This window comes from Somniosus microcephalus, chromosome 7 (assembly GCF_052327205.1).
Source record: "Somniosus microcephalus isolate GS21.2 chromosome 7, FLI_Smic_1.0, whole genome shotgun sequence".
Classification (NCBI taxonomy): domain Eukaryota; kingdom Metazoa; phylum Chordata; class Chondrichthyes; order Squaliformes; family Somniosidae; genus Somniosus; species Somniosus microcephalus.
Genome location: NC_140993.1, coordinates 77,876,425 through 77,998,320, shown reverse-complemented (window position 1 = coordinate 77,998,320; position 121,896 = coordinate 77,876,425). Strand labels below are relative to the sequence as shown.

General features: G+C 44.3%; 1 protein-coding gene and 1 long non-coding RNA gene across 6 annotated transcripts; one reads left to right on the top strand and one right to left on the bottom strand.

Moving 5' to 3' along the window:
* Positions 1-206: 206 nt before the first annotated feature.
* Positions 207-97,748, top strand: esrp1 (epithelial splicing regulatory protein 1). Of its 5 annotated transcripts, none has more exons than XM_085992642.1 (16): positions 211-598; positions 769-897; positions 2,449-2,562; positions 2,958-3,072; positions 7,406-7,504; positions 7,590-7,644; positions 26,863-26,973; positions 34,606-34,738; positions 38,123-38,165; positions 39,271-39,572; positions 43,694-43,912; positions 48,212-48,398; positions 60,513-60,687; positions 80,872-81,022; positions 93,595-93,721; positions 95,726-95,856. In XM_085992642.1, exons 1-15 carry the CDS (start codon positions 467-469, stop codon positions 93,682-93,684), a joined length of 2,055 nt encoding a protein of 684 aa, XP_085848768.1. In that variant the 5' UTR covers positions 211-466; the 3' UTR covers positions 93,685-93,721; positions 95,726-95,856. The 5 variants fall into 5 exon arrangements, with proteins under 5 accessions (XP_085848769.1, XP_085848770.1, XP_085848768.1 ...); XM_085992641.1 differs by having other exon boundaries at positions 213-598; positions 48,212-48,410; XM_085992643.1 differs by lacking the exon at positions 80,872-81,022 and having other exon boundaries at positions 207-598; positions 48,212-48,410.
* On the bottom strand, positions 37,901-48,783 carry LOC147114748 (uncharacterized). Its single transcript, XR_015078984.1, has 3 exons — positions 48,408-48,783; positions 48,203-48,332; positions 37,901-39,915 (listed from the first exon to the last, which is right to left on the bottom strand). It is a non-coding gene; the product is annotated as an uncharacterized LOC147114748 (long non-coding RNA).
* Positions 97,749-121,896: the final 24,148 nt, after the last annotated feature.

Below are 121,896 nucleotides of genomic sequence, written 5' to 3'. Positions count from 1 at the left end.
CTTAGTTTGTCCTCCCGTGTTAACTCGTGCAGCGGTGGGGTGAGTTTGCATCCTGATTTCCCCCTCCCTAACTGAGCAAATGGGCTTTCAAATGTCCAGTGCAGAATACTGCTGTTGTTGTGCTCGGTCACAGTGCCACGTACCTGCACGAAAGCAGCCAATAGCTCTGGCTCTGTGCGAGCCAGGTATCTGTTTCCCAACTCACGTGGTTGTGGGCAGGTAAATGCAAAAAAAAAAGAGCCCATTAAAGAAGGACCAGCTCATTTGCATGGGTTCTCACGCAAGCAAAAAAAAGCGATCTCCTCCCTTGGGCCGCCCTAGTTTAGACGGTTGTAGGGTGTTCTGGTGCAGGTGTGGGGTGGCTGTCTCCTCTCACTGCTTTACTTTTCACTGGGGGAGGTGAGCGATTAATTTGGGGGTCACTTTTCGGGGTTTAGTTTAGTTTTAGAGTCTTTTCCTTGTGAGCATGACGGCGTCTCTCGATTATTTGGTGGTTTTATTTGGGGCAACAGGCGGGACACATGGGAATAAGCTGGGATCTGATGAGAAGGAGCTGGTGCTTTTGTTGTGGCAAGTGGTGGATTTGGCAAACGAGAAGGTACGAAACGATTATATTGTTTACGCTCTTTGTGAAAAGCTGTTGTTGCGCGGGGCGGGATCGTTACTATTACACAGAGAATGTCTGTTCCCCCAGCACCGCGAAAGATAATACAATTTGGTCGGAGATTTAATTTCATTTTTTTTTGTCTTTACTTTGTTTTCTTTTAGGCGGGGAAAGTGCACAAAGTATTTGTAAAACCGAATAACTTGGAACTAACAGAGCAATGCACCGAGCACGCTGGCATTACAGTGGAAAACCTGACCACAGCAGAACCTCTGGATCAAGTCCTTCAACAGGTGAATGCACCGCCTTCGGTGTAAGACTAACTTTACCCAGCCTCTGCTCTGGGGAGGTGAAATCCGACCTGATCGGCCCTCGTTCTGCACCAGAGTGGTGGCGTTTTTTCCTCCCTCTTGCCACTTGGACTATTTCTAGTTATTCTTATGTCGAACGCCCGAGAAAGGTTTCGTTATACTTTGAGTTAGGAAACTTCAGCCATTGTGGGTGGGACGAAAGGGGGCAGGTAGTTGTCAGTGATTCGACCTACAAGTACAGTACCGCAAACGTAGCTTGTATAACGCTGTGAATACATTTAAGACAATCTTCGGTAAAATTATTTTCGACGCGATTGTTAATCAAACTGAATTTGTCTAGACAGGACACATTGGATCTAGTTATTAAGTTGCCATCAGGAAAAAACAAATGCAACATTTTTATTTTAATTAGGTCTACATTATTTAACCAGATTAGAGAATTGACGTCTGGATGACTCTTTTATATGAGACTTGTCCATTCCCAAAAAATCCTTCTACAATGAAAGAGTAAAACTAAAAAAATAAATACAATGATTAAAGTCTTTTGGTCAATGAGGTGCGGGATTATCATCTAAATACAAATATTTGCGTCTGAATGCTGTTCGGGGACTGAGGAGTTGATGTGTTTGGAGCGGATATATATAGACTTGGAATCTGTAGAATTGTGTGTTTTTGCACCGACCTGCCTACCCAAAACACAGCTGGATTGCACTGCTAGCCTGTATTACCAACACTACAACAAACGGCTGCAGAGGCCCCAAGCAAATCACCTATGCAAATTCCATCGAGCACACGGGAAGCTGTGCCGATCCTTTCTGCTGCCCCTGGTAACAAGAATAGTGTCAGTGTATTCTAATTTGACAGGGCAAAATAAATTGGCTCGGTATCACAAGATTAAAAACGTTGACTGAATGTATCTAATTTTGTTTTTGAACACAGTTTACTCACTGAATCATTTATGAGCAGAAGTGATTTAGCACAATAATGTCACTAATAAATCGCAATGTTTATTAGATTCACATTTTAAATAATAGATATAGGTATGCTGAAACCAGAAGCAATACTCCTTCAGTAAACACAATAAAACGTCACAGCTTTCCACTGTGGGGGAATCTAGAACTAGGGGGCATAATTTCAGAATAAGGGGAAACCCTTTTAAATCTAAGGGTCGTGAATCTTTGGAATTCTCTTCCCCAGAGAGCTGTGGAGGGTGGGTCATTGAATATATTTAAGGTGGCGATAGACAGATTTTTGAACGATAAGGGAGTCCAGGGTTATGGGGAGCGGGCAGGGAAGTGGAGTTGAGGCCAAGATCAGATCATCCATGATCTTATTGAATGGTGGAGCAGGCTCCAGGGGCCAAACGTCTACGTCTTATGTATAATGATGAAGGTACACACTTGGTGTTAGTTTGTCGCGGAGCAGGAGGAGGCTTATGCTTAGGGAGTGACTTTCATTATTTTATCTCGTTTATTATATATTACGGAATTCACAGGAAGGTGTTGACATTGATCACCTATTGTTCTCACACAGTTCAATCGATCTGTGAGCAATGAGTTGAATATTGGAGTGGGCACTTCATTCTGCCTTTGTACAGATGGTCAGCTGCCCATACGTCAAGTCTTCCACCCTGAGGCCTCTAACAAGGTATGCACTAAATTACTTTTGCAAAGATGCTTTTCCAAAATAAAGTAGATGGTTCTAATGTCTGTTGCAAATGCGTTATAATTTAAACAAGTATCATCTTCCAGTTATAAGTTAAACTCGTTTTGGAATATGTTAAACGACTTTACATGTTTAACAACTCTTTTCGTGTTTACATTTGTGTCTTTCGGACAGTTGTCCCAAATAATTTTAGATGCTGTTGTGTTAGACGTTTATAAAATAAAGTATCGAGTAAACAGCAGGGATTTGCTTCTCTTTTCTTTGCAACTTATTTTGCGCGAATGTAAAGGGAAAGCTGGGAGGTCATTGTTGTGAACGACTGTTTTCAGACAGACAAACGGCTATGGTTTACATTTCGTTCTTGCTTCCTCTGACAGAATGTCACATTACCAGAATGCTTCTATTCCTTTTTTGATCTACAAAAAGAATTTAAGAAATGCTGCCCAGATGCCCCTGATCTCCACGAACTCGACCTCAATGCTATGTCCAACCGTATCCTTTTTAAAAGTTTTTTTTCTTTCCTTCCCCTCCTCTCGTCATGGAAGGCTACGGTTAGTGTTTTGTTTCACCATGCGGAAGTGAATATCCTCGATGTCGCCCGAGAGCGTGTAGTTCACAACCCTACAGAATATGGAATAATTGCCGCCTAACAATGCCGTCAAAAGGACTGGTTCTAGCTGTGATTCTGGGCATGTCGGAATTTAATATTATTGGAAGCTAGATGCACTTAAAGGGACACGGTGTTTGTTTACAAACAAATAATGCAATCATGTCAATCGTGTAGTAACATATCACTGGTCACTTACTAAGGGCAGTATCACTGACAACGATTACCCGCAGATTTCCTGGGTCGTCTTCCCCAAATAAAAAAAACAAGAAACAAGATAGCCCCGCCCCTCTTCAATCCAATTGTCTACTGCTATTGAAATTTTGTGACCCTTTCCTCTCCAAGACAATATACTGTACCATGTTACTAAATAGAGGAGACTGTGATATTTAATAAAAATGAAGGTAATGATATAAAACCCACCTTGTAAAATTTTGAGGGGCAGCAAAAACTTAGGCGGCTGATATTGCAGCTCAGTAATAATCTTTGGATGAGACGGTTCAAGGAACTGAATCTGCCCAAAAACTCACTATTGAGGCAATAACTACTTTACAAGCATCAATCAAGAAAACAAATACGGTAACGAGCTCATTTAGATCTCTTTAACAGATCCTTGATGGCTGTATGTAAGTGTTGTATGTAAGTGAAGCAATGAGTCTTACAGACCAAAATGATTCTCTAGTCTGTGCTGATTTCAGCCAGTTCAATGCAGTGGGAGGGGTACTGCAATTCGCCCCAACACCCTTAGACTAGGAGGAGAAAAATCAGTGGAGGTGACCCAATTGCTATCAAGTGACTTCTGCTGGAAAATGTATGTGCATGAACATTGGCTGTAGATAGAATGAGGTTCAGCTATGTTGTCTCCTTGGCCAAAAGGCCTATCAACACTCATTGCCTAGTCTTACACATGAAGACTGGACACTTGAAGGCTCACTCAATGGTCCAGTGGGTAAAGGCACCACAGAGTGGACTGTTACAGGTTTGAATCCCAGTCTGGGTTGAATTTGCTGATGTGAACTAGAGTTGGTATAATTGTTCTGTGTTCCTTGGCTGGGGAGGTGGCAAATCAGCTAGGGTTCCCACTGCTGATTGCTATCCAGTGACCTTTGCTGGGTAGTTCATTTGTATGAACATTGTGTGAGAACAGGATTGGGCTCATTTGTGATATCTTCCGCAGTAAAATCACCTGTTTATACTCCCTGTCTCAGTTCACACATAAAGAATGTCCACTACAGTGAGGTACTGGAAGGAGATCAGCACCTGTGGGAACTGTAGTCGAGCTAGAGCCAACAGCACCCCTAGCCAAGCTGTTCCAGTATAGCTACAACACTGGCATCTACCCGACAAAGTGGAAAATTGCCCAGATATGTCCTGCCCACAAAAAGCAGGACAAAAATCCAATCTGGCCAATTACTGCCCCAACAACCTACTCTCAATCATCAGCAAAGTGATGGAAGGTGTCATCGACAGTGCTATTAAATGGCACATACTCATCGATAGCCTGCTCACCAATGCTCAGTTTGGATTCTGCCAGAACCACTCGGCTTCTGACCTCATTACTGCATTGGTCCAAACATGGACAGAAGAGCTGAATTCTAGAGGTGAGGTGAAAGTGACTGCCTTTAACATCAAGGCAGCATTTGACAGAGTGTGGCATCAACCCTAGTAAATTGAAGTCAATGGAAATCAAGGGGAAAGCTCTGCACTGACTGGAATCATACCTAGCACAAAGGAAGATGATTGTGGTTGTTGAAGGCCAATTATCTCAGCCCCAGGATATATCACTGCAGGAGTTCCTCAGGGCATTGTCCTAGGCCCAACCATCTTCAGTTGCTTCATCAATGACCTTCCCTCTATCATAAGGTCAGAAGTGGGGATGTTCGCTGATGATTGCACAGTGTTCAGTTTCCATTCGCAACTCCTCAGATAATAAAGTCTGTGCCTGCATGCAGCAAGACCTGGACAACATTCAAGCTTGGACTGATAAGTGACAAGTAACATTCGCGCCACACAAGTGCATGGCAATGAATATCTCCAACAGAGAGAGTCTAGCCACCTCCCCATGACATTCAACAGGATTATCATTGCCGAATTCCCCACCATCAACATCCTGGGAGGGGGTGGGGGGCGGGGGGGGTCACCATTGACCAGAAACTTAACTGGATCAACCACATAAATACTGTGGCTACAAGAGCAGGTCAGAGGCTGGGTATCCTGCGGTGAGTGACTCACTTCCTGACTCCCCAATGCCTTTCCACCACCTACAAGGCACAAGTCAGGAGTGTGATGGAATACTCTACACTTGCCTGGATGAGTGCAGCTCCAACAACACTCAAAGCTCGACACCATCTAGGACAAAGCAGCCTGCTTGATTGGCATCCCATTCACCACCTTAAACATTCACTCCCTCCATCACCGGTGCACCGTGGTTGCAGTGTGTACCATCTACAAGATGCAGTGCAGCAACTCGTCGAGGCTTATTCAACAGCACCTCCTAAACCCGCGACCTCTACCACCTAGAAGGACAAAGGCAGCAGGCGCATGGGAACGCCACCACCTCCAAGTTCCCCTCCAAGTCTCACGCCATCCTGACTTATATTGGAAATATATCGCTGTTCCTTCATTGTTGCTGGGTTAAATCCTGGAACTCCTTCCCTTTCAGCACTGTGGGAGTACCTTCACCATATGGACTGCAGTGGTTCAAGAAGGTGGCTCACCACCACCATCTCGAGGGCAATTAGGGTTGGGCAATAAATAGCCTTATTATAGGATCATAGAAATGTACGGCACAGAAGGAGGCCATTTGACCCATCGTGTCTGTGCTGGCCGAAAAGAGCTATCCAGCCTAATTCCACTTTCCAGCCTTGCCAGCGACGCTTATATAAAAAGCTTCAGGAGAGGAGTAGAGAAACATTTTGGTAATGTAGAAGCACCCAAGGGATAGGACAAAATGTGGTATGCAAGGTAACCAGCTGCCTAGATGTTTCCAAAAGCCAGAGGGTGGCTAGCCCTTGTGGAAGGAACCATACCCCACTGCGGTTCAGCAAAGACGGGGAAAAATAATTATTAAAAAATTATTCCTAATTTTCCTTTCGTCAGCGTACAAACATGCTTGACTTCTGCTTAGCACCTGCCCACATCAAGAAGATGGGTAAGATCATCACTGGTGCAAACCCTTATCCTTTCAGAGCACCACTAGCAAGATTCATTTTTACACTTTGTTTTCCTGAAGGCAATAACTTTTACTGGGATGCAGTTCCACAGATAACACCAACCCAGATTGCAGTTCTGTAGATGCATCGCAAGTTTACAGTTCTAGTTGTGTGAGCCCAGACAGTGAGTTTCAGCAGGCTATTTGATTGTGGTAGTATAATAACCAATTTAATCTTATCCTCACTTGATGTCGGCATGTCCACCTTCCAACAACTGGGATCAATGGCTCAAGAGCAGAAATATTGGCGGCTAACCTCCCCTTCCCTAGCCCAGAGATGTTGACATAAATATAGCGCACACCACAGCTGAGATCAATTAACTTGGCACAAATAATCGATCTGGCTTGCATAGCTCAGTACCACATCATGCAGTACATCTCTCCACTAAATCATTGGGTCAGCCATGAAAAGTCACATGAGAATCAACATTGGTTTTGAAAGTTCTTTAGTGATCCTCAAGTAGAATATGTTTCTCTTTGTGCCACATGTGGCTGCAGTGGGAGGGGGGCATTGACCTTCTTTGAGTGACACACAATTTTTCTAACATCTTCATGTAGGACTCAATCAGCTAGCCACTCCTATAATGGACTTAGCTAAGGTAGAGCATCCTAGGCTCCTGGTCTGAGTGGCTCAGCACCAGATCTGGCAGTAAATCAGCAACTTCGAGAGGAGGGAAAGACATTTATGGTGGGAGTAAGGAAAACAGATAGGACTGCATGCATAACACAGTTGACAGTTCAAATCTGTTTCTACTTTATGTCATCCATTTGGCAGTACATTTATGGTTCGCTGTAGAATAGATAGATCATATAGAAATTCACAATCCACTTTTCTCACTGGGCTATCACAACCCTAAAATTTGCTAATATTTTCAATTAAAACCCGATATTGAGAGAATTTTCAGATGTCTAGTAGTATGAAAGCAAATATTACTATTATTGCATTATTGGTATCACTATTACAATTATCATCTTTAAGCACTTCTTTCCTTGATGAGTTTCTGCAGATTTACATCTTGAAGACAATTCAGCCACCTACAAATTTGGTGTTTCAGATATTATGTCTGCAAGCGACATTATATTAACCATTAATTCCAAACCCCACAGTAAGCAGCATCTGTTCAGTGGGATTCTATTTGCTTTAATGTGAATTAGTTGAGTTTTCTGTTTGTAACATTTTAATCTGTTTAGATCACAGGTTTACAGATCCAGAAAGAGTGAATCACAAATTCGAAACGGGGACCTGGTAAGTCTTCATAATCTAAATATCATAAAGCTGAGATATTTAACAATGATGCTGGGAGTGATACACATTCAACATTTATTTGTTTACTCTTAATTGATAATTTTATCTGCTTTTTTTTGTCCCCCACCCACACAAGCGACTGTTAACAAAAATTAGAGCACTTGGAATTGGAGGCAACTTATTGACCTGGGTAGGGAATTAGTTAAGAGGTAGAAGACAGAGAGGACGGATAATGAGTATGTACTCCAATTGTCAGGATGCGACTAGTGGTGTCCTCCAGGGACCTGTACTGGGGCCTCAGCTTTTCATTATATTTATAAATGATTTCGATGAAGGAATAGAGTGCCGTATAACCAAGTTTGCTGACATCACCGAAGTTAGGTGGCACAGTAAATAGTGTAGATGGGAACAGAAAGTTGCCAAGGGACAGTGATAGATTAAGTGAGTGGGCAAAACGCTGGCAGATGGAGTTCAATGTGGGGAAGTATGAGATCATCCACTTTGGACCCAAGAAAGATAGATCAGATAATTTTCTAATTGGTGAGAAGCGAGGAACTGTGGAGAAGAGGAGAGATTTAGGGGTCCAAGTACAGAAATCACTAAAATCCAGAGGACAGGTACACAAAATAATTAAAAAAGGCTAATGAAATGTTGGCCTTTATTTCAAGGGGGCTGGAATACAAAGGGGTGGAACTTATGTTACAGATATCTAAAGTTCTGGCTAGACCCCATTTAGAGTATTGAGTTTATTTCTGGGCACTGCACCTCAGGAACGATACTGTCCTTGGAGCGGGTGCAGCGCAGATTCAGCAGAATGATACTGGGCTAAAAGGTTTAAATTGTGAAGACAGGTTGCATAGACTAGGCTTTTAGTCCCTTGAGTATAGAAGATTACTGAGTGATCTAATTGAGGTGTATAAGATGATTAAAGGAGTTGATAGGGTTGATAAAGAGAAACTATTTTCTCTGGTGGGGGAGTTCAGAACAAGGGGACATAACCTTAAAATTAGGGCTAGGCCATTCAGGGGTGATGTCAGGAAGCACTTCTTCACACAGAGTAGTGGAAATCTGGAACTCTCTTTCCCCAAAAAAGTTATTGCGGCTAGATTAGTTGAAAAATTTCAAAACTCAGATTGATAATACCCTTGCCTAACAAAAATGTAACAGTTATGGAGCCAAGGCAGGTAGATGGAGTTAAGATACAGATCAGCCTTGATCTAATTGAATGGTGGAACAGGCTCAAGGGGCTGAATGGCCCACTTCTGTTCCTTTGTTCTCTTCTGAAGCTGTTGACTCCTTACTATGGTACACTCCGCAGGTGGCAGTGTGCTCCAAGTGATTGTTATTATTAAATTCCAGTCAGTTAGTGTCCGCACACTGGTGAAGGAGGTGACTCACAATCTTTAAAAAAAAATCATTTATGGGATGTGAGTGTCGCTGGCAAGGCCAGTATTTATTGCCCATCCCTAATTGCCCTTGAGAAGATGGTGGTGAGCTGCCGCCTTGAACCGCTGCAGTTCGTGTGGTGAAGGTACTCCCACAGTGCTGTTAGGTAGGGAGTTCCAGGATTTTGACCCAGCGACGATGAAGGATCGGCGATATACTTCCAAGTCAGGATGGTGAGAGACTTGGAGGGTAACTTGGAGTTGGCGGTGTTCCCATGCGCCTGCTGCCCTTGTCCCTCTAGGTGGAAGAGGTTGCAGGTTTGGGAGGTGCTGCCGAAGAAGCCTTGGCGAGTTGCTGCAGTGCATTTTGTAGATGGTACACACTGCAGTCACAGTGCGCCGGTGGTGGAGGGAATGAATGTTTAAGGTGGTGGATGGGGTGCCAATCAAGCGGGTTGCTTTGTCCTGGATGGTGTCGAGCTTCTTGAGTGTTGGAGCTGCCCTCATCCAGGCAAGTGGAGAGTATTCTGACATGTGCCTTGTAGATGGTGGAAAGGCTTTGGGGAGTTGGGAGGTGAGTCAAATGCTGCAAAATACCCAGCCTCTGACCTGCTGTTGATATGTGACTGGTCCAGTTAAGTTTCTGGTTAATGGTGACCCCCCAGAATGTTGATGGTGGGAGATTCGGCAATGGTAATGCCGTTGAATGTCAAGGGGCGGTGGTTAGACTCTCGCTTGTTGGAATTGATTTCATTCCTGTGCTCACCAGTTGTCTACACATGCACTTACCAGCAGAGGTCAGGAGCTGGGTATGCTGCTGCTAGGACATGATTTAAGGTGACCTTTGTTGACGTGCCCTCTGATTTCCTTCCCTCCCCTTGGGGAAGCATTTCAAATGCACTCAACACTTCCCTCACTGCTAAGATTGGAAACTCGCATTGTGGGCAGTTGAGAGTCCAAAGTCACAACGCACTAATCCACATTGCAGTACAAGTGCAAAACAATGTCAATGTCAGGTTGCATCCATTTGCCTGTTAACCATTTGCCATTTCACATGGCTTAAACTCCAGGCTTCGATTCCTCCTACATTGAATTATCTTTACATATTGTCTTTAGCTCCACCACAAATTCCATATCCTTGCCGCTAAGTCCACCCCCCCTTCCTAGCCACTGTCTCTGGTTTAACCAGTCATTTCACAATCTCAATATTCTGTTTGGCTCCTAGCTGAATTTCTGATCTCACATCCTCTCCATCATAAAGACCACCCACTTCCACATTCATAACTTTGCCCACCTGCACTCCTAGCTCAGCCCATCTGGTGCTGAAACCGTTATTCATGCCTTTATTACTCCAGACTTGATTACCCCAATGTTCTTCTGGCTGACCTCCCATTTGCCACAGACTTCAGCTCATTCAAACCTCTGCTGCCTGTATCCTGTCCTGTCCCAACGCCTGCTTATCCATCATCTTTGTCCTCGCTGATTTACATTAGCCCCTGGTCTCTCAACGCCTCATTTTAAAATTCTCATCCTTGTGTTTAAATCTCACCATAACCCATCCCTATATCTGTAATCTCCGCCAGCCTACAACCCCATCTCCCCATAAAATTCTCCTTTCCTCTGACCCCGTCCTCTTGTGCATCCTCCCCTCCCTTCATCCCACTATTGGCAGCTATGTCTTCAGCAGGGCAGAGAGAGTGGTCTTGCATGGAGTGCACCTAAACAGAGTGTAAAAGTTGAGTACTTGGAGAAAGTAGGAATTCAGTGCAGAGGGGGAAGGAGGTGCTAATTTTGCCTCCAATACTTGTATTGGTTTATGTTGCAGGTAAATCATTTAATCTACCTATAACTTAAACTAGATCAAGTAATTAGTTAAAAACTAAACTATAAGCTAATTAAATACATAAAACAAGGCTTTATAGGCATGGCAGTGCAGGTGGTGTGCTACAACTGCAGCATGTGAGAGTTTGTGGAAAGCTTCGCGATCCTGGATGACCACGTCCGCATCGAGGAACTTCAGCTCCGAGTTGTTGAGCTGGAGTCGAGGTGCAGAAATTGCGGGGCATCGGGGAGGGGGAAGAGTTACCTGGACACTTTGGGTGCGATTTTGCCAGCCCTGGGGAGGCAGGTTTGGAGGTGGGACTGCTGGGAAAATGGCAGGATCTGGGGGCGGGTGCCCATCCCGCCCCCAACCTGCCTCCGTGCCATCTTCCCAGGAGGCGGGTAGCCAACCCGCGCCGGGTCCCATCTCCTGGAGTCGGGAAGAGGATCACAGCCACTTAACTGCCTGTTAACAGGTAGTTAACAGGCAGATAAGAGGATTATCCCCATTTTACCCAACAAGTGTGGGCTTCCTGAAGGCTGTGAACCCTGCCAGGGTCAGCGAGGCGAGCAGTAGGTCTGCGGGGGTCATAGGGGTGCAAAAGTGCACGGTGAAAGTAAGTGATGGGTGCAAGTGTGGAGAGGTAAGTATGTGAGGTGAGTGGAAAGTGATAGAAAATGTTTACTTACCTTTGTTTCTTCCTGCAGGCTTCAACAGTTGGGGATGCGGAGAGTCTCGCAACTCGCCGGCAGAGATGATAGATGGCTGCTGCATTCTCCAATGTAACAACCATCTAATTTCTGCTCACAAGTGGTTTGATGAGTCTTGAATACACGGACTCATCAAATAACATAGAATGTCAGTTTTTGACAGCATCACAGAGCTGTCAACAATGACGTTCTCTGTAACCGGCTTCCCCTTAATTGGCCTGCTGGGCGGGCTTAACGAGGTCAATCAAGGGAAAATAGCATGGGTTGGCCAGAAGTCGATGGAGGCAGGACTAAAACCTGACAAGCAGCAGTCCCGCCTCCAATGTGCCCCCATTGACAAAATCACCCCTTTGATCCAGGAGGCAGTCACACCTCTTAGGTTAGGTAGTGGTACAGGTCTGGTTAGTGGTCAGGGACAGGAGGGCGTGACAGCAACTCAGGCAGGTAAGGGGACCACAGTTGCAGCACTGGAGGAGCCTCTGCCTTTGACTTATCCAAAAGGTATGAGGTTCTTGATACTTGTGTGGATGAGGGTAAAGTCTGCAGGGTGGATGAGTAAAATGACCACAGCATTGTGCTACAGGAGGCCATTCAAGTGGGGGGAGTGAAAAGGAATGTTGTAGTGGTATACTGTTCTCTGCAGCCGCAACCAAGAGTTCCAAAGGCTGTGTTGGCTGGAGAAGAACTTGGAGTGGGAGGATCCCGTTATCCTGGTCCACGTGGGAACCAACGACATAGGTAGAACTAAGAATGAGTTTCTACTGCGAGAGTTTGAGGAGCTATGGTCAAAATTAAAACGCAGACCCTCACCGGTAATAATCTCTGGATTGTTACCTGAGCCATGTGCAAATTGGCATTGGGACAAGGAGATTACAAGGTTAAATGCATGGCTGAAAGAGTAGTGTGGGAGGCAGGGGTTTCAATTCATGGGGCACTGGCACCAGTACTGGGGAAAGAGGGAGCTGTTCTCTTGGGACAGGCTCCACTTAAACCAGGCTGGGACCAGTGTCCTGGTGAATCAAGTAACTAGGGCTATAGATAGGGCTTTAAACTAATGAGGTGGGGCGGTGGGAGGGAGGATTCAGGAAAGGGTAAATTCAAAATCAGTAAGAAATGTCAAGGTTGTAGAGCAGAGTAATGATTTGGGTAAAAATAAGCAGAGTGGGTCAGGAAGGGAAAGAAAGCTTAACAAAGGTAATAGGGCATCAGTGACTAAGGTGACATCAGGCAAAAATAGCAAAAAGTTAAAGCTAAAGGCACTATCTCTGAATGTGTGAAGCATTCACAACAAAATAGGTAAATTAATAGCACAGAAAGATCAAATCCATTTATTTCTAATAGCCATTACAGAAACGTGATTGCAGAGTGACCAAGGTTGGGAACTAAATATTCCAGGATACTTCACTTTTAGAAGAGATGGGCAAAATGAAAAAGGAAGATAAAGTATGGGATAAAGACAGTAGAGAGAAAGGATCTTAGCTTGGAAAAGCAAGATGTAGAATCACTTTGGGTGGAGCTAAGTAACAACAAAGGGTAGAAAGCATTAGTGGGAGTAGTTTATAGGCTCCCTAACAGTCGTCGTAATGTCAGGCACAGTATGAATCAGGAAATTAGTGATGCATGGAACAAGGGTAATACAGTAATCATGGAGGACTTTAATTTTCACATAGACTGGGCAAACCAAATTTGCAGTAATAGTGCAGAGGACGAGTTCATGGAATGCATTCAAGCTAGTATGTTGAGGAACCAACTAGGGAACAGGCTATTTTAGATCCAGTATTGTGCAATGAGACAAGGTTCATAGAAACATAGAAACATAGAAGATAGGAGCAGGAGTAGGCCATTCGGCCCCTCGAGCCAGCTCCGCCATTTAATGAGATCATGGCTGATCATCCAAATTCAGTACACTGTCTCTGCTTTCTCCCCATATCCCTTGATCCCTTTAGCCTCAAGAAATGTATCCAAATCCTTCATGAATATATTTAATGAATTGGCCTCAACTGCCCTGTGTGGCAGAGAATTCCACAGGTTCAATGCTCCCTGGGTGAAGAAATTCCTCCTCATCTCAGTCCTAAATGGCTTACTCCTTATCCTTAGTGTGGAGATGCCGGTGTTGGACTGGGGTGGACAAATGTAAGAAGTCACACTACACCAGGTTATAGTCCAACAGCTTTATTTGAAATCACAAGCTTTCGGAGCGCTGCTCCTTCGTCAGGTGAAGTGGAGAAATGCATAAAGACACAGCTTATATAGTCAGAGAATAATGTCAGATGTTTACAGGTAATCTTTCCAACTGCCATTTATCACACCTCGGCAGAGAGATAATCACAGCAATCAAAGGTGTGAATGGTGTCCAAACAGGTCAGTCAGGAAAACGTTACATTAAAGAACAATGAGGTGGGGTCACAAGGGGTCAAATGTTGCAGATGCTGGGGTCTGTATGAAAAACAAAAAAACAGACAAAAAACATTTTTTTTGCTGGAAATCACAGCAGGTCCGGCCGCATCTGTGTAGAGAGAACAAGCCAATGACGACTCGAGTCTGGATGACCCTACATCAGGTGGGGTTACATGTAGCGTGACATGAACCCAAGATCCCGGTTGAGGCCGTCCTCATGGGTGCGGAACTTGGCTATCAGTTTCTGCTCGACGATATTGCGTTGTGTGTCTCGAAGGCCGCCTTGGAGAATGCTTACCCGAAGATCAGAGGCTGAATGTTCTTGACTGCTGAAGTGTTCCCCGACTGGGAGGGAACACTCCTGCCTAACGATTGTTGCGCGGTGTCCGTTCATCCGTTGTCGTGGTGTCTGCATGGTCTCGCTGATGTACCATGCTCCGGGGCATCCTTTCCTGCAATGTATGAGGTAGACAACGTTGGCCGAGTCACATGAGTATTTACCATGTACCTGGTGGGTGGTGTCTTCATGTGTGATGATGGTATCTGTGTTGATGATCTGGCATGTCTTGCAGATACCATCATCACACGTGAGGACTCCACCCACCAGGTACATGGTACATACTCATGTGACTCGGCCAATGTTGTCTACCTCGTACATTGCAGGAAAGGATGCCCCGGGGCATGGTACATTGGCGAGACCATGCAGACACTGCGACAACGGATGAACGGACACCGCGCAACAATCACCAGGCAGGAGTGTTCCCTCCCAGTCGGGGAACACTTCAGCAGTCAAGAACATTCAGCCTCCGATCTTCGGGTAAGCATTCTCCGAGGCGGTCTTCGAGACACACAACGCAAAATCGTCGAGCAGAAACTGATAGCCAAGTTCTGCACCCATGAGGACGGCCTAACCGGGATCTTGGGTTCATGTCATGCTACATGTAACCCCACCTGATGTAGGGTCATCCAGACTCGAGTCGTCGTTGGCTTGTTCTCTACACAGATGCGGCCGGACCTGCTGTGATTTCCAGCAAAAAAAATGTTTTTTGTCTTTTTTTGTTTTTCATACAGACCCCAGCATCTGCAACATTTGACCCCTTGTGACCCCACCTCATTGTTCTTTGATGTAATATTTTCCTGACTGACCTGTTTGGACACCATTCACACCTTTGATTGCTGTGATTATCTCTCTGCCGAGGTGTGATAAATGGCAGTTGGAAAGATTACCTGTAAACATCTGACATTATTCTCTGACTATATAAGCTGTGACTTTATGCATTTCTCCACTTCACCTGATGAAGGAGCAGCGCTCCGAAAGCTTGTGATTTCAAATAAAGCTGTTGGACTATAACCTGGTGTTGTGTGACTTCTTACATATGTCCTTATCCTTAGACTATGACCCCTGGTTCTGGACTCCCCCGCCATCGGGAACATCCTTCCTGCATCTAGTCTGTCTAGTCCTGTTAGAATTTTATAAGTTTCAATGAGATCCCCTCTCATTCTTCTAAACTCCAGCGAATATAAGCCTAATCGTCCCAATCTCTCCTCATACGTCATTCCTGCCATCCCAGGTATCAGTCTGGTGAATCTTCGCTGCACTCTCTCCATGGCAAGAACATCCTTCCTCAGATAAGGCGACCAAAACTGCACACAATACTCAAGATGTGGTCTCACCAAGGCCCTGTACAACTGCAGCAAAACATCCTTGTTCCTGTACTCAAACCCTCTCGCTATGAAGGCCAACATACCATTTGCCTTCTTAACCGCCTACTGCACCTGCCTGCTTACCTTCAGCAACTGGTGCACAAGGACACCCAGGTCTCGTTGCACTTCCCCTTTTCCCAATCTATTGCCGTTCAGATGATCTGCCTTCCTGTTTTTGCCACCAAAGTGGATAACCTTGCATTTATCCACATTGGTCAGATGCATGGCAAATGCAGTATTATCACCCAACCTGTCCAAATCATACTGGAGTTTCTCTGCATCCTCCTCACAGCACACACGCCCACCCAGCTTTGTGTCGTCTGAAAACTTGGAGATATTACATCTAGTTCCCTCGTCTAGATCATTTATATATATATTGTGAATAGCTGGGGTCCTAGCACCGATCCCTGCGGTACCCCACTAGTCACTGCCTACCACTCGGAAAAAGGCCTGTTTATTCCAACTCTTTGCTTCCTGTCTGCCAACCAGTTCTCTATCCAAGACAGTACCTTACCCCCAATCCCATGTGCTTTAACTTTGCACGCTAATCTCTTATGCGGGACCTTATCGAAAGCCTTCTGAAAGTCCAAATACACCACATCCACTGGTTCTCCCTTATCTATTCTACCAGTTACATCCTCAAAAAATTCCAGTAGATTAGTCAAGCACGATTTACCTTTTGTAAATCCATGTTGACTTTGTCCGATCCTGTCACTGTTTTCCAAGTGCTCTGCTATTACATCTTTTATAATGGACTCTAGCATTTTCCCCACTACTGATGTCAGGCTTACCGGGCTATAGTTCCCTGTTTTCTCTCTACCACCCTTTTTAAATAGTGGGGTTACATTAACTATCCTCCAATCCGTGGGAACTGTTCCAGAGTCTATCGGTTCATTTCTAACCTTCTAGTAAAGGAGCCTCTGGGGAGCAGTGATAATTATATGATAGAATTTTATGTTGAGTTTGAGAGTGTTTTCGTCAAGTGCGAAACTAGGGTCTTAAATTTGAATGAAGCAAACTATGTAGGTATGTGGGGCGAGTTAGCTAAGGTAGGTTGGGAAACTGGATTAAAACATATGACTGTAGATAAGCAATGACAAACATTTAAAGAAATAATTCACAACAAATATACATTACCTTAAGGAATTAAAATCCCCAGGGGAAAAATGGTCCAACCATGGCTAACAAGAGAAGTCAAAGATAGTATTAAAATCAAGGAAGATGCTTATAATGTTGCCAAAAAGAGTAGTAAGCCTGAGGATTAGGAGGATTTTAGAATTCAGCAAAGGAGGACTAAGAAATTGAGGAAGAGAGAGAAAATAGAATGAGAGTAAACTAGCAAGAGTCATAAAAACAGATCATACAAGCTCCTACAGATATGTAAAAAGGAAGAGTTTAGCGAAAGTAAATATGGGTCCTTAGAGAAAGAGACAGGAGAAATTATAATGGAGAATAAGGAAATGGCAGAGACATTAAACACCGACTTTGTTTCTGTCTATACGGACGAAGACACAAAAAACATTCCCGAAATAGTGGGGAACCAAGGGTCTAATGAGAATGAGGAATTTAAAGAAATTGGTACTAGTTAAGAAATAGCACTGGAGAAATTAATGGGACTAAAAGCTGACATCCCCTGGACCTGATGGCCTACATCCTCGGTTTTAAAAATGGTGGCTACAGAGATCGTGGATGCATTGGTTTTGATCTTCCAGAATTTCCTAGATTCTAGAACGGTTTCTGCGGATTGGAAGGTAGGAAATGTAACCCCACTATTCAAGAAAGGAGGGAGAGAGAAAACAGGGAACTATGGACCAGTTAGCCTGACATCAGTAGTAGGGAAAATGCTAGAATATTATTAGGGACATGGTAACATGTTGTTTCGAAAATCATATGATTAGGCAGAGTCAACATTGATTTATGAAAGGGAAATTGTGTTTGACAAATCTGTTAGGATTTTGAGTTTGTAACTAGCTGGGTAGATTAGGGGGAACCAGTGGATATAGTGTATTTGGATTTTCAGAAAGCATTTGATAAGGTGCCACACAAGAGGTTATTGCACAAAATTAGGGCTCATGGTATTGGGGGTAATATATTAGCATGGACTGAGGATTGGTTAACCGACAGAAAATGGAGAGTAGGAATAAACGGGTCATTTTCGGGTTGGCAGACTGTAACTGGTGGGGTACCGCAAGAATCGGTGCTTGGGCCTCAGCTATTTACAATCTAACTCAATGGGCAGTGTAAAGTCTGTGGGTTGTTTAGTTAATTAATACACAGACTACCAGAGTAACTTAAAACAGGACTTTACTATTCGAAGGTCAGGGCGAATCTGCCCAATAAATCCTGACACAGCACTTATATACCGGTGTGGTCACCGTCAGTATTACAGTATACAGAAGCCAACAAAGTAGTGCAACACCTAAAGTAGTTCTCTTAAAGGTGGACGGTTACATACAATAGTTCTCTTAAAGGTAGACGGGTACATACACTACAATCCTCCCTTTTTAGCTTACAACATACTGATTCCCCATTAAACATACATTATAACATATATACAACTTTATGCAAGACAGTTCACAGATTCAGTCTCTCTGGAGGTTTCCGGACTCTGTCCGGATAACGCCTCGGTGGTGTCGTAACTCCCGGCGGGGTAGTAGGTGCTTCTGGCAAGGTCGATTCGGCTTGAAGGACAGTGTCAGGTTCATCTGATTCCAGTATTACCAGATCGGAGGTAGGTGTTTTGGGTATCTCTGTCTCAACATTAACCGTGTAAGGTGGTGGAGTAGGTTGGCCATTTGTGGCTGACCCTATGATCTGGTCAACATGGCGCCTTATTATACTGTCCCCAATGTCCACCGTATACATCAACGGCCCTAGCCTTTTTCCAATAGTTCCAGGCTGCCATTTCTCGGTACGGTAGTCCCGGGCCAAAACTTGTTGACCTATCTGAAAAGATCTAGTTGGCCTTCATTCATGCCCTGGAATTGCCGGTTCTCTACGTCCCTTCTGACGTTTGGCTTAAGCAAATCCAGCCGGCATCTTAGTCGTCTATTAAAAAACATCATGGCGGGAGTTTGATTTGTGACCGCATGTGTTGCATTCCTGTACGCCAACAAGAAGCTATCCACCTTATGTTGTAAGTTAATGGCTTCATTACCCATGGCCTTTATGGCCTTCTTGAAGGTCTGGACAAACCTTTCAGCCAATCCATTGGAGGCGGGATGGTATGGGGCTGACGTGTAGTGCTTAACCCCATTGCTCTTTAAGAATTTCTTGAATTCTTCGGACACAAATTGCGGTCCATTATCAGAACAGATCTATTCCGGCAGCCCATTCCTAGCAAACATGGTCCTTAACACTGTGATGGTTTTTTCCGTGGTGGTGGTGGACATCTTTATTACCTCCGGCCACTTGGAGTGTGCATCCACCGCTATTAGAAACATTGAGTCCATAAATGGACCAGCAAAGTCGATGTGTACCCTTTGCCAAGGAGATGAGGGCCACTCCCATGGATGCAGAGGAGCCTGTGGTGGCGCGTTTTGGACCTTCTGGCATCCTAGACAGCTCTTAGTGATTTCTTCGATGTCCCCATCAATGCCTGGCCACCACACAAACGCTCTTGCTAGGTTCTTCATTTTCATTCCACCCAGATGTCCCTCGTGCAGCTCCTTTAACACCTTCTGTTGAAGTTTGGGTGGAATCACCACTCTAGATCCACACCTCAGGGTTCCTCGACACACTGACAGCTGTTCTTTTCTCTGCGAAAATGCTGGCAGCGTTGGTTCGCCCTGTGCTGGCCATCCCTCCACCGTTAAATCATAGACTCGTGAGAGAGTCGGGTCATTTCTTGTTTCGTTTTCGATCATCGAATTTGTTACTGGTAGACATTCCACTATGGATGAGTGGAACATCTCTACCGGGTCCACTGCAGTCGCTTCTTCTACGATCGGCAATGGCAAGCGCGATAACCCATCAGCACTTCCATGCTGTTTGGACCTTTTGTATTCGATGTCATATTGGTGTGCCCCAAGTAACACGGACCACCTCTGTAACCTTTGCGCTGTCATGGTGGAAACGGCCTTGTTAGGGTTGAATATGGACACCAACGGCTGGTGGTCTGTCAGTAATGTGAACTTCTTGCCCTGCAGGTAATGATTGAATTTCTTTACGCCCCACACAAGGCTGAGGGCCTCCCTATCTATTTGAGCATAATTTCGCTCCGCGGAGGTCAATGATCGGGACGCGAATGCCACTGGCCTTTCCGAGCCATTTGGTAACTTGTGTGAAAGTACTGCTCCAATTCCATAGGGGGAAGCATCACAAGCTAGACGAAGAGGTAACGTTGGGTTGAAATGAGCCAACACTTCTTCAGAGGTAATCAACGCCTTGCTTCTGCGAAAGGCCTTTTTACATTCCTCACTCCACTTCCATGGTACTTCTTTCCGCAACAGAGCATTCAGCGGATGCAGCACCGTGGATAGATTCGGCAGAAACTTGTGATAATAATTAATCAACCCCAAGAATGATCTTAACTGTGATACGTTTTCCGGAGCGGGGGCCTTCACGACAGCTTCTATCTTGTCAGGTGACTTGTGCAGCCCCTCTCGGTCAATGACATGACCGCAGTACGAGATCCGTTTTTGGAAGAACTCACATTTCTTGCGATTAACTCGAAGGCCATATTCCTTCAACCTAGTGAGCACCAGTTTCAAATTTGTGAGGTGTTCTTCCTCGTCTTCTCCCGTAATCAGGATATCGTCTAAGTAACACTGCGTGCTTGGAATTCCTTGTAATACCTGCTCCATGGCCCTCTGCCAAATTGCTGGAGCCGAAGCTACCCCAAAAACCAGTCTATTATAACGATACAAGCCTCTGTGTGTGTTGATGGTGAGGTACTGACGCGACTCTTCCTCGACTTCCATTTGTAAGTATGCCTGTGCCAGGTCTATCTTGGTGAAGTGTTTCCCTCCAGCCAACGAAGCAAAGATATCTTCAATCCGCGGAAGCGGGTATTGTACCGTGTGAAGCACCGGATTCACTGTGATCTTGAAGTCTCCGCAGATGCGGACCTTCCCCGGTCCCCCTGGCGTGTTACTTGGTGAAGACTTCATGACGGGAACAATGGGCGTGGCCCACTCACTCCAGTCCACTTTTGACAGTACCCCTGATCGTTCAAGTTCTTCCAGTTCTGCCTCCACAGCAGGTCGTATCGCGTAAGGTACCGATCTGGCTTTGAAAAATTTTGGGCTTGCATGTTCTGCAATCTTAACCTTTGCTTTAATTCCTCGCAGTGTTCCCAGTCCTTGCTGGAATACCTCTTTAGCTTCGTCCAATATTCTGGACAACCGTTCAGGTTTGACATCTTCCTTTCCGGAATCTACCGTCATGGTGTTTAGTGAATGCCAGTCTATCTTTATTTTCCTGATCCACTCCCGTCCCAGAAGTGGTGGACCTCCCTCAGGCAACACATACAGGTCCATCCTTTGGTGATCTTTGTCCTTGTATCTCACCTTGACTTCTATCTTTCCGATGGGGTATACTTTGTGCCCCGTGTATGTCTGCAATACTAGTTCCGTATCCCGTAGGGGAATATGCTTGAATAACTTTTTATAATCATGCTTATTCATGACCGTCAACGCCGATCCGGTGTCCACTTCCATTTTCACTTGGACTTTTGCAATCTGTAGTGTGATCCAGATAGCTTGTCGGTCAGCTTCATTACTCACATTGTGAATTCTCAGACTATCCAGTTCCTTGCAGTTGGAGTGTGAGTCCGAATTCTGTTCTTCCGGACTCTTCCTAGTCACCTCATGTACCTTTCTGTACCTCTTTTGTGGTGACTCATTATTGTTGGTCTTCTTTCCTGACCGGCATACCTTAGCTATGTGACCGAGCTTGCCACATTTCCTACATTCCTGGTTTTTAAACCAGCATTGGTTCTGGTCGTGTGTTGTCTTCCCACAACGATAGCATTTCGTTGTACCCAAAGTAATTTGCTGCACAATGAGTGCCGCTGCCTTTAGCTGCATTTCCGCCGTTCCTTTTGCTGCGGCTTCGTTCGATGCAGCAATAAGGACAGCCTTATCAAGTGTAAGATCGTTCTCTTCGAGCAGTCGTTTTTGTGTTTCTTCCTTCGACATTCCACACACGAATTTGTCTCTGAGTGCCTCTGCCAGATTTTCCCTAAACTGACAGTGTTTCGCTAGCCTACGCAGTTCAATCAGGTACTCCGCGTTGCTTTCCTCTTTCCGTTGCGTTCTCGCGTAAAATTTGGATCGTTCCACTAACATCAGTGGTGCGGGGTTAAAATGATCCTTCAGGACAGCAACAATATCATCGAAAGTCTGATCCGCCGGTTTAGCTGGTGCTAGTAGATGCTTCAAGAGCCCGTATGTCTTCGCGCCCATCGAGTTTAGCAAGGTTATAGCTTTGTCATCTTCTTCTATTTTATTGGCCTCACCATAGACCTCAATGCGTTCCACATACGTGGCCCAGTCTTCTACCTCGGAATTAAAATCGTTGATGTTACCACGCTTAGGCATCTTCCTCTCTTCCTGATAACACCACGGATTATTTCTTTAAATTTTCTTTTTTTTTCTTCAAGATGGCGGTTCCCGCGAAAATGGCGGCTTCCCGCGCTTATCTTCTCTCCCCGCCCACTTCAATGGCGGTTCCCCGCTTCTGTCTTCTTCTCCGCCTAATGGCGGCTTCTCGCGTTTCTTCCCCTGGCGGGAGGGGTACACTTTCCCCACGGGCGACGGCCGCTGGCTTTCAGGTTCACAGCCTGCGCGTCGGCTTCAGTGCTTTCCCTTTTCTCGGCAGGGCAACCGGCGCTGGGTACACCCCGTTGACGGCGAACAGTTTCAGCCGCTGGGCTGGCTCTCGCTCAGTTCCCCTTGCTCGGGCTCTGTCTCTCTCCCGCTCGCTCGGCTCTACCGGCGCTGGGTACACCCCGTTGACGGCGAACAGTTTCAGCCGCTGGACTGGCTCTCGCTCAGTCTCCCTTGGTCGGCTCTGCCTCTCCCGCTCGCTCGGCTCCCAATCGCGCCTCCCAGCCCTCTCGCAGTCCGGTGCTTCCCTCCCCGGCTGCGGCTGAGTTTTTATATCTTCCCGTGCCTACGCTCCCGGTCGCAGCGCTTCGTGGCTTCGGTCGCTGCCCGACCTTTTTCACCGGTCGCGGTCTAGCTGTCTCACGACGCCGTTGCGTCCCCAGCCTGTCTGTACCGCGGCTTCCTTGCTCCACGCTGCCCCAGTCTCAGCGCCTCTGGGCCCGACTTCTGTCCGGCTCCTTTCCCCCTCGACCGTGGTCGAGTGCACCGCCCTTATCCTCCGGTTATTCTTTTTACTTTTCCCTTACTCACAGTCACCGTGGCCGGCTTGCTTCTCGTGCTGATCGGCTCACTCCTCACCGTGGCAGAAGGGACAGTCAGTGCCTGTTGCTGATGGAAGTCTTTGTCTCTGAATTCTTCCTCCTTTCCAGCTCTGCAGACTCGAGTTTTCTCCCAGCAGAATGACGAGGGCGGTTGCCTCTTCTCGACGCTCGTTAACTGCTTCGGAAGTATTGTTGCTGCAGGGTACGATCGGACTCGTCGCCACTGTAAAGTCTGTGGGTTGTTTAGTTAATTAATACACAGACTACCAGAGTAACTTAAAACAGGACTTTACTATTCGAAGGTCAGGGCGAATCTGCCCAATAAATCCTGACACAGCACTTATATACCGGTGTGGTCACCGTCGGTATTACAGTATACAGAAGCCAACAAAGTAGTGCAACACCTGAAGTCGTTCTCTTAAAGGTGGACAGTTACATACAATAGTTCTCTTAAAGGTAGACGGGTACATACACTACAGGCAGGATTTTTATTGAGCCGTGGAGGCGGGATTGGAGGCGTGTGGGGGGGTTAAAATCTTGAAATCGGGGGGCACAAACCCATCCCGTCCCCAACCCGCCTCCATGCCAGTTTCAAAGGAGGCGGGTACCTGACCTGCATTGGGACCCGCCTCCCTGAGGCGGGAAGGGGATTAGTGCCAATTAACTGCCTGTTAACAGGCAGTTTTTAGCCTAATCCCTATTTTTATTGGTGAAGTGTGGGATTCCCGATGACTCCAAACCACGCAAAGTTAGCAAGGCGGGCCGTCGGGATGAAGGGCTTGGCGGGGTCAAGATGTCCAGTGTTCAGGTGAGTGATGGGTGCATGAGTGAAGAGGTAAGTGTGTTTGGTGTGTGTAAAGTGTTTAAAGAAGTTTTACTTACATGTACTTACCTTTACAGCCTTCCTTCCTTCAGGCCTCTGGAGTCCCTCATCTCACCGGCACAGAAAGCAGAATGGCCACGATCTGTCAAAATCTGCAGCATTCAGCTTTCTGTTCCAGAGAGATCTCTAAATCATCCTGAGAGGAAGGAATTAACTTAGTGTACAGATTGTCAGTGTTTGACGGCTTCAAACAGCTGTGAAACGCTGATATTTCATCTGTCAATAGCTCTCGACAGATGAAATGTCAATCTGTGACGTCACCTGTTGCAGGGTGGCCCTTAATTGGCCTGCTGAGCCCGCTGGGCGGGCTCAACAAGGTCAATCAAGGGAAAATCGCATGGGTTGGCCACAACTTGATGGAGGCGGGACTACAACCCCAAAAGTTGTAGTCCCGCCTCCTACATGCCTCCTCAATGAAAATCCAGCCCAATGACTTAGATGAGAGGACCGAGTGTAATGCATCCAAGTTTGCTGATGATACAAAGCTAGATGGGAAAGTAAGTTGTGAGGAGGATGCAAAGAGGCTGCAAAGGGGTATAGACAGGCTACGTGAGTGGGCAAGAACATGGCAAATTGAATATAATGTCGAGAAATGTGAAGATACCCACTTTGGTAGGACAAATAGAAAAGCGGAATATTTTTTAAATGGTGAGAGATTAGAAAATGTTGGTATTCAGAGGGACCTGGATGTCCTTGTACATGAATCGCTGAAAGTTAACGTGCAGTTATCACAAGCAATTAGGAAAGCAAATGGTATGTTAACCTTTATTACAAAAGGATTGGAGTATAAGTGTAAAGAAGTCTTACTGCAATTATATAGGGCCTTGGTGAGACTACACCTGGAGTACTGTGTACAGTTTTTGTCTCCTTACCTAAAGAAGGATATACTTGCCTTCGAGGGAGTGCAACAAAGGTTCACCAGACTGATTCCTGGGATGGGGAGGTTGTCCTATGAGGAGAGATTGAGGAGACTAGGCCTATAGTCTCTAGAATTTAGAATGAGAGGTGATCTCCTTGAAACATATACAATTCTTAGAGAGCTTGATAAGGTAGATGCTGGGAGGATGTTTCCCCTGGCTGGAGTGTCTAGAGCTAGGGGTCACAGTCTCAGAATAAGGGGTCAGCCATTTAGGATGAGCAGAAATTTCTTCACTCAAGGGTTGTGAATCTCGGAATTTTCTACCCCAGAGAGCTGTGGATGCTAGTCGTTGAATATATTCAAGACAGATCGATAGACTTTTGGATACTAAGGGACTCAGGATATGGAGATAGTGTAGGAAGGTGGAGATGAAGATCAGCCATAATCTTATTGAATGGCGGAGCAGGCTCAAAGGGCCGTATGGACTACTCCTGCTCTTATTTCTTATGTTCTCATGTTCTTGTGTTCTATGACTGGCTTTCCTCAAAGGAGCTGGATTCTTTGGGATTCCCCCCAAAAAAGGGGAACACCGATAATGCTGCGTCATAGAACCATTCATGGGGCACCTGGAAAATATCTCGATTTCCCTCTATGGCCAGTCCGCATCTGCACCTAGGCCCCATGCTCTGGAATTCCCTCGCAAAACTCGCTCCACCTCCCTCTCTTACTTTAAGACCGTTCTTACAACCCACTTCTGACCAAGCTTTTGGTCACCAATCCTAATTTTACCTTCTTTGGCGCAGTGTCTGTTTTTCCTTGCGCCTCTGTCAAAATGCCCTGGGATGATTTTCTACATGCACGTCATTGGTGTAGTTAACATATGGAATGTATAATGTGCACCCTTTGTTTTGTATTTATTTGAGTCAATTATAAGATGTATTGTATGTGCGACGGTCTACTGAGTCTACCGGCCTACTAAACTTCTACTGAGTAAATGCTGAGTGCCATGATCAGTGATGCATTAAAAAGTGGTGTAAAGGAAGAAAAAATGATTGACTGTCTGATAGTTGGACACCAATGCCTTGATTATATTTTGAATATTAGAGTACAGTAAATGTAGTAAAATGCACTGTCTGTTACTTTAATGCAGACCTAACCTGTTTATTTTAAAGATAAAACAAAAGATTTCCCTACAACGATGTAAAACCTTAATACACTAATAGTTGAAAGCTCAATTTCAAGATGAAAACATTTTTGCTATCAAAGTTTTCATCCTCTCAGCAACTTTACAATATAGTTGTATTTGACTATTGGAGTTGCTTCCTCAGCTTTTTGAAACCAAAAACAAAATAGCAGCTATTACCATCGCTAGCGTAAACTATCCTTTTAGGATTATTTTATGTTCATTTATGAAAAAAGGTGCTATTTACAGTTTCTGGTAGTGATTTATTTATTGTAGATTCTATTCCTAACCCAGACCAAGCATAGGAGATCATTGCTTGGTTAATTTTGAATACCTAATATTGACTGACTGCTGGATGATAGGCTATCATGGCTTTTTTTTTGTTCCTGGGATGTGGGCGTCTCTGGCAAAGCCAGCATTTATTGCCCATCCCTAATTGCCCTTGAGAAGGTGGTTGTGAGCCGCCGCCTTGAACCGCTGCAGTCCACGTGGTGAAGGTACTTTCGTGTGTAGCGGTTTGGTCCAACAGAGTGGTTTGCTAGGCCATTTCAGTTAAGAGTCAACACATTGCTGTGGGTCTGGAGTCGCATATTGGCCAGACCAGGTAAGGACGGCAGGTTTCCTTCCTTAAAGGACATTCGTGAACCAGAAGAGTTTTTACAACAATCCAGTAGTTTCATGGTCACCATTACTGAGACTAGCTTTTTATTCCAGATTTATTTAATTAACTGAATTTAAATTCCCATGGTGGGATTTGAACTCATATCTCTGGATTTTTAGTCCAGGCCTCTGGCTTACTAGTTCAGTAACATAACCATTATGCTACCATACCCCTATTTTCTTACAGGAGTATTTTTTAATTTATAAATATTTCATTAATTTCTTATTGTTTCTTACTAACAGCAGCAAGATGGAGATCGTTGATGATAATACAGTAATCCGAGCGAGGGGGTTACCCTGGCAGTCATCTGACCAAGATATTGCTAGATTCTTCAGGGGTCTCAACATAGCCAAGTTAGTATTTGACAACAAAAATAGTTATGATAGCATTATACTCATAATGCTTTGAGAAGAATTATCCTGTGATTATTGTTTAAAAATATATTACAATATATTTGTAATTTTTTTCCGGTTGTTCATTATTTTCTTCTTTTCCCTCTTTGGTCTCCACATGCCAAGTTTCACCCCCTGTTAGATGGGCAGGCACACGACCTGCATGTACACCGTCACCAATGCCAATTCTATAATTTTTTGTTAGGGCAGCATTAGATAGTTTTTAGGCAAAAAGAAGAAATTGAGGAGTATAAAAGGAAAAGTACAGTATGGTACAAGACCAAGCAGATAGATTGCAATGGTCTTTTCTGGTCCTGTGACCCTAAATGAACAGAGCACTTTGGAGTATAGATGCCTCCTTTGATTTTACGTTTCCCTATTATCAAGAAAACAACCCTGGCCTCTGCTCAGCACCTCACTATGATGGCAAGGTTGAGATCAGGAACTGATCATGTTAAAAATTGTGATTCAAATCTGTATAATTCCAGTTTTCTGCACTTCTTTCTCCCATCATGCATTTGTCATTTAATATTCCTATATACTACTTTATTTTCCAATTTTTCCCTTTCTTTACTAAAAACTCATGCTGGGTATGATTCCAAGGGTGCTGAGTACCCTCCAGCATCTTGCTGAAGTGGCCATTCTTCATGTGTGCGCTTCGACCGTGAGTAACGGCAGGCTTCACAACCATAAATCCAATCTCTTCCTCACCCAATTCCACTTAAGGGCACTTTCCAGGGGGAACAATTGGATAATGATCATAGAAACTTACAGCACAGAAGGAGGCCATTGGCCCATTGCGCCTGTGCTGGCTCTTTGAAAGAGCAGTTGTGTTTAGTCCCACATCCCTGCTTTTTGTCTGTAACCCTGTAAGTTCCTCATCCACAAGTACCTGTCCCACTCCCTTTTCAGGTAGAGTGTGCCAGCTCCCAACAACTCTCTGAAACAATTTCTCCTCATCTCCCCTCTCGATCTTTTGCCAATGATTTTGAATCTGTGACCTCTAGTTATTGACCCACTCGCCAGAGGGAATAATTTTTCTCTATCTACTCTATCTGAACCTCTCATCATCTTGTTAACTTCTATTGGGTCACACCTTAACTTCTTTTCCAAGGAAAACAGTCCTCACTTTTCCAACCTCTCCTCATAAGTGAAGTCGCTCATCCCTGGTAACATCTTGGTAAACCTCCTCTGTACTCTCTCTAAGGCCTTTCGAAAGAAAGTCTGGTTGATTTCCCCCAATACGCCCCCCCTGCAGCCCTCTTACTAGCTTAGTCATGCTGAATTGCTTCTACCACTGTCCTGGCTGAGCAGAGTAAGCCTCAGTGCAGACTTATTATCAAACCTGGGACCTCCTGGTCTCTGTGGCTCATTTACAGCAGAGCTATTGGCAAGCCCTGTATTCTATTTTGAATATTCTACATTTTATAGTATAATTTTTGTCTCGTAATTAGCTCAAAACAGAGTAATGTGAAAAGTTACATATTTGCAAAGAAGTAAGCCATTTTTTTGTACTTCCAATGTTAAGATTTAAGAACTGCTAATACCCACTTTAAAATGGACATGAAGTTTAACTTTCTGCAATTCACTATCAAAAATAAGCAAATACTACTACAGGGCTTCATTTACAAAACTAATATTGCCTGAATTTCTACATCACAAATGATGCTCCATGACAAATTATTTATTCCTTGAGGTATGATATTCTTGGAGATCCCACATAACGTGGTATCATGACCACCGAAAATACAACTAATTGACATTACACACATTGAGTAAAGGAAAAAACACAGAAAATAAAGCTAAAAAAGTGCTTCATGTTAATAAATGACTGTTATTTATAATTATTAAGAATAGGTATCTGCAATAAAACTATAATGTAATCTCAAGGTTCAGATGACAAAGATAAGCTACTTGAACTTCCCTCTTGCAATGTTTGATGCCTTCTGAAGTGCCTTGTTGGATAACTGCCTAGTAATTCACTGGAGATATCCAATAACCTTTATACAGAAAGATCTACGGCAGAAGTTAATATAGTTTATATTCAGTTTGAAAGCCATTAAGTCCACTGATAAAAATCCACTGATTTTTTTTTTATATGCCAGTGGTGTAATGTTTTGAACGGGGTTTAGCTTCCAAAAATTTGCATAATCCTCTTTTTAATGACTGAGTTATAGTTTAATAGTGTTCAATTTTGTAGTGTGATGTTCAAATAACTGAGTTTTAGGTTAATACAGTGCTAGTTTTGAGGGTTTTTATTTGAGGAAATGTATCGTACCATAAGGACATAGACTATTTTCATCTTGAATTTTTTTACGTAAGTTAAAACTAAAACTTAATCAATGAAAATTATTTTATGTCAAATCTGTAAACTTTGAGAATTGATTTTTGATTAGTAACTATTGGTAAAAATGAAAAGCATTAGAATTATTACAACTTTTTACACATAACTAAATGTAGGCTCTTCACATCCTTGTATTGGGCACTTTCTTTGAAACAAAACATAATGGGGGAAAAATTCAGTTGGTTGCGCCTCCTGTTAGCGCCTTAAGAGGGTGCCAAGTGGGGCACAAAGCAACTAGCGCCCGGGCGCGGCGATATCTGCGCCTCTCACGAAATTGACCGGACATTTTGAGGCGGCGCTAAACAATACCGTCCGATCTCCTGCACACACAGATCTTGACGTCATTCGAGAGTGCAGCGCTCTTGTGACGCCCCAAAATGGAAATTGAGTGGCGCCCTCCTCCTTTCCGCCTGGCTCACCCAAGAACAGGTTGACTGGAACACTTCCCAGTCGCTGTGGGGCTGGGGGGACGATATTTAAAGTGGGCCTCTTCCTGGCTTCTGTGTGGTAGTCATTTTTGCACCACTCGTTCTGAGAGAGAGAGAGAGAGTGATTTTGAGAGAGACAAAGAGAGAAAGAGAGACTTCTGCATTGAGTCAACGCTGTCTGAGGTAGTTTTGGCTTCTGACCATAACTTTGCAGGTACTTTGGTTTTTGACCTTCATAACTTTGATTGCCTAGATACTATAGGGGCTGCAATGGATGGGAACGTCGTCCTTCTCCATCTCATTCGGAGGGCACAGAGACGCAGAGAGAGAGTGGCAATCATGGCCAGATGGAGGAGGGCAAACAGGCCTCTACAGGAGACCTTACCCTCCCAGGGTTTTTCAGCAACAGTTCATCTACATTAATATGTCTGAGGAGCAGTGTTTGCGAAGGCTGCGCTTCAGCAAGGAGGTGGTCACTGAGCTCTGCCACCTGCTTCAGCCAGATCTGCAGCCTCAACTGAGGAGCAGGACGTCTCTGTCGGTGGCAGTGAAGATAACAGTGGCTCTCAACTTTTATGCCACCGGCTCATTTCAATCAGCTACTGGGGACATCGCCAATATCTCCCAGTTCCGGTGCATTTCTGCATCCGTCGGGTCACAAATGCCCTCTTTAAAAGGAGACGAGAGTACATCTCTTTCCCCATGACCCCGGACGAGCAGCAAGAACGCACAATGGGCTTTGTGATGATAGCGGGCTTCCCCATGGTGCAGGGCGCCATTGACTGCATGCATGTGGCTTTGCGTGCGCCGAAGAGAATGCCGAGGATTTCTGCAACCGAAAGGGCTTCCATTCCTTAAACGTTCAGTTGGTCTGTGACCACAGACAGCTGATACTTGCTGTCAATGCCCACTTTCCTGGCAGCAGCCACGATGCCTTCATCCTGCGCCAGACTTCTGTGGCAGACCTTTTCCAGGCACCACATCACCCAGGTGGTTGGTTTCTCTGGGACAAGGGATATCCTCTGAGCACCTGGCTGATGGCACCGCTCCGTACGCCCAACACCCCTGCTGAGCTGCGATACAACGAGAGCCATCAAGCTACCAGGAACATCGTTGAGCACACAATCGGCGTGCTCAAGCAATGGTTCCGCTGTCTGGACCATTCTGGAGAAGCCCTTCAGTACTTGCCTGAGCAAGTCTCCCACTTCGTTGTTGTGTGCTGCATGCTGCATAACCTGGCAATCCTCGGGACCCAGCAAATGCCACCAGGCATTGGAGCACCAGCAGAGGAGGAGGAGGAAGATGAGGAGGATGATCAGCAGAGGCACCAAGGCGGGAGGGAGGCACACAATGTACAAAGTGGAAGGGCCGTCCGTCAAAGGCTCATAGCAAGTCGCTTCTAGGCCCCTTCTGAGGAAATGGCTACTGCCATTCAAACAACCTGAATGAAACCATCCCGCAACCCCTAAGCCGGTCAAGGCAACAATGATTGCAAAGACCAAACATGTACATTTTGAATACAGAAACTTCTTTATTTGACAAACTCTGTGTGTCTCATTTCCGCATGACAAACTAATAGAAAGAAACACAAAAAAAAAAGTCATTAACATAACTGGCTCTCACAACCTGGAGACAATGTCCAAAACAGTTACAAAAATTTGACCACAAACCTCGGCCTTTAATAAAACAATGAAAAACATTTTGTCACACCTCCTACTTTTTGCCCTTCGAGGGTGATCTCCTTCCCTTGCGAAATTCCACCCTTCCCACCCTGCAGCTCTTCCATAATGGGACCCCAGTGGCTGGAGCAAGGCTGGTAGAAGGCTGCTGATTGTCACAACCTGAGACTGCAGATGCCCTTGAAGGACGGCCTCGACCAGCTCTGGGCCTGGAGGGCCCGGCTGCAGACTGCACCAACTCTGCATGGGCGGCAGCAGTCTGTCCTACAGGCAGTGGCAACTGCAGTGGAGAAGTGCCAGTGGTGGCAGCAGGAATGCTGTCATCTTGAGAGAGGACAGCAACTCCCTGCTCGACCGACGCACTGGCACTCCCACGATGCAGTACTTCAGCATCCGGAGCAATCTGATGGAGCGCAGATTGCTGGCCTGCTGCGGCGCAGTGAGAGCCCCAGGGAAATGTGCCTGATCAAGCGAGGGTGGCAGCAGTCGGTGCTCGCGTGGCCTCAATCTGCGTCTGCATGAGACCAGCCACTGACTGCATTGCGGCACTAAGCATTTGCGTGGCAGCCGCCTGTGCTACAGCGAAGTGCTCCACACTCCTTGCCAGTGATTCAATGGATTCGGGCCCCCTTGCCACTGCAGCCATGAGCTCAGTGTGCCTGCGCTCCGCCTGGGTGCTCATTTCAGCGTGGACCGGCTCCTCCTCTGCGTCCAGTGCAGCAGGACTCGATGGCATACTCTCCCTCCGGGGAGAAGGCCCCCAAGCTTCCCTATCCCCATTGCGTGCTGCAGCCCGCTGGGTCCTAGAGCTTCACCCTCATCAGGCCATTCCCCCCTACTCCCCTCCAGGGAAGGTGTGTTCCCAATGTGGGCATGGGCTTCCTCAGGAGAGGGTGGCGCTGATGCTCCAGCTTCCTCCTCCTCCTCGCCTTCAGCTTCACTCCCACTGGCAGCTTGAGGGCCCATCTCCTCACCTGGTGAATCAGCATCTGAAAGCAGGAAGGTACAAGAGTGGCTTTAGCATGAGGACAGGGTGGCAGCAAGGGAGGCATGAGTGCAGCGATTTAGTAATTTGGATTGAAAGTGTCAAAGGCTGGTGTTGTGAGGAACAAGGGAAGGAGAGAGGACAAAAAGGTGATGACTTTACCATTGCTGTCCAGAACGGGGTTGGCGTCTCCAGTGGCAACGGGACCAATCACCCAGCTTGCCACAATCCTCTGGACGCGCACCTCAAGATCGCTGAGGGGTTGCAGCTGAGGCCGCCCTCCACCAGTCCATTGCTGCTGTCTCCTATTATGAGATAGCTTGGCCTGCAAGAAAAAGGACAGCGTCTGAGTAAATATACAGCCATGGTCTTGCCTGAAATGCCTGCCATAGTTGAATAGCCCTTACTGTATGCAGCCATGGTCTTGCCTGAAATGCCTGCCATAGTTGAATAGCCCTTACTGTATGCAAAGTGTGGAATGTGCGTGTGTGTTTGATGAAAGGGCCATAGATGTTGGATGAGTGTTGGGCATTGGGGCTTTGAAGACCCTCTGGCCATAAAGTGAGGTTGAGATGGAGGGATGGAAAGGTTTTGGAAAAAAAGGCACTCACCCTGACGACCCGAGTGAGGTCGTTGAACTTTTTCCTACATTGTGCACGAAACTCAAAAGTTTAGTATGCAGGTGCAGCAAGTGATTAAGAAGGCCAATGGAATGTTGGCTTTCATTGCTAGGGGGATAGAATATAAAAATAGGGAGGTATTGCTTCAGTTGTACAAGGTATTGGTGAGACCGCACCTGGAATACTGCGTACAGTTTTTGGTGTCCATACTTAAGAAAGGACATACTTGCTCTCGAGTCAGTACAAAGAAGGTTCACTCGGTTAATCCCGGGGATGAGGGGATGGACATATGAGGAGAGGTTGAGTAGATTGGGACTCTACTCATTGGAGTTCAGAAGAATGAGAGGCGATCTTATTGAAACATATAAGATTGTGGAGGGGTTGGATCGGGTGGATGCGGGGAGGATGTTCCCGATGATGGGTGAAACTAGAACTAGGGGGCATAGTCTTAGAATAAGGGGCTGCTCTTTCAAAACTGAGATGAGGAGGAACTACTTCACTCAGAGGGTGGTAGGTCCATGGAATATGCTGCCCCAAAAAGCTGTAGAAGCTACATCATTACATAAATTTAAAACAGAAATAGACAGTTTCCTAGAAGTAAAGGGAATTAAGGGTTACGGGGAGTGGGCAGGAATTTGGACAGGAGTCTAGGTTCGGATCGGTCATGGCCCTGTGGGTAGCGGAGCGGGCCCAGGGGCCGTGTAGCCTGATACTGCTCCTATTTCGTGTGTCTAATTCTGTTAGATTCAGGAGATGGTTCTGTGATAGTGGATTGGCGGTTAGGATCAGATCAGCCATGATCTTATTGAATGGCGGAGCAGGCTCGAGGGGCCGATTGGCCTACTCCTGCTCCTATTTCTTATGTTCTTATTGGAGATGGGTCCTAGGCACCATGCTGCTTGAGGTGACTCTCTGAGCCACCTCCCTCCACACTCTTCTGTACTCGCGTGGCAAAGGCCTCCTGCCACTCTCTGGGTACAGAATAGATCTTCTGTGCTCCACCGCGTCAACCAGAGCCTCCAAGGCCCGCTCGCTGAAGCGCTGTGCTCGCTCCCTGGCCCCCTCCATAGTCCTTGGCTGCAAGATTTAGCCACAGGTCTGCCCAGGCCGAGATTCAAGGCTCCAATGAGCAGGGTGTGGCTGCAGAGCAAGATCGACCCTCCCCTTTAAGAACTGACCGGCGCCAGTGTGTCTGTGTTCCATCGCTAACTGACAGCACCTGGGCTGCGCCCGCCCTCCTGAGGTAGCGCCTCGCTCCTCGGCCTTAGCGCCTTAAGAGAGGTGTGTAGCGCCTGATTTAGTGCTCCAATCACCTCCAGGGGTGATAAAAGCCAAGTTTGCTGTCAGAGGCGATAATTAGCGCCAGGCGCTAAACTTTGCGCACCGCCAGTAATGGCGCCCAAATGGGGCGATACTGAATTTTTCCCCCAATCATTTTAAATTATGAAGTTTCTGAAATTTGTAGAGGCATTAATGTAAATGTTTGATATTTTACTGCCCTTAAAGATATGAATGATGTTTTTCTTCTCATTTAAAGAGGCGGTGCTGCATTATGCCTAAATTCACAGGGAAGACGGAATGGAGAAGCTCTTGTGAGATTCATTAATGATGAACACCGAGACCTGGCACTACAAAGACACAAACATCACATGGGGAGCCGATATATTGAGGTACACGATAGTACACTCGTTGAATCTAGGATTGCTGGAGCATGCACTGGGCTATGGGAAAACTGTGATTTGTACATTGGTATCCCAGTAAAATCTCCAAGTTCCTAAAGTTTTCCTGCACTCCCGCATTCATGAGACTTGCATTTTCAAGATATCTGTCTGTTACAATTGCTTCTAGTTCTTAATTTATATATTTTGAAATATATATAACATAATTTTCCATTTATTGATGCCCTTAGACAATGTATACAGTTATGGAGTATTTATTTTAGCACAAAAACTGATTTCGTCCAAAAAATGCTGAATGTGTTTAGATTTGCAATAAGAGGACAATGTTAGACAGCTCAAACAATTGAGATATGAAACTTTTACACTGAGTGTATTAAAGTATTGAAATGAACTGCTTGTGGCATAATTAAATAGATTAGCATTTGTGTATGTGATAAATAGGAGCATAGTCTGTAGAACTGTAGGTTTAAGTGAAGGTTAATGGTTTTTATAACAGGACAACAATCAAGAGGGAAAAATTATGCTTATCATGGAATCATAGAAAGTACAGCACAGAACAACACTTCGTAACGTCCTTTGTGCCTCTGCCAGTGTTAGCTCTTCAACTGAAACTATCTACTCTAATCCCATTTCCTGACTCTCTTCCCAATTCAACCATTTTGAAAAGGGACATACATAATAATTGAACTGTTGAAGTTCATTTTTTTTTTCTTTTTATTAATTTGAACTACATGGACAGCAATACATTGAGGCAATTTCAGATTTTGCTCAATTGGACCATAAGGATAAACTTTACAAGATCACAAATAATGGCCCGGGAATTTCACTGGGGCCAGTGGCATACCTGGGATAGATGTCTGGTGGTTAAAGCATGGCAGGTCTCTGTCCCAAAGATAAGGCTGCACGCACGTTTGTTGTGGTTGCAGGTGCTCCTGGAACTTTTGTCCACTCCAAGGAAGCCTGGCATGACGGTATCATCCTTTGGATGTCCCACTGCTGATGCATCCTCTGCCTCTGGCAAGATACCAGCATCCAGTACAATGGAGTGGCATAAATGGGACCCACAGGGGTATTCCAGGCAGGATCATGGCCTGGAACATGTCACAAGATTATAGCCTACACATTTTAAATCAGTCCTATAATAAATGGAGCCAATTTCACAGCAATTTTTAGCTGGTCCTGCTGGCTTTGCCTCCATGGGATGTATTTTTCTCACCTCTGATGTAAGGGAAGGAACTGAGTGGAGGGATGAAGGGAGTTTTGGAAGCACATTATCCTAAGCTATTCTCTCATGCAGCATCTGTTTGCAGAGCAGTATTGGCAGAGGTTCACCTATATCTCCTCATAGTCAGAAATTTGGGCATGGTAAGGGAGCTAAAGAACTTGAAAATGAGATTTCAAATAATTACAAAAAATGAAATCGAATAGGGAATTCAGAAGAAACTTCTTTATCCAGAGAGTGGTGAGAATGTGGAACTTGCTAACACAAGAAGTAGTTGAGGCCAATAGTATAGATGCATTTAAGGGGAAGCTAGATATGCATATGAGGGAGAAGGGAATAGAGGGTTATGCTGACAGAGTTAGATGAGGAAGGATGGGAGGAGGCTCGAGTGGAGCATAAACGTCGGCATGGACTGGTTCGGCTGAATGACCTGTTTCTGTGCTTTTATTCATTCATGGGATGTGGGCATCGCTATCAAGGCCAGTATTTATTGCCCATCCCTAATTGCCCTTGAGAAGGTGGTGGGAGCCCCCTTCTTGAACTGCAGTCCGTGAAGTGAAGGATCTCCCACAGTGCTGTTAGGTAAGGAGTTCCAGGATTTTGACCCAGCAATGATGACGGAACAGCGATATATTTCCAAGTCAGGATGGTGTGCGACTTGGAGGGGAATGTGCAGGTGATGGTGTTCCCATGCACCTGCTGCCCTTGTCCTTCTAGGTGGTAGAGGTTGTGGGTTTGGGAGGTGCTGTCAAAGAAGCCTTGGTGAGTTGCTGTAGTGCATCTTGTAGATGGAACACAGTGCAGCCACATTGCGCCGGTGGTGGAGGGTGTGATGTTTAAGGTGGTGGATGGGGTGCCAATCAAGCGGGCTGCTTTGTCCTGGATGGTGTTGAGCTTCTTGAGTGTTGTTGGAGCTGTACTCATCCAGGCAAGTGGAGAGTATCCCTTCACACTCCTGACTTGTGCCTTGTGGATGGTGGAAAGGCTTTGGTGGGTCAGGAGGTGAGTCACTCACCACAGAATATTCAGCTTCTGACCTGCTCTTGTAGCCACAGTATTTATGTTGTTGGTCCAATTAAGTTTCTGGTCAATGGTAACCTCCAGGATGTTGATGGTGAGGGATTCGATGATGGAAATGCCATTGGATGTCAAAAGGCGGCGTGTAGACTTTCTCTTGTTGGAGATGGTCACTGCCCGGCATTTGTGTGACTCGAATGTTTCTTGCTACTTATCAGCCCAAGCCTGAATGTTGTCCAGGTCTTGCTGCATGTGGGTACAGACTGCTTCATTATCTGAGAAGTTGCAAATGGAACTGAATACTGTATGTTAGCTTTATATTCTATGTAATTCTATATAAAAATATGACCAATTTAACAAGCTACAGCAGCTAAACAGAATTGTAGAAATATCAACAACTTGCATTTATATAGCATCTTTAATGTAGTCAAATGGCCCAAGGCGCTTGACACCGAGCCACATGAGATATTAGGGCAGGTGACCAAAAGCATGGTCAGGGAGCGTCTTAAGGAGGATAGAGAGGCGGAGAGGTTTAGGGAGGGAATTCTAGAGCTTAGGGGCTCGACAGCTGAAGGCACAGCCACCAATGGTGGATCGATTAAAATCAGGGATGCGCAAGAGGCCAAAAGGAGGAGCGCAGATATCTTGAAGGGTTGTAGGGCTGGAGGCAATTACAGAGATAGGAAGGGATGAAGCCATAGAGGGATTTGAAAACAAGGAGGATGAGAATTTTAAAATCGAGGCATTGCTTAACTGGGAGACAATGTAGGTCAGCGAGCACAGGGACGATGGGTGAACAGGACTAGGTGCGAGATATCTTTACACAGTGATCAACACATAAAATGGACTTATACGTTCTGCTATTTTGCATTTAATACATTTTGAATGCAGCGAAGTAGAGTGCACTGCATATGATAAGTTAATTTTCACTTTAATATTGAACATTGATAAAAATCTTTATGGACCAATAAAAGAAAAAACAGAAAGACTTGCATTTATATAGCACCTTTTACAACCTCAATGACCCAAAGCGCTTTAAAGCCTATGAAGTACTTTTGAAATATAGTCACCGTTGTAATGTAGGAAATGCAGCAGCCAATTTGCACAAAATTCTCATTGTTAACTTTTTTTTACAGGTATACAAGGCAACAGGGGAAGATTTTCTAAAAATTGCAGGAGGTAAAGGAACTATATTGAAGCATACATTTCAGCTATTTTGACACTACTTTGCAATCCAATAAAATAGAAATGCACATTTTATTACCCAAACTGAACAAGCTAAGATATAGCATGGAGGGAAAAGTTGACATCTTGCATAAATAAAGATGAGCCAATGCATAGGTACAATATCTGATTGCAGAAATTTAAGTGGGTGGAGAGAGGAGTCAAATGAAGTCTGAAACAATAATAAGTACTGTAATGGAATCTGAATGGGCAGTTCTGGTTTGAATTTCAGTTGGGTTCTTTGGATTCAATGAGCCACAAAATAAAAACAAACACATTTTAGGATTTAACTGGCAGCCAGCCAATCAGTGGTTTGGTTTTGATAAACTGCCCAGTGATATTTTTTCTTTTTTCCTTCTCCATGTTTCCCTCCTCTCCCGAAGAGGCTGACTGGGGTACACACAAGCTTGATCATTTGTGTGTATTAGTGTGTGTGAGTGGTCACAGGATAACGACCAGGAACAAGAACCCTGGCTAATTATTCTGCTCCCTAACTAGGGGAAGCCGAGGCCAGTTGTAATCCAGATAATATAAAATTAAAAAGCAAAATTTTAGTAGCTAAAAATAAACCTTTAGTATCTTTTTATTGTACCAAAAGAAAATTCTCAGAGAGAAAGTAGTTTTGGAGAACGTAACAAAGCTTAGTGGTAACTTCCAAGTAATTAGACATACTGACATGGACGAAATAAAGTGGCCTGCAGGCCACGTGATTCAAAATGAAGTGATGTAAAGTTTTATTTGACTGCTTGATAACCAAAAGCACCCATCTTTGTACCTGTATGATATGCTATCAAATGGGTTGTCATGCACAGTATGAATTTCCTGTACATGATGCCTCATTTGGCATGTCTAAAATTCATCCCACACTAACTGCAGGCACCCACCAAAGTATCACTATCCAGTTCAGATTCTGTGGCTCAAGTAATTCATTCAACTAATTTTTGACCCTGCAGCCACTTATAATTAGACCTTCATATGTTGTGTTTTATTTGGATGCTAGTTTATTATTGCTTTTCTCCATTATTATGCCTTAAACTCACATAATATTTTACCTTTCTAGGTACCTCCAATGAAGTAGCTCAGTTCTTATCGAAGGAGAATCAGGTTATTATTCGAATGCGTGGCCTTCCATTCATAGCCACAGCAGAGGAAGTCTTGACATTTTTTGGATCAAACTGCCCAGTAACAGGTGGAAAAGAGGGAATCCTTTTTGTCAAGTATCCTGATGGGAGGCCGACGGGTGATGCTTTTGTATTGTTTGCCTGTGAGGAGTATGCCCAAAATGCACTCAAGAAACACAAGGATATGTTGGGGAAGCGGTACATTGAACTGTTCAGAAGCACAGCAGCTGAAGTACAACAGGTTAGTACTGTAATGCTTTTGAGGTTCTTGTTGATAATTCAAGTCCTGAAGTGGAGGAAATGAAAATGCCGTAACAGCATCTCTTTTTTAATCTTTACCTTTTCATAACCAATACTCTTCATATTTAAATGTGGGCCACATCTCAGGTAGTTGATTCCCATCAAGAAAGGTTGTAAGTTCGATCCTCAGGCCTGCTTCACACGGGCACTCACTTTTTTCAGTTGTTCATTGGACCACCACAGGGTAGTGAAGTGGAGGGGGATACCTGGGAGAAGACGCATGCTCTACTTTGATATTTCTTTGAAATCACTTGCCTTTGAATGTTTGTTCTTTTACTGCATTCCTGGTTTCATAAGGATATATAAATGGAGAAAAAGTCATTTCCATTGTTTTCATATATTTTTGTAAATGTGTTGGCCATACCTAGACACAAAAGCGTACATGTGGTTTAACTAATGGTGTATAGGGTCAGGAATATAGGACTATACAGGATTGGGAAAGTTGTTGTGGTTCATCTGGCCAGTTCCAAAGTTAACAAATACCATACTACACTGGCTTAGTTTGTCTGTTTATAACACTGATGGTAACCCACTTAAAATGAACTGGTTACTGTCAGCAGTGCAATTGGGAAAATCTAAGGCTGCTTCTGGCTCCACATTCAGGTAAGTTTTTTACTTATCTTTTTGGTGGCAGACACCAGCGGCTTCTTTAAAGACCGCTGGTTTGGCTGCTCTGCCTGAGAAAACTGACCGCAGTATGGTCAGACGCCAAGCAATTTGGAGAATGGACCTGAAATAGGCGTTCGGCTCCCCGATCTGCATAGGCAATGGGCCTGTTTCAAGCGAATACCTGGCGCGGAATGAGCGCAAACATGCCACTCGTCATGTTGGATCCTTCAGCGGGTTCTGCGTGATCCAATTTCTTGGTCTTGCTGTCCAAATTTATACATGAAGAATGGCCATTTAGTTAAAGTACCAGAGAGCTGACATTGCCCATGGAATCTTACAAAAGTATGAAGAGAAGAAGGGAGAAATGGGTAGGTAGTTGGGCACCAAAAATGTAAGCTTTGGCTGGTTTCAATACAGTTTCAGTTCAAATTAATATTGGGTTCTCTTTCCATACAAAAGAAAGAAAACTGAGAACTTCTTTTGCAGAACATATTATGGTTGTTACTCAGTTTTCAGTAAAGGATGATGATGGGCAGAGCCATCAATTGTCTCAGTTTGTCCAGGACTCACTGGTTTTACTGCTGGGCACTGTTGCAAAAAACAACGTTGAATTATCATGATCAGACTATACTGTCACTGGTAGTGATGAGAGCAATTTGAGGTGATGAATTACAAGAATCATATTAACTTAAGTATGATACTTCCTATAGTGTATTAGTAACAGAAGACTAAATAAGCCTAGTGACAATATTACCTACTTTGTCTTCTTACATAGGAACATAAGTTGATATAGGGGAAAATGTAGCTACAAGGGAACTCGGGCATATTACAATTCCATAATATACAGGGGATATTACAGTGCAGTACTGCATCCTGCTGTAATAAAATTAGAATATAATATATAACTAACATAAATCAGTTGCATTTCATTCTGTGACCAAGGATTTATAGGAGTTGAGACAACATTTCTATCAGTTAAGTATTATTTGTTGAGCTTTTTACAGTGCTAATTCAAATGACACTTATTTGATAACACTCTTATCTGAGCTATAACTTTATAACCCCATGCTGTGTTGATTACAATACTCTTCAAAGATCTTGCCAGTGGATTCAGTAATAATATAACCTTGTTTCTTACTATAAATTAACAGTAATGGATAAAAACCAGTGTGGTGACTTCATGCAGGGAGCTTAGATACTTTGGGGGTAATTTTAACCCTCCAGGGCAGGTAGGGTGTTAAAAATAGAGAGAGAGAAATCCGGCCCCAACCCAATCCAACAAGTAAGTGTCTTTACAGCACTGCTTGTGAGCCAGGAGGTGCAGGAGTGCTTCCCCCATCCCCTACCCACCCAGGTTACCTCCTTCGCGATCGGACCCCTGCAATGTCAGACAACAGCCAGCCGCGCCCCCACCCACCATGATGTCCAACTCTCTTTTTCCCCCCCCCCCCCCCCCCGCAACGATGCCCGGCTCTAGTATATGGACGTGGAAATTTCCACTATCAATTATATCTGGTTAAGCTGTTTCACATTATACACGAAATGTACAAAAATCTCCCCTCCTCTACGTATACCTCTGATATAATCTACTGCTTCTCGTCATTACAGTCTAGAGAGCCATGGCGGAGGCCACATGTTATAAATCTTATGATCCATGAAGAAAGACTCATGAAATAACACTGGACGGCCAGCTGGTGGCGCCGTCCAAGGAGTATAATTACTTGGGTGTGGGCCCAGCTTGCCCAGGACATTTTTAAACAGGAACTAGTGAAAGATAACTAGACCTCCATGTTTTAAAACAAGTTGATTAAAGCCTTGCTTTATACTTGAACCAAATGCGTAGTGAGTTTTATTACGTCAATACTGATATAATGTTTGTATTTAGAAAGGCTTGTATCCAGAAAGGCTTTCAGAGTAAGCAAATTATCAAAACTCCCTGGATTAAATCACCATGCTGGTGTTTATCTCTTTCTGTTTATTTGTTTGTATTGAATGATCACATTGCTTCAACAGTATCTATTGATAGGACCACAGTCGTAGAAACCTGCTGGGATCAAACTCATTATCGGACAACCTAGGGGTGAGTCCATAATCTGGGACACCCAGTGGATAGTGGTTCTTGCAGGGAGCACATCTCATTGTGAGTGCCAAGTCCATGATTTCTGCCTATAATAGAATCATACAGCACAGAAAGAGGTCATTCGTCCCAGCATGCCTGTACCGACTCTTTAAGAGCTATCAAATTATTCTCACTCCCCTGCTCTTTCCCCATAGCCCTGCAAATTTTTCCTTTTCAAATATATATTCAATTCTCTTTGAAAAGTTATTATTGAATCTGCTTCCACCACCCTTTCAGGCAGTGAATACCAGATCATAATAACTTGCTGTGTTTTAAAAAAAATCTCCTTATCACCCCTCTGGTTCTTTTGCCAGTTATCTTCAATCTGTCCTCTGGTTACTGACCCTCCTGAGATATGTTGTATCCTTGCAAAACATTTTATGAGACTAGTGGTGGGACTACTTTCATGGTGTAAAGCCTTTGAACAAACTCCCATGTTTGTATTTTTAGATTATTATATGTAATATTTCCTATTTATATACAAAATTGCAGCTGGTCTGCTTGTTTCTTGTCCTGTCAGTTTAATTCTCCATGGTGGTGCAGTGTAGTCCATTGTAACACAGGAAGTAGCATGTTTACTTGACCAAATAAAATGAGAAGTTACAGAGTCATATGATGAAAGAGTCTGTTACAGGAATTTCGTGTATTAACCAGAATCATGTATAATATTTGATTAAAAATTGTTAATGATTTGGAACTGAATTATAAAAGTCTTCATAGTACAACCAAATAGCAGCCATAGACAATGTATGTACTGAAAATGAAAAATATTGGTGAACATAACCAAAACTAGAGGCCATAAATAAATATAAGATAAATCCAATAGGTAATTCAGAAAAAACTTCTTTACCCAAAGAGTGATAAGAATGTGGAACTCGCTACCACAGGGAGCAGTTGAGGTGTATTTAAGGGGAAGCTAGATAAGCACATGAAAGGTATAGAAGGATATGCTGATAGATGAAGAGGGTTGGGAGGAGGCTCCGAAAGAGCTTAAACACCGGCATAGACCAGTTAGGCTGGATGGCCTGTTTCTGTGCTGTAAATTCTATGTACTTATTTGTAATTCAATCACATAGCAGTGACAATACAGTGCAAACATGCATTTATTATTACTTAACACATTTGTTTAATAGGAGACATAATAAAAATGGTGCATTTATTTGTGCAGGTTAGTAAAACTTAATTTAAAGAGAAAGGCCTAACTCAGGATATTAAGTTGCTGGCACTAATTTCAGAAATTTGAAATCGAAGGCAATTTTCTTAGGTTAAGGAATTTTTTTTTCCATGGAGAAACTTAAAATGTCCTTCCTTTTTGACGTTTGAATTCTGTACAGGTTCTTAACAGGTATACATCCACTCCCCTCATTCCTATAGCCCCCGCTCCCATCATTCCTTTACTACCTCAGCCATTTGTGCCTTCTACTAATATGCGAGACTGCATCCGTTTGCGAGGCCTACCCTATGCTGCCACCATTGAGGACATTCTAGAGTTCCTGGGAGAATTTACTTGTGACATCCGACCTCATGGAGTGCACATGGTGTTAAATCAGCAGGTGAGAAAGTAAATCATATTTTCTCAAAAATCTCAAATCAGGTTTAGAATGTCAGTAGCATCAAGCATTAAATGTGATACATAAAGTTAACTCATTTATTTAAAACTGCTTAATGTCTACATTAAGATAGTGGACAGAGAATCATCATACAACATTTCAACATTCTTATTATGCTAATATCTCGAATGATAACTTCCCGGCTTGAAAAGTAAATAGACTTAAGACGCCATTTAAATTCTAAAGAGGTATCTAATATTATATGCATGTTTAACACATTTATAATATCGACAACAGTAATTTATTGCCTATATTTCTGTTGGTGGTAACATTACTGGATAATTTGAAGGAGTATTCCATCAATTTCTCAGTGGGAGCCTTTGTAGTAGAAGTATGTGTCAGCAGGCTACTTGATCACAAGTGGTGTTTCAGCCCAAGCTGCACCCAGACACACAAGGTCCAATTTTAACCCTGCTTGCCTGGCAGGAATAAGGCAGGTAGGTGGTTAAAATGGCATCCAGGTATTTCACACAGCGTTCCAACATGTTTGAGCATACCGCCATTTTAAACCTGCCGATTCCAGTCATGGGGAAGGTGTCTGCTGCAGGCAGGTGGGAGCCTCATCAATATTTAAATATTGTGGTCTGATATTCCCTGAAAGTGCTGACTCATGCTGCTTTACACTTGCACAGGCCATGCCAGCTCTCTGTTATCTTGCCCCAAGTGGCTACTCTTCCTCCACATATTCCACCAGGAGTCACTTGATATCAGTCAAGAGTAGGAATTCTTGTATTACGTCTTTAATTACACCTGAACCAGAGGGGAACCAATATCCTTGCGGGGAGGTTTGCTAGCACTGCTGGGGGGGGTTTAAACTAACTTGGCAGGGGGATGGGGTACAGAGTGGAGCTATAGTAGGGGGTGATTTACAGCCAAATACAGAGGGAAAAACAAGTCAGCTGGGAAGGCAGAGCAAATATGTGAAGGCAAAAGAGAATATGGCAGGGCTGGAAGGCATTTATTTTAATGCAAGGAGTCTTGCAAATAAGGTGGATGAACTGAAGTTGTTGTTGAACACATGGGAGTACGATATTGTTGCTATCACGGAGACATGGTTGAGGGAGGGTCAGGACTGGCAGCTCAATATTCCGGGGTATAGAATCTTCAGGCGAGACAGAGGGGGGTGTAAAAAGGGAGGGGGTGTTGCAATATTAATTAAGGAGTCAATTACTGCTGTAAGGAGGGATGATATATTAGCGGGTTCCTCTAATGAGGCCATATGGGTAGAACTTAAAAACAAAAAGGGGGCAAGCACTTTGCTGGGAGTGTACTATAGGCCCCCAAACAGTAAGGGGGAGATAGAGGAACAGATATGTAGGCAAATCTCAGAAAAGTGCAAAAATAATAGGGTAATAATAGTGGGGGATTTCAACTTCCCCAATATAAATTGGGATAGTCAGAGTGTGAAAGGCTTAGAGGGTGCAGAATTCTTAAAGTGCATCCAGGAGAGCTTTTTGAGCCAACATGTAGAAAGTCCTACAAGAGAGGGGGCGGTACTGGACCTAATTCTGGGGAATGTAGCCGGGCAAGTGGTGGAAGTGTCAGTAGGAGAGCATTTTGGCGACAGTGACCATAATTCGGTGAGATTTAAGGTGGTCATGGAAAAAGACAAAGACGGCCTGGAAATAAGGGTTCTAAATTGGGGGAGGGCCGATTTTAATATGATAAGGCAGGATCTGGCCAAAGTGGACTGGGAGCAGCTACTTATAGGAAAATCCACATCAAAACAGTGGGAGACTTTCAGAAGGGAAATAGAGAGAGTACAATGCCAACATGTTCCTGTAAAGGTCAAGGGTGGGACCAACAAGCAAAGGGAACCTTGGATGACAAGGGATATACAAAAATGCATTAGAAATAAAAGGGGGGCTTTTGGCAGTTACAAAAGACTAAAGACGGAAGAAGCCCTAGAGGAGTATAAAAAGTGCAGGGGCATACTTAAAAAAGAAATTAGGAGGGCGAGGAGGGGCCATGAAATAACACTGGCGAGCAAAATAATGGAAAATCCTAAGATGTTTTATAAGTATATTAAGGGCAAGAGGATAACCAGGGAAAGGGTAGGGCCCATTAGGGACCAAAGTGGCAATCTGTGTGTAGAGCCAGATGAGGTAGGCGGGGTTTTAAATGAATTTTTTGCATCTGTGTTCACTATGGAGAAAGACGATGCAGACATAGAAATCGGGCAAGGGGACTGTGACATACTTGAACATATTAGCATCGAGAGGGAGGAGGTGCTAGCGGTTTTAGCAGGCCAAAAAGTGGATAAATCCCCAGGCCCGGACGAGATGTATCCCAGGCTGCTGTGGGAGGCAAAGGAGGAGATTGCAGGGGCTCTGACACAAATTTTCAGAACCTCTCTGGCCACAGGGGATGTACCAGAGGACTGGAGAACAGCTAACGTAGTACCATTATTCAAGAAAGGTAGCAGGGATAAACCAGGGAATTACAGGCCAGTGAGCCTAACATCTGTGGTAGGGAAATTATTGGAAAAAATTCTGAGGGACAAAATTAGTCTCCACTTGGAGAGGCAAGGATTAATCGGGGATAGTCAGCATGGCTTTGTCAAGGGTAAATCATGTCTGACAAATCTGATTGAATTTTTCGAGGGGGTGACTAGTGGGGTGGATGAGGGAAATGCTGTGGATGTGGTTTACATGGACTTCAGTAAAGCTTTTGACAAAGTCCCACATGGGAGACTGGTCAGGAAGGTAAGAGCCCATGGGATCCAGGGTGCCTTGGCGCGTTGGATCCTAAACTGGCTGAGTGGCAGGAGGCAGAGGGTGATGGTCGAAGGTTGCTTTTGTGACTGGAAGCCTGTGTCCAGTGGGGTACCTCAGGGATCGGTGCTGGGTCCCTTGTTGTTTGTGATCTACATAAATGACTTGGATGAGAATGTAAAAGGTATGATCAGTAAGTTCGCAGATGACACGAAAATTGGTGGGGTGGTAAATTGCGAGGAAGAAAGCCTCAGGCTACAGGACGATATAAACGGGTTGGTCAGATGGGCGGAAAAGTGGCAAATGGAATTTAACCCTGAAAAGTGCGAGGTGATGCATTTTGGACGGACAAATAAGGTAAGGGAATACACAATGAGTGGTAGGACCCTAGGAAGTACAGAGGGTCAGAGGGACCTTGGTGTACATGTACATAGATCCCTGAAGGCAGCGGAACAGGTAGATAAGGTGGTTAAAAAGGCATATGGGATACTTGCCTTCATTAGCCGAGGCATGGAATGTAAGAGCAGGGAGGTTATGATGGAGCTGTACAAAACACTGGTGAGGCCACAGCTGGAGTACTGTGTGCAGTTCTGGTCGCCTCACTATAGGAAGGATGTGATTGCTTTGGAGAGGGTGCAGAGAAGATTCACCAGGATGTTACCTGGGATGGAGCGCCTCAGCTATGAAGAGAGGCTGGACAGGCTGGGGTTGTTTTCCTTGGAGCAAAGAAGGCTGAGGGGGGACCTGATTGAGGTGTACAAAATGATGGGCATAGATAGGGTAGATAAAGAGGAACTTTTCCCCTTAGTAGGGGGGGTCAATAACAAGGGGGCATAGATTCAGGGTAAGGGGCAGGAGATTTAGAGGGGATTTGAGGAGGAACTTTTTCACCCAGAGGGTGGTTGGAATGTGGAACTCAATGCCTGAAAGGGTGGTAGAGGCAGGAACCCTCACAACATTCAAGAAGCATTTGGATGAGCACTTGAAATGCCATTGCATACAAGGCTATGGACCAAATGCTGGAAAATGGGATTAGACTGGACAGGGATGGATGGGTGGCGCGGACACGATGGGCCGAAGGGCCTCTTTTTGTGCTGTAAAACTCTATGACTCTATGACCTAGTGGAAACCTGAAGATATGTTGGAAAATTGTATTTTGCCTGCCTTTAATTGCATACATAACCTTAAAATGGCTTAATTGGTGGGTTTCAGGCACTATGGAAAATATTTCCCACCCAAATAAATCTTGGGTAGAAAGTGCAGGCTGACAATAAATTGGCCAAAAGAACAATTTCCACAAAAACTCTAATTTTCTGCCTAGCAGAAATTGAGCAAAGAATATATTGAAAAATAGCTCTCCATGTGTGTTTATCAAATTTCTTTAGGTTTTCTGGTACGTGTTAACAAAACACACCAGAGAGGGGATGACTTTCTGTGAAATGCTAAATAAATCAAATGTATTTGTACAGTAACAGAAACCTTGCTATATCTGCTTACTTATTAACATATGCACAATTACCTCTTTTAGGGCCGTCCTTCAGGTGATGCCTTTATCCAGATGAAATCATCAGAACGAGCATTCCTGACTTCTCAGAAGTGTCATAAAAGAACAATGAAGGACAGATATGTTGAAGTATTCCAGTGTTCAGCTGAGGAAATGAACTTTGTATTAATGGGTGGCATTTTAAATCGAAATGGCTTGTCCCCACCGCCATGTAAGTTACCATGTAAGTTTGCTTGGCTCTTGATGGTGCTCTACGCTGCACGCTGGTAGGTGCTGGAGCTTTATGACTCTTTATATTCCTGGTTCTCTGATTCAGAAGGTTTGGTACCATGTTCTGTCGTCTGAGGTTGTTAGTGGTCTAGCTTGTACTGGTTTTATTGTCTTTGGTTGCGGTTGGCTGTATTTCAGAAAACAATATTGATATTTATAGGCTATCCATGGAATTAGACATAACATTTTTAATTGATGAAAACAGTGTTAAAAATAGAATAAATGCCCTTACTGTTAAGTTCAAATACAATCTTTAAGGTTATGATGATTTATTGAATAATCTTATTTAGATTAATAACTACATCCATGAAAAAATAAATGTGTGATTTGAGAAAACTGGCAACAGTGCAGAGTGCTGAATAAAAACAGGTGCTTTCAGACAAAGAAAAGCCAATGTGCAAGCGTCGCATTACCAGAAGGTCCCTGATATGATCACTGATCAGTGCTGATGTAGCTTGTCTCAGCCAAGGTGGTAGTCGGTTGCTACAATTGGGCTCAGTGCGCTAACCTGCTAGACTCGTACATGAAGAATGGCCACTTGGGGAAGTACCGGATGGTAGCTGGCGAGGGGAAGGGGGGAAAGGTATAGTTTACATTGAAAATGTACTCAGAATTCAAGGAGACACCTCCCTCTATCTATTTTTAACTTGGTCATTTTACTTTTTCTTCCCCTACCTCTTTGTTCTCCATAAAGCCCCCTCTAGTAGTTTTAGATTAAGAAGGCAATGAATGAAGAAGCTGCACATGTTTCTGTGTCTTTCCATTCATATGAGACAATACTTTGATCCAACAGGAGCTACCTACTTTTTGGATGGTAAATTGGACTAAGTGTGAGTTGTTTTTTGAGGTGGGCTCCTTAAAAGCTCTTTATCTGAATGCACGCAGCATTTGTAACAAGAGAGATGAGTTGACGACATAAATGGGTATGATCTGATAGCCATTAGAGTCATGGTTGCAAGGTGACCAAGGCTGGGAACTGAATATTCAGATGTATTTGACATTTCGGAAAAATAGACAGAAAGGAAAAGGAGGTGGGGTAGTTCTGTTAATAAAGGATGATATCAGTGCAGTAGTGAGAAATGCTATTGGCTCAGAAGAGCAAGATGTAGAATCAGTTTGGGTGGAGATAAGAAATAATAAGGGAAAGAAGTCACTGGTGGGCGTAATCTATAGGCCCCCTAACAGTAGCTACACTGTTGGACAAAGTATGAATCAAGAAATAATGGAGGCTTGTAGGAAAGGTACAGCAATAATCATGGGCAATTTTAATCTTCATATTGATTGGACAAATCAAATTGGCCAAGGTAGCCTCGAGGAAGAGTTCATAGAATGTATCCAGGATGGTTTCCTAGAACAATACGTTGTGGAACCAACCAAAGAGCAGGCTATCTTAGATCTGGTACTGTGTAATGAGACAGGATTAATAAATGATCTCATAGTAAAGGAACCTCTAGGAAAGAGTAATCATAGCATGGTTGAATTTCAAATTCAATTGGAGGGTGAGAAAGTTGGGTCTCAAACCAGTGTCCTGATCTTGAATAAAGGCAATTACAAAGGTATGAAGGCAGAGTTGGCTAAAGTGGACTGGGAAAATAGATTAAAGGGTAAAACGGTTGATAAGCAATGGCAGACATTTAAGGAGATATTTCATAACTCTCAACAAAAATATATTCCAGAGAGAAGGAAAGACTTTAAGTGAAGGGAGAACCATCTGTGGCTAACTAAGGAAGTAAATGATGGTATCAAATTGAAAACAAAGGCATACAATGTTGCCAAGATTAGTGGGAGGCCAGAGGATTGGGAAATTTTTAAAAACCAGCAAAGGACGACTAAAAAAAAATAGAGAGAGAAGATGGATTATGAGAGTAAACTGGCAAGAAATATAAAAATAGATAGTAAGAGCTTCTACAGGTATATAAAAAGGAAGAGAGTAGCTAAAGTAAATGTTGGTCCCCTAGAGGATGAGACTGGGGAATTAATAATGGGGAACAGGGAAATGGCAGAGACTTTGAACAAATATTTTGTATCAGTCTTCGCGGTAGACACTAAAACCATCCCAATAATACATAGTCAAGGGGCTATAGGGAGGGGGGGAACTTAAAACAATCACTATCACGAAAGAAAAAGTACTTGGTGAAATACTGGGACTATAAAGGTGGACAAGTCCCCTGGACCTGATGGCCTGCATCCTAGGGTCTTAAAAGAAGTGGCTGCAGAGATAGTAGATGCATTGATTGTAATATACCAAAATTCCCTGGATTCTGGAGAGGTCCCAGTGGATTGTAAAACCGCAAATGTAATCCCCCTATTTAAGAAGGGAGGGGGACAAAAAGCAGGAAACTATAGACTAGTTAGCCTAACGCCTGTCATTGGGAAAATGCTGGAGTCCATTATCAAGGAAGCAGTAGCAGGACATATAGAAAATCATAATACAGTCAAGCAGAGTCAACATGGTTTTATGAAAAGGAAATCATGTTTGACTAATTTGCTGGAGTTCTTTGAGGATGTAACGAGCAGGGTGGATAAAGGGGAACCAGTGGATGTGTATTTGGATTTCCAGAAGGCATTCGATAAGGTGCCACATAAAAGGTTACTGCACAAGATAAGAGCTCACGGGGTTGGGGTAATATATTAGCATGGATAGAGGATTGGCTAACTAACAGAAAAAAGAGAGTCGGGATAAATGGGTCATTTTCCGGTTGGCAAATGGTAACTAGTGGGGTGCCACAGGGATCAGTGCTGGGGCCTCAACTGTTTACAATCTATATTAATGACTTGGATGAAGGGACCGAGTGTAATGTAGCCAAATTTGCTAATGATACAAAGATAGGTGGGAAAGCAAGTTGTGAAGAGGACACAGAATCTGCAAAGGGATATAGACAGGCTAAGTGAGTGGGCAAACATTTGGCAGATGGAGTATAATATGGGAAAGTGTGAGGTAAGAAAAATAAAAAAGCAAATTATTATTTAAATGAAAATTACAGAGGGACCTGGGGTTCCTTGTGCATGAAACACAAAAAGTTAGCATGCAGGTACAGCAAGTAATCAGGAAGGCAAATGGAATGTTGGCCTTTATTGCAAGGGGGTTGGAGTATAAAAGCAGGGAAGTCCTGCTGCAACTGTACAGGGTATTGGTGAGACCACACCTGGAGTACTGGGTACAGTTTTGGTCTCCTTATTTAAGGAGGGATATACTTGCATTGGAGGCAGTTCAGAGAAGGTTCACGAGGTTGATTCCTGAGATGAAGGGATTGACTTATGAAGAAAGGTTGAGCAGGTTGGGCCTATACTCATTGGAGTTTAGAAGAATGAGAGGTGATCTTATTGAAGCATATAAGATACTGAGGGGGCTTGACAGGGTAGATGCAGAGAAGATGTTTCCCCTCATGGGGGAAACTAGAACTAGGGGGCATAGTTTCAGAATAAGGGGTTGCCCATTTAAAACTGAAATGAGGAGGAATTTCTTCTCTCGGAGGGTCGTAAATCTGTGGAATTCTCTGCCCCAGAGAGCTGTGGAGGCTGGGTCATCTATATATATAAAAGAGCTCTTCTGTCTGTCTGTCCTGATGTCTGTCCCGATGTCTGTCTGTCCGTCCGTTCTCTATACGTTTGAAAGTTACAGAGCGTACCGACGCGCGCGCCGCCTCAAAAGAAAGCTTGCGATTCCGGACCGGTCATAGGCATATTTACGTTTCGGCTGGGCAAAAATCCCGCCCGCGGTATCCCAAAAACGTTCAGCGTTCCGCTCATTAGCATCTCATTAGCGACCGTATGACGTCGAGGTCCACCAATCGGACGGCGGGTTCCTTCCTACAGTTGAGTGTCGAATGACTCGACGATTGACCAATCCTACGCTTCGGTGACCTGACCGGTCGACCAATCGGTGCGTGTGTGGGCGGGCCTTATCCTTCTGAACCGAGGTGAGTGGACGCCATCTTGATTTTTCACAATTTTTTTCCCCCACACTTTGTGTGTTAGGGAACTAAGGTAAATATTTTAATGATGTGTTAGGGAATTAAATAACAATTTAATGGGGGGGGGGGGGAGAGCCTCGGGAAATCGCGGGGGGGGGGGGGAGAGCCTCGGGAAATCGCGGGGGGGGGGAGAGCCTCGGGAAATTGCGGGGGGGGGGGGGGAGAGCCTCGGGAAATCGCGGAGGGGAGAGCCTCGGGAAATCGCGGGGGGGGGGGAGAGCCTCGTGAAATCGCGGGGGGGGGGCGAGCCTCGGGAAATCGCGGGGGGCTCGCGCCGCCCGCACTGACCGCGCATGCGCCGCCCACAGCGGCCGTCCATCAGCCGCGCGATACGCGGGGGACCTCGGCTCCGGACCTCAGGCGCTAGGCAGGGAGAGGGGAGGGAGGGAGAGGAGGAGAGGAGGAGAGGAGGGGAGGGAGAGGAGGGGAGGGAGGGATAGGACAGGGAGAGGACATGACAGGGAGAGGGGGACACACGGGCAGGGAGACCAAACGCCCCAAAATTGCCCTCGCAACGCGGGGCTCCCCAGCTAGTTGAATATATTTAAGGTGGAGATAGACAGATTTTTGAACAATAAGGGAGTGATGGGTTATGGGGAGCGGGCGGGGAATTGGAGCTGAGCCCAAGATCAGATCAGCCATGATCTCATTAAATGGCGGAGCAGGCTCGAGGGGCCAAATAGCCGCCTACTGCTCCTATTTCTTATGGTTTTTATATCCAGCCTATCTCAGCACTAATTGCACCATTGTGCTCTCCTTCACATAGTATACTAACGACCTTGCAACATTCTTTCATTAGAGGATAGTACACCTTTAAGAACAAGTTTTGTTGGAAAATCCTGCTTGCCCTGAAGAGGAGTTAATTATATTTAAACGTAGTATAATTAAACTGACAAGGTAATGCACACACCCATCTATTATCGCAATAATGCATAATTGCTCCTTAATCATTGGGCCTAGAACCTATAAATTACCATCGTAAAAGGGCAGAGCCCACTTTTTTGTTTGGTGGCAAACACCTAGATCATTTTTTTCTGCATTCTGAGGGGCAGGAGTAGTAATATTTTGCAGCTGTTGTAAGGGTTCCAGGCTGCTGCTAATTTTTATTTAACATTTTTTAGTACTCATCAATATGACAGAGATGGAGAATGTAGCATTTTCTCTTCACTTTTGACATACAGTTTAGCATAAGTACAGTATAATCCGCATACAGGTTGTTTTGTGTTTCGGACCTACTAAGATTATGTTGAAACCACCCAAACTCATTTCACATGGGATATTTATCGCACTAGTTTGTGCTGGATTTGAATCCAGGTCCCAGAGGTGTAAGGACAGGGCTCTAACCAACTGAACCACACAATTTCTAGGTACTGCTTTTAAGACTAAAAGTCTTCATCATGGTATAAAAATGGTGTTACATCACCAAATTTAGCCAGACAGGGTAAAAAAGCAGGTTTAATACCTTTGTCCTTTTACTGGTACTAGTTCCTTACTTATTTTATTGTTTTTAGATGGTTAGATGGGAAATATAGGATAAAATGATGGTAGACTTGCCTCCGCTGCAACTGACTATAACTCTCCAGCACTGAGTACTGAAATGGGACCATTAGAGTAGCAACATGCCAGAAGTACAAATGAATGTTCTTAAAATATGCAAACTTAAAATACTAAAAAATTGCTATTCGCACCGTACTGCCAGAGCTCGATGGTGAATATAAAATCACACTGAGGATCTTATTGTAACAAACCACTCCTCGATCATTGTCTTGATTACTTTTATTCAGCAGTCTCATACAAAAATTGCTATTCTACTTAAATGGAATCTTTTATTTTCCTAAGCTTTAAGTTTTCTTTGAGATTTTTAACAACTATATTAAAGTATAACTTTCAAATTAACTAGACATAATTTAAGTTTACAGACACCAATGTCTTAATCCCATGGGAGGCCTATAACTTTTTACTTTTACATCTTCCTTTTATTTCTTATTGGGCTTTTGCAATTCCCCGTTTGAAACGAGGGTAATTTTCTGAGGCAATGACCAATGTGGTGAGGGTTAGGCTGTGTAGCTGTTCATGAAATAACGTGAATTCTCTCTGTGTTTTGTTGTGGAGGTTGGTGCAATTGGGAAGTGTGGGTAAGACAGTATCCCTCACTGTTCTCCGCATTGCAGGACGGTTCAGGAATCTCGCGTACGTGATTTCAGCAATTAAACTCAATCCATGAAATTACCACTGTTAAAGAAATCTCTTGCTCTGTTTACATGAGATTGATGGTTTCTAAACCAACTAGATTAAAACTAGTTGGTGATTAGGAAAGGATGTTATTCTAACAAATTTTTGTTAACTAGTTTGAACCCCTTCAATCAGGTTTCCGACCCTCCCACAGAAGAAACGACCCCAACCAAAGTCACAAACCACATTCTCTGTGACTATGACCATAGTGCATTGAGCCTTCATGTCATCCTTGACTTGTCTGCATCTTACGACACCGTTGATCACACCGTCCTCCTCCAATACCTCTACTCCATTTTCCAGCTCGGTGGATTGTCCTCGCTTCGTTCTGCTCTTGCTATCCAATCAAAATATTTCTAGCAATGACTTCCATTCCCAATCCTGTAGCATTGCCTTCGGAATTTCCAAGGAACCATCCTTGGCCCACTCCTCTCCCTCATCAACGTTCTTCCTCTTGGTGACATTATCTGCACCAACTGTCTAGACCCCTCCACCGCCTCTGCTTTTAGACTGTTTTTCTGACATCATCCAGATTTGGATGAGCCATAACTTTCACCAGCTAAGCATTGTGAAGACCATTGTCTTTGGTCGCCATCACAAACTCCATAACTTTACTACTGGCTTTGTGCCTGAGGTGGGATCTCTTGCTTGTAACTCCCCCTCACTGGCCATTGTCTCAAGCTGAACTAGACTGTTCGCAATGTTGGCGTTCTGATCAATCTCAAACTGAGCTTCTGCCCCACGCCCCCTCAATCAAAAAGATTGCCTACATCTACTTTCATAACGTTGCCCGCCTCCTACCCTACCTCAGCCAATCTGCTGCTGAAACTCTCTTACATGCCTTTGCCACCTCCAGACTCGATTCCTCCAATTACTCGCTGACCTCTCATCCTCCACCTTTTATAAACTTCAGTTCATTCAAAACTCTGCTGGCCATATCCTATTGTGCACCAAATCCTGCTTATTCATCACGTACATACATTGGCTCCCTGTTTTCCAGTGTCTCAAATTTAAAATTCTCATCCTTGTGTTTAAATCCCTCCATGGTCTCGCTGCTCTCTTACTCTGTAATCTCTTGCAGCCTCAAACTCTCCATTCCTCTGACTTCAGCATCTTTTACATTTCCCCACTCTTCGCCGTACAATTGGAGGCTGCATCTTCAGCTGCCTTGGCCCCACGTGCTACAATTTCCTCCGTATACCCCTCTGCTTCTCTACTTCTCTGTCCTCCTTAAGACCCTCCTTAAAACCCAGCCTTTGGTCACACCTCCTAATCTCTCCTTCTTTTGCATAGCACCCAATACTTCTCACTTCCCTGTGAAGTACTTTGGGATGTTTTCTGCATGTGCTATTTAAATGCAAATTGTCGTTGTTAACGTCAACAAGCATTTTAGAAATTCCACGTATCTGGTGTATTGGTGAAAAACAGAAAACGTAACAACTAATACCACCCAAAGCTGCCCTAATGGCTTAGTGGATCAATATGCCCATGAGCCACATAGACCAGGATGATCCCATGTTTGATCCCTGGTCTATGCTGAGTTAGTTGATCACAAATGGGGCAACAGTAAAGATGTACAGTTAGCCACTGCAGCCCTGTGGTGGTAGGGTGGAAATCAACTGGAAATGGGCATCGGGTGAGGTCAGGTTTGGGTTTGGTTGTGATGCCCATGAAGGGAAAGCCTGTTGACACTTACTGACTAGGCTCACAAATCAAGAACCTGTGGAACCATATCCCAGCTTCAGAGGTGGGGAGAACATTGGATTTACTATAGAATAAAAAATCTGCTGATTCATTGTGTGCTCAGTTTCCATGAATTTACTGATACCATCTTTTCCACAATATGTAAATAAATTCCACTAATCTTGAAAGATTGTAAATAAACCATCCTGTGCAATTGCATTGCATAATCCAGTCAAAATAAGTGATAGCAAAATTCTCTGCAAACCAACTTTTTATAATATGGATCTGAAAGTTTTAGAGAGGAGTAGTGTGCATACAATCACTTGTCACAATGATTAAAATAGATATTCTCTCTCACTGAAAAACAAAGGGAAAGAGCTTTTAAAATCTCAACAATCCATTTTTTAAAAACTTGTAGCCTATTCTGGTCATCAGCGGGGAACCTGTTTCTTTAAACAGTTTAAGATTTATAAAAAAAGGAGTTTGGTATGTTCTATCAAAATGTGCAGATGTCTTCAGAGCAACATCAAAATTCAAATAATACTAATGGATCACCCATACCATTGATCACAGTGAGTCAGATGAAGCATTGTTTCCTGCTCCCCCAAAGCTTCAAATTTAAAATTCTCATCTTGTGTTTAAATTCCTTCGTAGCCTCGCCCCTCACTTCTAGCATTCTAGAATGCCCAATGTTAACCCTCAAGCTACCCCAATAACATCTACCCTGAACTTCATTTTTCCTACCAATGAACATCCCAACTCCTCCAACATACTTGTCCCCCCATTGTTTATGGGAAGCAACAGTCTTATGCAACAAACAATTATGCCTTTTTGGAAAAGGCTTCCGTCTAGTTTTATAACGATATACCACCCAATATAATTCACTCTGTTAAGGTACATGCCTGACCTTTGACCTCCTCATTCACTACAAAACACTTGGGCCTAGAAATTCAGTTGTTTGCGCCAGCCGCTAGCGCCTTAGGAGGAGGAGAACTGGGGCGCTAAGCGGCTAGCGCCCTGGTGCGGCGCGATCTGCGCCTCTCGTGAAATTCAGTTAGGATTTAGCGGCAGCGCAAAACCTCTGCGCGCGCAGATCCTGACATCATTTCATGGTGCAACGCCCTTTGTGCGCCCCGAACCGGAAATTCAGTGGCGCTGGCCTATTGTGCGTCTGGCGCCCCCCGCGACTGATAGAGGGGAACGGTTCCCAGTCGCTGCGGGGCGTGGGGGACGCTAATTAAAGGGGACTCCTCCTGCAGTACAAATGGCAGCCATTTTGTTCCACTCCTCCTTTGTGAGAGAGAGATATTTGGAGAGAGACAAAGGCAGAGAGCTTTCTGCTTTGACTCAGCGCTCGCACAGGTACTTGTGGCTTCAGGCCAGAGCTTTGCATTTGGATTTAACTTTCAGTGCCATAGCCTTGAGTCGATACATATAATGGGGGCTGCAATGGGTGGAGACGTTGGCTTACTGCATTGCATTCAAGGGGCTCAGAGACGCCGTGAGAGAGTGCCAGTCATGGCCAGATGGAGAAGGGCCAACAGGTGTTGGCAAAGGAGCCCTTACCCACCCAGGGTATACCGCCAGCAGTTCTCATATCTGAACATGTCTGAGGAGCAGTGTGTTCGGAGGCTGCGATTCAGAAGGGAGGTGGTCACTGAGATCTGCCACCTGCTTCGCAGAGATCTGCAGCCACAGCTGAGGAGCAGGACGTCTGTCGGTGGCAGTGAAGGTGACGGTGGCTCTCAACTTCTATGCCACTGGCTCCTTCCAATCCGCTACTGGGGACATTGCCAACATCTCCCAGTTCGCGGTACATTGCTGCATCTGCCAGGTGACCAATGCCCTTTTCAGAAGGAGACGTCAGTACATCTCCTTCCCCATGACCCTGGACAAGCAGCAAGAGCGTGCAATGGGATTTGGAAGAATAGCAGCCTTCTCCATGGTCCTGGGCGTAGAACTGATGAATTAGCAATGGTCAGGCCTTGGTTCAGGGCTGCAGTGTGCAGGGCGTGCCAGCCAAACAATTTCACCCTCCCCCTTTAAGAGCTGACCGGTGCCTGACTGTCTGCCTTCAATGAGCAACTCGCTGCACCTGCGCTGCGCCCGCCTTCGGTGTTTGCGCCCTGGATCGCCAGCTTAGTGCCTAATGATAGTCGTGCATCGCCTGCTTTAGCGCAGCAGCAACCTCTTGGGGCAATGCAACTGAATATCGGCGAAGGTGGCGCTAAGTTGCGCTGGGCGCAAAAGTTAGCGAACGCCATGCTGTAGCGCCCCAAACATGGCTATACTGAATTTCTAGGCCTTGTTGTCTTCTGCCACTGCTTGTGATGTGGTAATGTTGATAACAAAATTCTGAAGAGATAGAACCTAAATTCTGTGACTTAATTCTCACAAAATTGTGAACTGTCTCAATATGATGTTTACTTTTGGATGTGATGCAGAACGACATGACCATCTCCAGAGGGTTTATCGGCTTTACATAATTTTGGCATATGGTGTATCTAGGAACTGTTAAACAAGTACTTAAATGTGTTGCCTTCATGAAGCAACAGAAAGCCTAGAACACCAAGTTTCACTGGATTGGGCACTGTATCCCTGAAAATGATTGATATAGAGCTTTGAGTTTAGCTGTTTGTATTTGCTCACTCACTCGTGACCACTAAAGTGTAACTCTGAGTGCTAAACATGTATTAAGGTTTTCAAAATATACAGAAAATTCTTCAAACCTGAAAGTTTGTAAGACAGAGTGGTAGAAAACAGAATTACAAAGATATGCAGAACCACAGAAATTAGCTTCACTTATTCTGCGATTATTGTAAGAATAAAATGGGCTCTTTAAAAGATAAAAATGTAAGCAATCTACAGGACAAAAGTTTTATTAACCATAGTGTATTCAAAGTAACTAAAACAGTTGAAAGCTTTTTTTTCTCGGGGTAACAGATCCGTCTATTGTTGCACTGAGTCACTTAAATCCGGACGATTTTAGATTCACTCCTCAGCCTTTGCTCAGTTACCAATTCACCACCAGAGCAGCCTCAGTGCCCCTTAGTTAGGGAAGAGAAATGCTTCCCAGATGTCCTTCTTCTGATTGCCTTCCAGTGATCTCCTTATGCGCAGGTGAGGGATGTCCTATGACAACAGGATTGGGCTCAGCTATGATATCTCCTTTGGCCAAATAGGCCATCTACATAGAATCATAGAATGGCTTCCTTCTGTGCTGTAACCATTCGGCCTGTCGAACCCATGCTGGCTCTCCAAGAGCACATCCACCATCTAAAACAACAACAACTATAAAGTATGTGTCTATACTTAATGCAATAATGACGAGACAGCTTGGAAGATTCAACGTAGGTCTTTACTTAATACCAACAGGCGGGAAACTGAGGGGAGATCAGTACCCACAGTACTATTTATACCCCTATGGCCAGGAGTGGTACTACGGTATCACTACGCCCTACAAAGTAGTGCTGCCCTGGCCATAGGTTTAAAGTAACATACCTATTACATACACAACAACAACAATTTTCATTTATATAGAACCTTTAATGTAGTAAAATGTCCCAAGGGGCTTCACAGGAACGTTACCAGACAAAATTTGACACCGAGCCACATGAGGATATTGGGACAGGTGACCAAAAGCTTGGTAGTGGTAGGTTTTAAGGAGCGTCTTAAAGGATGAGAGAGAGAAAGTTAGAAAAGGCAGAGGTTTAGAGAAGGATTTCCAGAGCTTAGGGCCTAGACAGCTGAAGGCATGGCCGCCAATGGTGGGGTGAAGGAAATCAAGGATGTACAAGGGGCCAGAATCGGAGGGACATAGAGATCTCGGAGGATTGTAGGGCTGGAGGTGGTTACAGAGATAGGGAGGGGTGAAACCATGGAGGGATTTGAACACGCGGATGAGAATTTTAAATCTGGGTTCGTGCATAAAGAATAGCCACTTAGGCAAAGTACCAGAGGTTGTTGCTGTTTATAGACCCTACCGGCATGAGTTACTGCCTCCAAGGGAGAAAATTGGAAAACACAAAAAAATTGCTCCTTCGATACTTAAAAAGGTTAGATAAATACATATTCCGGACAAGGAGATCTCCTAGAACTTGGATACTTTCACAGTACACCTCTCTATACATGAGCAGATATTATGATTTCTTTGTTTTCCTTTCTAGGCTTATCGCCTTCGACGTACAGTACGTTTCCAACACAGGCAACCGTTATTTCAGCCGAAACTGCAGCTCTCTATCAGCAACCTGTGTTCCTCAGTCCCCGGGCTCTCCAGCCTTCAACAGCGTACTACCCAGCTGGTGCCCAGTTCTACATGAACTATTCCGCATACTACCCAAGGTGAGAATTTGCATCGAGAAGTTTGTGGTACTAACAAAGGGTATGATGTCAAATTAATACTGGTCATTTAATTGTGTGCTGTTGGATGCCTATTGAGAGACTACAAAGAAGTAAAATATGCTTCTTCGATGTCACAATCTATTCATATTAGTTGTCGGTTTGGCTCAGTGGTAGCGCTCTCACCTCTGAGTCAGCAGTACATGGGTTCAAGCCACACTCAAGAGACTTGAGCGCGTAATCTAGGCTGGCACTTCAGTACAGTACTGAGGGAGTGCCGTCCTCTGAATGAGATGTTAAACCAAGGCCCCTTCTGCCCCCTCGGTGGATGTAAAAGATCCCACAGCACTACTCAGAAGAGCATGGGAGTTTTCCTGGTGACCTGGCCAGATGACCTGGACATTTATTTCATTGCTGTTTGTGGGAGCTCGCTGTGTGCGAATTGGCTGCCGTGTTTCATACATTACAACAGTGATGACACTTCAAAAGTACTTCATTTGTTGTAAAGCACTTTGGGACGTCCTGAGGTCATGAAAGGTGCTAGATAAATGCAAGTTTTTTTTTCCTTTTTAAATAGCCCACCTAGCACTTATCTAGCAACATTTACACAAGAACCTCTTTGAAGAGGAAATCATATCATGGCTACAGTCTCAAAAACAAGAAAAATGAATAGCTTTAATATGCTTTATTCTTTTCTTTCCCTCTTTGTTAACTTCTCTAAATAGCTTTTGTTTAGTTGGTAAGTGCTTGTGGAATTGGTGGGAAAATCTGACCGAGAGGAGCATGATACATTGGGCCATAATTTGCTGTCGGAATAATGGTGAGGCTAATGGTGCTCACCGTTATTTACGCGCAACTCCAAACGAAGGGCAGATACGTGGTTAAACTCTCAAATCTAAAAGTTTCTGTCCGAGTTGTGCCTGTCCACCATTAGCTTTGCGAAAAAAGCATCTCGCTGTCTGCCTCGCCATTGAAATGCATTGAGCGGTGTGAAGTTGCTGTATTTGTGCGGTAGATACAAACTAAACTCGCCACAGAAAGTTAAGTCTTGTCCATTTCAGTCTAAGTCCCCTTATAATGTGATAAGTATTAGTTACTGCCAGTCAACCTCTCTGGCACTGAAAATGAACTATTGCAAGTGTGGAGTCTCATTCCGTCTGGTTTTTCTTGTTGGACATTTAAAAAATGTAAAATTTAAAATGAAAACTTTTTTTTTTACTTTTTCTTTTTTGTCTCTTTCTCTTTTAATCCAATCTTTCTTTCCTTCTCTATTTCTCTTTCTGTAACTGATTTGGCATTGAATTCACCCACTCTAATTTATAATTCTCAGTCCTTGAGTTGTTAATTTCACAATCCTTCAATCTGATTGGTGAAGGAGATGCACAGTTACTTGCCCTATTCACTCAAGTCCCAGATGCCCGATTTCCTTTGCTGCGATGTTAGCAGCTAACCACGCAAAAAAATTCTAAAATCTAAACATGCAAGGGCAAGTCTAACTAATGGCAGACGCCATCAGATTTACTTCTACAGAAAATTATGGCCCAATATATTTAAAGTACTGCCTTATATAAGGAGTGATACCACATATGCTGCCTCTGTTATATTCTGTGTCGTTTTTTAAAGTCATTTTCAGTTATGTAAAATCGGGTTACTCACAGGTGGTGGACTACACACTCTGATTAAGAATGCGTATATTTTTGTGATAAACCCTCCTTCAGTTATATTAATAATAAAGCTGCACCAGGTTGCCACTCTTAAATATATCGAGGAATATTTTTTAATGCAATTTTTTTTAAATTATGTTCTAAAACACTGCCTGATTGCGCTGGTTCATGGAAGATTTTACGATATGCAAATGAGTTTGAGTGGAAACTTGAGCTAGCACAATTTTGAGTGCAATTTGTACTCGGATCACCGATTGCACCCAAAAGTGGAAACTCTTGGCCAGTATTTCTTTATCTTTCAGGAATATACTGTATGTTGCTTCTGCCTCTCATTTGCTTTTCTGAGATTTTCCAATCGCCAATTGACTTCTTTAAGAGAACCTAAGAGAAAGAATGTCTGACTAACTTGATTTAACTTTTTGAGGAGGTCACAAGGAAGGTCGATGAGGGTAGCATATTTGATGTAGTCTACATGGATTTTTAGCAAGGCTTTTGATAGGGTTCCACATGGCAGACTGGTCAGAAAAGTAAAAGTCCATGGGATCCAAGTGAAAGTGGCAACTTGGATCCTAAATTGGCTCAGTGGCAGGAAGCAAAGGGTAATGGTCGACAGGTGCCTTTGTGACTGGAAGGCAGTTTCCAGTGGGGATCCGCAGGGCTCAGTACTAGGTCCCTTGCTTTTTGTGGTGTATATATCAATGATTTAGACTTCAATGTAGGGGGCATGATTAAGAAGTTTGCAGATGACACAAAAATTGGTCATGTGGTTAATGGTGAGGAAGAAAACCGTAGACTGCAGGAAGCTATCGATGAACTGGTCAAGTGGGCAGAAAAGAGGCAAATGGAATTTAATCCAGAGAAGTGTGAGGTAATGCATTTGGGGAGGGCATACAAGGCAAGGGAATACACAATAAATGGTAGGATACTGAGAAGCGTAGAGGAACAGAGGGACTTTGGAGCACCTGTCCAAAGATCCCTGAAGGTAGCAGGACAGGTAGATAAGGTGGTTAAGAAAGCATTTGTTGGGCCACAGCTAGAGTACTTCATACAGGTCTGGTTACCACATTACAGGAAAGTTATGCACTTGAAGTGCCATAACCTACAGGGCTACGGACCAAGAGCTGGAAAGTGGGATTAGGCTGGATAGCTCTTTTTCGGCCGGCACAGAGACGATGGGCCAAATGGCCTCCTCCTGTACTGTACATTTCTATGATTCTATGAACCTTCTAATTCCAACTGCAACTTCAATTGTCCTTTATTCAAAAAAAAATTTCTGCTTTATATCTTGGAAAAAGGCTACCAGGACATCCTGGATTTTGAATAATGCACCACACACAATTTAAACAGGAGCTGTCTGCCAAATACAAGTTGGACCAAAGAATTATAGAGATTTTACAGCACAGTAAGAGGTTATTCAGGCCATCACACTTGTACTGCATATCTGAAAGAGCAATTCCTTAGTCCCACTCCCCTGCCATTACCTTGTCGGGGAACATAGGGTCTAATGAGAGAGAGGAATTGAATGAAATCAGTATTTGTAGGGAAATGGTGTTAGGGAAATTGACGGGATTGAAGGCCGATAAATCCCCAGGGCCTGATAATCTACATCCTAGCATACTTAAGGAAGTGGCCCTAGAAATAGTAAATGCATTGCTGGTCATCTTCCAAAATTCTATAGACTCTGGAATAGTTCCCATGGATTGGAGGGTAGCTAGTGTAACCCCACTATTTTAAAAAAGGTGGTAGAGAGAAAATGGGGAATTATAGACCGGTAAGCCTGACATCGGCAGTGGGGAAAATGCTAGAGTCCATTATAAAAGATGTAATAGCAGAGCACTTGGAAAACAGTGACAGAATCAGACAAAGTCAACATGGATTTACAAAAGGTAAATCATGCTTGACTAATCTACTGGAATTTTTTGAGGATGTAACTGGTAAAACAGATAAGGGAGAACCAGTGGATGTGGTGTATTTGGACTTTCAGAAGGCTTTTGATAAGATCCCGCATAAGAGATTAGCGTGCAAAGTTAAAGCACATGGGATTGGGGGTATGGTACTGACTTAGATAGAGAACTGGTTGGCAGACAGGAAGCAAAGAATTGGAATAAACGGGACTTTTTCCGAGTGGCAGGTACCGCAGGGATCGGTGTTAGGACCCCAGCTATTCACAATATATATTAATGATCTAGACGAGGGAACTAGATGTAATATCTCCAAGTTTGCAGACGACACAAAGCTGGGTGGCCGTGTGTGCTGTGAGGAGGATGCAGAGAAACTCCAGTACAATTTGGACAGGTTGAGCAGTTGGGCAGATGCAGTATAATGTGGATAAATGCGAGGTTATCCACTTTGGTGGCAAAAACAGGAAGGCAGATTATTATCTGAACGGCAATAGATTGGGAAAAGTGGAAGCGCAACGAGACCTGGGTGTCCTTGTGCACCAGTCGCTGAAGGTAAGCATGCAGGTGCAGCAGGCGGTTAAGAAGGCAAATGGTATGCTGGCCTTCATAGCGAGCGGATTCGAGTGCAGGAGCAAGGATGTCTTGCTGCAGTTGTACAGGGCCTTGGTGAGACCACACCTTGAGTATTGTGTGCAGTTTTGGTCGCCTTATCTGAGGAAGGATGTTCTTGCCATGGAGGGAGTGCAGCGAAGAGTCACCAGACTGATACCTGGGATGGCAGGAATGACGTATGAAGAGAGATTGGGTCGATTAGGCTTATATTCGCTAGAGTTTAGAAGAATGAGAGGGGATCTCATTGAAACTTATAAAATTCTAACAGGACTAGACAGACTAGATGCAGGAAGGCTGTTTCCGATGGCGGGGGAGTCCAGAACCAGGGGTCACGGTCTAAGGATAAGGGGTAAGCCATTTAGGACTGAGATGAGGAGGAATTTCTTCACCCAGAGAGTGGTGAACCTGTGGAATTCTCTACCACAGAAGACAGTTGAGGCCAATTCATTAAATATATTGGCCCAGAAATTAGGATCGGGGGCTTGCCGCGCGTGCAAGCCCCCGATGTGCACTTACCCGGCGCGCTGACAGCTGAAGCCTGGGACTGCTTGGAATTCCTGTCACTGGCCTGGTTCAGCTGTCGGCGCGCTGTGCTTGCCTGACCCAGCGGTGTAGTCAGTGCGATGTGCCAGCTGGGATCAGGTGAGCACTGGGCAGCCAATCAGGGGAGGGGAAACTTCATTCATGAGTTTGATAGTAAGAAGTGTCAAACTCATGAAAACTACGGGCGCCCAAAACAGTACTTAAACTTTAAATAAAATTTAAAAAAAGATCCCACTAATTAAATGAACTATAAATAACTTAAAAAAACTATTTTAAACAATTAATCAAATTTTTGAAAAAAATAATTTTTTAAGAAATCGGGTCTAAAAATAAACTTACCTTACTGTAAAGTCCTTAAAAACAATAAAGCTGTGGAAAAAATGTTATAATTTTAAATAATAGACCACTTACCTTAAAGAATCAAGTCCTTACGTCTCCTTTTTACATTTCTAAAAAGTTCAGGCCCTTACACACGGGCAAACCTGTCAAAAAGAAGGAAGTTCAACGCATGCGCGCAGAGTCCTGCGCGCACGCGTTGGACCTCTGAACCCCTTGGAGGAAATGCCGGTTTCCCGCGCATGCGCTGTGCATGCTGAAATCCGGCACTTCCAACGGGCCCACGCGTAAGTACCCCGTCCGTACTCTCGCATTGGGACCGGAATTACTGGCCCATTCAAGAAGGAGTTGGATATATTTCTTAAGGCTAAGGGGATCAAGGGATATGGGGAGAAAGCAGGGACAGGATACTGAATTTGGATGATCAGCCATGATCGCATTGAATGGCGGAGCAGGCTCGAGGGCTGGAATGGCCTACTCCTGCTCCTATCTTCTGTGTTTCTTCTATGTTTCTATGTTTATACTAGCTGATAAGGTGGTAAGTCCTATAAGGCAAGAGGGTTTTATGGGCTCCCAAAACCCATATAATGAGGGGAGGTATCCACACTCACTGGACTTGAGTATCCTGCTGCATGTCAACCCACAGTTAAGAGCGGGAGCCCCAGTCTCCACTCACTGGGACTTACTGAAGTAAGGTTCAAATCCTGCCTGCACCTTCCGATTCAGAGGTGGGAATGCTACTAAAGCCAAAGACTCACTATATTATAGAAGTAATTTACTGTGACACACCTATTAAATTAGCACACCATGCAGTGATACCAATGAAGAAAGCAACTGGTTAATTATTTCAGACTGATTAAATCAGCCTCTGGCCAAACCAATTAATGGCCACCGCTATCTTTAGTTGTGATCTTAAAATTCATGAGCATGGAAAAGCAATAAAAATTAAAATATTTATAAAAAAAGAGCAAGTTAATGACTAAACTGCAGCCAATAAACCAACCATGTTAACTTTATCGTAATGTCAAGAATTATTTGACCCGTCAAGCATTTGTGAACTACTGCTTGCTTTATGCCTACAAAGTCAGATCTTACTGAGCAGTGACCGATACTCCTTAACCCCTAAACTCTGGCAACAGACAAACAGCTTTCCTCAGAAAATTGTGTTTTTACAGGGGCCTATTGATTTAAATAAAGAGAGCTTGATAGTAGATGGTGTAGTGTGTGGAGCTTCTGTACAACTGACATGGATTGACATGATACAGATCTGTGCCTGTGTTTTCCCACAAAGTGACCTCAGTTGTGTTGGTGTTGGGAGGCATCCAATAGAAGCCAGATGCTTCCCTGTGGAGGCATTCCAGGACTGTACCTCCGAGAGGCCAGTAATTGAACTGGGCCAGCATGGGAACAGATCACCTGTTCAACCCCCTGGAATAATGTGTGGTGGAGGGCGATCAACACAGGGGAAGAAGAGAAAATAATGAATACCGTACAAAAATAAAAAGTTACAAGTATGGCAAAATGCCGAGTACGACAAGTCCAAATGATTTATTCTTTTTTTGACATCGAAAATCACTACAAAGGCCATGTGCAGACTGGTCTTGCAGTTAAATTTACTGTGGGATATCCAGCCCTGTAAACAGAGCAATGTGCTTCACCATTCTTTTAAAAAATGAGAGCTGTTAGTGTTGGGGAATTAAATTGAATTGAATTAAATTAAATCCTTACCATTCAGACACCCAGGTCTCAATTTTAACTCCCCTGCCTGACAGAAACCAGACGTGGGGGGGCGGGGGATTGCAGTTAAAGCAGAGCAGGGCACTTAGAATATCTTTTCCAGGCCCAATTTGACCAACTGCAATTTTAAATTGCAGTTGGCAAGGACACCCACCCCAAGCCAGCGGAGTCCTCTTTAAATATGCACATCGGGCTCCGATGACGACGTGGGAACAAATTAGGTACGTAGCGGCAAATGTATCCCTGTGGTTTTCAGGGCACTACTGCCCGGTTCCCACTGGGTAGAGGGAGTTAAAATTGACCACTGTGTGTTTTAGGAGAGTATTGAACAAATAGTCTTAGTGCTCCTGAGCCAGTGGACATAAATAGGAAAAGAAAAAAACATTGCAAATGCTAGAAAGCCATCCATACAATCAGATCTGTCTAAAATGTCAACTTATCTTTTCTCTTTACTGAGGCTGACTGACTTAGAATCATACAGCACAGAAGGAGGCCATTTTGCTTGTGCCGGCTCTTTGGTAGAGCTATCCAATTAGTCCCACTCCCATGCTCTTTCCCCATAGCTCTGTACATTTTTCCCTTCAAATTTTATTCCTCTGCTTACCGACCCACTGGAAATAGTTTCTCCTTATTTACGCTATCAAAAGCATTCATGATTTTGAACACCTCTGTCAAATCTCCTCTTCATGTTCTCTGCTCTAAGGAGAACAATTGAAGTTCCTCATCCTTGGTACCATTCTAGTAATTCTCTTCTGCACCCTCTGTTTTTAAAAAAAAAAAAAAAAAAAAAAAAAAAAAAAATTGTTCATGGGATGTGAACATGGCATCACTGGCAAGGCTGGCATTTATTGCCCATCCCTAATTGCTCTTGAGAAGGTGGTGGTGAACTGCAGAGGGCAGTTAAGAGTCAACCACATTGCTGTGGGTCTGGAGTCACATATAGGCCAGACCGGGTAAGGACAGCAGATTTCCTTTCCTGAAGGGCATTAGTGAACCAGATGGGTTTTTACGACAATCTGGTAGTTTCATGGTTACCATTACTGATAATTCCAGATATATTTTAATTCCAGATGTATTTTAATTAATTGAATTTAAATTCCCCAGCTGCTTGTGGTGGGATTGGAGCTCACATCTCCGGATCATTAATCCAGGCCTCTGGATTACTAGTCCAGTAACATAACCACTATGCTACCATACCTGCCTTGACATCCTTCCTAAAGTGTGGTTCCCAGAATTGAACACAGTACTCCAACTGAGACCGAACCAGTGTTTTATAAAGGTTTAGCATAATTTACTGTCTCTTTCCAGCATTTTCAGGTTCAGCCAATGGGTGTATTTTGAAACTAAAATATTACTCAAGAGAATGTATCATTCTTTTGAAAATTTAAACCAAAATAGGGAGGAGAAAATCAATAAGGTTTCGCTCATGATCACTTCCTGCTGGAAGTGTCTGTATGTGGATATCAGGTGAAGACTGGATTGAGCCATCACTCACTGTCAAAGTCTTCAACATGATAAAATTTGACCAAGGAATAAGTTGATTCCTCCCATTAATATTATGGTTAAACCTCCTTACTACTAGCTGCAAAGTATCAGGGCCTCCTTTTATTGAGACCCAAACTCCATTATTGGCTATAAGAGCATGGGAAATATTTTTTTAGAATGATAACTTTGTAATAACACAGACTTTTATAATTAGCTTTGCTGTATGCATTATCTTACATAGAAACATAGAAGATAGGAGCAGGAGTAGGCCATTCGGCCCCTTGAGCCTGCTCCACCATTCAATGAGATCATGGCTGATCATCCAAACTCAGTACCCTGTCCCTGCCTTCTCCCCATATCCCTTGATCCCTTTAGCCTTAAGAAATGTAATCAGTCTGAAATAATTAACTGGTTGCTTTCTTCATTGGTATCACTGTATGGTATGCTAATTTAATAGGTGTGTCACAGTAAATTACTCGTATAATATAGTGAGTCTTTGGCTTAATGGTAGCATTCCCACCTCTGAATCGGAAGGTGCAGGCAGGATTTGAACCTTACTTCAGTAAGTCCCAGTGAGTGGAGACTGGGGCTCCCGCTCTTAACTGTGGGTTGACATGCAGCGGGATACTCAAGTCCAGTGAGTGTGGATACCTCCCCTTATATGGGTTTTGGGAGCCCATAAAACCCTCCTGCCTTATAGGACTTACCACCTTATCAGCTAGTAGAAACATAGAAACATAGAAGATAGGAGCAGGAGAAGGCCATTCCACCCCTCAAGCCTGCTCCGCCATTCAATGCGATCATGGCTGATCATCCAAATTCAGTACCCTGTCCCTGCTTTCTCCCCATATCCCTTGATCCCCTTAGCCTTAAGAAATATATCCAACTCCTTCTTGAATATATTTAATGAATTGGCCTCAACTGTCTTCTGTGGTAGAGAATTCCACAGGTTCACCACTCTCTGGGTGAAGAAATTCCTCCTCATCTCAGTCCTAAATGGCTTACTCCTTATCCTTAGACCGTGACCCCTGGTTCTGGACTCCCCCGCCATCGGGAACAGCCTTCCTGCACCTAGTCTGTCTAGTCCTGTTAGAATTTTATAAGTTTCAATGAGATCCCCTCTCATTCTTCTAAACTCTAGCGAATATAAGCCTAATCGACCCAATCTCTCTTCATACGTCATTCCTGCCATCCCAGGTATCAGTCTGGTGACTCTTCGCTGCACTCCCTCCATAGCAAGAACATCCTCCCTCAGATAAGGCGACCAAAACTGCACACAATACTCAAGGTGTGGTCTCACCAAGACCCTGTACAACTGCAGCAAGACATCCTTGCTCCTGCACTCAAATCCGCTTGCTATGAAGGCCAGCATACCATTTGCCTTCTTAACCGCCTGTTGCACCTGCATGCTTACCTTCAACGATTGGTGCACAAGGACACCCAGGTCTCGTTGCGCTTCCCCTTTTCCCAATCTATTGCCGTTCAGATAATAATCTACCTTCCTGTTTTTGCCACCAAAGTGGATAACCTCGCATTTATCCACATTGGACAGGTGCATGGCAGATGCAGTATAATCACCCAACCTGTCCAAATCATACTGGAGTTTCTCGGCATCCTCCTCGCAGCACACACGGCCACCCAGCTTTGTGTCGTCTGCAAACTTGGAGATATTACATCTAGTTTCCTCGTCTAGATTATGAATATATATTGTGAATAGCTGGGGTCCTAGCACCGATCCCTGCGGTACCCCACTAGTCACTGCCTGCCATTCGGAAAAAGACCCGTTTATTCCAACTCTTTGCTTCCTGTCTGCCAACCAGTTCTCTATCCAAGTCAGTACCTTGCCCCCAATCCCATGTGCCTTAACTTTACACGCTAATCTCTTGTGCGGGACCTTATCGAAAGCCTTCTGAAAGTCCAAATACACCACATCCACTGGTTCTCCCTTATCTATTCTACCAGTTACATCCTCAAAAAATTCCAGTAGATTAGTCAAGCACAATTTACCTTTTGTAAATCCATGTTGACTTTGTCCAATCCTGTCACTGTTTTCCAAGTGCTCTACTATTACATCTTTTATAATGGACTCTAGCATTTTCCCCACTACCGATGTCAGGCTTACCAGTCTATAATTCCCTGTTTTCTGTCTACCATCTTTTTTGAACAGTGGGGCAACATGGAATATGCTGCCCCAAAAAGCTGTAGAAGCTACATCATTACATAAATTTAAAACAGAAATAGACAGTTTCCTAGAAGTAAAGGGAATTAAGGGTTACGGGGAGCGGGCAGGAATTTGGACATGAGTCTAGGTTCAGATCGGACATGGCCCTGTGGGTAGCGGAGCGGGCCCAGGGGCCGTGTAGCCTGATCCTGCTCCTATTTCGTGTGTCTAATTCTGTTAGATTCAGGAGCTGGTTCTGTGATAGTAGATTGGCGGTTAGGATCAGATCAGCCATGATCTTATTGAATGGCGGAGCAGGCTCGAGGGGCCGATTGGCCTATTCCTGCTCCTATTTCTTATGTTCTTATTAGCTACCCTCCAATCCATGGGAACTGTTCCAGAGTCTATAGAATTTTGGAAGATGACCAGCAATGCATCTACTATTTCTAGGGCCACTTCCTTAAGTACCCTAGGATGTAGATTATCAGGCCCTGGGGATTTATCGGCCTTCAATCCCGTCAATTTCCCTAACACCATTTCCCTACAAATACTGATTTCATTCAGTTCCTCCCTCTCATTAGACCCTATGTTCCCCGACATCTCTGGGAGGTTATTTGTGTCCTCCTTTGTGATGACAGAACCAAAGTATGTATTTAATTGGTCTTCCATTTCTTTGCTCCCCATTATAAATTCCCCTGATTCTGACTGCAAGGGACCTACGCTTGACTTCACCAATCTTTTTCTCTTCACATATGTATAAAAGCTTTTACAGTCAGTTTTTATGTTCCCTGCAAGCTTACTCTCATACTCTATATTCCCCCTCTTAATTAATCCCTTTGTCCTCCTTTGCTGAATCCTAAACTGCTCCCAATCCTCAGGTTTACTGCTTTTTCTGGCCAATTTATATGTCCTCTCCTTGGATCTTATGCTATCCCTAATTTTCCTTGTTAGCCACGGTTGAGTCACCTTTTTTGTTTTATTTTTATGCCAAACAGGGATGAACAAATTCTGTAGTTCATCCATGCGATCTTTGAATGTTTGCCATTGCCTATCCACTGTCAACCCTTTGAGTAACATTCCCCAATCAATCCTATCCAACTCACGCCTCATACCATCGTAGTTTCCTTTATTTAAATTCAGGACCCTAGTCTCTGAGTCAACTACTTCACTCTCCATCTTAATGAAGAATTCGATCATATTATGATCGCTCCACCCCAAGGGGCCTCGCACAACAAGATTGCTAATTAATCCTTTCTCATTACATAATACCCAGTCTAATATGGCCTGGTCTCTAGTTGGTTCCTCGACATATTGGTCCAGGAAACCATCCCGTATACACTCCAGAATTCCTCCTTCACCCATGATAACTGCTGTGCCCTTATTGCACGCGTCTCTAATTTCCCATTTAATGCCATTCCCAACCTCAGCATTACTGCTTGGGGGTCTCTATCCCACTCCCACTAACGTCTTCTGCCCCTTGATATTTCTCAGTTCTACCCATACAGATTCCACATCATCAGAGCTAATATCCTTCCTTACTATTGTGTTAATCTCCTCTTTAACCAGCAATGCTACCCCATCTCCTTTTCCTTTTTGTCTGTCTTTCCTGAATATTGAATGCCCCTGGATATTGAGTTCCCAGCCTTGGTCACCCTGGAGCCATGTTTCTGTAATCCCAATTATATCATCTCCGTTTACCTCTATTTGCGCAGCTAATTCATCCACCTTATTACGACTGCTCCTCGCATTAAGACACAAAGCCTTCAGGCTTGTTTTTTTAACACTTTTGGACCTTTTAGTATTATTATTTACTGTGGCCATGTTTGATTTAAACCATTGATTTCTCTGACTGCCACCTTTGCTTTTCTCCTTCCTCTCTTTTGCTTCTATCCTTGTTTCCCTTTCCTCTGTCTCCCTGCTCAGGTTCCCAACCCCCTGCCATTTTAGTTTAAACTTTCCCCCAGAGCACTAGCAAACACTCCCCCTAGGACATCGGTCCCGGTCCTGCCCATGTGCAAACCGTCCAGTTTGTATTGGTCCCACCTCCCCCAGAACCGGTTCCAATGTCCCAGGAATTTGAATCCCTCCCCCTTGCACCATTCCACTAGCCACGTATTCATCTGAAATATCCTTCTATTTCTACTATGACTAGCAAGCGGCACTGGTAGCAATCCTGAGATTACTACCTTTTGAGGTCCTATTTTTTAATTTACCTCCTAACTCCCTATATTCAGCTTTTAGGACCTCATCCCATTTTTTACCTATATCGTTGGTACCTATATGCACCACGACAACTGGCTGTTCACCCTCCCCTTCCAAAATGCTCTGCAGCCGCTCTGAGACATCCTTGACCCTTGCACCAGGGAGGCAACATACCATCCTGGAGTCTCGTTTGCGGTCACAGAAACACCTATCTATTCCCCTGACAATAGAATCCCCTATTACTATAGCCCTCCCACTCTTTTTCCTCCCGTCCTGTGCAGCAGAATCACCCATGGTGCCAGGAATTTGGCTGCTGCTGCCTTCCCCCGATAAGCCATCCTCCCCAACAATATCCAAAGCTGTATATCTGTTTGAGAGGGGGATGGTCACAGGGGACCCCTGCACTACCTGCCTGTGCCTACTACTCTGCCTGGCGGTCACCCATTCCCTTCCTGCCTGTGCAGCCTTGACCAACTCATTAAACGTGATTTCCACGATGTCCTCAGCATCGCGAATGCTCCAGTATGTATCCATTCGCAGCTCCAGCGCTGCAGTATGTTCTGCCAGTAGCTGCAGCTGGATACACTTCCCGCACACATGGTCGTCAGGGACACAGGAAGTGTCCCTGATTTCCCACATAGTGCAGGAGGAGCATACCATGGTGCCGAGCTGTACTGCCATGACATACCCTTTAATTAATTCAAATTAAATTGAATCAAATCAATCCCACCAATTACACTAGAATTAAATGATATACTCAAGGGCCCTTGTTTACCAGCAGTCCCCGGTACACAACAGAGACCTTAGAAACTATAAACCACAAAATTTAAGTTTGGAAAAAAAGCGAGAGAGAAATACTCACCAACCAATCACTTACCCGCTTTCTGGTGATGTCACACTTCGATTACTTTTTACTTCTCTCTCCCCTCTTGCAGGTCCGCCTCCCACTCTTGGAGCTCGGTTTAAATCAGCCTCTCCTTACTAGAGACCAATGAACAGTGTTCACCCATGAGAAAACCCTGTTCGTTACTTGTAATGAAACCCTGTAAACTGTTTCTTAAATTGTAGTTTTTTTGCATTGCCACGGTGATATCTTGCCTTGAATGAATTCTAATACATTATAGTTCAAACTCTGTTCACACTTAGTTGAGACAATCTATAGATTATTAACAGTAATCAGGGAAAAGAATAGCCTTGCATGTACTCGCTTACCAACTTGCATACCTAAATCTGGCACTGTACTGGTGAAACCACACCCAAGGTAGCTTGACTTTCTCTTGTTGCTTTACAACATCAATCGTAGATTGCTACCTCTATTTACATGCTGTATTCTTGAGAGCCCTCCCTTTCCCATTGTATCAGACCGTGGTCGGGCGGTTTTCTGGGGTATACAACAAACTACAGTGATGTAGAGATAAGTACATTCAACTAGTGTGTTTAGGGTTTCCACCTTTTTGCAAATTCAGCATTTGACAGGATCCATAAATGCAGCCTCTCTTTCGCTGGCACAAAAGGAGGCTGCCAAGGATGATGTAAAGTGCAATTATGCTCTCAGATTTCAAATCTGTGAAAGCCAATCACCGGCTGCAGCACCGTAGAATAGCAGAAGGAGCCTGTCTCCTAGATTCTAATATGGTGCGGTGAACCACAGACATCATGGTTAAAACAAGTTGGGTGTTTAAAAACTGAACTTTTGGTGCCTGTTATTTTTTTAAACTTTCCAAACTGTTCAGTTGAAAATCAGATGGGATGTAATCCTACTAATTTTAAGTTATTAAACATTAGAAACATACTTGAGGGAATTGTTAGATCCGTGGTTCAGTGGATAAAGAATTACACGGATGCTGTACATAAACAAACAACAGGTCTTTACTGGAGGAGGGTCATCTCTAGACTGTAGTACAGAGGCATGCGCACAGCTTATATACCGGTGTGGTTACTGCCGGTACTACAGTATACAGGAGCTGTAAAAAGTAGTTCTGACTTAAAGCACATACACTACAATTCCTCCCTTTTTAGATTAATAATACCCCCTTAATATTCAAATAACAATTACATTTTTACATGTACATTCAATAACAAAAAGTCCATTTATAGATTCAGTCTTTGGGGCGGCTTCCTGACCCTTTCGGGATAGCGCCTTTCCGGAGGTTCTTGTTCTTGGTGCAGAGGCGATTCTGACCCCTTTTCATCGGGTAGTTCATCGGGTTCCACTGCTACTGGGTCTGAAGTAGATGCTACCGGTATGTCGGGTTCATCCCCAGGTACTCGAGACATGGGGTTGACGCCTTCCTGTGACGCTAAGATCTGATCGACATGGCGTCTCACAATGTTCTCCCCGACATCCACTGTGTACATTAATGGCCCCTGCCTTGTACATATCGTTCCGGGTTGCCACTTCTCTGTTCGATAGTCACGGGCCAAGACTGGTTGCCCTACATTGAAGCTCCTTGTCGGCTTCTCATTGATGTGCTGGAATTGTTTGTCCTCAACATTTCTTCGCACATTTGGTCTGAGCAAATCCAGACGAGATCTCAACCTTCTGTTAAAGAACATCATGGCCGGGGTCTGGTTGGTAACTGCATGTGTCGCGTTTTTTGGTAGGCTAATAAGAAATTGTCCATCTTATGCTGTCGTGGAATTTCATCGTCGCACATGGCCTTTATCGCCTTCTTAAAGGCTTGTACGAACCTCTCGGCCAATCCATTCATGGCTGGATGATACGGGGCGGATGTGTAATGTCTTACCCCATTCCTTTTCATGAATTTTTGGAACTCGTCGGACACAAACTGTGGTCCATTATCAGAGCAGATCTGCTCTGGCAACCCGTTTCTGGCAAATATGGTCCGTAGGACTGCAATCGTTTTCTCTGTAGTGGTTGAAGACATCTTTATCACCTCAGGCCACTTTGAATGAGCATCCACTGCTATTAAGAACATTGAGTCCATGAATGGACCAGCGAAATCAATGTGCACCTGTTGCCATGGAGAGGAGGGGCATGTGGTGGTGCATTTTGGACCTTCTGGCATCCTAAGCAGCTCTTAGTTAGGTCTTCGATTTGTTGATCGATTCCCGGCCACCACACATAAGCCCTAGCAAAGCTTTTCATTTTCACTCCCCCCAGATGACCTTAATGTAGCTCCTTTAGCACTCTCTCCCTTAACTTGGGTGGAATCACCACTCTGGATCCACACATCACTGTCCCCTGGCATACTGACCGCTGTTCTCTTCTGGATGAGAATGCTGGCAACAGTGAGTCGCCGTGTGTTGGCCACCCCCTCACCGTCAATTCATATACCCGTGACAGCGTCGGATCATTGCGGGTCTCCTTCTCTATGTCCGCGTTTGTTACTGGCAATCGTTCAATTATCGACGAATAAAATATCTCGATAGGGTCCACTGCTGGTGCTTCCTCCACCGTAGGCAGTGGCAGGCGCGATAGCCCATCAGCGTTCCCATGCTGTTTCGTGCCTTTATATTCTATTTCATATTGATTCGCCCCCGAGAAACAGGGACCATCTTTGTAACTGCTGTGCAGTCATTACTGGCACGCCCTTCTTAGGATTAAAGATGGAGACAAGTGGTTGGTGGTCAGTCAGCAAGGTGAACTTCTGCCCATGCAGATAATGGTTGAATTTTTTACTCCCCATACTAGGCTGAGGGCCTCCCTGTCAATCTGGGCGTAATTGCGCTCGGCTGAGGTTAGTGACCGAGACGCAAAGGCCACTGGCCTCTCCAACCCGTCTGGGAATTTGTGCAACAGCACCGCTCCAATGCTGTAGGGTGATGCATCACATGCCAAACGAATTGGTAGTGCTGGGTTGAAATGGGCCAACGCCTCTTTTGATGTGATCAATTCTTTACACTTCTGGAAAGCTCGTCTACGTTCGTCATCCCACTTCCATGGTACCCCTTTTTGCAGTAGGGTGTTTAGCGGGTGTAGTACCGTAGACAAATTTGGTAAGAACTTGTGGTAATAGTTTACCAGCCCGAGGAACGACCTCAGTTGTGACACATTTTCCGGTGCTGGAGCCTTGACTACTGCCTCAATCTTGTCGGGGGACTTATGTAACCCCTCTTCATCGATGACGTGGCCGCAATACGAGATCTGTTTCTGGAAAAACTCGCACTTGTGGCGATTAGCTCGTAGCCCATATTCCTTTAATCTGGCGAGCACCTTCTCCAAGTTAGCGAGGTGATCACCGTCATTTTCGCCCGTGACCAAGATGTCGTCCAAATAACACTGGGTCCCTGGAATCCCTTGCAGGACCTGATCCATCACCCTTTGCCAGATAGCCGGAGCCGAGGCTACTCGAAACACCAGCCGGTTGTATTGATAGAGACCTTTATGGGTGTTGATCGTAAGGTAATGTTTCGAAGCTTCTTCTACCTCCATTTGCAAGTACGCCTGGGCTAGATCAATTTTGGTGAAGCGTTTACCACCAGATAGCGAGGCGAAAATATCCTCAATTCATGGAAGCGGATATTGCACCGTGTGAAGGACTGGGTTCACTGTCACCTTAAAATCCCCACAGATGCGGACCTTCTTTGGTTCCCCAGGCATATTACTCAACGACCTCTTCATTACAGGGATGATGGGTGTAGCCCACTCGCCCCAGCCCACTTTGGACAGTACTCCTGAACGTTCCAACCCTTCCAGCTCTGCTTCAACCGCTGGTCTGATCGCATAAGGCACTGGTCTGGCCTTCAGAAACTTTGGGCTTGCATTATCCTCTATTTTAATTGTTGCTGTTATTCCTTTTAGTGTTCCTAGTCCCTCCTGGAACACTTCTTTTGCGTCAGTTAGCATTTTTGACAGTCGTCCAGGTGTGACGTCGTCGTCCTTTTTGGCCTCCACCTTCAGTGCTTGTATGGAATGCCAATCTAAATGTATCTTCCGGATCCACTCACGTCCTAGCAGTGGTGGTCCTCCATTTGGCAATACATATATATCCATTTTAGGTATTTCCTGACCTTTATATGTCACTTTCACCCTTATTTTTCCTTTGGGGTAGACTTTTTGCCCCGTATACGTCTTCAAGACAATCTCTGTAGCTTTCAAGGGTATGTGTGAAAATAGCCGCTTGTAGTCTCTTTGATTTATGACTGTTAAAGCTGACCCTGTGTCCAATTCCATTTCCACTTGGACTCCGTCTATCTTGAGTGTAACCCAGATAGTCTGGTGATCCTCTATTTCGGTTACATTATGTAGTTTCAGACAACCCAGCTCCTTGCTTCCGGAGTCTGTGTCACTTTTTTCTGTTTGTCTGAACCACTGTCCATCACCTGGTGTACCTTTTTGTACTTCTCCTGTGGAGATTTCTTACTGTTGGTTTTCTTCCCAGACCTGCAGACTCTTGCTATGTGTCCTGCTTTCCCACACTGTCTGCACACTTGGTCCTTGAACCAACAATCTTTCTGGTCATGTGTTGTTCTGCTGCAGCAATAGCACTTCCCTGTTCCATAGGTCATTTCATTGGTGCCGTATTCTTGCGGTCTCCGTTGTATCTCTGCAGCGCCCCTTGCGGCTGCTTCGTGTGATACTGCCATACTGAAAGCTTTGTCCAGCGTAAGGTCCTTTTCTGATAGAAGCCGTTTCTGGGTTCCTTCACTTTGTAGCCCACACACAAACTTGTCCCTTAACGTGTCTGCTAGTCCCGCTCCAAACTGGCAGTATTTCGATAGCTTGCGCAGTTCCGTTAGGTACTCAGCATTGCTTTCGTCTTTGTGTTGGTTCCTTTTATGGAACTTAAATCGTTCTGCTATCAGCAGCGGTGTGGGGTTTAAGTGGTCCTGTAGGATTTCTACTATGCTTTCAATATTCTTGTTTACCGGCTTCTCTGGGGTTATTAGATTTCGCAGTAACCCATAAGTTTTTGCACCCATGGAATTTAACAGAACCAGTGCTTTATTAGCATCTGGCACTTCATTCGCCCTGCAGTACACCTCAATACGTTCCACATATGTCGCCCAATCTTCGACTTCATTGTCGAACGTAGAGATACTGCCACTCTTCGGCATCCTTGGTTGTGCGTTAACTATCACCAATGGCGCCTCCCGCGCTTCCCCTTCTTCTCTGCTGGCACAAAATGGCGTCTCCCGCGCTTTCCTTCCTTCCCGCGCTCGCCCGTCTTCTCCGCTGCGGCTTCGCAAAATGGCGTCTCCTGCGCTTTTCCTTCTCCGCGGCTCAATGGCGCCTCCCGCGCTCTCCCTGCTTCTCCACGGCTCAATGGCGTCTCCCGCGCTCTCCCTGCTTCTCCGCGGCTCAATGGCATCTCCCTTTGCTTCGCCCCGCGGACCCTGATCAGCCCGTGATCCCTGGCTGTGCTCTGCGCGTTCTTCTCTTGATATTTGTCGACGCCGCTCAGTCTAGAACCCAGCTGTTTCTTACCCTCTCTCTCTCCGGTTTTGCAGTATTTTTCCATGACTCCGCTCGGTGATCAATCCCCAGCTGCGCCCTGCTCTCGTCACCCTTTTTCTTACCCCGTCGATGCTGCCCGGCTCTCTCTCTCTGCCGTCGGTCGGCTGCAGCCGCCGCTGCTCGGGAAGGGTCTGCTCAGGACCTGTCGTCGGTCTCTTACTGCTCATTGTGGCTGGGGAACCAAGCCCGGCTCTCCACAGCCTCCCCAGCGAAGTTGGATCTCTGCCTGACTGCTGGGCGGTTGCTCGCGGTCGATGCCCGTGTTCCTGGACTCGACTATTTTTTGTTTTTTTTTGTTTAATGTTGCAGGTAGATTCGCATCAACACTCGTCGCCACTGTTAGATCCGTGGTTCAGTGGATAAAGAATTACACGGATGCTGTACATAAACAAACAACAGGTCTTTACTGGAGCAGGGTCACCTCTAGACTGGAGTACAGAGGCATGTGCACAGCTTATATACCGGTGTGGTTACTGCCGCTACTACAGTATACAGGAGCTGTAAAAAGTAGTTCTGACTTAAAGCACATACACTACAGGAATCAATATTGAACAGGTTAACTATTTATAAGTTTCAAAATGTTTAAACTATTAATTCTTCAAAAAGCTATGCCTCTCTAAATAGTTAGAGTTTATTGGCAGGATTGCTGGATGTGTGGGGTGAGTTCGCTGCACTTTTTACCTTTTTTATGTGGCTATCGTCACGCATATAGTTATCTTTCCCTGACTGAGCAGGAAGCACTCTGATTTATAAAATGGATCATCCACCAACATTGTGCAGTAAAAACAAAACCATGAATGCTGTGAACTTGAAATAAAAATAGAAAATGCTGGAAACGCACAACCGGTCAATCTGCATCTGAAAGGGAAAGAAAGCTTAGCATTTTAGATGTAATCATTCATTTGAACTGACATAAATAACAAAGAGGTAAACCTGGAAAAATAAACTTATTTCCTATCAGTTCTGATGCAGCATTACATCTGAAATGTTAACCCATCTTTGAGATGTTGATCTGCCTGATTTGCAATTCCAGTATTTTCTCTTATACCAAATGTGTGCTTCAGATACTCTTGAGGCTTTGGAGACATTGCCTAGTTTTATCTTTACTTGTCTCTTTATTTCTAGTCCCCCTGGGTCCCCGACCAGCATAGGCTATTTCCCAACACCTGCTGCCGCTGCCACTATCCCAACCCAGCCTGGCACCATCGTCAGGATGCAAGGACTAGCTTACAACACAGGAGTCAAGGAAATCCTTAATTTCTTCCAGGGCTATCAGGTTAGTAGCTTCCTGAAAAGCAATTTAAGTCAGACTGTGGAACTCTCAGCCAGTTATGCAAGGATAAATTTAATTGCTTCTGCGAAGAACCAATTTGCAGGAACACCCACAATCTCCATCATAATTAGATCCAAGCAAAGTAATTAAAATGTTGCTTAAGCAACACAATAAAGCTATTGATAAAAATTGTGCTGAAAAAATATTGTTGGTTTGTAGGAATGTCTCATGTTCAATCCTCGGTTTGGGTTGAGTTAGCTGATCTCAGCTGATAATGTGATATGGCATCACAGTTGGCCTCAGTGCCTGTGTGCAAGGATCACACTCTAGGGCCCCTGCTGGACAGGATTGGGCTTGGTTGTGATGTCTCCACAGTTGCATGGCCTGTTGACACTCACTATCTTGGCTTACTCATGATGAATGACCAATTGGGTGGGGTATTGGAGGGTTGCCAGCATATGTGGAACTATATTGCATTAAGAGTCAGCCTTAAGGAGAGGAGGAACAATGGAGAGAGAAAGAGAACTGTTGAATAGTGTTTATATTTTAATGACTAGTTCATTGGATTTTCACTGTGTTGACAAATCTTGGAAACTAGTTGATAAACTATTTGTCAGATTTTGTTTGAGGCAGGTGTTCGCTGTTAAGTTTTCTGTATTCCTGCATATGCCAGGTATTCCAGAAAATGCATTCTGAAACTTGCCAACATAAAACTGGTGACCAAAAATCAGCTATGCTGTTAGAGTTAAGAAATAATAGAGGTGCCACTACACTACTAGGTGTATTCTTTAGGCCGCCAACTAGTGGGAAGGATTTCCCACTAGTTTGGGGCCTGTTATAATTAAGAAACTTTCCAAACTTTGCAAATTTGCAGGGAAATTACAGAGAGGTGCAAGAACTATAGAGTAGTGATAATGGGGGACTTCAACTATTCCTAACATAGACTAGGAAAGTAATAGTGTAAAGGGCAGAGAGGGGAAATAATTTATGTAGTGTGTTCAGGAGAACTTTCTTGATCAATATTTTTCCGGCCCAACGAGGAAGGAGGCATTGCTGGGTCTGGTTCTGGGGAATGAGGTAGGTCAAGTGGAGCAAGTGTCAGTAGGGGAACATTTAGGGTATAGTATCATAAGGTTTAGATTAGCTGTGGAAAAGGACAGGGAGCAATCTACAGTAAAAATACTTAATTGGAAAAAGGTCAATTTCAGTGGGTTGAGAACGGATCTGGCCCAGGTAAATTGGAATCAAAGGCTGGCAGGCAAAACTGTAATTGAACAGTGGGCTGCCTTTAAAGAGGAAATGGTTCAGGTACAGTCGAGGCACATTCCCACAAGGGGTAAAGGTAGGGCAACCGAAGTCAGAGCTCCCTGGATGACGAAAGAGATATAGAGTAAGATGAAGCAGAAAAAGAGCGCGTATGACAGATGTCGGGTTGAAAATACAAGTGAGAATCAGGCTGAATATAGAAGGTTCAGAGGGGAAGTGAAAAAGCAAATAAGAGGGGCAAAGAGAGAGTATGAAAATAGATTGGCAGCTAACATAAAAGGGAATGCAAAAGTTTTCTATAGGCATATAAATAGCAAACGAGTAGTAAGAGAAGGGGTGGGGCCGATTAGGGACCAAAAAGGAGACCTACACATGGAGGCAGAGGGCTTAGCTGAGGTACTAAATGAGAACTTTGCATCTATCTTCACCAAGGAAGAAGATGCTGCCAAAGTCATAGTGAAAGTAGAGGTAGTGGAGATACTGGATGGGATAAAAATTGATAAAGAGGAGGTACTAGAAAGGCTGGCAGTACTTAAAGCAGATAAGTCACCAGGACTGGATGGGATGCATCCTAGGATGCTGAGGAAAGTTAAGGTGGAAATCGCAGATGTACTGGCCATAATATTCCAATCCACCTTAGATACAGGAGTGGTGCCAGACGATTGGAGAATTGCAAATGTTACATCCTTGTTCAAAAAACAGTGCAAGGATAAACCCAGCAACTACAGGCCCGTCAGTTTAACCTCGTAGTGGGGAAGCTTTTAGAAATCCGAGAGAAAATTAACTGTCACTTGGACAAGTGTGAATTAATTAAGGAAAGCCAGCACGGATTTGTTAAAGGCAAATGGTGTTCAACTAATTTGATTGAGTTTTTTGATGAGATAACAGAGGGTTGATGAGGGCAATGCGGTTGTCGTGGCGTACATGGACTTCCAGAAGGCGTTTGATAAAGTGCCACATAATAGGCTTGCCAGCAAAATTGAAGCCCATGGAATAAAAGGGACAGTGGCAGCATGGATACGACATTGGCTGTGACAGGAAACCGAGAGTAGTGGTGAAGGTGTTCCCCAGGGGTCAGTACTAGGACCACTGCTTTTCTTGACTTGGATATGGGTGTACAAGGCACAATTTCAAAATCTGCAGATGACACAAAACTTGGAAGTATAGTGAACAGTGAGGAGGATAATGATAGACTTCAAGAAGACATATATAGGCTGGTGGAATGGGTGGACGCGTGGCAGGTGCAATTTAATGCAGAAAAGTGCCAAGTGATACGTTTTAGTAGGAAGAACGAGGAGAGGCAATATAAACTAAAGGATACAATTCTAAAGGGGGTGCATGAACAGAGTGGCCTGAGGGTATATGTGCACAAATCATTAAAAGTGGCAAGGCAGGTAAAGAAAGCGGTTAAAAAAGCATACAGAATCCTGGGCTTCATAAATAGAGGCATCGAGTTATGATGAACCTTTATAAAATACTGGTTCAGCCTCAACTGGAGTATTGTGTCCAATTCTGGGCACCGCAGTTTAGAAGGATATGAAGACCTTGGAGAGGGTTCAGAAAAGGTTTACGAGAATGGTTCCAGGGATGAGGGACTTCAATTACGTGGATAAACTAGAGAAGCTGGGGTTGTTCTCCTTAGAGCAGAGAAGGTTGAGAGGAGATTTGATAGAGGTGTTCAAAATCATGAGGGGTCTAAACAGAGTAGATAGAGAAACTGCTCCCATTGGCGGAAGGGTCGAGAACCACAGGACACCGATTTAAGGTGATTGGCAAAAGAACCAAAGGCGACATGAGGAAAAACTTTTTTACGCAGCGACTGGTTAGGATCTGGAATGCACTGCCTGAAAGGGTAGTGGAGGCAGATTCAATCGTGGCTTTCAAAAGGGAATTGGATAAGTACCTGAAAATTTGCAGGGCTATGGGGAAAGGGCAGGTGAGTGGTACTAGCTGAAGTGCTCTTGCAGAGAGCTGGCATGGGCTCGATGGACTGAATGGCCTCCTTCTGTGCTGTAACCATTCTGCTGTGACAGGCTATAGTAAGAATGTGTTTCCTCCTTTGTGAACTGTTCAAATTAGTCAAAAAACTTATAGCCTGAATGTAGATCTGTGATTGAATGGAACCGATTTCCATACACTGATTTAGCCAATTTTGTGAATGCTATTCATTTTATTTTTAAAACATTTTTCATAATACAATATGCATTTGAAGTGGAACAGAACAAAAAACCATAAATATGGTATCGGGACATACAACCAGAGATTACCTGCCACAATGCTCATATATTCACACAAATCCTTAATGACCTGTGGTATATGTTACATTTGTAATTCACTCAACAATAGCTGATGTAATACCATCCCTTTTAGCCTGTTTACAGCAATATATGGTAGCAAAATTAATATTTGTCATCATAAGTGGTATCATTTCATATTTACAGAGAAACACTACTGGAGCACTGCCCAACTGAAGATTTATGGCAGGCATTACTTCAGTCAATGTTTTTTTTTAAGTTTAAATCTTCAGGCTCCATTGAATTTTCCCTAACACTGCTCCTAAACTAACAATGGGAAATTAGTGCAGGTTGTAATTACCTACACTCGCTCCTTGCTGTTCAATTTATGTGAAATGGCCACAAGACTATTGATTATTGTGGGTGCACAGTGGAAACTGGTGTATGGGGTGGTACGGGTTACTGCTTTGCTCTATGAAGATGGATCTTAAGTGTAACTAGAGCCAACTTCACTAAATTCTAACTGGTGAAGTATTTACAGGATGCCATCACCTCAACGGGGAGTTTTTAGGTTACTTTACTTTCAGGAGATGTTGACCCAAAGGTTGTGCTGCTAATATTTTCTATTGGCCCCTGTGATCTTCTCCACTGTTGAAGATACCAACTCATGTTTTGAATGGTTCCACAGAGGCGAGTCCTTCTGGTACTCATCAACATCCTGGGGGTAACCATTGACCAGAAATTTAACTGGACCAGCCACATAAATACTGTGGCTACAAGAGCAGGTCAGAGGCTAGGTATTCTGTGGTGAGTGTCTCACCTCCTGACTCCCCAAAGCTTTTCCACCATCTACAAGGCACAAGTCAGGAGTGTGATGGAATAATCTCCACTTTCCTGGCTCCAACAACACTCAAGAAGCTTGACAACATCCAGGACAAAGCAGTCCGCTTGATTGGCACCCCATCCACCACCTTAAATATTCACTCCTTCCACCACTGGCGCACCGTGGCTGCAGTGTGTACCATCTACAGGATGCACTGCAGCAACTCACCAAGTCTTCTTCGACAGCATCTCCCAAACCCGCAACCTCTACCACCTAGAAGGACAAGGGCAGCAGGTGCATGGGAACACCACCACCTCCAAGTCACCCACCATCCTGACTTGGAAATTTGGCCATTTCTTCACCGTTGCTGGATCAAGATCCTGGAACTCCCTCCCTAACAACATTATGGGAGTTCCTTCACCACAGGGACTGCAGTGGTTCAAGAAGGTGGCTCACCACTGCCTTAAGGGTAATTATGGATAGGCAATAAATGCTGGCCTTGCCAGTGATGTCCACATCCCAGGAACGAATTTAAAAAAAAAAAAAAAAAAAGTAGCCTTTCTTTTTTATGTGTGCATCGAATCAGTGAGTGTTGCCTGACTATTTGGCAGCTGGTGTTATCAGAGCCAAGTCTATCATTCAAACACACACACTTCCAGCTAGCGTCGCTGGAAAGTACTGGGAGCAGGAACACCTGCTGATTGTTCCCTGGTTTGGACACTTTTGAGACCAATTATCATACCCCTACTACACTATACAAATCAGCTAACCTAGTACAAACTAGTGATTGAACCTAGATCCTTCCTCGTATGTATTATGCAATGCCACCCCACTCAATGCATACACTCACTCTGTTTGTGTTGCTGATTGTGTCATCGCACCCACCTCCATTTTTAAACAGGATAAAGTATCTTGGAATACCTCAATGATACCACCCCATTACATACCTGGGGGGATAAAAGTATACCATGCTCCTTATAAGAGGAGAGAGCAGAGCAGTGTTCACCATATCGCTACTTCATTGGACAGGTTCAATTTTTGATGATTTCATTTTTGCCACTGCCTTAAGCTACAACATTGAAAGCCTGTTAACCAATATTGTTTTACAATGGTGTCGCAACAAACTTCTCAGTGAGTCTGCGTACTTCTGACTTTTTGTTTACTTCTCTCTGAAGTCTATTTAAGGGCCTTTGGAAAATGTATGCGTTGCAACACGTTTAGACCTGTGAGGCTGGTGATACCACTGCTCTGTGATTTTCAAAGCATTACACTGATCTGAGTGATGTTCTAGAGGGAGTTCTCTTTACAAAGCATTGCTTGTATGGATTGGGAGCAATGTCAGTGACATATAATGCGTTGCTATGCTGCTGTGTTAATCTTGTACAAAAGCGCTAGTGTGCAGATAAAACAAGTGGATGCATAAACTGCCAAACATGATTTATTTGGCAGCTGGAAAAAAAATAAGCTAAATTAATTTGTCATATTGTGTGTGTTTATTAAATTGTAATTTCTTTTGATTTATTTCCTTCTTGGTTGTACCATCTGGGATGGTCTGTCCTGCCTGTGCTTATCTGGTCAATGTTGCTCTGTGTTTGGTTACTAAATGATCTGATGGTCACCTGTGTTGCACTCAATGGCCTAGCCAAGATTGGTAACTTTCCGTCTGATGAGGAAAAAAAATGAAGATAGTGATTCCTATTGGGGCAAGGTGGGTGGGCCCTTCTTAGGCATGCTCTCATTGTGTTGATAGCCAGCTAGTAATAATTACAATGGAAACTAGTGGGTAAATTCACTGACCCCTTGCTCCCAGCATGGAGACTCATTCAAAGGAAGCAAGGGTTGGAGGTTCAGCGCTACACTGTTGTCGCCCTTACTCTGATCAGTGCTGCCTTCAAGCACTGCTTCCCACTGGGATCACAGAATAACTGAATTTATTCTATTCGGGCCGGAAACCCACTGCAGCAGAAATGATCCAAGAGGGTGATAGATTTTTGACTGTAGATGGCGTACTACCTCATATTTGGATAGCCACACTAGCCTCCTTCAAGTTAGCTATTTTATGATGTGCACCTGCTGGGGGCAGTTGAGGCAAATTAGGGACAGGGCAAAAGTAAGCATCATCCAGTTTCAGTTTTCCAGCACTCGTACCACAGGGCGTTAAGTTTAGCTCAAACCTATCTTTTTCACAGGCCCTGCCTGCTTGCCAGTATATTATATAAAGAATAAATCCACTTCCTCTAGAAAAAGTTTGAGTGTTATGCCTAGTGGTACAGAAGTGCAGTGGTGTCAATTCACTGCAAGCAGGAACAAGATTTAGGTCTTTAAAAAAAAAAAAAATACCACTGACGAGCATTCATAATTAGCTGCTGAGCCTGATGTCTGCACTGCCCCTGACTGCCAATACATTACATTATTATAGCAACATTCAGATATCATTGGGAGCAAACTTAAATATGCAAATCCAGGTCTGACTGCAGAGTCTAAAAAAATAGCTTGGGTGGAGCTCCTGACTTATTTTGACAGGCAGCAAGGTCTAATACCTAGTGTTTCCAAAATGGGCCAAGTAATCCATTAATCTAGTGTTTGAGTGATCATGTAGTTTCAACGGTATGTGTGTCAGTTCAGCTCCCTCACACTGACTGGCTCAGTAATTCTTCAAAGCTAGATCTCCTTGATATCATTAGCGCTCACTGTTTTCAGTGTATCTCAATATTAGTATTGCCCACAATATTATTTACACTCTGTAATGTTCATCCCTACAAAACAGTCATGTGCATGATCATACACACAATTATGGAGAAGTGAGAGCCTCGTAGCGTGAGTTCTCTGAACTTGAGTAGTCCAGTAGTAGAACAGTTCGAATGCTGGCTTCCTATAGCCATGATTGTTAGTCAATGGAATACTCGGAACTAAACCCTACAATTGCCATAAGTATTTATATGGAAAAATACAGCTGTACATTTAATTTTTGAAAAAGTTATTCATGACGAAATCTCTCTCATTTATTCATCCCTGGAATCCCAGTAAAAGAAGGGGGAGGATTTGATCAAACTACCTAGACCAAAGCTCCCACCGACCCCGTCTTTTCACGTGGTTTGTGAAGTCTTGGTCTCACCTAGGACCCAAAGCAGGATGCCTATTGCAAGAGGCACATTTCCTATCCAGGATAAGCATTAACTGTTCCACACTGCAGCAAACATACCTCTGACAGCTGATAGTACCAAAGCCAGTCTACAATCAGTTGCGAGGGAGTCTCTGACTTTTTCATCTCCCATACCAGCTAAAGAAGCCCATGGGAAGGAGAGAACCTGAATGCGGGGAGGGGATTAAGAAAAGTTGGATATTACAAATACAATTAAAAATAATACAAAACTAGAAATTAGCAGCTGACTCGAGTGAAATCAAACTGCACATCTGGCATATTCCATAGTATAAAGTGTGTATCGGCAAGCATGGCTTTAAAAATTATCATTAATGAAGGCTGAAAAACTAATGTGGCAGTGTTTTCAGTTTACGCCTAGTGACTAATTCTCCGTTGTCATCACTATAAACTGTAATCTTTCTCAACTGTGCATGTGCCAGATGGTGCCAAAGTGCTGGAAGATAATTGTAAACTTGCAATGAAGTGCACAGCCAGCTGATTACTGACCCCAGAAAACCCACCTTTACTTGTTAAGGGCACAGTTCAGGCAACATTTGTGGCATAGAGAAGATGGAATATTGGTTATCTTTCACTTTGTCACCTTGTGCAAATTTGTCATTCACACAGGTCAATCAGTTTGGTCTTAGGCAGCTTAGTGGTTGTTCTAGGTCATATGTCCATGTTCTAGCTAATTGATTCTATCAGGGCACAGCGCCCTGCCTTTACTTATTTTTGTTTCTTTTCCAGAGTGCCATTGTTTTTCAGAGCACTCTGCCATGTCATTGAACAAATAGCTGCCTTGTGATTAGCCATAAATGTGCCTTTTCCAAAATTTAACTGATGATTACTTTTGTGGTTGTTCGTCTGGAACACCAGAAATTGAATTGGTGGATGAAGGAATGCTTTACTTCCAGTGCTACAATCCTGCTAGTGCACCTTGTATGAGCTAAATAAAATTCCATCAAACTTTAGAAGACATTTTTTAAAGCTCACCTATCACCTTCTGTTAATCTGAATGTAAAGTAAAAGTCCGAAGTGTCCTTGGGCTAGAAGGGAAACCTTGTCAGGGTTTCAAGTTACTGCCTGCTATTCAGTGACTACTGTTGGAATTTAGCATGTGTGGCTGTCTGGCAAGGACAGGATCATATTCAGCTCTGATAGCCCCTACAGTCAAACAGACTTGCTGTCTATACTCATGTATGCATTCTGGCTAATTGGGCAAAGTTGGCCCAAAGGTGGCCAGCACCTGTTGAACTTTGCCTATGTAAACATCACCACCTTCAGAAGAGGAAGGGTAAGGGGAGTAAAAATCAAAAGGAGAACTGACCAGTCCTTTGTGTTTTTTAAATAAAAAGTTGATAACTTTTGGCTCTCCACATGCAGTATCCCTCCTTTAAGCTGGATGCAACCAACCTGAGCAATTCGGATGTTATTTTGATAGTGACAATTTCTCACACTCATACACTCTGGTGTCACCAATGGAAGGAGACTTATTCATTTTGGTTTGAAAAATGTGACCTATTTGATAATTTTAGAACATTTCCCCAATGTGGATAGCGCTATGTATGGTCGCTTGCTCTTTAAAAATGTGTACTGCCGTAGATGCATTGGGGCAGATTTTGCGGTCGGCAGCGTACCTATGGAGTACACCGCCAACATCCGAATAGAATACGAACTTACCTGATGGGGACCCTCCTTCGTGAACTTGCTGTCTGACGCTGTGTACTCGAGGGCAGCGTAACAGTCCATGGATCCCAGGGGCGCAGCGTGTGCGGAAGCGTACCTGGGATCACATGGGCCTGGTGCTCCAATCAGTACACCGAAGGGAAAGTATGTACCTCCAATACAGGTAGACTATCCTTTATCCGAAAACCTCGGGACCAGCCGTGTTTCGGTTTTCGGAAAATTTCGGATTTCAGAAGGTATTTTATAAGACTGGGAAATTTATCGGGGGTGGGGGTCGGCGGGGGGGTCGGCTCGGGGGGGGGGGTCGGCGTCGGCGGGGGGGTCGGCGGGGTGGGGGTCGGCGGGGGTTGGGGTCGTGCGCACGACTTAAGCTGAACGAAAAAAAATTCAGTTTTCAGAGGATTTCGGTTTTCGGAAGTGCGGATAAAGGATACACTATCCCTTATCCGAAAGGGTGGGGGTCAGGGGGGAGAAAAGAATATCGGACAGGCCGCTGCAGCTATCGGACGGGCCACTGTATTGTTGGGTTCACTCTCCCGGTATGCCTCCTTCACACTGCCCGGCTCGGCCTGCAATCTTCTACCCAGGAGGGAACTCAGTGACCCTCTGCCCTCCTCAGCGTAAGTCACGCGCCACTCTGGTCATGTCGTGCGCACGACTTACGCTGAACGAAAAAACTTTCGGTTTTTAGAGGGTTTCGGTTTTCGGAAGTTCGGATAAAGGATAGTCTACCTGTACTGGTAACATTCTTTATATTGCATTTCATCCAACGTTATATTTTTACAGAATTATCTCCAATTGGATGTATTTTCAGAATAATTATAAGGACCAGGAGAATAAATAGTTCCAAAATGACCCGCACGCTCTCTCTCACAGACCCACCTAAAAAAAAAATGATTTGGGAATATATTTTTTAATCTAATTTAGGAATTATAGTTCTGATAAATTGTCCAAGCTCTGTAAAATTTCATATAAAATACTCTATTAAGAAGCAGAAATATTTGGCAGTATATGCCTGTTTGCATCAGCTGTAAAAGTTTCGTAATTGCTGGGCAGTTAGCCCAACTTTGCACCAGCAATTGAGATTTCCAAGGCGGAGCAGATGATCTGTCAAGTCGGAACTTGACATCGCAAGTTCGGGATTTAACGCATACGCCAGCACGTGCGGAAATCCCAAACTTGCAGTCCATTTCAAAGGCGGTATGATGGCATACTCTGAGAATATGCCGTCATACCCACCTCAAATTCTGGCCCATTATTTTCCATTTTTTTTCCTCCATCCATTTTCAGAATCAATATAAGTTCAGTGCCAATCAATCAGATATGATATTTCCATTGAACTGCAGTTTCTCTTAGTGGCGACTGGTGACCTTTTTGACAGATGAGGCATAGCTAAGCCAGCTTGTTGCCATGGCAACAGGCCCTTCCTGTGGAATTCTACGACCAACCTTATAATCTGTGCTTCCTGATTTATCAGTGATTTACATGATTATCAATAACTGGAATATACTTATGGTAGAGAGTGCGCACTTTTCTAAAACAGTGACTTTTATTACAAATGCATTTGTTATTCACAGTTTATTCAAATATAGACACTCTGCTGCTCAGGTTTTTAAAAGTCAGATTTTCTCTATACACCCTCTCATTATTAAACCAAACTCAGAGCCTACAGCACACGCAAATTTCTATGTGGTGTCCAGGGTACATGCCTGAAACAGCCGTTAGAAATTTTGCATGTGCAAATAGGAGGCCTGAGGCCTGTTTTATGACTCCTTCCCAAAATTGGGCTGCCCTGAATGCTGCCAACACTGGGCTGGCTGCGTTCAAGTTAACCAGGTCTATGTATGGCCTAACCAGCGATCCTTAAAGGGACCGCTGGAAGCCTCTGCCAAAAAGCTAAGTTTTGTAGAAAATACTTGACTGTGGAGCCTGGAGGAGCAGGAGTACACCGCGTATAGCAAATTGTGGGGCTGTATCAGTAAAAGTGACCATAAAGCTACTGGATTGTCATAAAAGCTTAACTGGTTCACTAATATCCTTTAGGGAAGGAAACCTGCCTTTCTTGCGCAGTCTGCCCTATATGGGACTCCAATCCCACACCAACATGATTGATTCTTAACTGCCCTCTGAAGTGGCCTAGCAAACCACACAGTTGTATCAAACTGCTACCAGCAATTCAAGAGGAAGGCCACCACCACCTTCTCTTGGCGATTAGGGATAGGCAAGAAATGCTGGCCTTGCCACAGTGCCCACATCCCGAGAATTAATTTAAAAAAAAATCTAATTAAGAAACTTATACAGTTTTTTGGAGAGTGATTTTCATATCTTGAAATTGTGTGTGGGGGGGGGGGGATTTTAACATTTTAATGCGCTGGGAGCGTGGCTCGGGGCCCAGTAGCATGTGGGAAACCTGGAAATCTGGGTTTCTCTGTGTGCTGTGGAGATTTAACTCCACAGCGCGCGTCTTTCATCACTGACAGATTCCCTGCCTGGAAGTCAGCCTGATTGACGGGCTTGGCTTCCAGTTGGGCGGGGAACGCTGGGGAAGAGGCTGCAGGACCAGGTAGGTTCGATCCCCAGGGTGGGTGTCTGATTCCTGACCACTGGGGGTCTGATCCTTGATCCCAGGGTGGGCGTTTGATAGTGGGGGAGCTTGGGGGGCTGGAAGGAATCCCTCCTGGCCCACAAAGGAGTGCTCCCTGAGGCTGTCTTCACCTCGCTGCAGCTGACGAGTTGGGGAAACCCGGCTGGCTACAGTTAAACCCGCAAAGTAGTTTAAATTTGAGGCTTCCACCCTCATTAACATATTTAAAATACCAACTCACCTCCTGGGACCGGGTTGGCTGCCCCTTGTTCCGCCTGAGTAAAAGCCAGAAGTCGGCTGGTTGGAGCTAACTTCCCGACACGCTTCCATTTCTTTGCTCATTTAACCCATCCCCGCCGCTCCCCCATGTTAAAATTCCCCCATGTTTCACAGTAAGTAATGTCCCACAAAATATTGTTCCGGGGTAGTTTAGTATCTTTAAAGCTTAAGTACTGGGATGCATAACCAATGTAAATCCCAAGATATGGCTATCATTTGAACTCAACTGGCCTCACAATGCTATTGTACATGGTCAGCCTGCTGGACAGATGCTAGACAGCAGCAGAACATGCGGTTGGGCAATATTGTTGGGAAGTCAAGCCAGATATAACTCAAATCACAATACCCACATCCACTTTGAATGACATCTCACCTAATTTATCTCCACTCAGGAATTACTATCTGGAAATTAAGAACTAATGTACAATTTAAAGGTAAACTTTTGAAAGGAATCCGATAAGACTCCGCAGCAAACTATTGCAGCATGTGTTTTTTATTTGATGAGACAGAAATGGTGGTGTGAGTTTAATAGATTTTTATGTATGTTCAACCTTGCATCAGTATCCAGCTGAGGAATGCCAAGGACTTGTGCATGCGCATGACCAGGCCAGGTCATTGTTCACACATCCCAAAGAATGGGTCTGTATTTAAATGGCTCATGAGATAGACCTCTTGTAAGAGAAGGCAGGTAAGAAAGTGCTATGTCCACCTAACTGGGTCACTTGACCTGTATTAAAGATGCTTTCACAAATCATGTGGTGTTGGGAAAACTGATGGTGTACATGTGTGCAAAGCATTGTGGATCAGATTTCAGCTTTCTTCATTTTGTATGGGTTTAAGGTTTTTCAAATGCACATAAGTTGCTGTGCCTTCTTAAGACATGTGCCTAAGTATCTGTTTCAAAGTGTTTGCTTTTAACATGTCATAGTTGCTCCTAAATTAATATTGAGTACTGGGTAAAATGCAAAGCAATAGAGAAAGCCGATCAGCAAAATAATCATAGAATCATAGAAATTTATGCCACAGAAGGAGGCCATTTGGCCCATCATGTCTGTGCCAGCTGAAAAAGAGCTATCCAGCCCAATTCCCACTTTCCAGCTCTTGGTCCATAGCCGTGTAGGTTACGGCATTTAAGTGCATAATAATCTTGCATACATTGGGAGTGGGCAATTATACAGCTACAGTGGGGGGAAAACATGTTAGACTCCTTTTTTAAATAAGCCTAATATATCCTGTGGCACTATTTGAAGAACTGGCGAGTTGTTCCTGTGTTCTGACCATTTATTCCTCAACCAACGTCATCAAAACAGATTGCCTAGTCATTATCTCATTGCTGATGGTGGGACCTTGCTGTGCGGAAATTGGCTGCCAGTTTCCCTAACATTACAACAGTGACTACACTTCAAAAGTATTTCATTGGCTACAAAATGATTTGGTATGTCTCGAGGTTATATAAATAGAAGTTCTTTCTTTCTATGCACATACCTGGATTGAAAGGGTGGACAAATGGCCTGCTTCAAGACCTCTGCTGGCTCCTAGGAGCTCGGCATGCAGCTCAAAATGACTTGACCTTCAGTTTGTCCTCTCTCTCTCTCTCTCTCTCTCTCTCTCTCTCTCTCTCTTTCTCTCTCTTTCTCTCTCTCTGGAGAAGCGACACGCCTTGCTTTCACTCTGCACATTTCCATAACAGTACTTCTCGGACTGGCAACATGACATGCATAAGTCTTCATTATTTAAAAAGTAGCTATCTGAGATGAAAATAAGATTAAAACTTGCACAACACTAACATATAGTACAGAAATACCCAACACAACAGAACCAGTTGCTTACTTCTCAATGATTTCCCCTTCTTCATCACTTGACACTTAAAAAAAAAAAAAAAAAAAAAATCCAAAAAAAATCCCACTTCTTTTGTAGCAGCCCTGTGTTTGTTTCATGTCTGATCTTGTAATCTAACTCGCCTTTTCTTGCACATTCCCATGTTAATCAGTCTTTAGGGGTTCTAAACGTGAAAGGTGTAGTTCAATCACAGTAGCAGTTACTGCAAACATTGGCTGGATTATTTAATAGTGATATTATTGTAGATGGGGAATGGTAGCCTGCATCACAACACCACATATCAACAGGACACAGGTCCATGTGCAATTCCCTATAATGAAAATTCCTGATTTCAGCCATGGTACAGTAGGGAGCCCCAAAAGATACCAGACACGTCCCTACAAGGATCGAGGGCAAATCATCCTGGGCTGCTCTCTTCGTGGATGTTATAGAGCAGCATTAGCAGAGGCTCCCATTATTGCCATCAAGTTTGAGGCTGAAGCTCAGTCTTGGGGATGTGACTGGAAACTGTTTGAGCTTGTCTCTCTCTTTCACAACTTCTGAGTATGCCAGGACTTCCACCCCAGAACACAATTCAAGCTGTTGTTGATTCTCTGTATATCCTACAGATATTTATCCATATGGAAATGTAGGTGCAGCAGCACTTTGAAACAGAGTAGGGTTTACTAGTGTGTTCCAAATTAGCAACACTAAGATATGGTAGTAAAATGAACCTCAAGGTGATGGGAAAGTGTAAGTAGCTGAATAAAAGAAGCCTGTCTGGTGCTGGATTTTATCTATGGGATGGCGCATGTTGCTGTGGGATATATCTCGTTATCTATTATTGCCATGCTGTTTTGATTTACTGATGCAGATTCCCCCCGAGTCTGTGCTGATCATGTCCAACTTATACGGACTGTCCAACAGCGACGCTTTTGTGATATTCCCATCATTGGATGCTGCCAAGCAAGCTGTGGTAGAGAAGAACCACCACCACATTGGCAGTCGCTATGTGGATCTTTACTTGTTGTAAAATATGATGTGCTACTCAGAATGGAAACATAGGTAAAAAGCATATTGATGCAAAAATAGTAACATCCATAACAAAAAATTCAGAATGAAGATTTTTCTTGAGAGAAACTATTGTACTAACAAAGTGAGAATGATACAATTTTCATTAGATCTTAGAGGTTAAGCAAAGCTGAACATTGAAAGAATGTATACATTATCATCAAATAGCAATTTTGTTTAATTAGCACAATCTGTAATGTTCAGGCTTTTATATGAACATTAGAACTTAGATACTGTCGTAACACCTATGTACAGGGTCTTCCATATTGTAAGAGATGACGTATATAACATTGATCTATGCCAATCATTACTATCATGCAGAACTTGTATTGGGCTCATCCATGCCACTCATTACTGTAATACATCAGTACAGGCCTCTTCCGTGGCAATCATTACTGTAACACTCCTGTACAGGGCTTTTTTCATGTCACTCATTATTGTAGCACATTTTTACAGGTCTCCTTCACACCAATCATTATTTTACACACCTGTACAGGGATAATGCCAATCATTACTGTAACTTGCTAGTACAGAGCTGTTTATTTAGTGTAACACACTTGTACAGGGAACTTCCATGCCAGTGATTACTATAAAATACCTTTATAGGGCTCTTCCATGTTACTCATTACAGTAGCACATCTGAAGAGCACTCGTCTATGCCAAACATTACTGTAATAAACATGTACAGAGCACCTCTATGCTAATATAAATGCTTTAAAACTTCTGTAGAAGCCTCTTCTATGCCACTCATTGCTATATCACACCTGTAAAGGGCTCTTCCACATCACATTACTGTAACACATTTTAAAAGGGCTCATCTATTAAAATCACCTGTACAAGGCTCTTTGACTCCAATAATAAATGTACCAGATGCTTCCCTGAATATCATTATTGTAATGGATGACCTATATAACACTGCTTTTTCATTACCATAAAGTAAGACTTGTACAGGGCTCATATCTGCCAATTGTTGCTGTGATGCAGCACTATTCCACGCTTACCTTTTCTCCAGTAGTTTTCTACAGTTGTAAGTTTATTTATTCTGCTATTTAACATTTAAAAGATTTAGTCTAAAGACTATCACTTTCTTTCTTAAGTATCACAAATGCATCTGTTGCATGAAATAAAAACCACAAAAATATGAAAGATTTTATACGTATAAATTGTTTACAAACATAAAGTCAGCTCTATTCAAACTGTGTGCCTCCTAAAATAATCAATATCAAGTACTGTACTGACTAAAAAAGTTCCAGTGTACCTTTTATATTTGCCAAGATTTTATATGCCAATGTTCTCACTTATCTGGCTGGAATATTATTCCTATTTACTCTCAAATCTGAACATTAGTGTCAGTACAGTTAAACAATGACAGAAAGGCTAAAGACATAAGATGGGAAGTGTTAAAACATAATTAGTCCAACTGATTAATCTGCAACTGAAATGACTCAAGCTATGTATGCATGTTTAGATTGTAGATTTCTAAGCTTTTTTACTGTTAAAAATAACATTTCTATTAAAAGATATTGTAAGTCAAATATTGCCAGTTGATTGTAGCAGATAACTTTGATATAAAATGTTAGAGATTAACGTCTGAGCACTAAAATGTAGAATAAATCTTTTAATGCGGCAAGAGTTAGCTCAAGGAGTGCAATACTTGAGGATAATTCTGTGAGTTAGAATATGTACAACTGCTATCCTAATGTTTGAATCCATGAAATGTCAAAGGAATGATTTTTTAAAAAGAAATACTGTATATGCATACAATTATATATTTGTCAGTACATTTGTATATTAAATTCAATGTTAAATAAAATACTGTAAGTATATTTTCCTGGTCTATTATTAATCAGTATAGGTTTAGAAGTCAAATTGAATTTGATATGAGGTTGCTGGACTAGTGTCAGATCATGGGGATATGATCATATTATCTCATTTCATGTAGTGTGGGTGGAGATTAGAGGGAGTTTGACTGGCCAAAAAACTAACACATTTCTATTTTGTTTCTATTTTTACTGCTTTTCGAATACTTTCATTTATATTGTGTTAATAACATCATGGAACCACCTTGGAGAAGTTACTGACAATGTAAGAAGCTGAATTAACATTAGTCATTACCTCCAACTATGTATATTAATTTAGCTTTATCACATGGTTGGTTTCAGTGACTCCTAGGGGGTGATTTTGCCAGTCCTGGGGAGGCGGGTATGGAGGTGGGACTGCTGGGAAAATGGCAGAATTTGGGGGCGGGTGACGAACCCGGCCCCAACCCGCCTCCATGCCATCTTCTCAGGAGGCGGGTAGCCGTCCCGCGCCGGGTCCCATCTCCTTGGAGGCAGGAAGGGATTAAAGCCTATTAACTGCCTGTTAACAGGTAGTTAACAAACAGAAAATAGGATTATCACCTTTTTGCCCTCAAGTGCGGGCTTCCCGAAGGCTCCGAAACCCGGCAGGTCACCGAGGCGAGTAGGGGGTCTGTGGGGGGGGGGGGGGGGGAGTACAAAAGTGTGCTGTGAAGGTAAGTGATGGGTGCAAGAGTGGAGAGGTGAGTATCTGAGCTAAGTGCAAAGTGTTAGTAAAAGTGTACTTACCTTTGTTTCTCCCTGCAGGCTTCAGTCGGTGTGTATGCGGAGAATCTCGGACCTCCGCGTTGCAGATGACAGATGGCCGTTGCATTCTCAGATGCAACAACCATCTCATTTCTGTAAAATAAAGAAGTTTGATGAGGTCTTGAATTCAATACCTCATCAAACTACAGAGAATGTCACTGTTTGACCGCTTCAGAGAGCTGTCAAACAATGACAATTCATCTGTCAAAAATTTTTGACAGATGAAACGTTATAAGTTGATGTTCTCTGCAACCGGCTTTCCCTTAATTGGCCTGCTAAGCCCACTGGGTGGGCTTAACAAGGTCAATCAAGGGAAAAATAGCGTGGGTTGGCCAGAAGTTGATGGAGGCGGGACTGAAACCCGACAAGTGGGAGTCCCGCCTCCAAAAGCTCCCCATTGAGAAAATCACCCCCATAGAATCATAGAATATTACAACACAGAAGGAGACCATTCAGCCCATCATGCTTGTGCCAGGCCTCTGAAAGAGCTAGCCACTTAGTCCCATTCTCCTGCCCTATCCCGATATTCTTTCTAAATTTTCCTTTTTAAAATATTTATCCCTTTTAAAAGTTATTTTGGATTCTCCTTCCACCAGTGATGGTGTTAAGAGACAAAAAGAGGAAAAGATACAAATCTCTGTGTGCATTACAGACCACTAAATAGTGGAGATGAGATGTAGGTGGTGATCTGCATATAGTTTAGAGATGTGCAAGAACAACATGGCAATAATATTGGGTGATTTTAACCATCCCAAGATAGATTAGAATAAAGTCAATGCATGTGGTCACAGTGGGAACACTTTTAACATACATCCAGGACTGCTTCCTAAAACAATGGCCCTGATATTTACAGGGAGGCGGGGTTGGGGAGAGGATTCTGGACAGGAAACCCGGAAATACAGGTTTCCCGGACGTCCTGCAAATATTAACTAAACACTGTGGATGCTGGGCCAATTTAAATGTTCAAGACTGAGACTGGCATTTTTATCAGGTAGAGTATCAAGGGACATGGATTAAAGGTAGGTAAATGGATTGAGGTACAGATCAGGCACGATCTAATTGAATGGCAGAACAGGTTTGAGGGATTGAATGGCCTACTCCTGTTCCTATGTTCCTATAAATTTATTCTGTAGGTTTCCTGCCTGACAGCCAGCCTGATTGACAAGCTAACTGCCTGTCGTATAGGAAAGCCAGTGGCACAAGGCCACAACGGAGAAGCAGAAAGCAGGTAGGGAGAGATTGCGGTCGGGGGGGGGGGTGGTGGAGATCATTGTCGGGAGGAGAGAGATCGCGGGGAGGGTGGGGGGTGAGAGCATGGAATTACGGGGGAGATCGCGGGGGGGAAGATCGGGGAGAATGATCATGGAGCTGGAAGCAGGTAAGCTTGTTGGGCCAGGGTGGGGGGGGGGAAACACTCCTGCTCTTCCTGGCCTACAAGCAGTGCTCTAAATACACTTACCTTATGGATCTGGCCCTTCATGCCTCCTTTCACCTACTGATTTTCCTGAGGCCTGAGAAACCAGGCCGAAATGGGTTAAAAATAAAAGCCTGTTTTTTAAAAAAAAAATGGAAGCAAGCAGCCTCCTTTTAAAAGCTTTTACCAACAGACCAGCCTCCTGAGAGCAGATTGATCGCCCATCCATGTCCCGCCTCCTTTAAAACGGAAGTGGACGGGTTGGGGTCGTGTTTAAAATTTTTCAAATTTTAACTTCTCGGACACAAACCCATCCATTTTGGGGGGTTAAAATTATCCCGTGTGTTTGTAGTCCAACAAGGAAAGCAGCATTGCTTGATTTAGTTCTGGGAAATGAAATGGGGCAAATAACTAATGTGAAAGTAGGAGAACTGTAACATTTGCATACTGAATTATCATTGGCCCGCAGGCATCTGTAAGGGGTCCTAACTCCATCTTGATTCCACTGTGCTGTATGATTGAGATCACAGACCTGATGCTTCATAAGAGTTAAACTGTAATACTCCATTGTCCTGCAATTTATTGTTTTTGTACAAAGTGTGCAAAACAAGACATGGTGTCAGAACAAGGATTTAATGGACATTGTTGGAGCTCCCTTACCTCAAATGAATTGGGAATCTTTGAACTTACATAGAGAATGGTGCAAGTTCAAGCAACACGTGCAGTTGATATTCTCGGGTCCGTTCAAAAGCGAAGGGGAGGAAGAAAGATGCAGCAACCTGCTCCTGTGGATCGGAGAAAAAGGGAGAGACATTTTTAACACATGGTCTCTCACCGCGGATGAAGCAAAGGTACTGAAAAGTTATTTTGACTGTTTTGAATCATATGTGATGCCCGAGACAAATACGATATTCGCTATGTACAAGTTTCAGGAGAAAGTACAAGGAGCTAGTGAGTAGTTTGAACAGTTCATGACTGAGTTAAAACTGCTGGTAAAAGACTCTGAATATTCAGATAAAGATGAGATGGTCAGAGACCGCATCATGTTTGGAATACATTCAGCTAAAGTGAGAGAGAAACTTTTGAATGTTGGGTCCAGGCTAACGCTGGACAAAGCTATGGACATAGCTAGATCGCACGAGATAGCCTAAGCACTGTTGAAAACCATAACCGGCGCCACGAACAGCTCACGTAAACAGACAGTGCATGCAGTTAATAGACACACACCAAAGAACACCGCCCGTGTTTCAGAACAGAAACAACAGAGTTCTAAAAATGAGCGACACAGACATAAAACGCTTCAAAAACTGTGGATATTGTGGAAACAAGATGCATGGAGGAAAGGAGCAATGCCCTGCCAAAGGAAGGCAATGTGCTAAATGGAATCACTTTGCTAAAGTGTGCAGGACTGTTTGGGGAAAAGCAGTACACACAGTGAGTGACAGCCAAATGCCAGATAGAGAGCCAAATGCAGAGGAACTGTTTATTGATTCTGTGTCACAGAAAAAACAGATTTCAGAGACTGAGCAAGCCTTTGCCCATATTGAGATAGGAAAACAGGGCACAGAGCTTAGGTTTAAACTAGACACTGGAGCTCAGGTTAATGTAATTCCTCTGAGTGAGTATCACAGCTTGAAGGATGAGTGTGAGCTACAGCCCACCTCACGCAGACTGACCGGCTATGGGGGTGAGCAGCTCAATGTAAAAGGCACATGCGTGATGAAATGCAAGTAACAAAGAAAGCGACATGATGTTGGATTTTTACATTGTTGACACTCTAGCACCTCCAGTGCTAGGTCTAAAGGCATGTTAAGACATGGACCTCGTCAAGCTAGCGCTATCATTGACAGCACCAGTTGAGAAGCAGACAGTCATGGAGGAGTTTGCTGACGTTTTCAAAGGAATCAGACTATTCCCAGGTGAATGCACTATTCACCTTGACCCAGCAGCAACCCCTGTGGTTTGCCCACCGAGAAGGCTACCCCTTACTCTACGTAGTTGCCTGAAGGAGGAGCTGCAGAGCATGGAGAATACAGAAATCATCGTCCGGGAAACAGAACCAACAGAGTGGGTCAACACGTTGGTAGTGGTTGAGAAACCACGTACAGGCAAGCTCAGAGTCTGTCTCGACCCCAGAGATTTGAACAAGGCTATCAAACACCCTTACTACCCTCTACCAATGCTAGATGACATCACACCCAAGCTAGTGGGAGCACGTTACTTCAGTGTAATGGACGCACGATCAGGATACTGGACTATCAAGCTCACGGAAGAGTCATCTAAGCTAACGGCGTTCAACACACCATTTGGACGCTACTGATTTCTGCGTTTACCATTTGGTCTTATCTCAGCTCAGGATGAATTCCAGTGGAAGATCGACGAAACCTATGAAGGCCTCAACGGAGTAGTCTCAATCATAGACGACATCCTCATCTATGGCAGGAATAGAGAGGAACATGACAGGAACCTCTGTGTGATGCTACAAAGATCACGGGAGAAAGGTATCCGGCTCAACCCCGAGAAAAGCATAATCGGATCCACCGAGATCAGTTATTTCGGGCATCGCCTCTCAACTGATGGCATTAAGCTGGATTCAGAGAAAATCTCCGCCATCAAGAAGATGGAGCCACCAAAGAACCGCACAGAGCTAGAGACAGTACTCGGCATGGTTAACTACTTAGCCAAGTTTGCCCCGAGCCTCTCCGAAATCAACGCACCCATGCGTCAGTTGCTCAAACAATCCAATGAGTTCCTGTGGGACAAACAACATGACACAGCATTTCAGAAAATGAAAGACTTAATCACCAGAGAACCAGGACCAGTTCTTGCCTACTTCGACCCCAGCAAAGAGCTCAGACTACAAGTGGACGCGTCAAAGTACGGACTAGGCGCAGTATTACTGCAAGAAGGAAAGCCCATCGGCTACGCTTCCAGGTCCCCCTCAGACAGTGAAATCAACTATGCTCAAATCGCAAAAGAGCTATATGCAATTCTGTTTGGATGTAAGCGTTTCCACCAGTACGTCTATAGCTGACAAGTCATTGTGGAATCCGACCACAAGCCCCTCGAGTCAATCATGAGGAAACTGTTGAGTCTGTGGTTTCAATTGCAGTTATACTGAATAACAGGACACAGACTACAGAAGTAAGTGAACAGGTCTTTAGTGATTGAGGGTCAGGGCTGAACTGGGATACACTTTGCTCCGCAGGGTTTATATACCGGTGTGGTCACCACCGGTACTACAATGTACAGGAGCCATCAAAAAGTAGTCCATCACCTTAAGGTATCCTCTTAAGGTGGTACAGGTTACATACACTACAATTCCTCCCCTTTTAGCTTAACAGCGTACACCCCAAATTAAACATTACATGCATAACATATATACAATTTACACACAAAACTGTTCAAAAATTCAGTCTCTGAGGAGGCCTCCTGATCCGGGCCGGATAACACCTTTCAGGGCTCTCTGGTTCTCGTTGCTGGGGTGACTCATCCACTTGATCTCCTATAGATTGAACATCATCAGGTACGTTCGAGTCTGAGGTAGATGCTACAGGCTCAATAAGTTCTTCAACTGGTGTCTCTGCCGTAGACATGGGGTCGACCCTTGTTCTCGATTCCACAAGTTGGTCAGCATGACGTCATATTACGTTCTCTCCAACGTCTACCGTGTACATCAAGGGTCCTTGTCGTGCACGAATTGTTCCAGGTTGCCATTTATCATCCCTATAGTCCCTGGCCAACACTAGTTGTCCTTTTTCGAAACTACGAGTGGCCTTGTTATTTACATGCTGGAATTGCTTATTTTCGACTTCCCTTCGCACATTGGGTTTTAACAAATCCAACGGGGACCGCAACCTTCTGTTATAGAACATTATGGCAGGGCTTTGATTTGTCACTGCATGCGTGGCGTTTCGATACGCCATCAGGAAATTGTCCACCTTGTGTTGTAGTGGAATATGGTCTTCACTCATGGCCTTTATCGCCTTTTTGAACATTTGTACAAATCTCTCGGCCAACCCATTTGTAGCCGGATGATATGGGGCAGATGTATAGTGTTTCACCCCATTCTTTTTCATGAATTTCTGGAATTCTTCTGACACGAACTGTGGTCCGTTGTCTGAACATATTTGCGCCGGCAACCCATTCCTTGCAAATATGGTTCTTAGAACTGCGATCGTCTTCTCAGAGGTAGTGGTCGACATCTTAATCACTTCTGGCCATTTAGAATGTGCGTCTACTGCTATCAAAAACATGGAATCCATGAATGGACCTGCAAAGTCGATATGCACACGTTGCCATGGGGCTGAAGGCCATTCCCACGGATGCAGCGGTGCAATTGGAGGTGCATTTTGAACTTTTTGGCACCCTGAGCAGCTTTTAGTCAGATTCTCTATTTGTTTGTCGATACCTGGCCACCACACATAAGCCCTAGCAAGGCTTTTCATCTTGACTCCCCCAGATGACCTTCGTGCAATTCTTTCAGAACTCTCTCTCTTAATTTCGGAGGAATAATCACCCTTGTTCCATACATCAATGTTCCTTGACATACGGACAGCTGTTCTCGTCTGGCTGAGAATGCTGGTAACAGTGGTTCGCCATGTGCTGGCCATCCCTTCACTGTCAAGTCGTAGACCCGAGACAGTGTCGGGTCATTTCGGGTCTCTCAATACCCGCATTGGTGACTGGTAAGCATTCGATGATGGTCGAGTGAAATATCTCGACAGGGTCAACTGCCGGTGCCTCTTCCGCTGTAGGTAGTGGTAGGCGCGACAGCCCATCAGCATTACCATGTTGCTTTGTACCTTTTGAATTCAATATCATATTGATGTGCCCCTAGGAAAAGGGACCATCTCTGAAGCCTCTGCGCCGTCATTACCGGAACACCCTTCTTAGGGTTGAAAATGGAAACCAACGGCTGGTGATCTGTCAGCAGCGTAAACTTTTGGCCTTGCAGGTAATGGTTAAATTTCTTAACTCCCCACACGAGGCTGAGAGCCTCCCTATCTATCTGAGCATAGTTGCGCTCAGCGGAGGTCAATGATCTGGATGCGAAAGCGACTGGCCTTTCCGAGCCATCTGGAAACTTATGTGAGAGCACTGCCCCGATACCATATGGAGAAGCATCACAAGCTAAGCGAATAGGCAGCGTTGGGTTAAAGTGAGCCAACACTTCCTTAGAGGTGATCAGTGCCTTGCTCTTTTGAAAAGCCCGCTTACAATCATCGCTCCACTTCCATAGTATTCCCATTTGCAAAAGAGTGTTTAGTGGGTGTAACACCGTGGATAAATTTGGAAGAAACTTGTGGTAATAGTTAACCAACCCGAGGAACGACCTCAACTGGGATACATTTTCCGGTGCAGGAGCTTTTACAACAGCTTCGATCTTGTCAGGTGACTTATGGAGCCCCTCCCGGTCAATGACATGGCTGCAGGACGAGGTTCGCTTTTGAAAGAACTCTCATTTCTGGCGATTAACTCTGAGCCCATATTCTTTCAATCTGATGAACACCTGCTCCAAATTCGCGAGGTGATCCTTATCGTTATCTCCTGTAATCAGGATGTCATCCAGGTAGCATTGTGTGCCTGGAATTCCCTGCAATACCTGCTCCATGGCCCTTTGCCAAATTGCTGGAGCCGATGCCACTCCAAAAACCAGTCTATTATACCGATATAAGCCCTTATGCGTGTTGATCGTGAGATACTGACGTGATGCTTCATCAACTTCCATCTGTAGGTACGCCTGCGCCAGGTCTATCTTAGTGAAGTGTTTCCCGCCAGACAGCGAAGCGAAGATATCTTCAATCCGCGGAAGCGGATATTGCACCGTGTGAAGAACTGGATTAACAGTGATCTTGAAATCGCCACGGATGCGAACCTTCCCAGGTTCCCCCAGCTTGTTGCTCAACGAACGCTTCATGACAAGAACAATGGGTGTAGCCCATTCGCTCCAGTCCACCTTGGACAGTACCCCTGAACGTTCTAGCCCTTCCAGCTCTGCTTCCACAGCAGGTCGTATCGCATAAGGCTTTGAAAAATTTTGGGTTTGCATGTTCTTCAACCTTGATGGCTGCCGTAATTCCTTTCAGTGTTCCAAGTCCCTGTTGGAACACCTCCTTAGCATCGTCTAAGATTTTGGACAGTCGTTTAGGTTTGACGTCGTCCTCCTTACAGGCATCTACAGTCAGTGCTTGTATGGAATGCCAGTCCACATTTATTCTCCGGATCCATTCCCGTCCCAGTAGTGGCGGACCTCCATCAGGTAACACATACAAGTCCATTTTCTGACTTTCTTTACCATTGTAGACCACGTTTACTTTTATCTTTCCTTTTGGGGTATACTATTTGCCCCGTGTATGTTTTCAATACAATCTCCGTATCCCTCAGGGGAATGTGCGAGAATAACCTTTTGTAATCATGCTTATTCATGACCGTTAATGCCGACCCAGTGTCCAATTCCATCTTCACTTGGACTCCTGCAATCCGAAGCATGACCCAGATAGTTTGGTGGTCTGCTGTGTTACCCACATTATGTATTTTCAGACAACCCAGTTGCTTACTGCTGGAGTCTGAATCCGTCTTCTGTTCATCCGAACTGTTCTCTGTCACCTTGTGTACTTTTTTGTACTTCTCCTGCGGTGACTTCTTGCTGCTGGTCTTCTTTCCGGACTGGCATACTCTTGCTATGTGACCAAGTTTGCCACATTGCCTGCATTCTTTATCTTTGAACCAGCACTGGTTCTGGTCATGCGTTGTCCTTCCACAACGATAGCACTTTACTGTGCCCAATGCCATTTCATTGGCGCTGAATTCCAATGGCCTTTGCTGTATCTCTGCAGCGCCCCGTGCTGCTGCCTCGTGGGATGCTGCAATGCTGAAAGCTTTGTCCAGCGTAAGGTCTTTTTCCTCTAGCAGTCGCTTCTGGGTTCCTTCCCTTAGGAGCCCACACACAAACTTATCTCTCAGTGTATCTGCTAGTCCTGTTCCGAACTGGCAGTACTTTGATAACTTGCGCAGTTCTGTTAGGAATTCAGCGTTGCTTTCTGCTTTCAGTTGAATTCTTTTGTAGAATTTAAATCGTTCCACTATCAGCAGCGGCATGGGGTTTAAATGCTCCTGCAGGATAGTAACAATATCCGCGAAACTCTTTCCTACCGGTTTGTCTGGTGTTACAAGGTTCCTTAATAACCCGTACGTCTTCGCACCCATTGAGTTTAATAGGGTTAGTGCTTTCTTATCATCCGGTACCTGATTCGTTGTACAGTAAACTTCGATGCGTTCCACATAAGTGGCCCAATCTTCCACATCGTTATCAAAAGCAGTGATGTTACCCGTTTTTGGCATCCTTGCTGAGTTTCTCCTTCCCCCTTTGGATATTATTATTTTTAATTTTTTTTCCCAAGATGGCAGCTTTTCCCGCGCTTGGCGGCTTTTCCCACGCTTTGTCTTCTTCCCCCGCCGACTCAAAATGGCGATTTCCACGTTGTTGCCGTCCACGCCTCCCAGCGGTCCTTTATTTTCCCCTGCGTTGCTGCTCTTGTTCCCCCGCCGCTCCCCCGGTCCTTGTGGCCATAAACGCTTTTCTGGCTGCTGCGCGTCTCTGCCCGATTGCAGTCCGGCCCCTGACACCGGCTGCGGTCGTGTTCTCCACCCTTTTCATCGTTTTCCCTCCCCTTCTCCCACTGACAACTCGGCCGACTTCCCCCCCGTGCCGCTCGATCGGGCTTACCCGCCACTGTCGTAGAAGGGATGCTCACTGATGCTTGACTTCGTGGTCAGCAATCCAACCCGGGTTTCCGATGGCCTCCCGTGCGATGCAGGATGTTGAGGGCGGATGCCCTTTTTCGACGCCCGTTTCTGAGGACGAAGCTTCCTTTGATGCAAAACTGCCGCAAGGTAAGATCAGACTCGTCGCCACTGTTGAGTCTGTGGCTTCAATTGCAGTTATACTGAATAATAGGACACAGACTACAGAAGTAAGTGAACAGGTCTTTAGTGATTGAGGGTCAGGGCTGAACTGGGATACACTTTGCTCCGCAGGGTTTATATACCGGTGTGGTCACCACTGGTACTACAATGTACAGGAGCCATCAAAAAGTAGTCCATCACCTTAAGGCATCACCTTAAGGTATCCTCTTAAGGTGGTACAGGTTACATACACTACAGAAACCACTAGCCGCAGCCACACCAAGGCTACAGAGAATGATCCTTCAGCTACAGAAGTACGACTTCACAATCATTCACCGTCCAGGAAAAGACATTCCTGTCGCAGACACGCTCTCCAGAAAGTCTCTTAGCTACCAGGACAGCAGCCTCTGTGAAGGCATGGATGTGCAGGTGCACGTGGTGTACAACAGCTTACCTGTGAGTGACTCAAAACTGAAGGAGATCTGAGCAGAAACAGAGAATGATGCACAACTCACACTGCTGAGCAAAGTCATACATGAAGGATGGCCTGAGGAAAGGAGGAAATGCCCTCAGAGCATATCTGAATTCTGGAACCACAGAGATGAACTGTCACAAATCAACGGAATCGTCTTCAAAGGGGAGAAAATCATCATTCCTACCAGTCTCAGAGAAGAGATCTTGACAAAAATTCATGCTGGACATATGGGCATGGAAAAATGCAAACAAAGAGCATGTGACATTATGTTTTGGCCTGGAATGTGCAAACACATTGAGGACATTGTTGGAAAATGTTCCATTTGTCTAGAACGCCGCCCATCAAATGTCAAAGAGCCCATAATACCTCACCGTATCCCAGACAGGTCGTGGCAATGGATCTGTTCACATGGAACAATGAGGACTACATAGTGACTGTTGATCACTACAGCAGATTTTTTGAATTGGACAAGCTTCACAGCACCACATCTGCAGCTGTGATCCACAAGCTAAAGGCAACCTTTGCCAGGCATGGCATTGTAGAGACTTTAGTCTCAGACAATGGCCCCCAATACAAATCAAAAGAGTTCGAGTCGTTTGCCAAGGCATGGGATTTCACACATGTCACATCAAGCCCACATTACCCCCAAAGTAATGGCCTTGCTGAAAAAACTGTCCAGATTGCAAAAACACTCATGGACAAAGCCAAAGCAGACAAGAGACCCCTACATCAGTCTCCTTGAGTACCACAACACTCCGGTTGACAACTTCAAGTCGCCAGCACAGCTGTTGATGAGCCGCAGACTTCGCTCAATCCTTCCAAGCACCAACCAGCAGCTGCAGCCAGAGGTCGTCAACTGCAAGCAAGAGCATGCTCCGTTCCATACCACACAAGGTCGGGACGAGAGGTCAAGCCTAGAGTTATCCTTGACTTGTGAACTGTCAAAGGGTGTAGGTGGATCGCTGCCCTAAAAAAAACAGTACATCGTTATTGAAATGTTGAGATATTCTCAGTGCTAGTTAAATGCTGAGTTTACTTATATGTTTATGCTACCGAGAACATTATGTAGAAGAAAAGTTTAAAAGTAATGCATAACATTTTTCTTTTAAAAGAAAGGGGATGTAACATTTGCATACTGAATTATCAATGGCCCGCAGGCATCTGTAAGGAATACCTATTATATTCACGTGATCACATGCTGAGTTGTCATTGGCCTGCAGGCACCTGTAAGGGGTCCTAACTCCATCTTGATTCCACTGTGCTGTATGATTGAGATCACAGACCTGATGCTTCATAAAAGAGTTAAACTGTAATACTCCATTATCCTGCAATTTATTATTTTTATACAAAGTGTGCAAAAACAAGACAAGAACACTTGGGAAATAGTGATTGGGAAACATGGTTAGTTTCAGGAACAGCACATCATCTTTCGATTAGGCTCTGGGCTCAATAGAGTTCAACAATTTCAGATCATAACCTCGGCCCCTATTTTCTTTTTTTTTAATCCACACTTTCGTCTGGGCTTTTTTCTTCCCTCCCACAAGGCAGCTGTCCTTCATTCTGCCAGGGCCATTCACACTTCATCCAGAGCCATCCTTTGTTCCTTGATAACAACAGAAAATGCTGGAAAAACTCAGCACACCAGGCAACATCCGTGGAGAGAGAAATAGAGTCAACGTTTCAGGTTGAAACCCTTTGTCAAGACTTTGTTCCTTGAGTATCTCTCAATGTCTCTTAATCTCTCCTGCTTTCTATCCTGTCGCTGACCTTCCCTTTTGTTCTTTCATCCCCTCCCCCTTTTCCCAGCCCCTACTTGCTTTAAAATCCATTCCCTTTCCTGGTTTTTCCAGTTCTGACGAAAGGCCTTCGACCTGAAACGTTAACTCTGTTTCTCTCTCCACGGATGTTGCCTGGCCTGCTGAGTTTTTCCAGCGTTTTCTGTTATTTCGGATTTCCAGCATCCGCAGTATTTTGTTTTCGTTATGGTTAGTTTCAATGTAAGAATAGAGAAGGACAATGAAGATAAGGGCTGGTAGCAAACAGTTCAACAAGTTAGCAGTGGGAAACCTTCAAATACAAGATGCATACAGTATAAAATGAATATATATCTATAAGATGAACTGCATGTGCATCAAAGTATAGAGTCTTGCGAATAAATAGAGACTAAAACTAAACTGAAACTTGAAAGGTTAATGGAGTGTTGGCCTTTATATCTAGGGGGCTGGAATACAAAGGGGAGGAAGTGTTGCTTCAGTTAAAGAGCCGACCCTCAGACCCCATCTGGAGTACTCACTCAGTTTTTGGCACCGTGCCTCTGGTAGGATATATTGGCCTTGCAGCGCAGATTCACCAGAATGATACCAGGGCTTAGCGAGTTAAATTAAGAGGACAGGTTGCATAAACGTGGCTTGTATTCCCTTGAGTTTAGAAACTTGAAGGCTGATCTGATCTAATCAAGTTAAGGGATTTGATAGGGTACATACAGCAAAACTATTTCCTCTGGTGGGGGAATCCAGAACAAAGGGGCACAACTTCGAGCTTTTAAGAGTGAAATCAAGAAGCACTTTTTCACACAAAGGGTAGTGAAAATATGAAACTCTCAAAGTCTATCAATGCTGGTTCAACTGAAATTTTCAAGACTGAGATCGATAATTTTTTGTTAGGTAAAGGTATCGAGGGATATGGATCAAAGGTGGGTAAATGAAGTTAAGGTACAGATCAACCATGATCTGATTGAATGGTGGAACAGGCTCGAGAGACTGGCCTAATCCTGTTCCTATATTCCTAGGTATGGGAAAGAATGATAAATTAGGTCTCTAACATCAGTTGTGGGTGAACTCTTAGAATCCATAATTCAATCTAAAATTAGTAAACACTTAGAAATGCATAAATTAATAAAGGACAGCCAGTATGGATTTGTTAAAGGCAAGTTGTGTTTTGATAAATTTAATATAGCTTTTTGAAGGTGACCAATTGGATAGATAGAGATTGCAGTAGATGTTGTGTCTGGGTTTTTGAAAGGCATTCAATAAGATGTTTCACAAGAAGCTTGTTAGAAAATTCAGGCATATGGTACAAGAGGAAATGTAGCAGCATGGATAGTAAGTTGGTTGATACACAGGAAACAATAGGGTAAATTGGGGTGGTTGAATTGGAGAAGGATTGTACCCCAAGGAGTCAGTGCTCTGGATTTGGGTATACAGAACACAATTAAAAAATTTGCTGTTGACACAAAAGTAGATGGTTTGGCAAACAGTGAAGAGGGGAGGGATTTAACCTTATCCTGCCTGGTGGGAACGGGGTAGGGGGCATTTAAATGGAGTATTCAGCCTAACACTCTGTTCCCACTGGCCATTACAGTTGCTCATTGCAACTAAGTGGCTGAAGTACTCACCGGAAGCAGACGAGAGCCTCCTAAATTTATGCAAGTCGGTGTCCCGTTACATCAGTTGGATTTTAACTCTGACCTCAATGAGGAAGTCGCCATGGCTTTCGTGCCGAATAAAGGGAGGTCAGAAGCTGTCGAGATGGCGAAGAGGCCCTCCAAGGTAAGTGGCAATCTTTCCTTTGTGGGACAAGGAGAAGCAGGAGGAAATATAAATAAAGAATTAAAAATTGGGGCTGTTTTCATTAGAACGGATGAGATTACGGGGTGATTGGATAGAGGAGTTTAAAATGCTGATGGGATAGTATAGAGTAAATCAAACAGACTGTTTCCAGTGATTGACGGATCTGGACTGAGGGGATGTGGATATAAGATTAAATTAGAGATTTAGGATAGAGAGCAGGAGAAACTTTTTTACACAGAGGGTTGTGAGACTGGAATGCATTACCAGAGTTCGAGATTAAAGCAGATTGTCAAAATTTAAGAATAGGTTAGATAGGGGGGTGAAGGGATATGGGAACTGGGCAGGTACATGAGATTAGGACAATTTCTGATGTGGATGATAAACATCAACACAGACTGGTTGCGCCAAACAGCCAGTTTCAAATGTTGTAATTTCTATGTTATTCTATCCAACTAAATTCAATCAATGGTAATAGTACTTGTGCCATTAATGACGAGAAAGAACCATTCCTTTTCCCTAACCTGCTCCAATGCTTTGCTTATCGCCCATTCCCAATGCACTGTTTTGAATTGAATATAAAATCAGATTTTGCTTCCAATATCCCAGTGGACTGCTGGGCTCAAATTAAATCTTAGCGTTTTGTTAGATTCCAGCTGAGATAGCACAGCTACATTAGTCTCACCAAAACACTTGTACACACCTCACAGATTACGTATGAGGCACCTGAGTTATCTGTGCTGAAAAGTTCCAGTTGCTGACAGGTCAGGGCTGCGTTACTTTGCAAATGGAAGTAATTTTAGTGTGTTTACCTTTGTTCCTAATCCTTCATTATTTTTTCTTGGTTTTATTGCTACGTCTTAACATTTTCTAGCCTATTCCTAGGTCTTCCCTGTCGCAGAGCTGTACCTTATTCTATTTAAGGGTTAATGGACAAGTATGTTTTTGGTGAGTGAAAACGTAATACAGGCGAGTCAAACTCACCAGAATTGTTAAGGAAGGTATTTCCCTACCCAACAATTTTCTTCCCTCCTGCAGGCACTGATTCATACTGTGGAATAATTCCAGAGTGCTCGTCACCCTCTGATGCCTCACCCAGATGCCCATTCTTCAAATTTGAACCAATTCACTTAGTATTGGCAGGCTATTCTACTGTGGGAAGCATCACAGCCACAACTGACATCCACACACATCCATTTTCCAAAATAACTCCAGAACATAAACAAGCTATGCTTGTGATTCCTATTTTGATATATGTTGTGCTCCACATGTCGCTCACATTCTCCTTGGTGCGAGTTGGCATTAGAGAGGAGATTATGTGAGGTGAGGCTCCTGCCGTGGAGCTTTCCTAGACAGTAGACAGCGAGATTCCACATCAGGAACGGCACCTTGTAAAATTACCACTTAAACCTTCACAAAGCATATTGATGTATAGCTGGAGAAGAAATATTGCTATTCTAGGAGCCTACAGAGTTCTATGGCACAGGCTCGATCCCACATTCCGTATCTGGAAACTTCATAATCTCATCAGGAGGGGGGCATGAAAAAGAGGCAAAGCCGAATGGAGGGCTATTTTCGGCTGCTCTCTTACATTGCTTAGTCACTAGTTCCAAGGCAGCATTGGCAGATGCCTAGAAACGGGTGTCTGCTCACTCTTTTGACAACAGAACATGGTATGAGGAGACATGAGAAGAAAAATATAATTTCCCTTCCCTTCCCCATAAAAGTAGAAAAAGAACCAGCTTCTATTCTACAAGCCATGTATTGAATGCAGGATCACTGGGACAATGCATAGGCCCAGGTAAAAGACCTAGGGTGCGAAATTTGGTTATGGGGGCGGTAACCGAGTTAAGGCCGGACATTTAGCGCCTGGCATGGAAGTACTGTACCACCCCGGCTGCTAAATTTGGCTTACCGCCCCACACAGGAAGCGGAGCGCAATCTCGGGCGGTAACCAAGGCAATGTCGGGGTGCGATCGGCAGCGCTCCACGGAGCGCAGCCGTGTTTCAATGCTCCGCCCCTTCAGTTAAAGGAGAGGGCTGCTGCGAGCTCTGCAGGGCCTCCCATGGCCCACACTAGGCCACCAGGGCGGTGTGGTGCCATGGCAGCAGCCCGGCACCGAGATGCGGTGCCAGACTGCGCAATGGCGGCCAGGACCATGCCATGACACACCATGGAGGGCTGACCTGGAGGTCAGCCAAAAAAAGAAAATGGCGGCACGGGTCGCGACTGCACCTAGCCTTTAAATACCACCCCGCGAGCGGAGGTCGGCCCAGTTCACGACCTGCAAGGTTGGCGTTGACAGCACCTGCGGTAGCCTCGCAGGGTGCAGTCGAATTTCTGCGGTGGGGTGCTATGGGGGTCATGGCGCATGGCAATTATGTCATCTACCGGCGGGGGAGCAGCACTATCGGGTAGCGCCTCAGCAACACCCCGCCGAATGTCTTGGGAGGCAATAAGCCCTTTGCGCCCCCTGGAGGCACTTATGGTAGGCGCAAAGGTGCCGAATTTCTAGCCCCTTGCCACCGAAAATCCACAGGATGTGATCCCAGCAATTACACTGGCATTGCACCTGTCGATGCCCTGTAGCACTGACCCCGCCAGAGTTTGAATGGTCCGTTGCAGAGCACCTAAAATGCATTGGGACAGTGGGAGCACGTCACTGTGGTGCTTCTCCGCACCTGCCTGCCTCATGCAGCTGGGAAATATGGTGCCTGACTGCCTTTTGTGGGGGGGAGAAAGTCCAGGCCTGTTCCAAACTCTCTACAGTCTTCCATTGGCCCCCACTTAAAAGGGGCTGATAGCATTAAAAAAAAAAAAAAAAAATTCAGCCTTTCTTTGGAGGTTTAGGCCACTTCCCTGGCCTTGATCCCCCTCGAATGGGGCCCACTACTGCTGATTTGGTTCTGGTACACCTCATCTCACTAGGAATACTGGCTTCCAGTCCAATACTGAGCCCCAACTGAGCCAGAGAAACAGAAACTCCCAACATAGAGCATCCCCACTTCCGGCTCTGCTGTAGGGGTTGCCCCCTTGGCATCATTTGTCTTGTAAGGGATGGGCAGAAGTTCCGTCCCTTACAGAGCTAGCCGGAAGATCCCGGAAATGGCAGAGACCCATTTCAAAAAATTTGTAAATGATTACATCATTCATTCAACAAATGCAGCATGTGGGACTTCCACCCATCAAACCTCTCCAGTGTTGACTCTGTTGTAAATTGCAGGGTCGACTCATTTAAATATCTATTATACATAAGTCGTGGGTTAAGATCCCACATAACCTAGGCTGGCACTTCAATGCACTACTGAGGGAGTGCTACACTGTCAGAGGTGTTGTTTTTTAGATGAGACATTAAATTGTGGCCCCGTTTTCCCTCTCGGGTGGAGGTAAAAGATCCACTAAAGGATCCCTCCGTAACATTGCCCGTCTCCGCCCCGCCTCAGCTCCTCTGCTGCTGAAACCCTCATCCAAGCCTTTGTTACCACTGGACTTGACTATTCCAGTGCTCTCCTGGTTGACCTCCCATCTTCCACCCTCCATAAACTTGAACTTGTAGTGTATGTACCCGTCTATCTTTAAGGGAACTATTGAATGTAACCGTTCACCTTTAAGGGAACTACTTTAGGTGTGGCACTATTTGTTTGGCTTCTGTATACTGTAATACCGATAGTGACCACACCAGTATATAAGTGTTGTAGCAGGATTGCTGGGGCAGATTCGCCCGGACCTTCGAATAGTAAAGACCTGTTTGTTGTTATTTCTGAAGTCTGTGTATTTATTAACTGCACAACCCACAGACTTTACAGAACTCATTCAAACCTCTGCTGCCTGTAGCCTAACTCGCACCTATCACCCTTGTGCTCGCTGACCTACATTGGCTCCCGGTCGGGCAACACCTTGATTGTTAAATTCTCATCCTTGTTTTCAAATCCCTCCATCACCTCACCCCTCCCTATCTCTGTAACTGCCAGTCCTATAATCCTCCGAGATCTCTGTGCTCCCTCATTCAGCTGCTTGGGCCCTAAACTCTAGAAATTCTATCCTTAAACATCTCCGCTTCTCTACCTCTCCTCCTTTAAGACGCTCTTATAAACCTACCTCTTTGACCAAACTTTTGGTCGCCTGTCCTAATATCTCCTTATGTGGCTTGGTGTCAAATTTTGTTTGATAATGCTCCTGTGAAGCATCTTGGTAAGTTTTACTACATTAAAGGTGCTATATAAATGCACATTCTTGTTGTTGTAGTGGCATTATTTGACAAAAAACAGAGGAGTTACCCCCGGTATTCTGGCCAACATTTATTCCTCAACCAACATCACTAAATCAGATTGGCCCAGAATTTCCTGGAAACTCGCACCATTGTCATGGTACATCTACCTTGTTGGGTCCGTTTTATGACACAAATGCCCCAATAAATGATGGTGACTTAAAATTACATACACCACAACATAATTTCCTGGGACTTTTGCATTGTTCCTCCATTTCCCCTTGCTGAAATATGCATTTGTAACCTCACTGCAGGAGTTCCTCAGGGCAAATTGAACCAGTGTAATGAGTGATGAGATTGAAATTGTTAAATATTTGTGTTGTTTCTGGTCAGGTTTTTCTCACAGTATACTGTGATTGTCCAGTTACACATTAAATCAAGTCATCAACTGTAACAATTTCAATCTCATCACTCATTCATTCCACTGGTTCAATTTGCTTTCAGTCCCATCAACATCCTGGGGGTCACCATTGACCAGAAATTTAAGTGGACCAACCACATAAATACTGTGGCAACATCAGCGGGTCAGAGGTTGGGTATTCTGCGGCTAGTGACTCACCTCCTGACTCCCCAAAGCCTTTCCACCATTTACAAGGCACAAGTCAGGAGCGTGATGGAATACTCTCCACTTGCCTGGATGAGTGCAGCTCCAACAACACTCAAGAAGCTCAACACCATCCAGGACAAAGCAGCCCGCTTGATTGGTACCCCATCCACCACCCTTAAACATTCACTCCCTCCACTACCGGCGTACCGTGGCTGCAGTGTGTACCATCTACAAGATGCACTGCAGCAACTCACCAAGGCTTCTTCAGCAGCACCTCCCAAAATCGCCACCTCTACCACCTAGAACGACGAGGACGGCAGACTCATGGGAACACCACCACCTCCAAGTTCCCCTCCAAGTCACACACCATCCTGACCTGGAAGTATATCGCCATTTCTTCATCGTCGCTGGGTCAAAATCCTGGAACTCCCTCCCTAACAGCACTGTGGGAGTACCTTCACCACAAGGACTGCAGCGGTTCAAGAAGGCGGCTCACCACCACCTTCTCAAGGGCAATTGGGGATGGGCAATAAATGCTGGCCTTGCCAGTGATGCCCACACCCCAGCAATGAATTAAAAAAAAAAAAAATGAGGACAATACCATTCCCCTGCAACATGGGATTCTTTTGTGTCTCACAGTTTGCCTTCGTGTGCACTACTGACATGAAAAACACATTTCTCAAAACTAATGGCCCTGAAATTAGGATCGGGGGCTTGCCGCGCATGCAAGCCCCCGATCTGCACTCACCCTGCGCACCGACATCTGAAGCCCGGGCCTGCTTGCATTTCCTGTCACAGGCCCGGTTCAGCTGTCGGCGCGCTGTGCTTACCTGATCCAGCGGCGTAGTTAGTGCGATGTGCCGGCTGGGATCAGGTGAGCACTGTGCAGCCAATCAGGGGAGGGGAAACTCATTCATGAGTTTGACAGTAAGAGCTGTCAAACTCATGAAAAGTATGGGCTGCCAAAACACTACTTTAACTTTAAATAAAATTTTAAAAAACATCCCTCTGATTATAATAACTATAAATAAGTTTTTAAAAATGTTTTAAACAATTAATCAATTTTTTGAAAAAATAAATTTTTTAAAAATAGGGTCTAAAACTAAACTTACCATCCTGTAAATTCTTTAAAAATAACAAACCTGTGGAAAAAAAAATTCTACATTGTACTAAAAGCCCACTTACCTGAAAAACTAAATACTTACGTCTTGTTTTTCCACGCGTAAAGACCGGAGGCCTTTACACGCGCGCAACTCTGGGGGGGGGGAAAAAAAGGAATTTTACTGCGCACGCGCTGCCTGTGCAGTCGCGCGTGTTCTGCCACTTAACCCCTTGGGTCAGAGGACAGGAAATGCCGGTTTTCAGCGCATGCGCTGTGCATGCTGAAAACCGGCAATTCCTCCAGGCACACGCGTGAGTACCCCATCCGTACTCGCGTTGTGCCCGGAATTACTGGGCCAATAAACCAGCTCCCTACAAACACTACCATATATATATTTCCTTCTGCTGAAAATGCTGCCTCCATTGTACAGGTATTTGCAATCAGTCCATTGTACTTAATTAAAAGGTCTTCATATAGTGAAATAGTGATAGTGCCTTTTGTTGGCTGGTTCTTACAAAAAAATAATTTTGATAAAGCCTTTGTGCAGCTACTAAATGTGATCTACATTACCAGAAGGCTTTAGTAATGAGAGATTGTATTAATTACATCAAATATTAAAACAGCATTACTTATCGACATTAAATATAGGGTTACTTTAGCCTGGAGTATTTGTTCAAACTGATGGGTTTAGGTATATTACTGCAAGTTTCCAGAGCAAATCAGCAAGGATCCTGTGTAAGTTAAGTCAGCTTTGAAAGGAATAGGTCATGTTTGCTTTTTGTCTAGGTTGGAGGGAGTGTCTTTTTGTTTTGTATTTATTGTTCTGGTACAGATGATAAATACTGGCAGTGAGTGAAGTACACAGCGTTGTGCTCCAGTTTTGCCTCTCACTCCACTCACTCTTGGATCGTGCAGTGCAATGGTGCTACCATTTTAGAGAGAAAGGATCTTAGCTCCGAAAATCAAGAAGTAGAATCCGTTTGGGTGGAGCTAAGAAACAGCAAGGGGCAGAAAACATTGGTGGGATTTGTTTATAGGTCCCCAAACAGTAGTTGCAATGTAGGGCAGAGTATAAATCAGGAAATTAGAGGCGCATGTAACAAGGGTAATACAATGATAATGGGGGACTTTTATCTACATATAGACTGGGCAAACCAAATTTGCAGTACAGGTAGACTACCCTTTATCCGGACTTCCGAAAACCGAAACCCTCTAAAAACCGAAGGTTTTTTCGTTCAGCGTAAGTCGTGCGTACGACTTATGCTGAACGAAAAAACCTTCGGTTTTTAGAGGGTTCCGGAAGTTCGGATAAAGGGTAAGTCGTGCGCACGACCCCCCGCCGACCCCCCCCGCCAGCCCCGACAACCGCCGGCCCCGACAACCGCCAACCCCGCCAGCCGCCGACCCCCCCGCGGACCCCGCCGGCCCCGACAACCGCCGACCCCGCGAGCCCCGACAACCGCGGACCCCGCCAGCCCCGACAACCGCCGACCCCCCCCCCCCCCCCGCGGACCCCGCCAGCCCCGACAACCGCCGACCCCCCCCCCCGCGTACCCCGCCGGCGCCGACCCCGACTGACTTACGCTGAGCGTCAGCGTAAGTCGTGCGCACGACCCCCCGCCGACCCCCCCGCGGACCCCCGCCGACCCACCTTCCGAAATCCGAAATTCTCCTTTATCCGAAACTCGGCTGGTCCCGAGGTTTTCGGATAAAGGATAATCTACCTGTAATAATGTGGAATGTATGCAAGACAGTTTTCTAGATCAGTATGTTGAGGAACCAACTAGGGAACAGGCTATTTTAGATCTAGTATTGTGCAACGAGAAAGGGTTAATTAATAACCTTGTAGTAAAGGGGCCTTCAGGGAAGAGTGACCATAATATGATAGAATTTTATATTGAGTTTGAAAGTCATTTAGTTAAATCCGGAACTAGAGTCTTAAATCTAAACAAAGCAAACTACATAGGTATGAGGGACAAGTTAGCTAAGGTAGATTGGGAAACTATATTAAAAGGTATGACAGTAGACGAGCAATGGCTAGCATTTAAAGAATTAATACATAATTTACAACAAATATGCATTCCTTTAAGGAACAAAAACCACACAGGAAAAGTGGTCCAACGTGGCTAACAAGAGAAGTTAAAGATAGTATTAGATCAAAGGAAGAGGCTTATAATGCTGCCAAAAAGAATAGTAAGAGTAGTAACAGGAAAGTGGAGATGAGGTAGAAGATCAGCCATGATCTTATTGAATGGCAGAGCAGGCTCGAAGGGCCAAATGGCCTACTCCTGCTCCTATTTCTTATGTTCTTATGTACCCATCATTTCGGCTGAGATCAGCTAGCTCAGCACCAACCAGAATCAAACCTAAGATCTTTTGATCTGCATGGCCCAGTAACACTGGCTGGTGGTGCTGTTACCCCCTAGGTCATTGGAGGAGACAAAACATGCATTTGTTTTAAAGTCTGCTGCCAATTTAATGGTTTTGTCACATGACTTGTGGAATTAACAGTGAGGATTCAAGATCTCACAATAGACTGTGAGTACTGGAAATCATAGAATCATAGAATGGTTACAGCAGAGAAGGAGGCCATTCGGCCCGTTGAGTCCGTGGGCTCTCTGCAAGAGCACGTCAGCTAGTCCCATTCCCCCGTCCTTTCCCTGCAGCCCTGCAAATGTTTTTTCCTTCAGGTACTTAACCAATTCCCTTTTGAAAGCCACGATTGAATCTGCCTCCACCACCCTTTCTGGCAGTGCATTCCGGATCCTAACCACTCACTGCGTAAAAAAGTTTTTCCTCATGTCGCTTTTGGTTTTCTGCCAATCACCTTGAATCTGTGTCCTCTGGTTCTCGACCCTTCCGCCAATGGGAGCAGTTTCTCTCTATCTAGTCTGTCTAGACCCCTCGTCCGTTTGAACACCTCTATCAAATCTCCTCTCAACCTTCTCTGCTCTATGGAGAAGAATTGTCCAAAATTTCCAACCTTTAAAGGTGTGAGCTTCCACTGATACTTTAGCGGATAAGTTTACCATATGCTGTGACACTGAGCTGCACAGAAAAGAAGCTTTCACATTTCGTCACTGGTCTATCATGAATTAGCTCATTTCAGCTAAGACAGCACCCCTGGGCTAGAATCAAATAAATATCAGCAGAGAAGGATGTGATGTGACCCATTGTTCCTGACCTAGTGCTAGCTCCACATCAAGAGTTTCTACTCTAATCCCATTTCACTACTTTTTCCTCTGACCCATCAATTGTTTATCTAATCTAGAGAGGGAACAATCAGCCAGGACTACACCTGATCTCTACTGAATTACCTTTACTGAGAGTGCATGTGTGTGAATGTTGGGAACATAGGATTAGGAGTAGGCCATTCAGACCTTCAAGCCCATTTCACCAGTCAATTAGATCGTAGCAGATCTGTACCTCAACTCCATTTACCCGCCTTTACTTTATTTCCGGAGTGGGCCTTTGGCGTAGTGGTAGCATCCCCGCCGCTGGGCCAGAAGGTGTAGGGTTTCGAACCCCGCTCCAGACAGTCCCGGCAAGTAGAGTCGGAGCTCCGGCTCTAAATTCTGGGTTGACATCCAGCAGGATACTTGCGTCCGTGGGTGTGGGTGGCCCCCCCCCCCTCGTATGGGTTGTGGGAGCCCGTAAAACCCTCCCACCATAGGACTAACCACCCTAATGGCTGGTACGAAGATGGTTACGGTCACGGAAAGAGTGTTAATCGCGGCCAGAAATCCGTCCACCACTTCATACAGTTCCCCAAAGGGAACAGTGTGAAGACACGTACGACGACGACTTTATATCCTTTAATAAACTTATCTAACAAAAATCTATTTGATCTCAGTCCTGATTAGTATTTAAAATTCGTGGTTTTTCTTTTCATCTCTACTTATTGTACTATCTTGAGGCAATAATTTCAGAACCGAGTCCAATGCCATGAATTTTAACTGGTTGAGACCAAACACCATGTGGATTCCTGATTTGTTTGGAAGAATAATCAAAAATATATGTATACTAAAAGAATACAAAAAATTTCTTTGTTGTTTATATACAGTACAAGATTAATTGTAGAATGTAAA

What these genes read in the sequence shown, in the direction of transcription:
- esrp1 (XM_085992645.1), top strand. Translation starts at nt 467, where the DNA reads ATGACGGCGTCTCTCGATTATTTGGTGGTTTTATTTGGGGCAACAGGC. An exon ending in ACCCTGAGGCCTCTAACAAG is followed by an intron (nt 2,563 to 2,957) that starts GTATGCACTAAA and finishes TTCCTCTGACAG; the next exon opens with AATGTCACATTACCAGAATG. An exon ending in TGGGGAGCCGATATATTGAG is followed by an intron (nt 34,739 to 38,122) that starts GTACACGATAGT and finishes TTTTTTTTACAG; the next exon opens with GTATACAAGGCAACAGGGGA.